The sequence below is a fragment of the Arachis ipaensis genome, chromosome B6 (genome assembly GCF_059453495.1).
Source record: "Arachis ipaensis isolate K30076 ecotype BB chromosome B6, ASM5945349v1, whole genome shotgun sequence".
Lineage (NCBI taxonomy): Eukaryota > Viridiplantae > Streptophyta > Magnoliopsida > Fabales > Fabaceae > Arachis > Arachis ipaensis.
This window is the reverse complement of record NC_142441.1, coordinates 147,207,604-147,351,782: the sequence shown is the minus strand read 5'-3', so window position 1 is coordinate 147,351,782 and position 144,179 is coordinate 147,207,604. Positions and strand designations below refer to the sequence as shown.

Genomic DNA, 144,179 nt, shown 5'->3' with positions numbered 1-144,179 from the left:
GCATCCTGTGAAGCAAAATTATTAGTACATGCAAGACATACCATTTTCTAATATTCTTATTAGTGAAGATAAACAAAATTCTGAGTGTTGAGGTCAATGATTCAACAATTGCAAAGAAAACCGAGAACCATATATAAGAGGAAAAATAGAGAGGAAGCCTCAGCATCAATGAAGCACCCCTTGGATCAGAACACAGGGAACCTAATTAGGCATCAAGACAATAATTTCATCCTTTTTGGGACTATAAACCCATTTTGACTTGCAAGAACACAAGATTATGATATGGACTGAGAATGAGGTCTTACGTAAATTTTCCTCAAGCCCAATTCTTTTTCAATTAACAATAGGGACTCCATGACATTTTCTAATAAACCTTTGACTATTGTGAATCATGTTTTCGATGACTTTTTGGTTGAAATCAGAAATTAGAAACTAGAACAGCATAACTTTTTTTCATAATGCAATAGCATCGGGCCATCGGCTGATCCAAGTAGCCGGCCTAAACTAATGGGCCAAGACTTTGTTATCATCACTGTTCTTGTATAATCCCTCGATAGTTATGGAGCATATGTGTTATTAAGAAAGAAGAAAGTCCCCCATTCAAATAAAAAAGAAGAAAAAAAAAATTTGTTCATGATTTGTGAATTAGATACTAAGGAAAATTTTAAGCTTACCTTGAGCATCTGAACCCCTTCTTCATATGTAAGCCGCAGAGTCTGACGAAGATACTGCATATTAACCGGGATATATCAGATCATGAATAAGATCATATAGCCTTTAAGCATTGCATTCATTTTGTATTCACATTTTTCAACTGGTAGTTCATGGCACAAGAACTACAACATAGTATAGTTAATAATATTTACTCATTTTTTTTTACGGAGAAAGAAATTTGTTAGATTAGTAGAAAGAATGTTCGATATATATAAAATACATTTTTTTTAATAGAAGATGCTTACCTTTAAAGGTTCAAATGGATACTGGTGTGCCACAGCTTCAAGATCCTTCTTACAATTCTGGTTCAAGCTATCAAATATTGAGACAAACAACCTATCAACTATATCCATAACCTGCTCAAAAACTCAATATCAGTAAAACAGGTTATGTACCACAATAATTTCAAAACCATACCAAGAAACATACGCCTAAAAGTGATATATACCTCAAAATAATGCTTCTTAATCTCCATTTCAACATCAAGACCAGTAAACTCACACAGATGTCGGTGTGTGAAGGAATCTTCAGCCCTAAAAACAGGACCAATCTCAAAAACACGGCCAAAATCAGCACATATTGCCATTTGCTTGTGAAGCTGTGGTGATTGGGCAAGGCAAGCGGGGTGCCCTTTATAGTCCAGTCTGAAAACAGCAGCTCCACCCTCACTTGAACCAGCAATCAATTTTGGAGTGTGGATTTGACGAAAGCCTTCAGATAATAAGAATTGTCTAAATGCCTACACAACAATAGAATGAAAAATAATGTGACCATTCAACTTGGCATCAAGGGAAAAATATATTCTATAAATGTCTTAGTATGCATTTATTGCAGTAACGTTAGAATTTAAAGCAACCATGATGTCAACAACATGCAAATCAAGAATGAACGCAAATAAGTAAACTCTTCAGAAGAAAATTCAGATGAAATGCTTTACATTTTCAACTTGAGACTGAATGGAGAAAATTCCTTGATTAGCTGGGGTTCTTAGGTCAAGTACTCTAAAGTTCAAACGTGTATCCTGATTAACACGAACAAGTTGTTCACCAGCCTGCATTCATTAACAGAACTAGTTAACCAATGGATGAAAAGAAATAACGTAAAAGATAAGATCCTGCAAACAAATCACCCTAACAAAGAAGGAGTCAAACAGGTTGACAAAGACCCAACACCTCCAATCAATGTACCTGAAGTGCCTTCTCAATTTCAGCTTCACTTCGAGCAGCATCCTCGAGATTAATTGGTAGAGTTGGAAGGGCCCTGCTAACACAATACAACTTCCTCACTTGAACCTCCACCTATCAGAACAAACCACATAAGCTATAGATCCCCAACAAAATGTTCAATTACTTGAAAAAAATTGAACTACAAGTTATACAAGTTAAGGAGAATAAGAGGAAGCCTTAGATGCCATTCTACCCGTTTACTTGTACAACCTTCATCTTGGTGTGCGCTACAATTAGCATCATTGTAATCAAGCAATTTTACCATCTCTATCATAAAAAACAATGCCTCCCATTTTCTATTCTATGTTATAAACCTTACAAATATTTCTAAACCCAAAACCACTATGCAACCAAATTCAACACAGTAGTTGTTAAGATTTCAAAGTCTAACTTCCGGAAAGAGAAAAGCTATTGTTAAACCCTACTAAATAGATTGCTACTGTTTCCCTTCATTTATATCCAAAATCAAATCTCAGAAGCTAACTAACCTGCTGTGTGGCACCTTTGATTGGTTCAGAAGGGACCGAAACAAGACCTTCAACATCGATAACAGACTCGCGGCTCAGCGCCGCAGCGTACTTCACCATCTGCACGCTAACCAAATCTTGCTGCGCTTGCACCAAACACTGCACGGTGAAGCCGCTCTCTCTCACAACCAAGAACGCCATCTTCTTCCCAACGGGACGGATGGCCTGAGCCCTACCTCGGATCATGACGTGCTTCCCTTCTAGAGACTTCTCCAGATTCTCCACACGTGTCCATCGGCTGGGGTCCACGGGGGTCTTCGACTGCAGCTCCTCCATTGGGATGTCGCCGTAGTTTCCGGCGAGGGGGTCGTCCTCGTCGACAGCGAGCTTCGATGTGGCGGAGGCAATGGCAGTCTCCTGGCGGCGGCGGAGCTTTTCCTGCTTCATGGCTTCCTTCTTGGCCGCCTTCTTGCTGATGGATTGGTCCGATGACGGTGGCTCGGAAGATGGTGCTGAGGGTTCTTGGGGTTCAGAAGACGACATCGTTTTGTAGTGATGATGTGAATGCGAGTGAGAGTGTGGCTTCAGAGCGATTTAACAGAGTTGTGTGTTTATATGGAGAAGGAAATCTGCCGAAAACAGGGAAAGTGAAACTGTGAAAACACCCCGCTTGGTGTTGATGATTCTAGTAGGGTTTGCTGATGACCAGGCCTGATCCGAAGATCCGATCCGGATCCGCCCGCTTTGGGATTAACTTGATTTGGTATTGTTGTGATCTGGTTAGATCTGAAATTTCAATAAATGACCACAGGGTGGATCTCCATTATTTTAGGATGACAATGATATAATACATGAGCAATGTTAGGGGCCAGTAACTTTTATGATTAGTAGCCATCAAATAGTCATCAATGATGATTTAATGATGTGAGATTTTATCCAATGGCTCACATTTCTCTGCTGGTTGCATGCTGGCCAACATTCAATAAAATTGCTGGCCCCCTAGACTTTTCTATAATACATTATATGTTTGTCTCAATCACTCTTTACAACTATTTTAACAAGTGAGATTAATGGGTATGAGCAAAATTTAGTATTACAACATTGAGTCCCTTTTTCACTATGAGAAATTCCTGTTGATCCTATCCATGCCATTTTTTTATGAGTAGGATCCTCTGCAGAGGCAAAGACAAACTCAGAGTATACTTTATGACACTGGATTGAGGAAGAAGAAAATAACACTAGCTAAGCTTTTAGAGAGAGAATGAAAATTTATAACATTTTGTAAGATAGAAAAATTGGATATATTACAATGTTCATTGAGATCTGATTACAACTGAGGTGAGCTCCTCCTTTTATAGAGGTCTCTAGATAGCAACAATATCTTACAGAATCTAAACAAACCTATCATACAATGTCACCTGGAGGATAAGGATAAGCCTTATCTCTTTCTAGCTTTTCTTAGACATGTGACAGATGTCACTTTATTTTAGTGCACTCAATAATTATACATAGTGGAGGCATTGTCTTAATAACGGGACGGATTGAAATAGTCTTCTGGAAGGGTTCCATCACCATCTGAGAAGGATGATGTCTCATCAGAGGCCAAATTGATAGCTCTAAGGGGAAGAATGAAGCAAAGATACCGTTATTTCAAAAGAAGAAAATCCCATACTAAGTCAAACAGATGTTTCATTTGTGGAAAATAAGATCACGTTGCTAAATCATATCCTCATAAGATAAAGAAGGAGATAAAAATGCTTCAGTCTTTAATGGATGCAGCTTCCATCGAATATGAAGAAGATCTTGAATCAGTACTTGAAGAGCAAGAAAGCAAAAATGATGATACCCAATATGTTTTCTAAGACTCTGATTCAGGATGAAGCAATTCAGAAGAAGACCTCCCACCAAATAGGTCAATATTTTCCATATCCTCCATTGCGTCTATCACCACAAGAATTCTTAAAGGATCAAACATCCCAAAAGAAGAATTTAGATACCTTGGATCCTCGGGAATAAAACAGATTGATGGTACTCATTGTCCTCACTTCGATTTAAAAGTCAAGACATCCGTCATGACAAACTAATAAAGACTGTTGCACTAATGAATACTGGATCTTATGCCACTGTCCTAAAATCACATGTCTTACCAAAAAAAATGTGGGCACCTTTTTTCAAGAGGTTCGCAGCAGCTAACAGTGAAGTCTTCACCATCAATCTCATTTTTAAAAAACCTATTGAATTGGAGATATTTGCAGGCCAGACCACTTGGTTCAGGGTACTGGAAAGTTATCTTCCAGACAAAGATGTTCTGTTCGGATTTGATATTTTTTTCCGAACCCATGGACTACATATCAAACCCCTGGCCTAAGTTACAAAGGGCAGTTTTTGCCTTTTATAGAAATACAAAGCATCCTTGAAATCCAAGAAGCCCCAGAAGAATATAAGGAGGTCCAGCAACAACTCCTTAGTGCCTGTTGTGACAGTCATGATCAATTCAACCATTATGTACCTTTGTGAAAGAATCCAGAATTTTATGTTCGTCTCCCTTTTAAAAAGAATGAGGACATCAACCCAACAAAGGCCACACACTCAGGAATGAATCCTGAAAATCTCAGGTTGGCAAGAGCTGAATGTGTAGCCCTTCTTGTGCAAGGACTCATTGAACCAACCAACTCTAACAGGGCATGTCAAGTCTTTTACGTTGAAAAAAGGGCCGAGCAAAATAGAGAAAAAAAGAGGCTTGTTATTGATTATAAGCCACTTAATGTCTTTTTGCAAGATGATAAGTTTCCTTTACCAAGGATCTCAGTTATTACACAGACGTTAAGTAGAGCAAAAATATTCAACAAGTTTGATCTAAAGACTAGCTTTTGGCAAATTGGGCTCCATCCTGAATATAGATACAAAACAGCATTTTGCATCCCTGAAATCCAATATCAATGGATAGTAATGCCATTTAGACTCAAAGTAGCCCCATCCCTTTTCAAAAAGGCCATGACCAAAATCTTTGGCCCATACTACACTCCACACTTATTTACATAGATGATATCTTACTGTTCTCAAAGGACAGTGAAGCCCATAAGGCACTCCTGGCCCAATTCACTCAAATTGTCAAAAAACAGGGAATCATGCTATCATAAAAAAGAGCTCTCTTGCTAAAACAAAAATTGAATTCCTTGGGATGGTCTTTGAAGATGGATTCTTTCAACCAGGAGATCATATTGCCAAAGAATTAATTCACTTCCCTGATGAAAACATGACGGTCAAACAAGTCCAACAATTCTTGGGAATTGTAAACTACATCAAAGACTTTATCCCAGATGTGACCAGACACAGCAGCCAGCTGTCAAAACTCCTAAAAAAGAAGCCTCCCACCATGGGGACTTTAGCAAACCACAGTTGTCAAAATCCTGAAGAAGATAGCACAATACCCTCCTCCTTTAAAGATTCCCAACACGGGAAAAAGGATACTACAGACAGATGCTAGTGATGAATTCTGGGGAGCTGTGCTACTTGAAGAAATTGATAGGACAAGACACTACTGTACGCATGCTAATGGACAATTCAAAAAATCTGAAAAACATTACCATGTCACTTACAAAGAGATTCTCGCTGTTAAACGAGGGATAGAAAAATTCAATTTTTACCTCAGTTCTTATCATTTCACTGTGGAGATGGATAACACCTCTTTCCCATCTATGCTGAAAATCAAGAAAAAAATTCTACCTGACTCTCAATTGTTGCAGTGGAAAGACTGATTTTCTCGCTATAAATTTGAAGTGAGATACATAAAGGGACACCAAAACACACTTGCTGATTTTCTCTCCAAACCTACTAAAAAACCAATCCAAAAACCAATCCATTACATCTGCACTATGAGTACCCACAATCCATACACCATTCCATTCCCTGATTTTCCGCTCCACAGAAGCCCATACAGAGAAAAAGATTGGTCCTTTTCCCCTCAAAGCAAGACCCCAGACAGAATTTCAAATAGATTGTCTAGCGAGACAAAACTTATTCTACTGGCTACACCAACTCCTTATCATAACCCAAATCCATCCAAACCCAAGGTACTTCAACATGGATACCCCTTTCTGCACTATACCAATAATCCAAAGACCTATACCAGAGGAAATGATGTGGTATATTTGGGCTTTGTCTTCTATATATACATGTGCCATCATAGTGTCAATCTTTCATGTATATCATATCCTGTGTAATCGCACTCAAGCACAATCCCATCTAGTCAGGTTATTCTCAATGTATGCCCCACTCGATGCAAGGAGAGGAATGTTATATAACATGCTCGACCGGCACCAACTGTGGGATAAACCTTCTCAGGCAAAACAGAAATTCTGTTATTTTGTCACCTTACAGAGGAATTATTTTACTAGAGGAGACCCACACACCATGAATAGGGTTGATATTGTTGGATACTCTACCATATGGCCCACGGATGAAAAGACAGTTCTAAATGCCTTGGCCAAATACCTTTGTCAACTTTGGCAACTTGGACTATATGGATAAAGAGATGCAGTTGAAGGACTCCCATTTCAAACAGATGTTCCGCCAATAACTCTTCAAGAGTTCCAGTCCAAATTCATAACTTCAGGAATAATTAATCAATTTGGACAATACTCTTTTTATACTCCAAGAGACCAGCCTAGCACATCTAGACATATCCCAAACAGAAATTCTGAGGAAGATCTGAATTTTGAGGATCTAAATGGAAGAGGATATGCCTTACCACCAAACTCAACCAGAATTGATGCAGGGATACCCAATGACGCTGAAGCCCCATACTCAGACCCATATGACCTGTATCTGCAAGATGCCCAAGATCCTAATGAAGGAAACATTGAAGACATGTTTACCTATCTACAAGACCTGGATATGGATCTTAGAGCTGTCAATTTGGCCTCTGATGAGACATCATGCTTCTCAGATGGTGATGGGACCCTTCTAGAAGACTATTTCAAGCCGTCCCTTTATTAAGACAATGTCCCAACTATGTATAATTATTGAGTGTACTAAAATAAAGTGACCTCTGTCACATGTCTAAGAAAAGCCAAAAAGAGATAAGGCTTATCCTTATCCTCCAGCTGGCATTGTATGATAGGTTTGTTTAGATTCTGTAAGATATTGCTGCTATCTAGAGAACTCTATAAAAGGAGGAGCTCACCTCAGTTGTAATCAGATCTCAATGAACATTGTAATATATCTACTTTTTCTATCTTACAAAATATTTTAAATTTTTCTTCTCTCTCTGAAAGCTTAACTAGTATTATTTCCTTCTTCCTCAATCCAGTGCCATAAAATATGCTCTGAGTTTGCCTCTGCCTCTACAGAAGATCCTACTCATCAAAAAATGGCATGGACAATTCACAGGAATTTCTCATAGTGGAAAAGGGACTCAATGTTGTAATACTAAGTTTTGCTTGGACCCGTTAATCTCACTCGTTAAAATGGTTGTAAAGAGTGACTGGGATAAGCATACAATATATTATATTATTGTCATCTTGAAGTACTGGAGATCCACCCCTGTGGTCGTAAAAAAAAATAAAAATATGCATTATGTTTATTATGTAATTGACTTAATTATTATTGTAAAACTTTAAATTATTATTATTAGACTCTAAGTTATTATTACGTAAATATTATAATGTTATGAAATAATTCTTTTTAAAAATTTAGAAGTTCAAAAAATGAAAGATTCAAACTTTAGTCATATTGCTTGTGATGCACTATAAAAAAATATATGTCTTCTAAATTAATTTTGATATTATGTTATATAAAGGGTTAAGTACTTTTTTCGTCCTTAAGGTATGGGATGAAAATCAAATTTGTCCCCGACATTTTTTTTGTCATGAAAATTATGCTCAACGTTACTAAACGTTATAAAATCGTCATTTTCTATCTCAATTTTAATTTTTTTGACCAAATTACCCTTAACAATAATAAAAATGATATTAAAAAACAAAATTAAACCCACCCCTTCTAGATATCTCTTTACTTTCTTCCCTCTCCATCCCCTTTCACCTACCACTTTCTCATCGGACTCCCCCTCTCCCCCTTCCCAAAACTCTTCTTTTCTCCCTTTTCGCCACCTTACCACCTCCGTCCTCTGCCTCCTTCTTCAACTTCGCTATCTCTCTCCATCGCCAATTTCAACCCTTCCTCCATTAGCGTCAGTCTCGCCTTCCTCATCTCCCCGACGACAACTCTCTCGGTGATCCCGACTCCTCCTTAGACCTCCACGAGAACCATGTTGGTATCAACTTCAATGACGTCGTTTCAGCTGAAGCCACCGATTTGAGTCTCCTACTCCAGTGTCAAGTCCAAAAATCTTATTTTGAAGTTGAATCTCGAGTTGGGTCTCCTACTCCGCCGTCTTTGTCGTCCTCAACAGACCAACTCAGCCACCCTCTTCACCACCTCGAATTTTCTATTCCTATTTTCTTTCCTTGCTCTCTATTCTTGTTCGATGTTCTTATTTTGTTCTTCCAATTTTTCATTTTTATTTTTGAAGAATATATACATCAGTGTTTTTATTATTTTGTATTCTGAGATCTTTAAATTAGAATAAAATTTTGAGCTTGTGGCTGCACACGCCTCCCTTCTCTACTTCTCTGTTTTCCATTGATGGTCTATATTATCCCTAATAATACGTGTATGTCTGAATTACAATTTAAATGATAAGTTTTTAAACACTGTACTGTGTTATAGCATTGCTGGTAATTTAATAGAGATGAAATAAAAAAATATAACTTTTGAGTTGTTGTCATTGAATTGAATTGTCTGTTTCGGTATTAACTCTTGTAAACGGTCGCTAAAATAAGTGGTTGAAGAGTAGCTTTCCATCCCGACAATGACTTTTTCTTTGGGATTTTACTCTTTTCCTCTGACTACTAAGATGTTTCAGTTGGTCAGGTGAACAACTCAAAAGATAAAGAAGTATCGTTAATTCCTTCATGCTCCTATATAAGGGGATTTCGAACTAAGCTAACGAAGCTTGGCCCGTAGGTCCTGGCACAATGTTAGAATTCTAGCTCTTCCAGAGTGGAGGTTTCACCCTTGAGAGCTACCCGTAGCAGTCGGCCGGTTGCCTGTATCAACGTAAGATCCTCCCTACCCGCTCTTCAACTCGGGATGAAACCAGCAACATCAATATCTTAGTCAGTGATAAACTCGAGTGGGCCAGAAAAGTGAATAGGTATCAGGCCAGGTTACTTTTTTGAGAGTCCTAAGCCGTTGCTGCCAAGATTTTTTCCTCTATTTTCACTTTAAAATTGAGTTGTTGTTGCTATTGTTGGTGTTGTTTGGATGAAGGAGTGGTGTTGTGATGGGTTTAGATTGATGGATGGATGAAGAATGGTGTGGTGGTAGTCGTGATGACTGATGATGCAGGGGGTGTTAGGGGTGGAAATGGGGAGGATTTTTTAATTTTTGTTAAAGGGTAAAATTGTCCGAAAAATATTATTTATAGACAAAAGGATGATTTTATAACGTTTTGTAACGTTGAGGATGATTTTAATAAAGAAAAAAGGTCGGGGACGATTTTTATTTTGACCACAGACCTTAGGGATGAAAAAAATACTTAACCCTTATATTAATTATAAGTTTATTGATCTGTTTTTAATCAAATTTATTGAATTGAAAAATAGATCAAAAAATTATGAAATTAGAATTTATAGACAAATTCAAGTTCAAATATGGATATCAATTTTTCGGCAACAAATAAATTTTTTTTCTTCTTTATAATTAGTTGTCATCGTAATTTTTTGGCATAAAATTTATTACGATCCAGATTTCATCCGATATAAACCTGATTTTAGTGTGATCTGAACATAGTATAATTAAATTGGATCTATGGTTGGGTAAGAGTCTAAAAAATAGACTCAATTGTTATTTAGGGTATGATTCGGGTCAATATAAATCCGACTTCATCCTTTTCCATGTGCACCCTTAGATTTTAGTAAGAAATTGAGGGCAGAGTTAGAGAAATTACTCCTTGATTTATTTTTAGAAAAAAAAAATTTTATTTGTATTATTCTTTTATAAAATTATGAAATTAGAAAAATAATTTAATTTTATTTGTGAGTAGGAGTGAAAACTAAATTTTCATTTTTGACAAGTCTGCCCTATATGGTAAATAGATGGCCTAAATCTAGGCTTGTTACTTCTGCTCAAGTCTGACTTGTTTAAAGTTTGACAAGCTCACGAGTTTATTTAAAAAGCATATTTTATGAAGTATAACTCAAAACAATAAATTCAAAATTTTTAAATTGACATTAAATGCATTCTAAATTTATAATCAGTCCTGTTAAACATTCAAGTCTTTTTGGCAACCAATTCCAATCAAGTTTGCCCAAACCTAACAAAAACTACTTTCATTACACGCAGCATGTACACATGTGCAATTCACTAATGCAAACATATTCTTCTTTATCTTTGCATCATTCTTCTTCTTCGAGTTCTTCCTTCTTCTTATTCGTGTTCTTCCTTCTTCTTAGTCGTGTTCCTTCTTCTTATTCGCGTATTTTTTCTCCATCGTCGTTCTTTTATTGTTATTATTGTTGCTGTGTTTTTTCTTTTCCTCCTTTTCTTCCTAGTAATTTTTTAACATTTTTTTATTTTATTCCTCTTAAGAGAGTCAAACAAAAAGAATTATGAGAAATTGAAATAAGAAGAAGCAGCAGCAGAATATGACGAGGAGGAAAAGGAAGAGTTTCGAATTATATATAACTTATCAGAATAAAAATACACTGAAATTTCTTAACAAATACACATAAATTTCTTATTTTTTATACCAACATTTTGCTACAAAAGTACAAAAATGTCTTTTTTTGAATGTTACATTTTTTTTCTTTTTTTTAGTTGAATGAATGTATATTCATTATCTTCCTAATAATTTTGCAGCATTATGAGTTTCTTTTACTTTATTATTTGATTTTTTTTATTTTTGTTAAGACTTAAGAGAATAAAACAAGAAGAAACTTAAGAAGGTGAGATAAGAAGAAAAAGATGAATACAAAAAAAAGATGATGATGAAAAAGAAGAAGTAGAAGATGATGAGGAGGAAGAAAAAGAGTTTTGAATTATGCAAAACTTATCAGAATAAAAATACACCAAAATTTATTAACAAATACATATAATTTTTTTTTGTTTTTACACTGAAATTTTGTTACAAAAGCACAAAATATTTTCTTTAATGATGTATTTTTTTCTTTTTTTTTTATTTCCTTCTTTCTTTTAATTGAAGAAATGCAGGTTCATTGTTTTTATTCTTATTAAGAGAGTAAAATAAGAAAAAACTTGAGAAGGAAAAACAAAAAGGAAAAGATGAATAAGAAAAAAAAAAGAAGATGAAGAAGAAGAAGAAGCAGTTGCAATAGCTAGAGTAATTTATCATGGCCTATCGCAAGTAGTTATAGAATGATTTACACTTTAGTACTGTGACATCTCATTAACAATTAATGTGCAGGAATAATCGGCTAAATTGTGTATTTTTTGGTTGGGTTGTAGATAATATTCTCCCTCAACTTGAAGAAGAAAGGGTTAGACCCCTCATCGTTGTGCTGATGAGTTTTAAATTATGCAAAACTTATTAGAATAAAAATACACTGAAATTTTTTAACAAATACACATAATTTTCTTAGTTTTTATACTAAAATTACTTGATGAGTGCGACACACAAACTCAGTTAAAAAATAAGCATACAAACAAGACTGAATCATGAATAAAAACCCATCTAAATTAATTTTGAATAAGGTAACATCATTAATATGACAAAAATTCAATGATAGCGATAATAAGAACGGCGATAACGATAAAAAAGATGAATGACAATATAATGATAACGATAATGATGATGATGATGGAGAACGAGGAGGAGGAAAATGAATGAAAAGAAGAAATCAAATGAAAAAAAAAAAGATGAGGAGGAGAATATAGTAATGGTGATGGTGACGATGATAACGAAAGAGAAAAAAAGGAAGGAGAAGAAAAAACAGCTAAGAAGAAAGATGCGCGTGATTTGAAAAGCGGTTATAACAACTTGGTTATATTTGGTTAAGTATTTTACTTGAATGTAGAATTTTATTCATTTATATATTAATCATTAGTCACATATCATAATCATATTTACAATCTATAAAATTTTTATTTGAACAAAAAAATTACAATCTTAACTAATTTTGACTATTATTTTTTTTTTAGTTTAATTTTACGTTTAATATAGGTGAATAGTTAAAAGTTTAAATTAAGAATAATTTATTATTACCAAAAAGTATTTTGACAAGTCGGCTCAATCAATACACAAAAAAAAATTTAAAATCTATAACCTGATCTTTTAATTAATAGATTTTATAAAAAATTTAAAGCTGTCATGTTTAATAAAATGGATCAAACTAAATCAAGCCTAAAATAAACAGAATTATAAACTTTTGTCGGGTAGCGTAAGTCATTTCTATCTCTACTTAAGAGTTATTATAAAAAAAAATTGTAATTTTATGATTGTATAAACAAATTTAATAAAATTAAAATTTATAAAAATTGCTTAACTTTTGTGAAGGGGCTGTTTTGTAATGAAAGAGAAAAAATAATATACATTAAAATTTTAATGAAAATGTGATACAATTTTTTTCGGGTGGCATTTGACCGCCCGTGCTATTTAGGACATGGGCCATGGCATTATAAGAAGCAAGTTTGAATTGATATGACAATGATTTTCATATTAATATATTATACACTATTACACTTAGAATTTCACAAATTTAAATATTTTTGTCAATTAAATTTAATTAAATTAATTTAAACTTACAAAAAGTTATTTATATAAAATATGTGCGAATTATATATACTTTTTGAATTTTTTTTTTGCATATTTTTTTCTTTAAGGTTATTCTTTTACGAATAAATGACCATTTGTATCCATAAAAAATAAAAACACTGATATATGTACTCACACTAGATCAAAACTAAATTTGTACCCATGCAAGATGCCTTCCGTGTGACAAAAGTATCCTACGTGGCACTCCAACCCTCCAAAGACAGAGTACTTTTGTCACACAGAGAACATCTTGCGTGGTTACAAGTTTAGTTTCGATTTAATATGGATACATATGTCGGCGTTTTCATCTTTTATGGGTACAAATGGTCATTTATTCTTCTTTTATTATTGTTATTGTGTTTTTATTAAAAATAATTGTCCGTTGTTAGATTATTAATGACTAAATTAACACACTAGAATTAATTTGAGTTAGTCTAACAGTTAATTTATTAATCCACTTAAATAAGTGTTAGTGGTTCGAATCAGTTTTGTGTATGCAGTCAGTCAATAATAAATTATTAAATAAAATTTCGATTTACGACGAATTAATTTTTGACTTCTCACGGTTAGGAGGCACTGAGGTAGAGGAGGAAAAAAGATTTTTTTTTTTTTTGGTCAGGTGGATTAAACAATCCCCAATTCTAGGTACCTCAAATGAATTAGACAACTCACAATCCTAGATACAATACACACCCACACACTCTTCACATATTTACCAATTTTTTCTTCTCGGTTTTAGTTGGTAGGAGTTGAGTCCGAGACCTTTGAGACAGAGGGGGAGCAGAATGCTGTGTGAACTAAGGCTCATTGGCGAGGAAAAAAGAATTTGACACACCAGTTATCTGTTGGATTATTTTGAGTTTTGGACTATCAGTCCTAGGGATTAGGGGTGAGCACGGGTCGGTTTGGTTCGGTTTATAGTAAAATTAGAAGCGAACCGATCAAAATGTAATTGGTTAGGTTTGGTTCAGATTTGTATTTTTTTGTATATGTACCCGAATCAAACCAAACCGATTAAGAACGGATTAGTTCGGTTCGGATAATTGGATACCCGATGACTTTGAAATTCATAAAAAAAACCAAATTTTTATCTTTAAAATTCAACAAGTACAATAAACATGTAACATCAATAGAAATAATCCAAACATGTTAAACACCAAATACATTAAAAATTAAACTCATTAAAATCTAAATATATTAATAATGAATAATCATTGTCTAATGAAAAAACCATATATATTTTTTTATTTTTTTATTTAATTAATATATAATCGGGTTCGTTGGTTGATTCGGGTTCCGCACCTCTAAAATCGATACCCGAACCAATCACTAAAAAAAACCATAAGTTTGGTTCGGATTTAAACCGATTATCTATTAGTTTCAGAACTAATTTAATTGGTTCGGTTCGATTTCGAACGGATAATCAAGTACCCGCTACTCGTGCTCACCTCTACCAGGAAATTTGTAACGCACACCTCGCACTTTGTTTTTTAGTTTGTTTCCTTTTTTGGTCCTGTACAGTTATGTTTGAAACAGTTAAATGATAGAGAAGAAATTATTGTGCCTTGTCTGAATGAGCGGTTTTGGTCTTATCTAAATGGGCTTCAAACTAAGTTTCTAGGCCATAAAATGGACTCTTTTGTAAGATCTTTTTTTGCATGTTTTAGGGACTACCTTATCCCGTGTAGTGTGTTCTTAGTCTGTTTCTTTGGGCATTAGCCCTGTATAATACCAAAAAATATTTTGGAAATTAAATGCATTTTGCTTACAGTTTTTAGACCTTGAAAACAATGGCCACTCACCATGGGTGAATATTGCTGGCAAAATACTATGTAATAAATCAATGGCATGAAACCAATTGATAGATCAGCCCAAAATAAAAAACTAATAGATAAAAAGGGCCTATATAATTTTTAAGATTTTATAAATAAAAATTACCCAGAAAAAGGATTTTATAAACGAATTGATGATAACTGATAAAAATAATAAAATCTTAACTTTAGTTTTTTTTTATTTAGTGCATTAAAAAATAAATGTATATGAATAATAAATGTGTTTAAAATACATTGATTTGATTTAATAAATGAGCACATTCTCTCATAGAAATTACTACTTTACATATCACTATATATGCTTCAAATGCTTATAATTATTAGATTAATTAAATAACGATTGGAATTTTTTAAAAAATTATCACAAAAAACACTACTTGATGTTATAGAGATTAAATTTACAAAGTTGGAAGATGAAAATTTGTTCTCTATTAATAAAAAATGACATTAAAAACTTTAATTAAACACCTTAAAAAAAAAATACTTTTGGTTGAGATTTGAAATTCAAAAGTCTTTCTAAAAAAAAGGACATACCAAATTTGGAGGTCAATCAATCTGACATTTAAGGAATAAAAACGTCAACTCATGAAGCTAGAATTATAAATTATAATATGTAAAATTTGATTAAAAACTTCGATTTATAAACTCATAAATCAAGGTGGTAACTTATGACTGATAGAAGTTATGGTTAGAATTTAGACTTTATAAGAAAGGTAAGTAAAATAAAAAATTTCAGCGAGAATGATGAAACAATTGGGTTGAGATCTAAAACTCAAAAAAAGTCTTTCTCAAAAGAAAAACATTACGAATGACATTATTAATTAATTGAGTTCTGCTAGGGAGCCAATGACTTATTTGTACAATGTGTACAATGGCTATATGAATTACAAACATACTCATCCCAAAAGCATAAACTGATTTTGGGGTTTACCAAAGATCGAACTCTTGACCTTTTGGATCTAGAACTCTTATACCATGTCATGATACCACTCATCCCAAAAGCTTACACTAATGAAAAAAGGTAACACTAATAGTTATATCTCTAATACTCCCTAAACCTCCATTATACGTATTGTACAAATATTCCATTAGCTCCCCATACTTTCTCTAATTATATATGTATCTAGGAAAATGTGATTAACGTACGCATCATGGATGCGTACGTACCATATCCAACTTTAACAATTTTTTATTTTTTCACGACATTTTTATTTTTGCATGATTTTTTTCGATCTTTCTAAATCATTCTTACCTCTAAAACCTTAAACAAACATATCAAGATATCGAATAAAAAAAATGAAATTAATTTAAAGATTCTAAAGACCTAACAAATATGTTTCAATCAATTAAGTACAATTTAAAAAAAAGTTCATAAAAATATGTATTTTTAAAAAATAAGTACAAGTTAATTAAGTTGATAATTTCATTCTTTCAATCTAAAAATTATCATAAATTATAGATTTGTCATGATTAAATATATGATACCACAACAAATTAAAACATCAAACAACTCATGAAAAAAGAACAATTTATTCTTCTAGATTAATTGAACTTAAAATGTATCTCATAGTCTCAAAATGATATAAAAAGAAAAGTTTATAATATCACAATCTCAAAATATATATACTAAATACATGTATTCATGTATGATTTTTATTTTAATTCTTTTCTTAGTTTATGTTAAGTTGAGTGTAAGAATTTCTATAAATATACCTCTCATTATTAAAAATAATAAATTTAAGACATTAAAAATTCGAAATAAAAAGATGATGATAATATCGTATTTTTAGTTATTTTTATAATTTTATTTAAATAATTTTTAAATTTAAAAGAGAAAAAATACTTTTTTAATGTGTAAGTACTATCCAAATAATATTCAGCACAATTAACCATAAACTTTTGAGATATGAAACATTGTGAATAAAACAAAAGGAAGCACCGTCAAATTTGTATTGTAATGTTGGTTATACACGTATCTACGGTATCTTATGAAAGATTTTTTTCCATTTTCAAATTTTGAAGTCGGTAATTGGTATGCTTGTCGTATTTCTCTTCATTCATTTAATGCGCTTTCAAGTTTAATATTGGACAAATATGTGGGACAATTTTGTTGTCAGTGTGATATTGAGAAACTCGGACCGTGTGAGTTCTTTGGATTTAATTTTTGAATAACAAATCGTACGGTCCGATTTGCATTGGAGGAGAAAAATTTGGGGTAATTGAAATCGTACCCTACGATTTCTTTAGTAGCTAAAGGAATCAAAGAACTCGGACCCTACGATTTTAGATAATTATAAGTTTGAGGCACAATGAACTCGGATCCTCCGTTTTGTGGAAGGGCTAAGAGGAACTCGGATGGTCCGAGTTCTTAAACATTTTTTTTTTTTTGGGTTCAGTTTAACCTAGTCGAAGGGTTCGAGTTCGTTAAGCATGCTGATATAAAAGAGTGAAGTGTACTGGTGGGAGCTTAGTTCCGTCTTCTTCCTTGTTGAACGGTTGCTTCCTCTCTTCTTCTATCTTGGTGAGTTTCAGTTTTGATTTTGAAAGTCTAGTTGCTAAGGATAAGTTTATGCTTACTTTTTGTTGAGTGAAAAAAATGAGTGACAGAGTATTGCTAAAAATATACTATTTTGGTCAGATTTTGTTACAAACGAGTGAAGGAGTAAAATTTATTTGTGAAAACCCATTAGATCTTATTATTCCTTTTATTATCTCATTTGAAGAACTCAAAGGTGTAATCTGCGAAAAGATTAATTCTGAGCGGGCAAGAAAGATATCCTGTATCCTATACAGATATCCCGTACCGGTGTTTGGTGGATTCATCCAGTATCAAACCAAATATGTGACGGACGAAGCGAGCATGCAGGAGATGTTTTCAATGTATATTGAAAACCAGTCTCAGATCTCGTTCATCGAGTTGTATGTTGAGTTTGAACAATATGAGGCTGACCGGAATATTCTACGGGAAGATTATAATAGTGACAGTGAAGAAGAGTTCGAAAGCAACTACGAATTTGTTGGTCCAGATGGAGATGAAGATCAAGGTGACGGAACCATGGCCCCAGATGTGACAGAAGTGGCAAATGCACTCGCAAACGAAGTGCCGTTTGAGGAGCCATCATTCATGCGAGTGTTGGACTTGGAAGCCATGCATGTTCCGGAATATCCGGAATATATGACTGCAGGTAAAGTAATCGTGGTACAAAGATTTTTTTGGTTAGACATTGATTGAGTTATGAATAATTTACTTTTTATTTACCATTAATTAGTTGAATGTAGTTGTTGTCAGGATAGAACCGGGTTATTACAATATTTACCACTAATAGAAAATTGACTTTTTTAACTATTATATACTACTAGTATTTATTAAAAAATAATATTTAAATTCTCTATAATATGGTTATGACAAAATGCGTGAGTTTGTGGACATTATTATTTGCACAGGTTCGACCCGTTGTACGGTTCAAACTCCGTGAACTGAACCGGATCGGTCCAGTTTGTTTGGTTTGCCGGTTGAACCGGTCGGTCCGCTCTATTTTTTATATTTGCTGCTTATGTTCTTATTTTGTTTAGAGTGACATAATAACATGTTGCAAAGTCTGGAGTTATAGCATACTGGATGCAGTGAAATTTGATTTACCTTTAGAATCGGTTTTGAAATACCTGTGTATTAATGAAATTTTTTCCAATGGTGGCTGTCGCAGCAGAAGTTCCTATTGTCGCAGATGGTGAATTTGCCATTGGTATGGAGTTCAGTTCCAGAGAAGCTGTTATTAAGGCGGTAAAAGAGTATACGATACGACAAGCGTAGACTACCGGGTGTATGAGTCTGAGCCGTTGACATTTTATGCCAAGTGTACACAGTATGGGTCAGGGTGTGATTGGGTTATCAAGGTTAGCTTGATCAGCAGGAAGTACTGTTGGGTTATAAGGAGGTATAATGGTAGCCACACCTGTACCAGAGCCACCATTTCACAGGATCATTCGAAACTGGATTCTATCACAATTGCAGAAGCAATAAAGCCACTGGTTGAGGCTGACCCCTCCTTGAAGGTAAAATCGGTTATAGCAGAAGTGCAATCGAAGTTCAACTACACCGTGAGCTACCGGAAAGCATGGTTGGCTAAGCAAAGGGCAGTAGAAAAAATATTTGGAGGTTGGGAAGCCTCTTATGAGGCGTTGCCTATATGGTTTGAGGCCATGTGTCACAAGGAGCCATCTGCTGTTGTCCATTTTGAGACTATGCCTGCATATCAAGGCGATGACTTGGTGGCTGATATTCGGGTACTGCATCGTGTATTTTGGAGTTATTACCCTTGTATTAGGGCATTCAGACATTGTAAGCCAATTGTCCAGGTGGATGGGACTCACTTGTACGGAAAGTATAAGGGTTGTCTGCTTGTGGCAGTTTCACAGGATGACAACAACAATATCGTCCCAATTGCGTTTGCTATTGTGGAGGGAGAGACTTCTGATGCATGGCATTTTTTTCTTAGTAACCTGCGTCAATATGTTGTAACTCGGGATCGTGTCGGTCTAATATCCGACAGGCACGAGTCCATCAATGCAGCTGTGGAACGCAGTAACGGAGCTTGGTCACCGCCTAGAGCTTTTCATATGTTTTGCATCAGACATATAGAGTCAAATTTTCTGAGAAAGTTCAAGGCCCCGTACCTCCAAAAATTGATCGTCAACATTGGTAAGCATTTAGTAAATTTAATCAAATTATTAATAGATTCTTCCTTAAATAATTCTATTGAAAACGATTAGTTTTCTTTCTATTTGTCGACATCTACCAGGATATTCGAGGACGGTGCGGGAGTACGAAGTGCGTTACCAGCGGTTACGGGAACGTGGCGAGGCGTACACAAACTGGTTAAACCGAATTCCTCGCGAACAGTACGCATTGGCCTTTGATGATGGGTACCGATGGGGTCACATGACGACGAATCTAGTGGAGTGCATCAATTCAGTTTTGAAGGGTGCACGCAATCTTCCCATTACTGCTCTTGTGAAGGCAACATTCTACAGACTAAACGAGTTGTTCACCCGGAAAAGAGCAGAGGCGGAAGCCCGGATCAATGCTGGCCATGTGTTTTCTGATATCGTGACATCGAAGTTGCATGCAAACCAACTTGCATCAGGAAACATCCAAGTTAGTTGCTTTGACCGCCAGAATGAGGTCTTTGAGGTTCGTGAGATGCCAAGCAGGCTGGAGTTTGCAGTCGATCTACGTGGCCTTCGATGTGACTGTGGTGAGTTTCAGGTGGACCGGATCCCCTGCAGACATGTGTTCGCATGTTGTGCCAACCAACGACTGGATTGGCAACTATACGTGAATGATGTGTATAAGATGGACCAAGTTCGGCGGGTGTACCGAGCTAGGTTTATGCCACTAGGTAATCCTATCACATGGCCTGCTTATAACGGACCTCGGTTCATACCAAATCCGTACCTAAGACGGGTCACGAAAGGTCGCCCCAGGATGACCCGCTTTTTGAATGAGATGGACACGCGGATGTTACATCGTCCCAGGCGATGTACGCTATGTGGGGCTGAGGGACATAGTCGTAGCAGATGCCGTCAGTCAGCTGGTTCAAATACCAACAGAGATGCCCCCTAGGTTCATAGTTTTAAGATGATCTTGTATAATGTAACCTGATTGAGCAATCTGAGTTAACATGACCTGCTATATGTAACCTTATAAATTATGACAATCTAGTATTATCACATATCTGTTGCATTATATAATATGATGGTTAATACATCAATATCTGTATGAACATATTAGTATTTTATGAAACATTATTACATACTCCAGATGGTTAATACATCAAAAAGTTCATTACAACTATGTGATAATAAACATACAATATAATCTTACCATAGTCCAAGTCATTAATACATAATGTCCAACACATACAAATTACTCAATGAAAAATCCAACACATACAAATTACTCAATACAAAGTCCAACACATACAAATTACCCTAAACATAACTCCACAATTACTTTTTCATTGCCCACTTTACATCCTTCACAAAGTTCTTGCATTTCTTGGCCGCTTTCTTGAAGACAGAAGGAGTGAAGCGATTAGCACTCCGACGTGGCGGATCAATCCTCAGATTGTAACCTTTGACGTTGTCCTCCGGAGTGTCCGCCTGACCTGTATACAATTTTGAATAAACAAGTATATGCAGCACATTACATATTCATTACCAACATAGATACCACAAATCAAGAAGGATAACCAAGTCAAAGATGCCATGTATGAGAACCAAAAAAATAACTTATCGTATATGTAAAGCAAAATAGTTAACATAATACCATCGTTACGAGATTCTTCATCCTCATCGAACTCCTCAATTTCATCATCCTCACCATCGCCCTCGACATCCGGGTCGTCTACTAGATAAGCATCGGTTTCTTGCTCGAGTGTGTTAGTGTCTTCCTCAATGAGTCTCATGTTAAGACGGTTAGGATTTTGACTATTGAGAACACCTCGTCCACCCTCACTCCTACTTGAGTCATCAACAGATACGAACCCCCCGGAAGCAACGGAAGAGGTATGGCCTGGATACCTCGCATCCAACGAATACCTGCCTGGCATGAACTCAGGTTGATGGCCATATTGTGATTGTGCGGCATCTGCAGCCATGAACCCAAGCAACTGGCTAAAAGAACCTCATTCGCCTGTTTCAAACTGTGACATACCCCGATATTGTTGGTGCATTGGAAATGATGGGGTGAACTGTGTATGAGGTACAAACTGGTTTGAGGACTGAGGTTGTTCTTGTGGAAGCGGATTTGGAGGTGATATATGTGGCTCATGTTCTTCATTGTCCTCATCCATATCCTGACTACCTTCATCGGTATCCTGATTACCCTCATCCATATCCTCATTACCCGCATCCTCTTCACCTACAAGATTTGACAAGGCTAAGCGGTTCCCAAATTTTGATCGGTACCAGTTCATGTAAGTATCCAATGGATGCTGTGAAGGGATGGGAAGCTCAGAAAGAACGTAGTGATACCTGTTTGTCCAATGCATAACCCAAATTGAATGACTTGGTGCCGTGGCCCAGTTCAGATTCTTAGGACCAGTAAGAACCTCCCCATGCGCCTTATCCAGATTCTGCTCCTGATTAGGTACTCCCTGAACGAAACCGAACTGTCGCCTTACCCTATCGGTGACATGCCACTCGATACACTCAAAGGACACCAATGGAACTGTAGCGCTCCATACAACCGATTGCATGTAGATTTCCGGAGGAATTATGTTCGGATCCACACGATCCATATCTTAAGCAACCCAGACAAACTGGAAAAATTCAAGAAACTCATGATTACAACCCACAATTCAAATAACAATAACAATGTATCATATTTTTGTTGAAGACCCTAAACCCAAAATTAATACTTCTTTAATTAAAACGCACCTGGCCTTCCTGAAGTTCATCAAAGACTTTCCTAAAGTGAGCTAGCTTCAGATATCTATATCGTCGGTCACCACGCTCCCAGTTACGCCACCTAATATGATGTTTTCAATTAGCTCAACTGATTTTTAAATATCAATAAACGGGTACATTGTAACATAATATTACCTATTTGCTAGTGAAAAGCTGCGGGGTTCTCTAGGAAGCGGTGATAGATATGGCAGTCGGATCCAAGCCCAACCGAGCAGAAGTGTCAGTGGACCATCTATTTCCTTACAGTTATAGCGAGATGCCCTGCATAACGCCCTGTAAAGGTGTGCTAGGCATGCCGAACCCCAGCTATACTGTCCAATATTGACAAAATCACGAAGCAAGGGTAGAAACTTCCAGTGCACGCCTGCCCCAGACTTATCCCCAAACAAGATCATCCCAATCAGCAACATAATGTGGCACCTCACATACCTTTGTATACTGATTTCATCGTTCAATTCTAAATTCTCTTTTAGATTCCGCAGCCAGGTGAGTTTTATGCAGCTAGATCTACAGTGCTCCTTACGCGGTGCAACGCCAAATTGAAGCAAACACTCCACCTCCATGGCTTCAAAACTACTCATTGTCATCCCTGTAACTGGAAGACCATCTGTGGGAAGACCAAGAATTAGAGCCACATCTTCAAGAGTCACGGAACATTTACCAATGGGAAGGTGAAACGTATGTGTGTCAGGGTGCCAACGTTCGATTAGAGCATTTACCAATGCTTTCTGACACTGCACTATCCCAATCTGAGATACATGATAGAAACCGGTAATTCTTAAATGCTCCTCCACCCTATCGTTGTACCGATCCGGAAGAATTGGGTGGTTACATATCAACATTCTTGATTTCTACAAAAAAAATTAACAAATTACTAGTCAGATAAAAAAATTTACTACCTTACTATCATCAATCATTTTACTGAATCCTTATATAACTAATTATTCTAACTTCTAAAATTATTTAATTAATCCTTAAAATTATTTATAACTGCAAATAAAAATCATTACTAATACATATATTCCTAATCAAAATTCTCAACCATATTACAACATCTACAATAATATCTAATATTAATGACTCATTTGTTAAACATTTTTTTCTCAACAATAAAAAAATTTTTCTAATCAGTATATGCCATCATTCATATTCTAACAACGGTACCAATAAGTAACTTGCTAATACTAATTACTACAATTAAAAAAATTTAAATATTCTCATAACAAAAAAGCTAACATGCCTACAATAATCCTACTAATCATTCAACAATAACACTATCTCACAATAACAATAACATTAACATCAACTTCATCAATAACAGTTATATTTAATTTTTTAAAATAACATTTAAAAATGAACCTACGTTCCTCACACATAATTATCCTAAAATTTAATTAAAAATTTAAACAAAAATTACATTCTCTACTAAAATCACTCTGTTTACTTCACTTCTCTTTTTCTATTACAGGCGGAAAAACTAACTAACAACAATAATAATAAAAAATTTCTTATAATAATATTTATAATTAAAAATCTGTAAAAAATTTTTTGAAAAATCTAACAAATATTGAAAAATTAGTAATAATCATTCTATTTATTTTCTTTAATTTCATTTTTCACAACAGCCATAATAATTAAATTTTCAATATTAATTTTCTCATAATAATATTTATAATTAAAAATCTGTAAAACATTTTTTTAAAAATCTAACAAATACTGAAAATTTAGTAGTAATCATTCTATTTATTTTCTTTGATTGCATTTTTCACAACAGCCATAATAATTAAATTTATAATATTAATAAATATAAACATACTAAATTTATAAAATTTAAAAAAATTTTAAAAAAACTTACATAATCGATATCATTGAGATAATGAATAATGTGAAGCTCAAATCGATCAACATCTTTAACTTTATATTTTTTTGGCATGATTAGAGCTCCTCCACCATGCAAAGCAGCCAAAGAGAAAGGATGAAGAAGGTGATTGAAGTTGAGAGTGAAATGTGAGAGAGTAAATGGTAATCGGATGGTGAGAGAGGGTGTTGAGGGGTCTTTGTTGGGTTTCAGGGGCACCGTTCAGGGTTAAGTATGAGCGCGACGCGTGTCAACTTGGTGAGGAACTCGGACCGTGCAATGGGTGGAGAGGTAATCGGACGGTCCGTGTGCTGCATCGATCTCGGAGGGTCCGAGTTGCAAGCTTCAGTGAACGAAATCCACACCTCTCGGACCGTGCGTGTTCTGCTTGGCACTCGGAGGGTCCGAGACTAACACCACAATTTTGTGAAGCACTTCCCACTCCCATACTAAAGTACTACACCATCCATGCACCAATATGTAAATTAAAAAGCGTCAATAGGAAGGATAATTTTGTTCAGTTAAATACAAAAATCTAAATTCCTTCCATGGGATGGGAAGGAGCAATAAGTTGACATCAATACTCTTATATTTCAAATTAATTGATCTCTATGATCTTGAAATTTTGTTTGTTGTAATTTGCAGCCAATATATTATTAATGCCTTAATGGTATTGCCACAAGTACAAGCATTTTGGTAAATAAATTTAATTAAGTTTGTCCAGTTACTGAATGGTCTAACAAATATACCACTCAAATAAAACGGGTGTGAATCCCTCCTCTTCTTGCATTTTTAATTTTTTATAGTGTTTCATTTTTTTTAGAGGGAGAAACAAAAGAAGGAAGGAAAAAAAAACATAAAATTTATGTATTATTATTTATAAATAGAGATGTCAATGGGGTGGGGCGGGATAGGAGCGAGGGATGCCTTTTTGCTCTCCGTCCTCACTCCTAGAATTAATTTCTGTTTTCGCTCTATTCTCCGCCATGAGGGAATAATTGTCTCCATCCCCATTTTTTGCGTTTTCCGTACTTTTTGCGGGCCCTATTCTCCATCTCTTTATGTTTAACATTCATATGAAAATTATAATAAAAAATATCAAAAAAATCAAAAAACAAACTACAAAATATTATTACAAACACACAAACATATCTTATCTAATATTATAAGCCCAGAAATATAACATAACAAATCATAGTTCATAAAATAAAATCTTGAACAATAGGGTTAGAGTTTTTCAACGAGTGAAATTACTAAAAAAATTCCTATATTAAAAATAAAGTAAGGACTATTAAGTAAGTTAAAAAATTTGGAAAATTATGGGAATGGGGCGGAGATCCCCGCTCGGGTCCTGCGCCTGTCTCGAAAAAATTTTGCTTCCTATTCTCATCCCCACGGAAAAATTTTTTTATCATTGGGCTCCATTCGGGGCGGTCCCGGCGGGGTTCCCACCTTCTAGATATTTTTGACACTCTTATTTATAAAGTTATATATATATTTTTTTGGTGACTAGTTATATTATCTTTTAAAAGTTTTTATATTTATTGTTAAGATAAAAAAAAAATTGAAACAAAAAGTTGCAGAATTCTAATGAAAACACAAAAGTTTACGAAGTTGAAGATAGATATTTTCCAATGAATATATAAAATTTGTTTATACCAAATTTCATTGGAATTGAACATCAATAATCATGTAATTGAATAATCCTTTGTTTATGTAATATATATCTTGAAGGAATATATATATGATGCTGATTTTTAAATATGTACAAAATATACCAAACGATTTTAGATTGACATGAAAGATTTTAGCGATAATGTATAATATATAAAATTTTAATACAATGGTTATTTTTTTAGGGGAAAAATAAGTTAGACGAATAAAAAGTTACTAAACAACGTATAACATTTATTGGAGTTACTCTTATGTCAATTAATCGCAACCCATATATATATAAATTCATTAATCATTATAGATATATAAATGAGCTGTAACAAGCATATAAGCATTGTTTATATATTTAGGTCCGTTCGGATAGGTTTATAAGTGATTTTTTTTTTAATTTATAAAAAAGTATAATATTAATGTGGTATAATTTTTAAAGCAAAATTATAATTTTTTAAAAAGTTATTTTGGTGCTTAAGAAAAAATTAAAAAAAAAATAACTTCTCTCGTAATAAATTTTTTTTATCACTTTTCTCTTAAAATAAGTAATTTTAGAACTAAAAAACTAAATACAAAATAACTTATTTATAAATTACTTTTAATATAAATATTTATTGTTTAAATTATTTTTTCAAAAATAATTTAATTAAGTTATTTACCCAACCAAAAGCTTACCATTATTGTAGAAATCGTCTTTTTAGTCCCTTCAAGCTAAGTTAGATTCCTTACAAATTCTTTAACCAATAATGAATTATAAATATTTGTCTTTAGGACATTTTTAAGGTACAGATGCAATTTTAAAGATTTGTCTATGTGGCAAAATCTTAACCACACACTCTAAAGCCACACTTTTTACTTAAAACCGTAACTCTTCAAAAAGAAAAGCGTCACCTAATGGAAAAAAGTAAATTAGAAGATTTAAGAGAAGAAATAATTAAGTTGTCAAAATTAATAGATCAAAAATTAATGATTTTAACTAATGTCAACTGTAATGACACCGAATTCTTAAAATCAATACAAAATGATTTTTCTCAAAATCTTTATTTTACTATAAGTTTTATTGAAGGACTTCAAAAACCTGAAAAAACTTATTTTTCACATGGAATTTCTAAAAAATGTTACCATGGAAATGATTCACCACATCTTTATCATACCTTTAACCCACAATTAAATTCGATAGTAGACATGCTTGAAGAAATATTAGTATCTATAAAATTTCAAAGAAATAAGGAAAAAGAGAATCCCAAAGAAGAAAAATTTCACAATATAATCAACATAACAGATTTAAAAGTAAAACCACCACTAAAATTATGAATATTGAAGAAAAATTAGAAGAAGTTACAATGCTTTTTAAACAATTAAAGATGGCTCAAGAAAATAATATTATGGAACATGGTTTTCAAATAGAAGAAGAATTAGTAAACCCTGAAAATATAGAAAATGAAGAACACATCCTAGATTATTCAAGTGATGAAGAACCAGCAATTCCAATACAAGTAAAAAATGAAGCTGGAACATCTAAGGATAATCAATCTCAATTTAAATGGGAAACAGGTTTTGATAATTATGCTTTTAAAAAAGGGTTTATAAATAAAGATTCAAAATATACAAAAATACCATCAAAATACGTTCCTAAAATCCAGGAAATGGAAGGAGATAGAATGCTCGATCTAGACTGTAAAAAGAATGAAAAAGAAATTTTCGAAAACTGGTTGAATTCCTTCTTATTAGAAGCCTTTACTAATCCAAAACTTAGTGAATTGTCTGGAAGAGACATTTGGAACTACATAGGGTTTCATACTAAAGGAACTATAAGAGATTATATGACATCAATAGAAAACCAAGTAATAGAAGAATTAGAAACAAAAACATCAGCTTATGATAAAATACTATACATAATGATGATTCTATATAAAGAATTTTTTGGAAAAAATATTATAGATCATAGACAAGAAGTCTATAATAAAGAATATCAAGAAGCAAAAAACCATTTAGCTAATATTCAGATATATGATTTATGTAATGTGGAATCTTATATATGTGAATATAGAATACATTATTACAAATTAAAAGAAGAAGATAAAAATCATTATCTTAGTATGTATATAACAAAACTTCCATATCCTGCTAACGAATTTATAATGGGAAGATTTATAAGAGAAATAAATAGAGGGACAATTGAGAATAATTTTGGTGGAGCAACTTCTGTAATAAGAGAGGAAATAAAAGAACGTTGTATGCAAGAAGCAACTCAAAAAAGATTTGCAAATATAATTAAAATTTGCTGTCAGGATAATGAAGAGATACCTCAAAAATATGGTCTTAATAAAAATTTTCAAAGAAAAAGAAAATATCATTTTAGAAAAAGAAAATACTATCCAAACTGGAGAAAAAAGAGATATTTTAGAAAGGAAAATAATAATAAAAACAAAAGACAAAGAAATAACTATTGCCCGAATAAAAAAGAAAATTGTAAATGTTGGTATTGCCAAGAAGAAGGACACTATGCAAATGAATGCCCGAAAAAGAAGGATAAAAAGGATCTTACTAAACAAATAGAAATTGCTAAGTCTTGTTTCATGGAACCATTAGAAGAATCTGATGATAACTTAGACTATATTTTTGAGTATGTCTCGGAAACAGACTCAGAGACTGAGTAATAATGCTACATTTATTTCTATAAAAATAACAGAAAAGTTTATAAATGCTTTTATAGATTCTGGAGCAACACAATGCTTTGCTAGTTCAAATATAAAACTTGATTGGAAAAAATTAAAGAAACCATTAAGAGTTAGAATAGCTGACAAATCAATACATAAAATTGACCAAAAAGCAGAAATGGTTGAAATTTTTATTCAAAATTATAGGTTCATTGTTCCATCTATATATATGTTAGATTCCGGAATGGATTTTATCATAGGAAATAACTTTTTAAAGCTATATCATCCATTTATTCAAGAATTAACATATATAGTTTTAAAAGCTCCACACGATTCTTCAATAAATCAAAAATCAAAACGTATAAAAATACCAACTACTACTATAGATAAGATCTTAAAATTTAAAATATTCTCTATATTAGAAACATGTTATTTAAATCTATACTTTCAGATAAATATCCCAAAAAATAATCTTGAAATAAAGATAGAAGAACTTTTGGATGAAATCTGTGCTGAAAATCCTTTAGATATTAAAAATACAAATAACGAATTAGTAAGTATTAAATTAAAAGATCCTACAAAAGAGATAAATGTTTCAAATAAAATTCCTTATTCCGCAAGAGATAAAGAAGAGTTTTCATTAGAATGTAGAGATCTTTTGGAAAAAGGAATTATAAGATTAAGTAAAAGTCCTCATGCGGCTCCAGCCTTTTATGTCGAAAACAATAATGAAATTAAAAGGGGAAAACGAAGAATGGTTATTAACTATAAGAAGATGAATGAAGCAACTATTGGTGATGCTCATAAACTTCCAAGAAAAGATTCTATTTTAGAAAAAATCAAAGGAGCAACTTGGTTTTCATCCCTTGATGCAAAATCAGGATATTGGCAACTTCGTTTAAACGAAGAAACGAAGAAATTAACTGCTTTTACTTGCCCAACAAAGGAATCAACAAGTGTGTTGCTCTACGAATGGAATGTATTACCATTCGGATTAAAACAAGCCCCAGGTATTTATCAAAGATTTATGGAAGAAAATCTAAAAGAGTTAAATGAATTTGTTTTAGTATACATTGACGATATACTAATTTTTACAAAACAGGATAAGGAAGATCATCTTCAAAAATTATTAATAGTTTTAGAAAGATGTAAAGAAAAAGGATTAGTTCTTAGCAAAAAGAAAGCAAGAATAGCAAAATAAGAAATAGAGTTTCTTGGATTAATTCTATCCACTCAAGGAAAGCTAAAACTTCAACCAAATGTCCTAGAAAAAGTAAATTTATTTCCTAATAAGATAGAAGATAGAAAACAATTACAAAGATTTTTAGGGTGTATAAATTATATTTCTGATCAAGGATTTTTAAAGAATATAACAGAATACACTAAAAGCTTATTTCCAAAAATAAGTACTAAAAAAGAATGGAAATGGGATGAAAAAGATAGTATGCAAATTCAAAGAATTAAAGAATTGTGTGAAAAACTTTCAGAACTTTATATTCCAGAAGAAAATGACTATTTAATAGTAGAAACAGATGCTTCAGACATAACCTGGTCAGGATGTCTAAAAGCTAAGAAAGCTATAAAAAGTTTGGAACAGGAAAAAGAATCACTAGATTCTAAATATTCCCCAAAGGAATTACTTTGCAGGTATATTTCAGGGACTTTTACTCCAACAGAACAGAGATATACCACTCATGAAAAGGAAACTCTAGCAGCAATTAAATCTCTTAAGAAATGGAAAATTGATTTACTACCCAGAGAATTTACATTAAGGACAGATTCAAGTTACCTAACAGGTTTCATACGATATAATTTAAAAGTTGATTATAATCATGGACGATTGGTAAGATGGCAATTATTTTTGTTACAATATCCAATAAAAATTGAATATATTAAGGGTGACAAAAATGTTATTGCAGATACATTAACAAGAGAATGGAGTTCGTCTACAACGCATTAGATCAAGAAATTCAGAAATACGAACAAGAACTTGAAAAATGCAAGCATTGTCAGCAAATAAGGACACAGATCCAATCCCTCAAGAAGGCCATCGAAGCAATGAAATCAACACAACAACCAAAACCATCAGAGCTCAGCCAGCTAAGCGTGGTGGACAAATCAGGTGAAAAAATTCCAGAAAATAAAACAATTGCTGAAATTATCAAAAAATCCACCCAAGATAAAAAATATTATGTAATTTATAATGGCCCCATGAAAGGAGTATATGATGCCTGGGAAAAAGCAGCACCATTTACACATCAATCAAGGATAATTCATAAAGGAGGGTTTTTAACACTGGAAGAAGCAAAGGAATCTTTCAGGGAATATGAAGCTCTTCATCCAGAGCAAACCCTAAAAAGAGCAGATAAAGCTCCAATTTAAACCCAGAGAACAGGGATAATAAGAAACATTCCTACAAGGGCTGAAATCAAAGAAAAGAAAAGGGTCTGTAGATCAAATCTCAGAGAAACCCTTAATATAGTCCTGAACTGGACTGAAGAAAAAAGAGCAATTTTGGGATATTATCCTATTGCCAAAGAACAGCTAACAAAGCTGGTTATATTTCCAGACGCATCCCCATCGGACACCTATCAGTTTTTCCAGTATGGATTAATTGATACAATTTTAATTTTTAATGATCTAAAAATTATTAGTGAGTTTTCTGCAGGATTCGTTGATGCAGTGAAGAGATTTAAAAATATGATTGACAACGTAAATCCAAGGGATATATCCCTAAAATTTACGAACAGTCAGCCTATTTTTAATGAAGAAGAAGAATGCTTGGTTCCAGCACACCAAGTAATATTCATGTCCGTCTTCCCAGGAAATTTTCAACCAATTGATCAAGTTCAAGATTTAACAATCTACAGTCATGAAGGAAGGCTAGCCAGCACACTAGCAAGGGTCTTCGAAAGAACTCAAAAGATAACAAGGGAATCTCACACAAGAATTAATTATAAAAGTAGAAATACTTTGCTTGTGTCTAGTAAAAAGAATGAAATTGAAGAAAGAGAGATGAGACTCTTAGTGGAATTTGAATCAGCATTCTACAACTTATCTGGACTCTTAGAAAAGCTCCCTGAAGGGATAAAGAGGAATCTCTGCTACTTGATAAAAGACAGAGAAGACCACAAGTGCCAGCTATGCGTCTCAGAGTTATCTGAAGAAAGCAATAATAAAACGGAATCAACCCACATGATAAAGGAAGAAGACAACGCATCTGAAGGTCACATAATGAAAGAGGAAGACAGCACATCTGAAGCATCTCTCAACATTATTGCATAGTGACGTAAGCGCTTAGGTCATAGAGCACCAACAATGTAGCTGGTGCAAGATAATAAAAAATGACGTAAGCAATGACGTCATAAGAAGGGTAAGGATGGGAATTGTCCATTAGACCCAACCATTATAAATAGGTTGCTTAGGCAATTGTAGAATCATCAGACAATAGGAAGCAGGAGGCTAAGAGTACTCATATGCTAGGAGAGCAAGGAGGAAGCTGCCGAGGCGATTCTATAGTCTGAGGAAGAATCCCCTTAGGGAAAAAATAGTTCTAAACTCCCCTCTAGAGTTAGTATTTACAATCTCCCCTCTGGAGATAAAAACATCTTATGTAAAATATATTAAATAAAGGAAGTTTTTCTCCAGAAAGGTACATCTTCATCCTAGTCTTTCATTTATGAATTATTTAGAAAGTTTAGAATTAACAGAAGAATCTGATTATTATAGATTAACTGCTTTATTAGATAATGAAAAATAGGCTGTTCTAAAAACAGAATTAAATCTCAAATCAAATGAAAATTTTAATAAACAGAACCTTTTAAAAGAAGTTTTTAATAGAAAAAATATAATATAATATGGAAAAATTCAACTTGAAGCCCCTATAAAGATAAAATCCGCCAATGGAGAACTTGAAATAGCTTTAATAAACGATGAAGAATTAAGTAAACAGATTGGAAAAATTAAGGATCAACAAAAAAGATCTAAAATTGGATGGATTCATATTAGTACTATACAAGTCTTAATCAAATCAACATATATGAAAGGAATTAATTCACCAATAAGCTTAGCAATCTGTGACAAAAGAATTACTGATGACCCAATAGATCAAATCATAGTTGTCAGAACCGAACCGGTGATCGAACCGGTCAGGTTACTGGGTCACTGGATTACTGGTTCAACCGGTGGGTCACTGGTTGAACCGGTTAACCCGGTCCCACATAAGTAAAACGTATAAAATAACTAAAAACTTAAAAATTAACAGTTAAAAAACATATCTCCAATAACATTTTAATAAACATTAAGTCTCAAATCCTAAAAATAAACATAATGTGAATGTGGTAACATGGCCGAGGATTCATGAAGAAGAAGATGGGTCCAACACTTCAAGCCTGCCGCTGTGGTCCCATAGAACATGCTGACATGAGCATTCATAGCCACAGAAACTATTTCATCAGCAACTCAGCAAACAATGAGCTGAATCTTAATAGATATGGCTCCCTACAAGTTGTTCCTTCTGGACATACTATCAAGTCACCTGTTTTCCACACACCAAATCACAATCTTGTTTTCTATCCCTTGTGAGTAACAATCCTAATTGGAGCTATGAACTCTGACACCTTACTCAAGCTATATGTGATTGCAATCAAAGGCTTAGCCAAACAAGTGCTTAAAAAAACAGGATCAAGGAGTGTCCTATGTGTGCAAACATATATAACACTAATCTCCAAGAATAATCCACAACAACAATCCACTAACTACTAAGAATAATATACAACAGCAACCAACATATATAACACTATAACAGATAACAATAACAATCTAACAACAATGGATAATCAAACAGAAAAACATGTGGAAGTATTCATGTTCTCATCTGCCAACATACAGAATCAATCTACAATAATCAATTAATTCTGACTATCAGTACTAAATCAAACAGAAAAACATGTGAAAGTAATGCCAACATACAAAAATCAAACAGAAAAACATGTGGAAGTATTGAAAACATACAAAAATCAAACAGAAATCAAAGTATCAAACATATGTGAACAACCAATTTGGGTAAATTCTAACAGAAATCAAACAGAAACCAGCATACATAATCAATCTACAATAATCAATTAATTCTAAGTTTCTAACTATCAGTATTCAGTAGTAGTTCGGTAATAAATTATTGAAAATTAACTTCAAAAAATGAAAAAAAATTAAAACTACATACCTGGACGGCTGGACGGCTGGACCCTGGAGGGATGGAGGGACGAGCAGAGCAGAGAAGAGGGAGACAGGAGGTGGCGACTCACGACTGACAACCTGGAGGCAGTAGGCGACGAGGAGGCAACTGCTTCTTCGCGGTGGTGAGTGGCGCACGAACTCTGGCTGAAGCTGCTGGCTGCTGGCTGCTGGGTCTCCGCGCCGGCGACGAACTGAAGCAGAGTAGCAGACTCTCTATCTCTCAGCTGTCAGCTCTCATGGCCAAAGTAACCGTTTGGGAAGGGAAAGGGGGAAACAGGGGATAGATGCAGTGAATGAGGGTATGAGACGGATGGAGGCTAGGGTTAGTTTCAGCAGCAGCTCTTTTTATTTTTATTAGGAAACGACGTCGTTTCCAGCGAAAAGGAAAAAAAAAAAAAAAGGTTCGAACCGGCCCGGGTTAAATGAAACCCGCCGGTTCTCCGATTCTTACCAAACCCGGCCGGTTCAATCCGGGTCATTCCGGTTTGATTCCTTGTCTGGTTATATGTCTCGCCCGAACCGGTTATAGCACCGGTTCACCGGTTTTCCGGTCCGACCGGCCGGGTCGGTCCGGTTCTGACAACATTGGATCAAATAATTGGAATTGTTCATGGAAACTTGGCAAACGTAAATGTTAAATTCAATGCCCATCTTGGGTATGCTATACCTTTATCAACTGAAAATCTTGGAAGATCTATAAGTTTGGCTTATAAATTTCACAGAAAGAATCTAATGGACCAAGATGATGAACCATTTTCAATTACATATGCAATAAATTATGCTTTAACAAATAGCCATCATAGTATAATATTTAAAAACAGAGAAAGAATTTATGTTGATGAATTATTTCAGAAAATTGTAAAAACAGAAATACCAAAATATAAAGCTATTGAAAACCCAGGTCTATTATTAAAAGAACCATCAGGAAAATTATTCTCATCGAATTTTCTAATAAGAGAATCTAAAATTAATAGCCCTTTAAGTTTATCTAAGATTAAAGAAGAAAATTCTGAAATAAAAGAATTAACAAAAAAGGTTGAAAAATTAAATGAAACCCTAAATACTAAATTATGACAATAAATAAAGAAGAAATATATGTAACTTATCAAGACAAGAAACAAGAGCTCTTTGAAAGAGAAAATCGTTTGAATTATTTACAGTTTTCTGAAATAAATCAAAGAGCATTTGAAGCTCTAAAAATAATCTATGACAAGTTAAGAAAAGAAGTTGAAGAGCTAGAAAAATTAATAGAATCTCTAGAAAATAGTGATGAATCGATGATAGAATTTGTAGAAATTTTAAAATAAATAATGAAGCATAAAAAGATTGAAAAACCAGAAAATAAAATAAAAAGAAAAAGGGCGGAAAAATTAAAAAGTAAAATAAAAAAGTATAAAAGGGAATTAAATAACCTTCAGATCGAAATTGATGACCTTATAATAAAAAGGATAGAAATAAGAATAAATATAAATAAGTTGGAATTAAATTTAAAAAATTTATAAATGCCTGGAAAACCATATTATGACTTAAAAGAATTAAAACTGTTGAAAGAAAAAATGGAGAATGAAGTCGAAAAATTAAGAAGGTGTTTAGAAACAACAGAAAGTGTAGAAATAAAAGAAGTTTTTGAGGATTTAAGAAATTATATTAAAGAAAAAGACAAACAGATAAAAGATATTATATACAATAATCCATGCAAAAAAAAATATTATAAACTAAAACAAGATTAAAAACTATAAAAATGAAATCACAATATACATCAAGGACTAGTAAAAATGATAAAATTTGGTATCAGAGCCAAATTAACGATTAAAGATAACACTTTCTTTTTAAGCAACACTTTGAGTGATACGCTTTTTTCAGCCATAAAAGACAAAAACCTTTACAACTACATCTGTACACTAGTAGTTCCCTTGTCTTTATTGTGTTATCATATATAAAAAAAGGTTTTGTTATCCTATGGCCAAGGATATAAATTAAACATATCGTAAACGAAAATATTTTATTATTATTTTTTTTTAGCAAAAATAATTTTTTATATTTTTAATACATAAAAATATAATAAATAACATTAAAACATTACTTAATCTATGCCTTAAGAATATAAGATAGCAAACCCAAAAAAAAAATTAAAAAAGAAATCAATAAAGATATGGCTTGACAAGCACAATACACTATGCACTATGCAGGACAAGGTGCCAGTGATAAAGTCAATCAAGATTATTGAAAATATGAAAATGAAATTAATTGATATTGTTATATTAACACTTCAAGTCTTCGACCCTTCAATGCCCTCAACAGTCAACACCTAGGTTTAAACCATCGTAGAGACAAACATAAACTGTAATAAAATAAGGACCACAATAGATAAAGTAGGGTAGAATTTAAATTTAATTCTAATTCTATTTATGAGTTAAATTTTTTATTAAAATTTAATTTTATTTTATTTTTGGATTGAAAATATATCAACTCTAATTTTATCTGTTTTTAATTCGTAAATACTCGAGTTTTTGGTTCAACCTTGGCTTATTATAACATATTTTTATATAATATTACATCGAGTTAGGTATCAAGCATGTCGATCTATATATTACTAAGAATCGTTCATTTATATAAAAAAATCACTAAAATAAGATTATCAATTAGAAATTTAACACTTTTGTTTATATAAAATTAAATCTATTTAGTGATATATAAATATCAAATTATAATTTTAAAATCTTGTCAGATTATTAAATGAGGAGTATAAAGTGTTAGAAGGTCAACAATTTTATAATTTGTAGCTATTAATTAACCATTATTAATATTTTTAATAGTATAATAAAATTATATTTAATGATGTCAAATTACTCATTTTTTTTATGATTAAATATGGGTCAGATTTTAATAAACTTATTGACCCCTAGACTTTCTTTTATTTTAAATATTACATTTTTTTATAACTTACTTATTGCGGCAGATATCCACGAGTAGAAATGTTCATGGGTCGGGTGAAACCGGATTTGATGTGACTCAGACTCGACCCAAAATTTATACCGGAATTATTTGTTAGACCCGAACCTGACCCTAAACCTGATGAATCTTACACACTTTCGAGCCACGATTATACTGGGTAAAAACCAGACCGTTAACATTACCTTCTTATAAACTAGCATGTGAAAATATCCAAATTTCCAAGACTCCAACCATTATTTGACATGATAAAATTCACTTAGAAAAATATAACAAGAACCAACCCTTACCTAAAATTAAAGCATAACCACAATCAATACTAATATTGTCTAATAACACCAAATATTTAAATCAATACAAATAATACAATATTATGTATTAGTCTAAAGTCTTATGCATTTTAAAATAATCTTATAATGACTAATAACATAAAATATTAAGATTTACAATATTTAAATTCTACATAAGAATAGTCATCATCCATCACTAATAACACAAAATATTAGTTGTGTATGATGACCGGACTATCGAGTCAAATTCGGACGGCCCGAGCTATGGCCTGTACCCGACCCGAAATAATGACCGGATCTATTTTAATATCCTTATCCGACCCTAGACCCGGTAAAATTATACCAAATTAATCTCTAAAAAATTTGAGGCCGGGCCAATTCATGAACACCCCTATTCACGATTTAAGGGCGGATAAGATTAAAATTAACAAGTTATAAATCCAAAAAAAAGATAGAATAAGATTAAGTTTGAATAAAAAAATAATTCGAAGATAAAATTAGAGTTAAAGACTAGATTTAAACTTTATCTTATCCATTGTCACTCCTAATAACAAATTAAAATGTTACTCGTGAGTTCTGATTCAATATGATTTCAAAAAGAAAGTAGGCACTCACCAGATTTAAATAAAAAAATTCTCAGAAAATTAAAAAAATGAAATTAAACTAACAAACTAATTGAAGTAACAGAAAGAATTTATTCATACGCATTATAGAATTTTCTCTTCAACAACAAAATAACCCTATGAATCATAGGGTTTTTATATATTCAAGAACTAATCATAATACAATTTATATCTAACCACATTTCAGGTGAGAACAACACCAGTAAACGAGCACACACTTACCTAATGTGTCCGTCAGAACATTACGCATGCCTAATGTAAATATAGATGTAGATAATTTCTCTATATATATTCAAAATAAATTAAAGGGTAATAATAAGAAACCATGAAGACTATATAATAAATAAAATAATTGTATAAAACATTTATTAAAAAATATAACAATACAAGGTTGTGCATACATGCATATTAATCCAATATCCTCTCTCTATATATAGAGAGAGATAGAGACTAGTTGTGAAATGGAACAGCCAGAGAAAAAGCTTGTGAGGACCAATATATATATATAAGTCCCATTCCATGCTAGGCTACATATATTTGTAACAATATATTTTTATTTTCGCATGTATAGAAAAAAAAAATTTGTCGCTTAAGATCTGCATAGTAATCAGGGCAACTTCTTGTGCACCATCAAAAGTCAGAGTTTTGACTTTTAAGTTTGGTAACGCCAATATAAAAGTTGAAGCATTATTAGCAATGAAGGGCAATTGTCAATTGCAATTCAATAAAATAAAATAAATCAATATATATAATTAGACAATACGATTATAAATAGTACTATCAGTATGAGAAAATAAAAAAGTAATGTACAATAAATAAATAAATACATAAAAAGAAAGCATATATTATTTTTTAATAATGTTGAAAATGAGATTTATGACTAGAATAAGTAATAAAATTGAATAATTAACAATTATGACTAGTATACTAAATCACCAGGATCAATACAACGCAAGCAAGAATGTTTAGATTCATCATACACTTGATAATAATAATAATAATGATATAGTGTAGAAAAAAATTTATGTAGTATACATACTAAAATTATTTATCAAAATCAGCTTTTATATATAAATATATATATTTAATTTATTTTTAATGTATAATTTATATTTTAAAATGTATTTTATATTAATGAACAAAAAGGAAGTACTGATACATAATTATATTGAGTAATGTTGAATAATATGATATTAATATATTATTACCCTACCATAACTATTAATTAACTTGCTTCACTCAGTGATGTTTGTCTTTGAGCTCCATTGAGAGAGAGAGGGAGATATATATGAGAGAGAAAATGGTTGAAACGAGCAAATAAGAACCAGAAACAACAAATTTTTGGACAGAATCTGACAGAAAGAGTAGTGAGCACACAAAAAAAATTGCATAAATTTATACAATATATTTTCTGTGTGCTCACTCTCTTCTGTCAATTTCTATGTGCCAAATTAATAATTTCCCAAATTTAGAAACTTCCCAGGATGAAAAAATTGGGGGAAGAGGAAAGAAAAGAAAACTCATAATTTTACAGATCTGATGAAAAGAGAGTCAAAGAGTTATATATATACATTAATGGAAAGGAAAACAAAACCTATATGTATGCATCATATGCTCAAAAATAAAATCAATAATTATTTGGTAAAAAAAATTAGGGTTTGAGACAAAGAACCTGCATCCGTACAAGTAAAAGGGATAAAATTAAGAGTGAAAAAAAGAAATAAAGAAACATAACAAGAAGTGCATCATCATATGAGTTGAGAAAGAGTAGACTTTAGAGACAAAGAGATGAGGAAAAATATATATAGGAAAAATATTTACATATATGTATAAAACTAATGCCATAATCTAGAAGCAAGAAATTAAACTAGTTTTGACACAAACAATATCAATCTCTCTCTCTTCATTTTTAGGTTGTTGATGCAAACTGGATGACACGTATGTCCAATCCAGATCTTAAATATGAGGAACAACATCGAATTGATATTGCTGTGTGTTTGTTCAGAAGAAGTGAACAAAGAAAGTTTGGAGCTTGAAATCTCTCTCTCCCTCTCTCTCTCTCTCTCACAGACACAGCAATAAGCGGATGGAGTAGCCTTTATTGTGAGGTGTGTGAAAGGTCCAAAGAGACTTAAATTATTAACAATAATGATGTTGTGAACGTTATCTTTTCCATTTTTTTTATTTGGCTAAAGGAATGCCTAATAGCACTCGTTAAAAGAGTTTGAAAAAAATGTTATTCTCAAATTGACAGCCACACTTAGTCTCGTTTGTTTTTTAAAATAGAATAAGATAAAACATTGAAAATAAGATAAAAAGTACAAAAACATAAATTTTTATGTTCTTATATTCTATTTGGTGATAAATTATAATAAATTATGAAAATTTAATTTATTTTTTTTATTACAAAAATTTGAGACGAAAATTATAATAATAAAAAATATAATTATAAAAAATTAACAAAAATAATAAAAGAAAAAATGAAAAATAAGTTGTGTCATTTGTTAGTGTCTCCGTATCTATCTTTTCTATTAGGATGGACACAAAATACACTAATTTAGTATCGCTGGACACATTATCTCTGTCTATATCTCTTCTGTCAAATACGATTTTGTATATCTATGTTCCTATCTTAGTGTCCTGTCTCTGTAAACAAACGCAGTCTTAATCTTAATGATATTTTTATTTTTTTAAATTATTTTTAAAATTCTTATTTGTCATATCAAAACTTTTTAATACTTTTTGTCATGTATATTTATATATATAAGGATTGTATATAGTTTTAGAAAAAGATAAAAAGTATAATTAAGAGTGAGTGGTATTATTAATTTAAAAATAATATTTTCATCTTTTATAAATTATTTTGTTTAATAACAAATTTTTTTAAAAGCAAAACAAAATTAAAAATGTTTTTTTATAAAAACATAAAAATTCAAATTATGTATAAAAAAAAAACACACGAACACAAAAGGAGAAGAAAATTAAAGGTTATCAAATATCAATATATGTAATTCTATAAATTAAAAAAATATATATTTTTATGTGGGATTTGGATGCCCACGAAATCTTTCAACTGGACTGGTTATTAAAAATTAATCTACTATAAATGTGAGTTCTATGTAAAAGTTTGTCGTTCATTAATAAATTGCTACATACATAATAATAGAAAATTTTTAAATTTTTAGATGTATTTAATATTTTGAAAATATAAAAGTTTATTTTTACAATAATTTTTAATAAATGATTTTCTTTCATAGTATTCTTGAAATGTGTTTTTAGAGCAGATGTATGTTAATCAAATCCTTTCATATATTATTACACATTTTATTTACCCTTGAAGGAAAAAAAAAATACATATATCATATTTACTAGAATAAACGAATTAAGTAAATAGTTAATCGATCATATCTCATTTGCAAAGAAATATGAAAATTAATGTGTATATGTTTTGGGTACTTTTAGCGCATTTGTTAGGAGTTTGGTTGAATAATGATTCGTTCATCTATTAGTATCGTTTTTAAAAATATCACAAAACAGTATCATTAAAAATATTTGTTTATATATTTTCAATGTATTTAATACACAAATAAATTCTCAATTTTTTATTATTGTCCTTTGAACAAGTATCTTAAAATGCTTTCTTAGCTAAATTAAAAAAAAAAAAAAAGAGTTTTATAAGGTTAATTTTTCGAATGCATAAAATTTGTGTTGAAAAATTTAAAATTTTGAATTTTTAAGCCATTATTTTAAAAATTTATTTTGATATATTATCAATATAATAAAATTGTATACGTATATCTAATGATGTAATGTCACATTAATAAAAATAATTATCTTTCATATATTGACTATGTGAATTGTTGTAAAAAGAACATATAATTGGACGCAATAGCAAACTTGAAAAAAAATTTTGAAAGCCAAAAATTTTAACAAAAAATAAACATAACAGCATTATATAAAAACAAAATTTATAAATATCACAATTTTTTAATATTTTGTCATTACCATGACAATAAATGAATTCTTTTAAAGATAAATATTATAAAATATCTTAAAATTGTATTTTTCATATTAAGTTATTTAAATTTTTTAATAATTGAATCAGAACAAATTTTTTGTAATATAAATAATTAAATTATCCATAAAAATCAATAAAACATAAAATAACATTAAAAAGATAAATAAATTATTGTAATGATTATGATGATGAACCTTTTTAATTAGCCAAATAGTACATATTGAATTTGAAAAATAAGTATTGAGTGAATGGTGGGTGAAGAATTGAACAACCCATCGTGTTGAATTTGAAAAATTATCGAGTGCGTAAATGAAAAGTTGAACAAAAATACCTTAAATTGTTATTTAACACTTTTGTCAAATGAGCTTATCATGTTAATTATAATATTTTTACTATATATTTTACAAAATATTTGGGAAGAGGGAGATATGGCCCCATTATTTTTAAAAGACTCGATTACTGTATAAAATATTTTATATTATTAGTATATTATAATTAAATTTTTATTTTATATGAGAATGTATAAAATTACTTGCAAAATATTTGTAGATAAATACTCTTGACAAGTACTCTTAGAAAAATCTTTTTTATAATTACAAGGGCTAAAATTATAAATATATTCTTTTTTAAAAATATTATGATTATTTCATGAAATTTATATGTATCATTCTGTCGTTTACTAAAACCATTTATTAAGACGAGTCTGATGACCACCCAAACGCCCTATCTCTTTTGTTTTGGGAAGACAAAAGAAGAAAGAAGACGAAACATTTTCCAATGACAAACGACAAAACAAAGAGTAAACGACAAAGTAATAAAGGCAGCATTAGTAGCTGTGATTACAAGATGGTGGTTATGTCACAGCCGTTGATGTCGTTGTACCTTATTCCCTGCCGTTAGATTGTTCAGTGTTGGGGGTCCCATTCATGTTAGTTATTTAATAAAGTGTGGTGTAATCTTCTAGGGAATTAGGGTGATAGGACATAAAGGCTGCGACATTTGGGGAGGCAACCATTGGTTGGAATACTGAGATTTAGATTTTTACCGACACAAAGGATATTGCTATTTGCTACCATTCAACTACTTGCCCTCTTTGGATCGATTTATTATTTTTTTTTTTTTTTTGGTGACTTCTTTGGATCGATTTGATTAGATGTTTTTTATTTTTTCTTAATAAACTTTAAATTAGTCTTTAAAAATTCATACAAGACATCTCGTCTTCAACAAAATATCTGACCTAAATATTAGGATAATTCAGTTGCATAAAATAAATAGAATTTAAAATTATGTAAATATTTTAAATTAAAACTGGTTACATACATATATATAAATCAAATTAGGATAACTCAATTTTAAGTTTTTAACTATTTACATACTGATTTGATTTACCACAAATACAATATATACTTAGTAAATTAAATCAAGCAAATTCGATTTACATATAAATAACTAAAATCGAATTACCCTGATTGAATTATATACATGTGTTTATGATAGAACATATAACAAGTTTTAATTTAAGATATTTGCATAATTTTAAACTATATTCATCATATTGACGTGAATTATCCCAAATATTATATAATTGAATTTTTAGAAATTCATTTGTCTATTATACATATTAAAAATTTGATTAAAAAAGACGAAGAAACCATTTTATCTAACAAAAATAATTATCAAAGACTTGCAGAGAATAAAAGTTGGTTAAGAATCAAAGTATTCTATTTAAAAATTAAAATTCTTTGAAAACCAATTTAAGTATATTGGACAATTGGACTGGTACACTTCCCTTTTTAAGGTCCTCCAGTGGCACTTCAGGGATCAGTGGGCCTAACTTCCAAAAACTTGCATAAGATCGAGAACTATAGTAGTCAAGCAATTATTACCTACTTTTGTCAACACATTTGATCCAGTCCACAATTACTTATCGTAGGGACTAATAATGGCATGTAACATACACAATGCTACGTTAACTCAATGTTACCAAACACATTGTTTGAAAAGTAAAATTGACCTATTTATTATTAAATCTAAGTAATCATGTATTCATGCACTTATGTAGGAAAATTTTGCGAACTTAATAATCACGAGCGCCAAAACATTCACTTAATTTACGGCTAACCAAATGTTTTTCTACTGTACTCCAAACAAAATCCATCTAGAAATCTGGCGATGAAAGAAAACAATAAATACTAGCCCCTACCACCACTAAACTAGGCTAACCACATAATAAAATGCTACCAATAATCAAGGCATGACCACAATATTTAACAGAGATGAAGAACGGCCTAGATCGCACTAGAAGGTCCAGAACATATAATATCCCAAATGCAGAGACCATAAGACGAGCGAGCAGCAAGGAATGAACAATTACAAAGTAGGCATCAACCTTTAGTTTCTTCCACGTTTCTTTCCACTCTTCACCTCAGTTCCAGACTTTGATGAACTAGTTGCCTTCACCTTCACTTCTTCCATCTCTTTGGTTGAACCCTCCGAGTCCTCGCTCTCTGAATCTTTTACCTGCAATAAACTAGCTTTCATCTTGCCTGTGCCATTGGACTTCCCACCTTTGGTGGATTTTGATTTGGAAGCAGCACTCTTGGATGTTTCTTGCTTTGATTTTCCTGTCTTCGGAGTTTCTTGCTTAGACTTGGCAGAGGGTTTCGATACACTAACATCATCATCTTTTGGCTTGCTTATCTTCGAACCGTCAGAGTTCTTTGACTTGCCAGATGCTTTCGGTGCAGCATCAATAGATTTACTGCCACCTGTTTTGGGAGTATTGTCCTTGGTTTTGCGATCAACTTTGCTACTGTCTTTGGACTTCTGGCTCGACTTCCCAGATGATCCCTTTGATTTGCTGGATGTGGCTCCTCCACTATAAGGAGATTGAAGTGAAGATAATAAGACAACAATCAAGGGATGAAACATACACCAATTAGTAACATTTACAAACCTTTTAGAAAAAGCGGCCTTTTTCCCATCACTTGTTTTTCCTTTCTTCTTTGCTGGCTCGGGCAGGCTGAATATCATGACAAAAATAAATAAGGTCAAACATAAAAGCTGACAAACAAATCCACAGCACATCACCAACCATATACAGCAGTGACAACAAGATATCCATCAAACATGCACAACACAGCTGTATAACAATTAGACCAAGCACACATGGATATGCTTCCCGGAGGTTTGAAGCACAGAAACAAATCAATATTGATTTTTTTTTTGTGTTTGGGGGGGGAGGGGGGGGGGCATAACAATAAGTATATTCTACAATAAACGACACGACTTATAAGCAGCACTTACATGTCATTATCATCAGAAACATCAGGACTTCTATGCTCGCTCCCTTCCTCCTGTTAACATTATGGCCGTCATTAGTATTTATGCAATGCAGGAGAGTTTAAAATTATGAGACGAGACCCACCCCATCTGGAGCAGCACTATCAAGGATTTCCCATCTTTCCTTTTTAAGATTTAATATCTCCATATCACCATCATCATACAAAACCTAAATGGAAAAATCAAGATTGTCAGGAAAGACAAGAATCTAAGATAGACTGGGTTGTAAGATGTACCACTCAAATAGGAAACCATTCAACAAACAGAAGCCAAAATGTTTTGGTGAGTGACAGAACAGGAAGGAGATGGAAGGGTAAAGAGATGGTGGCATAGCTGCAAAATCACCTTGTGCTTCTTTTTGGAACGATCAAAGGAATCAACTACACCTTCATAATACCTGTAAAGAACATGCCAACAAGAATAGATTTTTATACTGTAATTGCACCAAAATGATAAGGGAATTTATGCACAAACACAGGCACATAATAGACTGAAAAACCAACCCAAATAAATTTATTTATAAAAAAGTTCAACATAGCGCCTGTTTCAACTAAATTCTTTATTCTCTACCAAAGTCCAATGGGCATGCTCAGCGATTATAAAAGCAGTTAAAACAAGAAAGAAATAAGCCTTTAAGAGAAATCTAAAGTTAACATTCTGTTGATGAATTGAATACCAAGAGTTCACGGAAACATCATCTCCTCCAGAAACATTCACTGTTTATAAATCTATTTCTTGATAGACTGCCAATATGAGATAAAGCAATATAATAACTGTTGATCAAGGCAGCAGCAATCAAGATGACATGTGTGGGGGCCTTGAAACCATATTATAAAGGAAACAAACAGCTTATGCAGACATGCTTGCATATAGCAAATTTCAGCTAAATTCACTAGTATATTACATTCAGTGTCCCAATTCAAATCTAATTTCCAGTTTTAGCATGTTGCAAATGAATAACACCAAGTACTCACATGTCATCATCTGGCCAAAACACTTTTACCCGTGTACCAACAAGACCTTCACCATCTTTGATATTTGATTCCTGGGACATAAGCCAAAAGATTAGGCAACCAAAATGAGAGTTGTAAGTGTACTCTACTTAACGAGCACAAGAAGAAGGAGGGTTTTGTGTGTGTTTGGGGGGGGGGGGTGTCAGAATTAGACTTTTTTGAATTGGTGTATACATTAAATATGTAGGCTGCACATAAATTACCATACTGATACTAAATACTATAAAGGTCGAATAAACCTAGAAGAAAGACAAAAGGCACAGAAAGGAAACAAATGGATTGAGCCGTGCTTACTAATCTTTCACCATAACAGCAAGCTAATGAGAAAGAAACAAACAGGATTTGACCGTACTGCATATATCTGACAGTGCATAGCTACTGCTAGATACACTAATAAACTCCAATAGAGCATCCACCCTAATAAATACATCACGAAGTCATAATTTCAAAAAGAAAAAAAACTAGATTCTTACATTTTCTTTTGCTGGAGTGCGCTTCCTCTTTGCACTTGTCTTGGGAGTCTCCTCTGGATGGTCATCTTTAGTTGATTTTGAAGCGGGCTTGGGTGACAACACCAATTCCTAAAGTAGAATCATTACTAAACAAACTGATATAATCTGAACAAATAACAGCATAGTTCCAAAAGCAGGGCAAGAAATGACAAAATACCTTCTCTTCATCTTTAGTGGCAGATTTTGCTATGCCCTTATCTGAGCTCACTTTGCCCGGTGCACGCTTTTTCTTGACCTCCGACTGCCTTGAGGAGGATCCAACACTACCCTTCTTGCTTTCTTCCACCTTCTTTGCTGACTGCTTTTTAGCATCTGCATCACTTATCCCGCTTCCCTTTTTATCTGAATCAGCTACAGTAGTCTTTTTCCCATCAGAACTACGATCAATTATCTTTTTTCCTGATCGCCTGGAGGGTTTTGCTTCTGAATCACTGGTTCCTTCATCCACCTTTTTCAAACCATCATCTGTGGCCACTTCTTTTATAGTGACTTCTTTTGCAGAGCTATCTTTCTTTTTGGACCGTACATGTTTCTTTGAATCGTTTTCATCCTTGTTTTCACTTGGCGAAGGAGAAGCGATATCAGGTTCACCTTCAGTTGTTTTGGGTGATGGAACCTTGGTGTCAGTCTCCTTGTCATTCTCTGATGGTTCTGCAGCCTCAACACACCCATCTTGTTGAGGAGAACTGGGAACTTCCTTTCTGTCACTTTTAGAGTCGGTCTGTTTTTCAGCTTCCTTCTCGACAGCAAGATGTGAACCCTCAGAAGGCTCAGCCGATCTTACTGATGGGTTGATTTTTCTTCCTCTCCTCTTAGTAGCTTGTACCAACTTTTTTTCACTTTTGTCGGGTTTACCAGCGTCCAAATCATTGGGCTCCTCCTTACCTGGCATATCAATACCTTTTGTCTGATTAGAACAATTGGTATCATCTTCCGTCTTTCCAGATTTTGAATCTACCAAAGCATCTTCTTCTCCAGCCTGTGCAATGCCATTGCTCATGACAGACTTAGGGGATCTGCCAGTGATAGAACTATCTTGCTGGGGTGGTTCAGCTTCTTTAGCATCCTCCCCGGCCACCTGGCGAAGCATAATTGAAATGTTCTAGTTTCCAGTTGCCCAGGATAAAAGAGAAAAAAGAAAAATTAACTCAAGAGAGAGAAGAACACACCTGTGCTGACTCCTCAACTGGCTCTTTCGTTGATTTGCTCTCACCTTCCTGGAAGATAAGACACTTATTAGCTACCATGTCATGAAAATTATCCAACTGAATCAGAATATCATTAAGATAAAAACAGAGAGATATACCACATGCTCACTCGTAGCACATGCATCATTTTGCTCCATGCTTCCAGGTGTATCTTGGCATATTGAAGCAAGAACATTACTGTAATTATCCAAAGAAATGCCCAATGTATTCACTGCTTGCACCAAAGAAGGTTTAAGCTTGCTTGCACTACATTCAAGGACTCTCTCCCCCAACTTTCGAGCGATTGGCAAAACTTCCTGAATCACAATGATATTGATCATGAAAATTTATATAATTTGAGAACAAAACGTGCTATAATTAAATATAAAAGAATTGTAACCAACCTCATTGTCTTTCTTTACACTGCCTAAGATTGGGGAAAGTAATTCCAGGGGAATATCTTCACTTTCCTCTATAACAAGGGTCATGATAGTTTCCATAGATGAAAAAACATTCTCTGGATGTTCCTCCCTGTAAGTTTCAAATCAAGCTTGTCAACTCCATTCACACTACAAACACCAACTCTAATCATTAAATAAATTTTTATCACTTTTACAATATCACCATTACATCAATTTATTAATCTAGTCAAGTCCATCTAGTGGGAAAGAAAACCTTTTGATTGATGTAATGATAATGCTCATTCTACATAGCCTAATAGCAATTGTAAACAATCAGTAAAAGATGTAACATGCCTTGCTAAGAACTAATGATTGGGATGCTGGACATTGTCTTGGATCTCTTTTGTTACAAAAAAGAAATTCTATTATGGAGAATAGACAGATATGTAAAAATGACGTTCATTTAATTAATGTTCTCATATACTAATACTACCGACATTCATATTATATGCTTTTTCTATGCTAATAATATTATTATTAAAGTGGAATAAATGTCAAAACCTAGCAACACAAAAAAAAAATCAAGTGGCACTGGCAAGTCACCGGAAACTAACATAATTATCATTTAAAAAGACAAATCAATAGCAATTAATTCTCAAAAACTTGCCAGCTGAATGAAAAAGCTTAGGTAGAATATATTCTAAAAGATTACATCATAAAGTAACTAATAAAATCATCAAAAATTATGTTTCAAAGAACTTTATATACAGCAGCTCTTACCTAACAGACTTCAGGAAATGCTTAAACATCTCTACAATCAGGGTATCACATTCCAGATCCAACATTACCACACACGACCTGACTTTTGCAACTGTTTCGAGAATTGAAGTCCTCTTTGTATATGATCGGCTTGCCATATCATGCAGACTTTCAAATGAAGATACAATTAATTGAAAAACCTCCTGAAAGAGAAAATTATATTGGTAAAAAATTGAGACATAATTCATGATAAAAGAAGCACCAACCAATTTGTGGTATAAAATAATCATGCACACCTTCATCTGGTCATCGTCATAAGGAGCATCAGGTGCAGTTATTCTTGTTATCTCACTGATGCAAGAGGCAACTGCGACTTTAACATCAACATCCGAATGCTTGAAAAGTTTATCTGCAATTAATGCTTTCAACGCCGGAGAGAGTGCATTTTGTGTAGATTGGCTAGGTGACTGTTCAACCCTTGATAGGCAATTCTCAATTTGCTGCAGTGCCAGTGGGACACATGTATTAAGCAATCAACCTTATTATCAAGTTTCATCAAAAACGGAATTCTTGATTTGACTTTACTTCAAATCATGTTCATCTTAAACACTTCTCAGAGAATATTGAACACTCCTTTTGTTTTGCAAAATGTGCAATATTTCTCAAAACCCCCAACCCCTAATTTTCTCCAAGAACAGCAACATCAAATGACCAACTTAAGTGTAGGTAAAGAATGAACAAGAAACAGACATCTAAAACCACACACATACTACTCAATATAGGAAGACAGCTTTTGCTCAGGTCAAAGTCTGGGCTTTCCCAAACAGGAAACCATCATTCTGTGGACATTAAGAAGAATCAAAATTGACAGCCAAGTTTGGCCAGTGGAACATTACCAATTTATGTAATTTCTCCAACACAATATTAAGCATATCAACAAACACTAGTATAATGAGGCTTTTTCATAAATAAGAACACCCTACTGTAACATAAGAGCCACTAATGATAAAAATTTTGCACATAATTTCTTTCTCTTTTATATTAAAACCATAAAACCTGCTTTTTCATAGCCAAGTACAGTGTTCTGGCAGCCACAACACTGTTGCAGCACCCACCGTATCAGCATTGCAGTAGTCACAGCAAAACCAAAATTTAAAACTGTGGCCAAGACTTTAACTTGTAAATATAAGATATATGGATTCAAAATTAAAATTTGATATCATGATCATATGTTTAACCTAAGTGACTGGATGAGTAAATTTTCCTTGTTACCAACCATTAACAGCAAACATTTAATGTTTTGTAGTAAAAATTATTATGCTATCATATGATTTTATACGATGATATTTTCTCCCAAAATGAAATCTAATACAGAATAATTTTATCTACAGCAAATGCTACTTATCAAAGAGAAATCCAAACACACCCAGCAGTATCTTCCACTATCCCGAACAATAACTCTCTGTAATCAATAAAAACTACACAAGACAGCATACAATTCCATGTTTGCCACTTGCATCAATCTTTTATATCAGCTCAGTCAGTAGATGCGGGCAACTAAAACGTTTTGTTTTTCCTTAAGCAGACAACAGTAGATATTAATGTAACTCACACTCTATCCCAGCACATTGTATACTCAGTAGTCAGTACGGCTAGAGAAGTGGCAAAAGAGCATCACACGTGTAAATACTAAAATAATATTACGAGACAATGTGTTCGGAATCTCAAATACAAAAGGCTTCATTTCATTCACACAAATAATTCATTCAAGTGACAATAAATTAGCAATCTAATTCACTTCCAAATCATCCCCCTGCATCAAAATTTGAGGACTTGCAAACAATTGAAATTTTTTTTACAAAATTTAAGAATACGGAGCAATATCAGATTTCTACAAATTCAAAAGAAGAACAGAAGAAACACAGAATCAGCAAACGTAACACATCTGCAACTCAAAAACTGATTCACGAATCTTTTGAAAATGAGGTTCAGCAAACAACACAGCACGATACCGTACAGGTATGGAATCACAAGCAAAAGGAAACCATTGTTAACGGTTTAGGGTTAACAACGATTGATGAAAATAACTGAAGGGGAAAAAAAAAGAAAAGAAAAAGAAAGCGCTTACATCGAGAAGAGGTAGAAGTTCGTCGACGGATGAAGGAGGATCTAGAAGCTTGTTCCCAGCTTCACGAAGCTGCTCTTCGAGCTGCCTCTCAGCAGAAGCCATTGTTAACGGTCCTTCAAGGGGGGTTCTCTTCTTCGCAGATCTCACAAACGTTGTCTCACTCACTCCATCGAAACCCTAGAAACCACTCTTTCTCTCTCAATTCCAAATCGGAACCCTAAATGCGGAAATGAACACACACAGAGAAAGGTTAGGGTTTTTCGCTCAATGTTTTATTTTTCCTCTCTTTTACTTTTCTTTCTTCCGTTCCGATACAGAGAAACGGAGAGAGGGGGGAGAGAGAGAGTAAAGTGTGTTTCTTTTTTTTTTTTTTTCTGGTTGTGTGAGAAAATTAAAGACAGGGAAATGATTTATATGCGAGTTAAAGAAAATGAGAATTGGAAAAAAGGAAACTAATTTTTTGTTTTATTGAAAGTTTTTGTGGATTTTAATTTGGGCGGTTCAAAGGAGAATTGAGGCTCGGATCTCGCGGGGTCTGTGAATTTAAGTTAAAGTTGGGTTTTGAAATCCGCGTTTTGGATTTTCATTTGTGGTTTTGAGGTCCACGTAGCTATTGCGTCACCCAGGATTTTTTAACTTTTTTACCATAATTTGGTTTGGTATTTAATGCAAGATTTGACATATATATTTTACTATATATATCCCTTATATTTTAGAATATTTTTAAAATTTTATTTAATATTAGTCAATAAATTATTACATACACAATATAAAATTTAAATTTTTAACACTAATTTAAGTAAATTAATTATTAATTTACTATATTAATTTAATTTAATTTTATATTATAAAACATTATTAAAAAAATTAGGTAACCAATATTTTTTATTTTGTGTTACATTTGTATTGATGTTAACAAATTTAATTATTTTTATATTAAAAATATTAACTAATTATTTTATCAATTTATAAGTCTAAAACAAATATTAACAACATTGAATTAAATATATATAAGTTCAATTTCCATACTTAGTAAAAATTAATTTTATATAAATAATTAATTATGTATTATCATATTTGTAATGTAATTGTTTCAATTAACTAAATAATTATATAAACACATAAATTTAGTTAAAATAATTGTACATTTAAATTAATCTCAATATACATATAAAAATGTATTAATATTTTGATATTCTTTTAGTACAATATATATTTAATTTTTTCCACTGTATTATCCAACCCGATAAGTCAAGGATTAATTTATCGTAGATATGAATTGTTATTTAGAAGTTTGTCGCTGACTAATTAATTGTTGTATATGCGATACAGGATTCAAACTCTCAATATATATTTAAACGAATTAGTAAACTAACTATTAGATCAATTCAAATTATTTACAATATAGATTGAATTAGTTGAATATGTATAATATTATAAAAAGAATTCTACAGAAATAATTAATTTTACCTTCTCTCCTCAATAAAAGTATTTAATTAGTTGGCTGAATTAAAGTTTATATTCATTTGACTGAATAACAACATTAAATTTTTCTTCACGTATAGTATTTTTTCAAATTATTGTTTCAATTATTCTCCATATATAAGTCATTTTTTGATACAATTTTTTACAAGTAGTTTATATTTATGCGTGCACGTTTATTTTCGTGCTGTTATTGCACGTTCTTCTTCTTCTTCTTCTTTGTTATTTTTCTCTTTCGTTATCGTCCTCACTAACACCACCTCCTCTTCCTTCTACTCCTCCTTCTTTTTTCATTGAAATTTCTTCTCCTCCTTCCTTTTCCTCTTTATCCTCCATCATCAGTTATCTCGTTATTGAATATAATGAAAAATTCAAGTTCAGATTGTCAATTGAACCAGAACGAAATTGATTATTGTTATGAATCCAATCAAGTAGTTGAGGTGTGGTTCGATTCTACTTAATTTTTTCGTTAGTAGTTTATGATTCTGTAGGTGAATAATGTTTTATATTTATCATATTTGTAATGTAATTGTTTAAATTAACTAAATAATTATATAAACACATAAATTTTAGTTAAAATTATTGTACATCAAAATTAATCTCAATATACATAAAAAAATGTATTAATATTTCGATATTCTTTAGTACAATATATATTGAATTTTTTTTTTCACTGTATTCTCCAACCCGATAAGTCAAGGATTAATTTATCGTATATATGAATTGTTATTTGGAAGTTTGTCGCTGACTAATTAATTGTTGTATATGCGATACAGGATTCAAACTCTCAATATTTATTTATGCGAACTAGTAAACTAACAATTAGACCAATTCAAATTATTTACAATATAGATTGAATTAGTTGAATATGTAAACTATTACCAGAAGAATTCTATAGAAATAATTAATTTCACCTTCTCTCCTCAATAAATGTATTTAATTAGTTGCCTGAATTAAAGCTTATATTCATTTGACTCAATAACAACATTAAATTTTTCTTCATGTATAGTATTTTTTCAAATTATTGTTTCAATATTCTTCCTATATAAGTAATTTTTTGATACAATTTTATACAAGTCGTTTATATTTACGCGTGCACGTTTATTTTCGTGCTGTTATTGCACGTTCTTCTTCTTCTACTTCTTATTCTTCTTCTTGCTGTACGTTCTTCTTCTTCTTCCTCTTCTTCTTCTTCTTCTTCTTTGTTATTTTTCTCTTTCGTTATCATCCTCACTAACACCACATCCTCCTCCTTCTACTCCTCCTTCTTTTTTCATTTTAATTTCTTCTCCTTCTTCCTTTTCCTCCTTATCCACCATCATCAGTTATCTCGTTATTGAATATAATGAATAATTCAAGTTCAGATTGTCAATTGAACCAGAACGAAATTGATTATTGTTATGAATCCAATTAAGCGGCTGGGGTGTGATTCAATTCTACTTAATTTTTTTGTTAGTAGTTTATGATTCTGTAGGTGAATAATATTTCATATTTATCATATTTGTAATGTATTTGTTTAAATTAACTAAGTAATTATATAAACACATAAATTTTAGTTAAAATAATTGTACATCAAAATTAATCTCAATATACATATAAAAATGTATTAATATTTTGATATTCTTTTAGTACAATATATATTGATTTTTTTTTCACTGTATTCTACAACCCGATAAGTCAAGGATTAATTTATCGTAGATATAAATTGTTATTTAGAAGTTTGTCGGTGACTAATTAATTGTTGTATATGCGATACATGATTCAAACTCTCAATATTTATTTAAGCGAACTAGTAAACTAACTATTAGACCAATTAGATTGAATTAGTTGAATATGTATACTATTACTAGAAGAATTCTATAGAAATAATTAATTTTACCTTCTCTCCTCAATAAAAGTATTTAATTAGTTGCCTGAATTAAAGCTTATATTCATTTGACTAAATAATAACATTAAATTTTTCTTCATGTATAGTATTTTTTCAAATTATTGTTTCAATTATCCCTGTATAAGTCATTTTCTAATACAATTTTATACAAGTCATTTATATTTACGCGTGCATGTTTATTTTCGTGCTGTTATTGTACGTTCTTCTTCTTCTACTTTTTATTCTTCTTGCTGCACGTTCTTCTTCTTCTTCCTCTTCTTCTTTTTCTTCTTCTTCTTTGTTATTTTTCTCTTTCGTTATCGTCCTCACTAACACCACCTCCTCCTCCTTTTTTCATTGTAATTTATTCTCCTCATTCCTTTTCCTCCTTATCCTCCATCACCAGTTATCTCGTTATTGAATATAATGAATATTTCAAGTTCAGATTGTCAATTGAACCAGAACGAAATTGATTATTATTTTGAATCCAATCAAGTGGCTGAGGTGTGGTTCAATTCTACTTAATTTTTTCGTTAGTAGTTTATGATTCTGTAGGTGAATAATGTTTCATATTTATCATATTTGTAATGTAATTGTTTAAATTAACTTAATAACTATATAAACACATAAATTTTAGTTAAAATTATTGTACATCAAAATTAATCTCAATATACATATAAAAAAGTATTAATATTTTAATATTCTTTTAGTACAATATATATTGAATTTTTTTTTCACTGTATTCTCCAACCCGATAAGTCAAGGATTAATTTATCGTAGATATGAATTGTTATTTAGAAGTTTGTCGGTGACTAATTAATTGTTATATATGCGATACATGATTCAAACTCTCAATATTTATTTAAGCGAACTAGTAAACTAACTATTAGACCAATTCAAATTATTTACAATATAGATTGAATTTGTTGAATATGTATACTATTACCAGAAGAATTCTACAGAAATAATTAATGTTACCTTCTCTCCTCAATAAAAAGTATTTAATTAGTTGCCTGAATTAAAGTTTATATTCATTTGAGTGAATAACAACATTAAATTTTTCTTCACTTCCTCTTCTTCTTCTTTTTCTTCTTTGTTATTTTTCTCTTTCGTTATCGGTCTCACTAACACCACCTCCTCCTCCTTCTACTCCTCCATCCTTTTTCATTGTAATTTTTTCTCTTCCTTCCTTTTCCTCCTTATCCTCTATCATCAGTTATCTCGTTATTGAATATAATGAATAATTCAAGTTTAGATTGTCAATTGAACCAGAACAAAAGTGATTATTGTTTTGAATCCAATCAAGCGGCTGAGGTGTGGTTTGATTCTACTTAATTATTTCGTTAGTAGTTTATGATTCTATAGGTGAATAATATTTCATATTTATCATATTTGTAATGTAATTGTTTAAATTAACTAAATAATTATATAAACACATAAATTTTAGTTAAAATTATTGTACATCAAAATTAATATCAATATACATATAAAAATGTATTAATATTTTGATATTCTTTTAGTACAATATATATTGATTTTTTTTTCACAGTATTCTCCAACCCGGTAAGTCAATGATTAATTTATCGTAGATATGAATTGTTATTTGGAAGTTTGTAGCTGACTAATTAATTGTTGTATATGCGATACAGGATTAAAACCCTCAATATTTATTTAAGCGAACTTGTAAACTAACTATTAGACCAATTCAAATTATTTACAAATATAGATTGAATTAGTTGAATATGTATACTATTACCAGAAGAATTCTACGAAAATAATTAATTGTACCTTCTCTCCTCAATAAAAGTATTTAATTAGTTGCCTGAATTAAAGTTTATATTCATTTGACTGAATAACAACATTAAATTTTTCTTCACGTATAGTTTTTTTTCAAATTATTGTTTCAATTATTCTCCATATATAAGTCATTTTTTGATACAATTTTATACAAGTCGTTTATATTTACGCGTGCACGTTTATTTTTGTGCTGTTATTGTACGTTCTTCTTCTTCTACTTCTTCTTCTTCTTGCTGCACATTCTTCTTCTTCTTCCTCTTCTGCTTCTTCTTCTTTGTTATTTTTCTCTTTCGTTATCATCCTCACTAACACCACATCCTCCTCCTTCTACTCCTCCTTCTTTTTTCATTTTAATTTTTTCTCCTCCTTATCTTCCATCATCAGTTATCTCGTTATTGAATATAATGAATAATTCAAGTTCAGATTGTTAATTGAACCAGAACGAAATTGATTATTGTTTTGAATCCAATTAAGCGGCTGGGGTGTGGTTTGATTCTACTTAATTTTTTCGTTAGTAGTTTATGATTCTGTAGGTGAATAATATTTCATATTTATCATATTTGTAATGTATTTGTTTAAATTAACTAAGTAATTATATAAACACATAAATTTTAGTTAAAATAATTGTACATCAAAATTAATCTCAATATACATATAAAAATGTATTAATATTTTGTTATTCTTTTAGTACAATATATATTGATTTTTTTTCACTGTATTCTCCAACCCGATAAGTCAAGGATTAATTTATCGTAGATATAGATTGTTATTTAGAAGTTTGTCGGTGACTAATTAATTGTTGTATATGCGATACATGATTCAAACTCTCAATATTTATTTAAGCGAACTAGTAAACTAACTATTAGACCAATTCAGATTATTTACAATATAGATTGAAATAGTTGAATATGTATACTATTACTAGAAGAATTCTATAGAAATAATTAATTTTACCTTCTCTCCTCAATAAAAGTATTTAATTAGTTGCCTGAATTAAAACTTATATTCATTTGACTAAATAACAACATTAAATTTTTCTTCATGTATAGTATTTTTTCAAATTATTGTTTCAATTATTCTCCATATATAAGTCATTTTTTGATACAATTTTATACAAGTCGTTTATATTTACGCGTGCACGTTTATTTTCGTGCTGTTATTGTACGTTCTTCTTCTTCTACTTTTTCTTCTTCTTCTTCCTCTTCTTCTTTTTCTTCTTCTTCTTTGTTATTTTTCTCTTTCGTTATCGTTCTCACTAACAATACCTCCTCCTCCTTTTTTCATTGTAAATTATTCTCCTCATTCCTTTTCCTCCTTATCCTCCATCATCAGTTATCTCGTTATTGAATATAATGAATAATTCAAGTTCAGATTGTCAATTGAACTAGAACGAAATTGATTATTGTTTTGAATCCAATCAAGTGGCTGAGGTGTGGTTCGATTCTACTTAATTTTTTCGTTAGTAGTTTATGATTCTGTAGGTGAATAATGTTTCATATTTATCATATTTGTAATGTAATTGTTTAAATTAACTAAATAATTATATAAACACATAAATTTTAGTTAAAATTATTGTACATCAAAATTAATCTCAATATACATATAAAAAAGTATTAATATTTTGATATTCTTTTAGTACAATATATATTGAATTTTTTTTTCACTGTATTCTCCAATCCGATAAGTCAATGATTAATTTATCGTAGATATGAATTGTTATTTAGAAGTTTGTAGCTGACTAATTAATTGTTGTATATGCGATACAGGATTCAAACTCTCAATATTTATTTAAGCGAACTAGTAAACTAACTATTAGACCAATTCAAATTATTTACAAATATATATTGAATTAGTTGAATATGTATACTATTACCAGAAGAATTCTACGGAAATAATTAATTTTACCTTCTCTCCTCAATAAAAGTATTTAATTAGTTGCCTGAATTAAAGTTTATATTCATTTGACTGAATAACAACATTAAATTTTTCTTCACGTATAGTATTTTTTCAAATTATTGTTTCAATTATTCTCCATATATAAGTCATTTTTTGATACAATTTTATACAAGTCGTTTATATTTACGCGTGCACGTTTATTTTCGTGTTGTTATTGCACGTTCTTCTTGCTGCACGTTCTTCTTCTTCTTGCTGCACGTTCTTCTTCTTCTTCCTCTTCTTTTTCTTCTTCTTCTTTGTTATTTTTCTCTTTCGTTATTGTCATCACTAACACCACATCCTCCTCCTTCTACTCCTCCTTCTTTATTCATTTTAGTTTTTTCTCCTCCTTCCTTTTCCTCCTTATCCTCCATCATCAGTTATCTCGTTATTGAATATAATGAATAATTCAAGTCCAGATTGTCAATTGAACCAGAACGAAATTGGTTATTGTTTTAAATCCAATCAAGCGGTTGGGGTGTGGTTCGATTCTACTTAATTTTTTCGTTAGTAGTTTATGATTCTGTAGGTGAATAATATTTCATATTTATCATATTTGTAATGTAATTGTTTAAATTAACTAAGTAATTATATAAACACATAAATTTTAGTTAAAATAATTGTACATCAAAATTAATCTCAATATACATATAAAAATGTATTAATATTTTGATATTCTTTTAGTACAATATATATTGATTTTTTTTTCACTGTATTCTCCAACCCGATAAGTCAAGGATTAATTTATCATAGATATGAATTGTTATTTAGAAGTTTGTCGGTGACTAATTAATTGTTATATATGCGATACATGATTCAAACTCTCAATATTTATTTAAGCAAACTAGTAAACTAACTATTAGACCAATCCAAATTATTTACAATATAGATTGAATTAGTTGAATATGTATACTATTACCAGAAGAATTCTACAGAAATAATTAATTTTACCTTTCTCCTCAATAAAAGTATTTAATTAGTTGCATGAATTAAAGTTTATATTCATTTGACTGAATAACATCATTAAATTTTTCTTCACTTATTATTCTTCTTCTTCTTCTTTGTTATTTTTCTCTTTCGTTATCGGTCTCACTAACACCACCTCCTCCTCCTTCTACTCCTCCATCTTTTTTCATTGTAATTTCTTCTCTTCCTTCCTTTTCCTCCTTATCCTCCATCATCAGTTATCTCGTTATTGAATATAATGAATAATTCAAGTTCAGATTGTCAATTGAACCAGAATGAAATTGATTATTGTTTTGAATCCAATCAAGTGGCTGAGGTGTGGTTTGATTCTACTTAATTATTTCGTTAGTAGTTTATGATTCTGTAGGTGAATAATATTTCATATTTATCATATTTGTAATCTAATTGTTTAAATTAACTAAATAATTATATAGACACATAAATTTTAGTTAAAATTATTGTACATCAAAATTTATCTCAATATACATATAAAAATGTATTAATATTTTGATATTCTTTTAGTACAATATATATTGATTTTTTTTTACTGTATTATCCAACCCGATAAGTCAATGATTAATTTATCGTAGATATAAATTGTTATTTAGGAGTTTGTCGGTGACTAATTAATTGTTGTATATGCGATACATGATTCAAACTCTCAATATTTATTTAAGCGAACTAGTAAATTAACTATTAGACCAATTCAAATTATTTACAATATAGATTGAATTAGTTGAATATGTATACTATTACCAGAAGAATTCTACGGAAATAATTAATTTTACCTTCCCTCCTCAATAAAAGTATTTAATTAGTTGTCTGAATTAAAGTTTATATTCATTTGACTGAATAACAACATTAAATTTTTCTTCACGTATAGTTTTTTTTCAAATTATTGTTTCAATTATTCTTCATATATAAGTCATTTTTTTATTCAATTTTATACAAGTCGTTTATATTTACGCGTGCACGTTTATTTTGTGCTGTTATTGCACGTTCTTCTTCTTCTACTTCTTCTTCTTCTTGCTGCACGTTCTTCTTCTTCTTCCTCTTCTTCTTCTTCTTCTTCTTCTTCTTCTTTGTTATTTTTCATTTCGTTATCATCCTCACTAACACCACATCCTCCTCCTTCTACTCCTCCTTTTTTTTTCATTTTAATTTCTTCTCCTCCTTCCTTTTCCTCCTTATCCTCCATCATCAGTTATCTCGTTATTGAATATAATGAATAATTCAAGTTCAGATTGTCAATTGAACCAGAACGAAATTGATTATTGTTTTGAATCCAATTAAGCGGCTGGGGTGTGGTTCGATTCTACTTAATGTTTTCGTTAGTAGTTTATGATTCTGTAGGTGAATAATATTTCATATTGTACGAGAAGTCTCTGGTACGGGTTGAAGGGTGGATCGGGAACCTGCGGATCAAAGCGGAAGCCGGGTCGCTTGACTGGAGCAATGGGGGGGAGGTACCTGCAAAGATACTCCGACGCTCAAGTCAGAATGGATCTGAGAGGTGTAAGATGTGTGGAATGAATGAATACCTGAAGGGACCTGGGTCCTCTTATTTATAGGTGATGGTGAATATCTTATCTTATCTTATCTGGCTAAGATAAGGGAGACGTTTGAATTCGAAAGTCGGTTTAGGATTTCCAGAGGGCCAGTTTTGAGCCTTCTAGGAGAGAGAGGCAGGTCGGACCCGAGGTGCCAGGTTCGAGCTCAACCTCGGGTCCGGGATCCGCGGGCTGGATCCATAACAGTTGCCCCCGCAGCGGGAGAGCGAGCGAGGTCAGTCTGTCGCTGGGAGATGCTGTTTTTTCTACGGGTTTAGGCCTTTAGTGGCCGTTTGGTTATTCTAAGGTGAGGTCGGCGCCTCGGTTTCGTCTCGTGGAAGATTCGTCTGACCGTTTTGGTCTGACGTGACCCTTCCGTGTCTGCTGCACCTGTTGCGTTCTTCGAGGCGTGATTTATTAATTGCTTTTTCCAAGGGGGCATTTATTGTGAGGGGGCTTTTCCCTTTTTTGCCCTTACTTTGTTTTGCTTTCCGGGGGTGTTTGCGTTATTTTACTTTTTCAAATCTGTTTTGGTTTTCTTCCTTCAGTTCCCTCGTTTTGCTTCATTTCTCTATTTGCTCTCTTCTTCCAAAAGAGCATTTTCTTCTTTCCTTTCGCACTCTGTGGTTTTGGTTTGATCTTCTGCCGTATCATCTTCTCCTTGGGTTTATTTCCTTCGCATTATCAGGTTGGTGTTCTTCTGCTTCTTTCTGTTTCCTTTTATCTTCCTTCGTGTTTTGTTTTGTCTCTGCCTAGTGTAGATTAGAATTTTGTTTTCTGGTGTATGATGGCATTGTGTTATGGTAGATAGGTCTGTTGGGGTAGTGGGTTTTGTAAGGGGGCGAGCGCCGTCGTATAATTGGTGGCGTTTAGTAGTGTTTGTTTGGTTTGATCCACCGTTTTCTGCCGCGGGGTTTGGCTGACGGTGGTGCTCGTCGCTATTTTAGGTATGGCTCGTCGAAGGACTGAGGGTGTGAGGGCTCCGGTGGCCCCGGCGGGGGTTGTCCCCGATCTTTTTTCTTGGGTCACAAGTGACGTGTGGGGGACGCCGTCGCGAATGACGGAGGCGGACCTTCAGCGGCTCTGTGATCAAGGAGCTGTTTGTGGGGGTGGCGACGCCGAACGCCATTATGAGCTTTCCCTCCCTGGGGTTGACGAGAGGGTCTGCTATACTAACCTTGACTCCCCGACTGTGCCGGATTGGATGTGGGTGTACGAGGCGATGTTTACCCGGCTCGGCGTTCGGCTCCCCTTTTCTCCATTTGTTCAACAGTTATTGAGTCGGTGCTCCATGGCGCCGTCCCAGTTACATCCGAATAGCCGGGCGGCGATACGGTCTTTCGAGCTTGTTTGCGAGTTTTTGGAGCTTCCTGCCTCGGTAAACGTCTTCCTTTTTCTCTTCTTGTGTACCCTTCCAACTAAGGAGGGGAAGCACAAGAAGGGATATGTGTCTTTTAGGGCTCAGCCTCATCGTCGAGTCTTCGGGTTGTACGAAGATTCTTTTCATGGTTTTAAGAGTGGGTATTTTAAGGTTCGTCCCGCAAGGGGGCATCATCCTTTTTGGCTGACATTGGAGAGTGAGCGTCGGTTCCCCACCTATTGGAACTTTAAGGCGGGGCCGTCGGTGTTTACTCGGGTTTCGAAAGAGTTCCTTTCCTCGGAGGAGCGGGATGTCGCTCTTGTTCTGTGGCAGTTGTTTGGAGAGCGTCCTCTTAATCCTCGGGATGTGATGGGTGATCCGGTTGCTTGTCGGTCGTATGTTGGTGTGTGTCTGTTCTTTCCTTTGGTTTTTATGTTTGTTTTCCCGTTTTTGTAACTTGGGATTTTTGTTTTCTTTCAGTTGAGATGGCTGGTGGTTTGACTTCCTTGGCACGGTTGAAGGCGGCGATGGCCCAGGAGGAGGGGTCGTCATCTCCAGCTACTCCTGTTTCTAACCCTGCCGTGGATTCTCAGCCGGTTTCTCAGGAGGTGGTTTCCTCGGGTGCGCGGGCCGATGCTCAAGTTTCTCCTGGTCCTGCGAATTCTCCTGAAGTCATCGTGGTGACGGCTACTGAGGCTTCTCGGAAGAGAAAAAGGCCTGAGGACCCGAGCAGTGAGACTTTTGAGGAGGAGGGTTTGGTGCCTAGTGTGATGGATCGTCGTTTCGATGCCCCGGGTTTTATTGATCAACATTTGATGCCTGGTACGGAGCCGTTTTTTTATGGTTGCGATGTTTCGTTCCAGGCCAAGTCGGTGTACCGTGCCCTCCTTCGATCTGCTGTCGTTGTTCGGAAGGCTGAGCCCGTGATGGCTCAGGTTGGTTTGCTGGATAAGAAACTCCGTCACTCTCAGGCTGAAATGGTTAAGCTGAAGGAGAAGCTTGAGGCTGCCGAGATTGCGAGGGAAAAGGCAGCGAAGTCTTCTGAGGAGGCCGGGGCAGAGATTCTTCGGCTTTCCGAGGTTGAGACTTCGCTTCTTTCCCAATTGGCAGAGGAGTGGCAGCGAGCTTCAGATGCAGGTTCTCAAGCTGCCGTGCTTCTCGCTGAGTCGGAGGCTCTGAAGGCCGAGATTGCTGCTTTGAAGAGGGAGAAGACGGAATTGTTGGATGATGCAAAGGATGCGATTGCGGCTACCGAGGAGACAATGAAGGCTCAGGCTTTAGTGCTGGCTCCGGGAGTGGATGTGTCCGTGATGGGAGCCTTCAAGATTGTTCGTGACGGCCAGATTGTCGACCTTGAGTAGCTTTTTTATCTTTGTAATTTTTATGTTGAACTGTTTGTTTTTGAATATTTTGGATGGCCAAGGGCCGTGACATTGGGTTCTGTTTAATGGTATTTTCGGCCGTTCAGGCCTTTGTATGTTCCGTATTATGGTTTTTTCGGCCGTTCGGGCCTTTTTATGTGTTTTATTTTGAGCTATTCCGTTTGTTTTCTTGGACTGTCGTTTGGTCGGATTTTTGTGGATATCCGTGTGCTGGGCCTGGGGGGTGATCAGTCCCCCAGTCGTGGCCGTGTCTTTTGTTCCGTATTTGGGACGGTTAGAAAGGTGAAAATAGCTTTTAACGAAATATTTATTTAAGGTCGGGCCTCATTAAAACCCTCCGTCTTCGGGGGGAAAGAGTACCCGGGATAGATACTTAAGCGAAAATTTAAAATTCAGGTTTTGTAAAATACAAATAAGAAGGGGTGACCTAGTTAGGTCGGCCTAAGTGTAGTATCGCCGTAAGTTGGTGGTGTTCCAGGTCCTTGGGACTTCGTCGCCGTTAAGTCGCTTGAGTTTATATGCTCCCTTTCCGATTACCGCCTTGATTATGTATGGTCCTTCCTAGTTGGGGGTGAGTTTCCCTTCTCCTGGGGTCGGAGGACCGATGTCGTTTCGTTGTAGGACGAGATCGTCGGTTGTGAATTCTCGTCGGATGACGCCATGGTTGTATCTTAAGCTGATTCTCTGTTTTAGGGCTAGCTCTTTGATATGAGCTATGGTTCTTTCCTCGTCAATGAGGTCTCTTTCTGCTTCTTCGTCGTTACCGCCGACCGTTTTTCTGGGGCTTGGGTCTCCGATTTCTACCGGGATGACCGCTTCCACACCGTATGTTAATCGGAAGGGTATTTCTCCTGTGGTCATTTGCGGTGTGGTTCGGTATGACCATAGGACCGATCCGAGTTCGTCGGCCCATAGTCCTTTGGCTTCGTCGAGCCGTTTCTTGAGTCCCTTGACAATTATCTTGTTTGCGGATTCCACCTGTCCGTTTGTTTGGGGGTGTTCTACCGAGCTGAAACGGTGAGATACGCGTAGTCCTTCTAAGAATTCTCTGAACTTTTTGTCAGCAAATTGGGTTCCGTTGTCCGAGATAACGATCTCGGGGATCCCAAATCGGGTGATGATCTGTCGCCAGAGGAATTTACGGCATTGGGCTGCCGTTATGGAGGCTAAGGGTTCGGCTTCGATCCACTTGGTGTAGTAATCTATGGCGACGATGAGATACCGGAGTTGACCGGGTGCCGTAGGGAAGGGTCCGACGAGGTCGATCCCCCAGGTGCCGAATGGCCGTTCTACCGATATGATGCTGAGCTGATGTGGCGCGGCTTGGTGGATATTGGCGTGCCTTTGGCATTTGTCGCAGCTTTTAACTATTTGTATGGAATCCCGGATAACCGTGGGCCAGAAGTAGCCTGCTCTGATGATTTTTTGGGCTAATGTTTTGCCTCCGACGTGGTGGCCGCAGCAACCTTCGTGGATTTCACGGAGTATGTACTCCGTGTTCTCGGTTTCGACGCATTTGAGCAGGGGTTGCGAGAATCCGCGTTTGTATAATTGTCCTGTGACAACGGTATAGTTGGCGGCTTCCCGTTTTATTCGTTTTCCCGCTTTGGGATCCGGCGGCAGTGTTCCGTCAAGGAGGTACTATAGGATAGGGTAGGTCCAAGATCCTTGGTTCGAGAGTATCAGATGAGCGTTGGTTGTCGTTGACACGGAGGGTGACTTTTGACGACTTCCTGGATTAGCGATTTGTTATCGTGTCCTGGTTTGGTACTGGCTAGTTTGGAAAGTAGGTCTGCCCTGGCGTTTCGTTCTCTAGGGACATGTTGTATGGTAACTCGCTCGAATCCTTCTTTTAGTTTGTTTACCTTGGCGAGGTATTGTTGGAGTAGGGGGTCTCGTGTCTGGTAGTCTCCGTTGATTTGGGAGCTGACTACCTGTGAGTCGGTATTTACCTCTAGGACCTTTGCTCCGACCTCCCGAGCTAGGGATAGGCCTGCCAGGAGGGCCTCATATTCTGCCTGGTTGTTTGAGACTGGGAATTCGTATCGTAATGATTGTTCGATTACGACTCCGTTCTAACTTTCGAGAATGACTCCGGCACCTCCAGAGGTGACGTTCGATGAGCCGTCAACATGTAGTTTCCACGATTCGGGGGTGGAGTTTCCTGGGGTCATCTCGGCGATAAAGTCGGCCATGGCCTGTGCTTTGATCGCGTACCGGGGTTCGAACTTGATTTGGAATTGAGATAGTTCGATGGACCATGCTAACATTCTTCCCGCAAGGTCGGGTTTTTGTAGTACTTGTTTGACCGCCTGGTCGGTTCAGACCGTCAAGGGGTGGGCCTGGAAGTATTGTCGCAGGCGCCGGGAGGCCGTGAGGAGTGTAAAAGCTAATTTTTCTAGTCGTGAGTAGCGAGTTTCCGCTTCTTACAAGACTTTGCTTATGAAGTAGATAGGTTCTTGTTCTTTTTTCATGTTTTCACGGATGAGTGCTGCTGCGAGTTCCTCTTCCGTAATGGAAAGGTACGGGTAGAGTGTTTCCCCTGTTTGGGGTTTGGCGAGGATTGGTGGTTCCGCTAGGACTTTCTTGAAATGCTGGAATGCTTCTTCACATTCCGTCTCCCATTTAAAAGGGGCCCCTTTTTTCATTAGTTTGAAGAAAGGGATCGCTTTTTGAGCCGATGCCCCGAGAAAGCGTGATAACGCCGTCAATCGGCCGGTGAGCTTTTGGATGTCCTTGAGGTTTTTTGGGCTCGTCATTTCGAGGACGGCGCGACATTTCTCCGGGTTTGCTTCAACTCCGCGTTGCGTGATCATAAAGCCGAGGAACTTCCCTGCCTCCATCCCGAAAGCACATTTTGCCGGGTTGAGTCGCATTTGGTGCTTTCGTAGGGTGTTCATTATGACCTTGAGGTCGTCGGTGAGTTGTTCGTCGGATTCGGTCTTAGCGAGCATGTCGTCTATGTAGACTTCTAGTTTGCTTCCGGATAGGTTTTGAAATATCTTGTTGACGAGTCTTTGATAGGTGGCTCCAGCGTTTTTCAGGCCGAAGGGCATCACTGTGTAGCAGTATGTCCCTTCTGAGGTGATGAACGTTGTCTTTTCTTCGTCTGGTCGGTGCATCGGAATCTGGTTGTAGCCAGAATATGCGTCCATGAAGCTGAGGTATCGATGGCCGGATGCAGCATCTACTAATCCGTCAATGTTTGGTAGGGAAAAGGCGTCCTTCGGACAGGCTTTGTTGAGGTCGGTGTAGTCGACACACATTCGCCATTTCCCGTTAGATTTTTTCACTAGCACGATGTTTGCTAGCCAGGTCGTGTAAGGGAGTTCCCTGATGAAGTTGGCTTCGAGTAGGGCTTTGACTTGCTTCTTGACCTCGGTGGCTCGGTCTGGTGACATTTTTCGCCTCCTTTGTGCCAATGGTTTAGCTTTGGGGTCCACGGCTAGCCGGTGGGACATTAGGTCGGGGTTTATTCCCGGCATGTCGGCTGGTGTAAATGCGAACAAATCTCTGTTTTGCTTCAAGAGTTGGGAGAGTTCTTCCTTGAGATCATATGGGAGGTTCCTATTAATGAAGGTGTATTCTTCTTTGCTTGGCCCTATTTGTAGCTTTTCCATGTCTCCTTCTGGCTCTGGCCTGGGTTGGCCGTCTTGCCGAGCGTCCAGATCGGCTAGGAATACCCCGGCCGCATCTCGAGATTTCTTTCTTAGGGCTAGGCTGGTGTTGTCGCATTCGGCTGCGACTTCTCGGTCTCCGTGGATGGTACTGACGGAGCCGTCGTCGGTTCTAAACTTCATGAGGAGGTATTTGGTAAAGATGACTGCGGAGAAGTCGTTGATTGTTTTTCTTCCGAGAATCACGTTATAGGCTGTGGAGTCTTTTAGAACTACGAATTCGAATAAGATTGTCTTCTTTTGGTTGCTTGTTCCTATGGTGATGGGGAGGGTGATTGAGCCATCTGGTTTGAAAAAGTTGTCTCTGAGTCCCGTGACACCGTTGCGGTGTGTTTGGAGGTTGTCGTTGTGGAGCCCGAGCTTATCGAAGGCTCCTCGGAAGAGGATGTTCGAGTCTGCCCCGGTGTCTACTAGTATCCTTCGTACTAGTCCTATTCCGATTCTTGCCGAGATGACGAAGGGGGCATCTTCGGCCGAGGTGCCGTGCTGGCAATCCTCTGGTAAGAAGGTTATTGTGTTGTCGGCCGCAATGGTTGGAGTTTGGTTTCTGACCGCCATTATTTTGAGATCTTTTTTCATTGTTAGTTTCGACTTGCTCGATATGTCCTTGCCCGTGATGACGTTTACGATGATGGTCAGGTCGTCTTTTGGGCTTTCCCTGGGGGGTTGCTTTTGGGTTCTCGGGTTACGCCCGTCTTTTTCTGGCGACCTGTCTTTTTCCATATGTCTTGGTTCTCTGATGATTTTGGCAAATTCTGGGAGTTTGCCGTCTCGTATGGCTTGTTCGAGGGCATCTTTAAGGTCAAAACAATCTTGTGTTTTGTGACCGTAACCTCGGTGGTAGTCGCAGTAGAGGGTTTTGTTGCCTCCCGTCCTTTCTTTGAGTTGTCGGGCTTTCGGAATGATGCCTCGATCTTCTATTTGGTGGTATATTTCAGTAATTGGTGCTGTCAGGGGCGTGTAATTAGAGAATTTGCCAATTCTTGGTGGTCGGTTTGTATTTGTCGGTCTAGGGTGGTCCCTTTGATTCTCTCTGGGTGGTGGATTTTGGCGAGAAGCCGAGTTGGGTGTTGCCGTGCTGCCGTTTGTTGGCGGCGACAACCTGGCTGACTTCTTCGTCATTGATGTAATCTTTGGCGACATTCTGGATCTCGTGCATGGTCCATACTGGTTTGGTGGTGAGGTGTTTGTGAAAATCTTCGTTCATGAGTCCGTCGACCGTCAGGCATTCATCGTTGAAGCGGTCGAGGTATTTCCTTGTGGATTCTTCTTGTTTTTGCGTGATCCCTAGCAAGCTGATGGGGTGTTTGGCTTTGGTGATTCTAGTTGTGAACTGGGCCATGAACTTTCGTGTTATATCGTGGAAACTGGCTATGGATCCGTTTGGGAGGGCGTTGAACCATTTGATTGCCGGCCCTGCAAGGGTTACCGGGAAGGCTCTGCATCGGACCGCGTCGGCCACTCCTTCTAGGTTCATCCTGGCCTCGAAGGCCGTTAGATGTTCCTGGGGGTCCTTGGTCCCATCGTACTTCATGTCGGTAGGTTTGTCGAAACCTTTGGGGAGTTTTGCTCTTAAGATTCTTTTTGTGAAGGGTGTAGCTCCCATTATTGTGTGGTCGTTTCTTGTGCGCTTGGTATTTCGGTATCTCCGATCTTCGTCTGAGTCGTGTTGACGACTTAGATCTCGGGAAGCGTTGCGGTTGTGTTTCTTGTTATATCGGCATTCCGGCGATTTCTCGTGATCGTGGTCGTGTGAGGCGCTGCGACCGTCTCTCCTATCGTGTCGTCGGGTTGGTGACCTGCCGTGGCGGGATCTTGATCTGGAAGTTGCCTGGCTTCCGCGTTCGTTGTTGTGTTTTTCTCTATTAATGAGTTTGCCTTCGAGCTCCTGGACCCGGAGGCAGAGATCCTGGATGATCTGTGCCGCTTTGTCCCTTGCTTTCTCCAGATGTCGCTGGTCCGTGACGACGTGGTCGTTCGTGTGGTGGACAGTACTTGCTATCTTTGCTTGGTTTGTGACCTCCCGGTGTTCCGGGGTTGGGTTACGCGGTCGGGAGTCATCCTGGCTTGAGGGGGTTTCCTCTAGGACGTCCCCCATCCGGCTCTGCTGGCGCAAGTTTCCCACAGACGGCGCCAATGTACGAGAAGTCTCTGGTACGGGTTGAAGGGTGGATCGGGAACCTGCGAATCAAAGCGGAAGCTGGGTCGCTTGACTGGAGCAATGGGGGGAGGTACCTGCAAAGACACTCCGACGCTCAAGTCAGAATGGATCTGAGAGGTGTAAGATGTGTGGAATGAATGAATACCTGAAGGGACCTGGGTCCTCTTATTTATAGGTGATGGTGAATATTTTATCTTATCTTATCTGGCTAAGATAAGGGAGACGTTTGAATTCGAAAGTCGGTTTAGGATTTCCAGAGGGCCGGTTTTGAGCCTTCTAGGAGAAAGAGGCGGGTCGGACCCGAGGTGCCGGGTTCGGGCTCAACCTCGGGTCCGGGATCCGCGGGCTGGATCCGTAACACATATTTATCATATTTGTAATGTATTTGTTTAAATTAACTAAGTAATTATATAAACACATAAATTTTAGTTAAAATAATTGTACATCAAAATTAATCTCAATATACATATAAAAATGTATTAATATTTTGATATTCTTTTAGTACAATATATATTGATTTTTTTTTACTATATTATCCAACCCGATAAGTCAATGATTAATTTATCGTAGATATAAATTGTTATTTAGAAGTTTGTCGGTGACTAATTAATTGTTGTATATGCGATACATGATTCAAACTCTCAATATTTATTTAAGCGAACTAGTAAACTAACTATTAGACCAATTCAAATTATTTACAATATAGATTGAATTAGTTGAATATGTATACTATTACTAGAAAAATTCTATAGAAATAATTAATTTTACCTTCTCTCCTCAATAAAAGTATTTAATTAGTTGCCTGAATTAAAGCTTATAATCATTTGACTAAATAATAACATTAAATTTTTCTTCATGTATAGTATTTTTTCAAATTATTGTTTCAATTATTCTCCCTATATAAGTCATTTTTTGATACAATTTTATACAAGTCGTTTATATTTACGCGTGCACGTTTATTTTCGTGCTGTTATTGTACGTTCTTCTTTTTCTACATTTTTTTCTTCTTACTGCACGTTCTTCTTCTTCTTCCTCTTCTTCTTTTTCATCTTCTTCTTTGTTATTTTTCTCTTTCGTTATCGTTCTCACTAACACCACCTCCTCCTCCTTTTTTCATTGTAAATTCTTCTCCTCATTCCTTTTCCTCCTTATCCTCCATCATCAGTTATCTCGTTATTGAATATAATGAATAATTCAAGTTCAGATTGTCAATTGAACCAGAACGAAATTGATTATTGTTTTGAATCCAATCAAGTGGCTAAGGTGTGGTTCGATTCTACTTAATTTTTTCATTAGTAGTTTATGATTCTGTAGGTGAATAATGTTTCATATTTATCATATTTGTAATCTAATTATTTAAATTAACTAAATAATTATATAAACGCATAAATTTTAGTTAAAATTATTGTACATCAAAATTAATCCAATATACATATAAAAAAGTATTAATATTTTGATATTCTTTTAGTACAATATATATTGAATTTTTTTTTCACTGTATTCTCCAACCCGATAAGTCAAGGATTAATTTATCGTAGATATGAATTGTTATTTGGAAGTTTGTAGCTGACTAATTAATTGTTGTATATGCGATACAGGATTAAAACCCTCAATAATTATTTAAGCGAACTAGTAAACTAACTATTAGACCAATTCAAATTATTTACAAATATAGATTGAATTAGTTGAATATGTATACTATTACCAGAAGAATTATACGGAAATAATTAATTTTACCTTCTCTCCTCAATAAAAGCATTTAATTAGTTGCCTGAATTAAAGTTTATATTCATTTGACTGAATAACAACATTAAATTTTTCTTCACGTATAGTTTTTTTTCAAATTATTGTTTCAATTATTCCCCATATATAAGTCATTTTTTGATACAATTTTATACAAGTCGTTTATATTTACGCGTGCACGTTTATTTTCGTGCTGTTATTGCACGTTCTTCTTCTTCTACTTCTTCTTCTTCTTGCTGCACCACCTTCTTCTTCTTCTTCTTCTTCTTCTTCTTTGTTATTTTTCTCTTTCGTTATCATCGTCACTAACACCACATCCTCCTCCTTCTACTCCTCCTTCTTTTTTCATTTTAATTTCTTCTCCTCCTTCCTTTTCCTCCTTATCCTCCATCATCAGTTATCTCGTTATTGAATATAATGAATAATTCAAGTTCAGATTGTCAATTGAACCAGAACGAAATTGATTATTGTTTTGAATCCAATTAAGCGGCTGGGGTGTGGTTTGATTCTACTTAATTTTTTCGTTAGTAGTTTATGATTCTGTAGGTGAATAATATTTCATATTTATCATATTTGTAATGTATTTGTTTAAATTAACAAAGTAATTATATAAACACATAAATTTTAGTTAAAATAATTGTACATCAAAATTAATCTCAATATACATATAAAAATGTATTAATATTTTGATATTCTTTTAGTACAATATATATTAATTTTTTTTTCACTATGTTTTCCAACCCGATAAGTCAAGGATTAATTTATCGTAGATATAAATTGTTATTTAGAAGTTTGTCGGTGACTAATTAATTGTTGTATATGCGATACATGATTCAAACTCTCAATATTTATTTAAGCGAACTAGTAAACTAACTATTAGACCAATTCAAATTATTTACAATATAGATTGAATTAGTTGAATATGTATACTATTACTAGAAGAATTCTATTGAAATAATTAATTTTACCTTCTCTCCTCAATAAAAGTATTTAATAAGTTGCCTGAATTTAAGCTTATATTCATTTGACTGAATAACAACATTAAATTTTTCTTATTGTATAGTATTTTTTCAAATTATTGTTTCAATTATTCTCACTATATAAGTCATTTTTTGATACAATTTTATACAAGTCGTTTATATTTATGCGTGCACGTTTATTTTCGTGCTATTATTGCACGTTCTTCTTCTTCTACTTCTTCTTCTACTTGCTGCACGTTCTTATTCTTCTTCCTCTTTTTCTTTTTCTTCTTCTTCTTTGTTATTTTTCTCTTTCGTTATCGTCCTCACTAACACCACCTCTTCCTCCTTCTTTTTTCATTGTAATTTCTTCTCCTCATTCCTTTTCCTCCTTATCCTCCATCATCAGTTATCTTGTTATTGAATATAATGAATAATTCAAGTTCAGATTGTCAATTGAACCAGAACGAAATTGATTATTGTTTGAATCCAATCAAGTGGCTGAGGTGTGGTTCGATTCTACTTAATTTTTTCGTTAATAGTTTATGATTCTGTAGGTGAATAATGTTTCATATTTATCATATTTGTAATGTAATTGTTTAAATTAACTAAATAATTATATAAACACATAAATTTTAGTTAAAATTATTGTACATCAAAATTAATCTCAATATACATATAAAAGTGTATTAATATTTATATATTCTTTTAGTACAATATATATTGAATTTTTTTTTTTCACTGTATTCTCCAACCCGATAAGTCAAGAATTAATTTATCGTAGATATGAATTGTTATTTGGAAGTTTGTAGCTGACTAATTAATTGTTGTATATGCGATACAGGATTCAAACTCTCAATATTTATTTAAGCGAACTAGTAAACTAACTATTAGACCAATTCAAATTATTTACAAATATAGATTGAATTAGTTGAATATGTATACTATTACCAGAAGATTTCTACGGAAATAATTAATTTTACTTTCTCTCCTCAATAAAAGTATTTAATTAGTTGCCTGAATTAAAGTTTATATTCATTTGACTGAATAACAACATTAAATTTTTCTTCACCTATAGTATTTTTTCAAATTATTGTTTCAATTATTCTCCATATATAAGTCATTTTTTGATACAATTTTATACAAGTCGTTTATATTTATGCGTGCACGTTTATTTTCGTGCTGTTATTGCACGTTCTTCTTCTTCTTCTTTATTATTTTTCTCTTTCGTTATCGGTCTTACTAACACCACCTCCTCCTCCTTCTTCTCCTCCATCTTTTTTCATTGTAATTTCTTCTCCTCCATCCTTTTTCTCCTTATCCTCCATCATCAATTATCTCGTTATTGAATATAATGAATAATTCAAGTTTAGATTGTCAATTGAACCAGAACGAAATTGATTATTATTTTGAATCCAATTAAGCGGCTGGAGTGTGGTTTGATTCTACTTAATTTTTTCGTTAGTAGTTTATGATTCTGTAGGTGAATAATATTTCATATTTATCATATTTGTAATGTATTTGTTTAAATTAACTAAGTAATTATATAAACACATAAATTTTAGTTAAAATAATTGTACATCAAAATTAATCTCAATATACATATAAAAATGTATTAATATTTTGATATTCTTTTAGTACAATATATATTGATTTTTTTTTTCACTGTGTTTTCCAACCCAATAAGTTAAGGATTAATTTATCATAGATATAAATTGTTATTTAGAAGTTTGTTGGTGACTAATTAATTGTTGTATATGCGATACAGGATTCAAACTCTCAATATTTATTTAAGCGAACTAGTAAACTAACTACTAGACCAATTTAAATTATTTACAATATAGATTGAATTAGTTGATTATGTATACTTTTACCAGAAGAATTTCACAGAAATAATTAATTTTACCTTCTCTCCTCAATAAAAGTATTTAATTAGTTGCCTGAATTAAAGTTTATATTCATTTGACTGAATAACAACATTAAATTTTTCTTCATGTATAGTATTTTTTCAAATTATTGTTTCAATTATTCTTCATATATAAGTCATTTTTTGATACAATTTTATACAAGTCGTTTATATTTATGCGTGCACGTTTATTTTTGTCCTGTTATTGCACGTTCTTCTTCTTCTACTTCTTCTTCTTCTTCTTGTTGCACGTTCTTCTTCTTCTTCTTCTTCTTCTTCTTCTTCTTCTTCTTCTTCTTCTTCGTTATTTTTCTCTTTCGTTATCGTCCTCCCTAAGACCACCTCCTCCTCCTTCTACTCCTCTTTCTTTTTTCATTGTAATTTCTTCTCCTCCTTCCTTTTCCTCCTTATCCTCCATCATCAGTTATCTCGTTATTGAATATAATGAATAATTCAATTTCAAATTGTCAATTGAACCAGAATGAAATTGATTATTGTTTTGAATCCAATCAAGTGGCTGACGTGTGGTTCGATTCTACTTAATTTTTTCGTTAGTAATTTATGATTCTATAGGTGAATAATGTTTCATATTTATCATATTTGTAATGTAATTGTTTAAATTAACTAAATAATTATATAAACACATAAATTTTAGTTAAAATATTTGTATATCAAAATTAATCTCAATATACATATACAAATGTATTAATATTTTGATATTCTTTTAGTACAATATATATTGAATTTTTTTTCACTGTATTCTCCAACCCGATAAGTCAAGGATTAACTTATTGTAGATATGAATTGTTATTTAGAAGTTTGTCGCTGACTAATTAATTGTTGTATATGCGATACAGGATTCAAACTCTCAATATTTATTTAAACGAACTAGTAAACTAACTATTAGACCAATTCAAATTATTTACAATATAGATTGAATTAGTTGAATATGTATACTATTCCCAGAAGAATTCTACAGAAATAATTAATTTTACCTTCTCTCCTCAATAAAAGTGTTTAATTAGTTGCCTGAATTAAAGTTTATATTCATTTGACTGAATAACAACATTAAATTTTTCTTCACGTATAGTATTTTTCAATTATTCTCCACATATAAGTCATTTTTTGATACAATTTTATACAAGTCGTTTATATTTACCCGTGCACATTTATTTTCGTGCTGTTATTGCACGTTCTTTGTTATTTTTCTCTTTCGTTATCATCCTCACTAATACCACCTCCTCCTCCTTCTACTCCTCCTTCTTTTTTCATTGTAATTTCTTCTCCTCCTTCCTTTTCATCCTTATCCTCCATCATCAGTTATCTCGTTATTGAATATAATGAATAATTCAAGTTCAGATTATCAATTGAACTAGAACGAAATTGATTATTGTTTTGAATCTAATCAAGTGGCTGAGGTGTGGTTCGATTCTACTTATTTTTTTCGTTAGTAGTTTATGATTCTGTAGGTGAATAATTTTTCATCGTTGATGGTTTGAATTGAATGTAATGTAAAAGTCTTGCATTAAAGAAAATATTTTTCTGTATTTGCAGCAAATTTGGGTGTAACACGCAGATATTTGATTGTATTGTTTAAGAATTTTTTGTGTATGTGTGTTGATAAGTTCTGCATGATTCAAAATGCTTCTTCTCCCTCCTCCTCTTCTTCTGCTATTTCTTCTTCTTCTTTTTCATCATCATCGTCTTCATCTTTTTTTTTTATTCATCTTTTTTTTCTTGTTTTATCTTCTCAAGTTTCTTCTTATTTTACTCTTTTAACAATAATAAAAATAAAAAAATCAAATAAAGAAGAAGAAGTAGAAACACACAATACTGCAAAATTACTTCGAAGAGGATGAACATACATTCATTCAACTAAAAAAAAGAAAGAAATAAGAAAAAAAAGAAGAAAAAAATGCAGTATTAGAGGAAATATTTTTTTGTATTTGCAACAAATTTGGGTGTAACACGAAGATATTTGAGTGTATTATTTAAGAATTTTCGATATATGTATGCTGATAAGTTCTGCATGATTCAAAACTCTTCCTCTTCCTCCTCCTCATCTTCTGCTGCTTCTCCTTCTTTTTTTCATCGTCATCACCACCTTCTTCTTGTTTTTTTCTTATTCATTTTTTTTATTTTATCTTCTCAAATTTCTTCTTGTTTTATTCTTTTAACTAGAATAAAAACAAAAAAAATCAAACAAAGAAAAAGAAAAAACACATAATGTTGCAAAAATATTTAGAAGAAGATGAACTTACATTCATTCAACTAAAAGAAAAAAAATAAGAAAAAAAGAAGAAGAAAAAAAAGTAGCATTAGAGGAAATATTTTTCTGTATTTGCAACAAATTTGGGTGTAACACGAAGATATTTGGGTGTATTGTATAAGAATTTTTGGTGTATGTGTGCTAATAAGTTCTGCATAATTCAAAACTCTTTCTCTTCCTCCTCCTCATCTTCTGCTACTTTTTCTTCTTCATCTTCTATTTCATATTTTCATAATTCTTCTTGGGAGAAAAAAATCAAACAAAGAAAAAAATACATAATGTTACAAAACTAATAGAAAGATGAGGAGGAAAAAAATGTAGCAATAACAGTAATAAAAAAACGACGATGAAGATGAAACACACAAAGAAAAAGGAGGAGAAACGCAAAGAAGAAGAGGGAAGAGGAGGAGGAGGAGGAGGAAAAACGCAGGATACAAAGAGGAACAACGTGATTTCACGCGCGCGTTAAGTAAGTGACTTGTATGCCAAAAAGACTTATATGTGTAGCAGTACTCTTATTGTTTCTATATATTTATTGTATTTGAGTAACATTTACAAACATTTTTTATAATTAAATTTAACTAAATTCATACAAATTCAACAAAAAAATGTGTATGTCCATTATGTGGTATTTTGTTTTCGTATTTCTTTAGCACTAAAATTTTGTTACGAAATACAAAAAATTTTATTATAGAACACATAATTTTTGACACACAACACATAAACTTATGAATATAACATAGAATTTTTTACACATAACACAAAAATTTATTAATATAATACAAAAGCTTATTTGTGTTGTACATCAAAATTTATTATTTAGTATTTTTATTTAATATATACAAAAACAAGAAGTGAAAAAAAAAGACGACGATAATAATAAAGGAGGATGAAAAAGAAAAAGAAGGAGGAAAAGAAATTAACGAATCGATGATAACATTGACTATGGCGGCAGCAACAATGATGATAATGGAGATGATGGTGGTGGCAATAGCGACAACGACACTAAAAAAATAAAGAAGAAAAAACAGCGACAACGACGGTGTGGCAACCACGAAAAGCGTTATTATATTTTAGGGTTATGCTACGTGTACACTAAAATCAGCTACCAAAGTCAACCACTAATATAAAATACATGCTGGGATATAAATACACTGTGAAAATAAATTAAACCACACATGTATTTATACACAAATACATTAGTGGCTGATTTTAGTGTACAAATAGCATTTCTCTAAAATTATAAATATATGGTAAGTTCTACCTAACCCCCTCTAAATCAACATGTAAATTACCCTCTATGACGTGACACATGTTAATTGGATGTTTAGTTTTAGTATAAGTTAATTTAGAGTTTTTTAATTTTAATATGGGGATTCTGATGGAGTCTAACAGCGTTATGAAGGTTTAGGGTGTATTACGAAAATGTGACGGCGTGGTAAAACAAATCGGACGGAGCGATTTGGTGGGCAGAAATCGGATGGACCGATTTCAGGGTGGAGATGGGTCGCAAATCGGTGCCACCGATTTGAGGACAATGGCCAGGTGTCACGCATGCACGCAGGTCCTGGTTGGCCCGTGACACTCCTTCTCCCAATGCAAGTGATGTAAACCCCTCCCCCCAACATATCATTTTCACTCTTCTTCGTGAATCTCTCTCTCAACCCCACACTTTCCTCTCTGAACCCCACCTCTTTCCCTTCTTTCTTTACCATTGTTGAACCACAAGAAAGGTTCGAAAAATTTTGAAGAAAATACCAAAAAAAAGAAAAATTAAAGAAGTAAATCAACCGGAACTTCATATTGTCAACTATCTTGGGCATCCGGATTAGGTAAGTTTTTTATTTTTTTTAATATTCTAATTTATTGATAATAATAGTCATAATAGTAGGTTTTAGTTAGTAGTAATGTATATTATAATGACACTAAATAAAAATTAATCTAATCATGTATGTGTTGTTTGTTAAGTAGTTAGAAATAGAAACTAAAAAATAAATCCTGTATGTTGTATGTCTTAAATGGTTGGAATTTTTTAACCGTTGAGTTGGAATGAATGAGGAAGTAAAAGGAAATCTGTATATCATAGATTAGAATAGATATTAATATGTTGTTGTTGTTATTATCTTATTAGTATTAATAACTGAGTTTAATAAGTTATTATGATTAATAGTAATAACAATATAATAAATTATTTTATTTATGATGACAAATAATTGAATTTTAATTCAGTAAAATTTAGACAATAAATTAGTAATAAGTAAATTTAGATTAAGAAATTAATTAATAGTAAGCTGTGTTAGGAATAATAATAATAATGATAATGATAATAATAATAATAATAATAATAATAATAGAATTGTTTGAAATAATAATAATAATAATAATAACAATAATAATAATAATAGTAATAATAATAATAATAATAATAATAATAATAATAATAATAATAAAGTTAGTTAGAATAAATTAAATCCAGATTAGCTGGGGTATTTTTTTTTAATAATCTGATTTATTGATAATATTAGTGATAATAGTAGATTTTATTAGTAATATATATATTATAATGTAAGGAATGAATGAATGAGGAAGGAGAATGAGATGTATACATAACAGATTAGAGAAGATATTGATATGTTGTTGTTGTTATTATTTTATTAGTGTTAGTAATTGAGTTTAATGAGTAATTATGAATAATAATAATAACAATATAATAAATTATTTTATTTATGATGACTAATAATTGAAAGATTGTTGTATCATTTACTGTGTATGCTTCAATGCAATTATGATTGGAGTTAGTTATAATGGACATGTTAGGATAATTGTGTTTTTGATAATGTAGTTATATTATGACGGTACTTATAACGGAGATTTGATATTGTAGGGTTCACGGATGTTAATGTGCGAGCATTATAAGCCGCCGGATCGATACAATGAAATTGTTGAGTCACAGTTACGCGAGACTGGCTTTTATTATGTTTCTCAGATTGGAGTGGTCCAATGTCAGTCAGCAATCGTTAATGCACTAGTTGAGAGATGGCGGCCTGAGACTCACACGTTTCATTTTTCGGTTGGTGAGTGTGCCGTGACGTTGGAGGATGTGGTGATGATTCTCGGTCTGCCGACAAATGGACTTCCAGTTACAGGACCGACAATGAGTAGTTTTAAGGCATTGGAAGCCGAGTGCTTGCACCAATTTGGAGTTGCACCGAGGAAGACAGACTGTAGAGGGAGCTTTATAAAATTAACGTGGTTTAGGGGTTTGAAAGATCGTATAGTGTTGAATGATGATGTTCACATTCAGATGTATGTAAAGTGTCACATAATGTTGTTATTTGGGTTAATTATGTTTGGAGATAAGTCTGGTGCAGCAGTGCATTGGAAATTTTTACCTTTGCTCCATAATTTTGGTGGAATCATACAGTTTAGCTGGGGTTCGGCATGCCTAGCACACTTGTATAGGTCATTGTGTAGGGCAACTCGTGTCGATTGCAAGAAGATTGACGGGCCACTGACGTTGTTGCTTACTTGGGCTTGGATCCGGCTACCATTTCTAGCGCCGATTCCCGGCAATCCCCGATTGTTTCCAATTGCAAACAGGTAATTGTGATTATTGTATGCATTAAAAGAAGTTCTAGATAATGTAATTTGTTTTTCACAAGATAAGTCAATTAATTAATTGTTGGATGGCAGGTGGCGTAACTGGGAGCGTGAAAACTATGGCTACCGATACACTTCGCTTGAAAATTACAGGAGGTTGTTAGATGATCTACAAGAAGGACAGGTATGTTGTAAAATATTAATACCGTATGTAGCTTGTTAAGTGAGTTAATTTTTGGGTACTCATCTGAATTGTTCCATGTGTCCAGTTTGTTTGGCAGCCTTATGGCATTGGAGACATTGACCCAGACTTGATTCCTTTAGCCATCCGTCATAATTTGGTTCTTTGGAGTGCCAGAGTGCCACTTATATCCTTTGAATGCATCGAGTGGCATGCAACTGATAGAGTCATGAGGCAATTTGGTATGAGACAGGGTGTTCCTACTCTAGAGCAGGATTTAGGTGCATCACACGGCGAAGTTCTAACTGGGCCCAAGAATGAAGATTGGGCCAATACCCACTCTTCTTGGGTGATGCAGTGGACCAACCGGTATAGTCACATTCTCTCTGATGACTTGGTGCCTTTACATTATCAATTGGAAAGTTACATGGATTGGTACCGAGGGGCATATGGTGACCACTTGTGTAAGACCCATAAATTTCAAAAAAAATATTATTATGAGTTAATTTCAATTTATTTATTTATTAAAGACTTTATTTATAGAAATTATTTTATCAGAGATAATTAAATCAAATATTGATAATTAAATTAGAAATTTTACTTAATTTATAATTATTGAATAGTTTTTATATTAAACTATAAATTTTAATAATTTCAAAAGAATAAGAATCTTATAGGATATAGTTTAAATAATTGAGATTTTAGAATTTAATACATTAATTCTATAAACAAAGAAAATAAATTATATTATCTCTAATTTTAAATTAAAATACTTGATTGAAAGTTAATTAGCAAATTTATAATTAAATAATATTTTAAAATAATTTTGAGAGATTAAATTAAATTTTAATTAATACTCTATATCCCTAATTTTATTAAAATTACCTAAACTACCCAAACCCTAACCCCTCACTGCCACTCACACTCACCGCCTCATCCACTGCTACCCTTCCCATATACACACGCATCCACACCCATGGAAAAAAAAAAGAAAAGAAATGAGAGGGGAAAGAGGGAAACGAAAACAGGAAAGAAAGAAAAGGGGAAAGGGAGAAGAGAGGGAGAACAGTGAGGAGGGGAGAGCATCGCCGGCAGAGGAAGGCGGAGGAGGAGTCGCCGCTGTCCAGTTTGCCACTGCGCTCTGCCCTGTCTTGTGTCGCCACCGCGCCGTGCGTCACCGCCGATCTGCCTCGAAGCCATCATCGCGAATCAAAACTGAGGCGAGAGAGGCAACCGCGCGAGGAGGAGGCGTCACCGTCCCGTGGAGTCGTGCCGCCGCTGCTGTCCGTGCCATCGCCGTCGCCCTCACCGCGTCGCGCCGCCACAAAACCGTCACCGTCATCGAGCCCGAGACGGAGAAGAGAGCGCGCTCGATGAGTGAGAAAGGATGGAAGCCAGGTTTTGTCACTGTACAACTCCATTGTTACCTCTGCTGTGCCCTATTGAAGCTTCTGACCGCGCCTCTGCGTCGCCGGAGCTCCACGCCACCGCTGCCGCCGCCAAAAACCATCTCTGAAGCCTGTTTGCTTGGTAAACACTAAACCTTGCTTCAGCTTCTTTGTCTATTAAGTCGATTTTCACCGTTAGAGTGGTTGCTGAGGTTGTTTGTGTTAGGATATACGGTCACCGCGAGTTTCTCTGCCGCCGTTTCACTTGCCGCCGCAGGAAGTCCATCGCCGTCTTGTTGTTACCGCCGCCAGAACCATCGCCAGACTTTCTATAGTTTGGTTCAGTTATTATTCCTTCATTAGGGTAAGAGTTTATATTTTGGAACCTTTCAAAATCTGTATTCTATTATGTTTGATTAGAAATTCTGAGGTTTTGGTAACGTAGGGTTGAATCCCGATTACTGCATGTCATGATTAGGCTATTGTTGTTGCTTCGAATGGTATGGAGCTGAAGTTGCATCTACCGCCGTTGCGAGCCAAGAGAAAATGAAAGAGAAAATGAGTTTGTGATGCGTTCTAGAGTTTTCGAGTTTCAACTTCCGAGGTAGGGGTTTTCTTAAAATTCATTTTATCTTATAGAGTTGTTATAAATAGATATTAATGTGAGAAATATATGTTTGTGATTATGATTGTCTTATAAATGTGGTTGTTTGTTGGACTGAATGACTGATTGCTTGATTGCTTGAGTAGTTTGTGATTGCTGAAAAGAAATTAGTTTGAAAGTTTATTTAGTTGATTATTATGAGAAGTGGCTTACTTGGTTTTGAAGCTGTTTTTGAGAATGTAAACGAATCGATTTTGGAAGATGATTAAGATTTGGAAATGGTTGAGAAAAGGTTTGAGAAATGTTTGGATGGAACCCGAAAAGGGTGGCAGAATCCGAGTTTTAGAGGAGATGCTGCCGAAATTTTATAAAATTGGAAGTTTTGTTTGAAGTGATTGTTTAAAAAGATTTAGTTCTTAAATGTTATATGTTTAAGATTGATTTATTTAGAAAAGAAAGAACTATGTTTTGGTTTGAGATTGTTGATTAACAAAAGAAAAGGGATGATGAGAATTGATTTGAAATATGATTTTTGAATGAATTTGGAAATGGGATATGGATTGACGAATGATGAATGAATTATTTATGTGGCTTATGAATTTGAAATATCTGAGATACGAGGTTCCCTGGATTAAGTGCCGTGGCTTGCCACCACGTGTACCAGGTTGAAAACTCGATACTCTGTTGACCCTACGACGTAAGTGTGACCGGGCACTATATAAATTCCCGGGAATGTTACCCCCATTGAGCAATATTGATTATTTGAGAAAAAGCTATGCATAGACTCTTGGGGATGCACGTCGGGGGACAGTCTAAGGACAATTCAGACTTGTCGGGTTGGCTGGATAACCGACAGATGAGCCTCATCAGCCATAGGACAGGCATGCATCATATGCATTTTTATGCTTTGCTTGGGTTTGAACTTGTTTTGGTTTGCCTAATTGCTAAACTGTTCTTAACTGCTACTTGAACTATTTGCTCTAACTGCTACCTACTTGTGCTTTCCTTGTCTGTCTTGCCTGTGTTTGTCTTGGCGTGCTACATTTGAGAATGAACTTTGGTGTTGAATTAATGACTGTGTTGTCTGGTTGTGTGGTTGGTTTCTGATTGAGATTTTCTTATAAGAAAGGAAAGGTTTCAGACTTCTGAAAGGTTAAACATTATTTCTTTGAAAATGTTTTGAATGATTTCCTATTGGTTTTAAAAGATTCATAAGGCAATGATAATCACTGAGTTTGAAACCAGTTTTCTTATTAAATATCTTTTTATGACAACTTTGAAACTGCATGGTGAGACCGTGTGGTTAGGTTCTCACCCCCCTACAGTTTTACCTTTTCAGGAACCGGATGAAGAAGCGTTAAGAAGAGTTATATTGCGTTTGGTTTATATGCTGTTGTATTAACTAGATTATTTTCTTCCCTCGTCTTTGTTATTACAAGTTTATAAGAGGGATAGGAATTGTATGTTTTATATGTATATTATATTGAATTATTAGGTAAGGAGTCTTGTATATGAATCTATGCCTGTTTGTATTTTTCTTAAGATAAAATATTTATTTCTGTTTTTTTTTTAAAGAAATCAGCGATACAGAGTTGAGTCATAGGCTCCTATTTTAATATTTAGTATGTAAAGTAGTCGTAATACTCCTTGCTATCAGAGTGCGCAGCCGGAAGCGTGACTTCTGATAGTGAGGGTGTTACATTATGGTATCAGAGCGGTTCATCCTGATTAGAGCCTTGAGGATGGACTGACCATGCTTTATTGCATTCTCTGAGTGTCTGTCATGTTGTAGGTCTTGTCCAAGTAACAAGAATTAGAGTTTTATGCACATGACTGTCTATTGATTAATACTGTTAGCTTATCGTTGCATAACTGCTGATGTTAAGTCTGGCCAACTTAATGTTAAAAGTTATGTCTACGAAAAAGTTAATGGGTTATCATAGATAAAGTAAGATTGATAAGTGATACGATTCATGGGCTTTGACAGCGTTAGAAATTAATTTTGAAGTTAATTCCGTATCGACGTATAATCCTTTAATCGTGCCAAGTTATCTGACGTATCATTTATTTCTCTTTTCTTCATTTTAGAATCATTTGCTTGACTATATCTTGAAAAGTAATTTGAATTTTCTTACGCAGAATCTAGTTGATCGGTTCTTGGTTTTCTGTTTTGATTCTTACAATGTGGTCATCGATTTTGAATTCCTGTACATGAGCTAGGAAAACCTTTGAATTGACTCAAACCTGCACTGTTTATTTAATCCTCTCGAAAATTTTGTTTCAGTCCTTTCTAAAGAAGTTTTGATTTGATTTGATTTCTGTTTTAATGTATTCCTATAATTTTGCTTGAATCTTTTAAAATATCTCTCTTAAGAAGTACATGCACAGCCTTTAATTTTAAGCGGTTTTGAACTCTGAGAGTTATTGTCATAGTAAACTAATTATGCCTCTATTTTTTGTATTTTATTTGTATTTGCTTTGTTGTGATACTTTATGTCTTATAGCATTCTTTTTGAATTCTTACTTAGGATCTTTTAAAGGAATTCCACTTTTATTCTTCGTTATCCGATTATGCCCACAACTTTTTTTTTAAGAGTCTCAACAAGATTGCCCTTACTTTTGTACGTACTTTCTTATGTGGATTTTGAAAGCTTTTATGTGGTTTGAATACAACTTAAATTCTTCCAACCATATTACAGTTTTCTATGCAAATTCTTACTTGATTATATACTTGAGTATCTTCCAAGATTTTGCATTTTTCCTAGTTAAAATTAACAAGCTTTTCATACCTTATTTTGACTTAAACCTGTCTTAGCACAATACAACACTTATGTTTCTAAATTTCCTTTGAAAAACATTTGCCTCATATCTTCCTTTAAGAAGGTGAAATGATTTTCTTAGTTCTGTCTATTGTTAATGGATGTCCTAATTAAGTGTGTTCTATGTCATCCTCTTAACATCTTATAAATATTGTCTTGAATCATGTTATTTTCTCTTTTGTGAACTTTGCATGTCTTTTATTCGGCCTACATTTGTTTTGGCTGAATATATTCACTTTTCTTACGATTCCTATTGAAGTTCTTTGATTCAGATCTCCTAGAAAAGATGTAAATTGACCCTCGTTCTGGAATATTTCATAGTTTCTAACCTTGATTTCTTCTTCGTGATCTGTGTATCTCCTTGATGTAAACTGAACTTGTGTTGGTGAGGTGCATCATCCTTTATAGTCTATTTCTAGGATTCTTGTGTTAGATTGAAAAAGTTTTGAATTGACTCTTTCCTTATTTAATTTTGTTTCACAACTACCCTTCGAATTTTTGATGAGACCACTCTTAATTTAGCATATACTTTCCTACGTGGATTAAAGAATTTCTTTATATGATTTAAATCTATCTATCTGCAATACTCCATCTATTTTTTTTTATAAACATGTGAAAACAAATTTCTATTTTTGATTTTCTTCATTGACTACTAGAACTTGATTTACTCTCAATTTTATCACAATTTTTATACATATTCTTATGAGATTTTGCATCTAAGTATTTTTTTTAAGATTTTTGAGAAAATATTTTTGCTCATAGCTTGATTAAGTTCTATTTTATAAATTTTGCTTATCTAATTTTAATTTGAGTTGTTTTGATGTAATACCTTTTATATTTCTTTCGAAAAAGTGAATTCATTCCTTTTTGAGTTTATCCATTCCTTGTGGACGCTACCATTGATTTTTAGTAATCTTTTCAACTCAGCTTAGATTCGGTTCAAAAGAGTGCACCGTTCTTCCTTTTGATTGTTTCTTTCGAAGTCCTTAGATTCAAATTTCTTCCTAGGATTACAACTTGAATTCCTATCAACCTCGCATTTATTTTTATGTAGATTCTTATTTTATTATGATAAATGTCTTTCAAGGTTTTCAAGAAAATATTTTATCCTTAGCCTAACTAAATTTTCATTTCACAAATCTTGCATAATTTAGTTCGACTTGAAATTGTTTTAATATGATGCAATATTTATGTTTTTACCAATTCTCTTGAATCTTGTATATAATCGCCCTGCTCTCTTTTAGGATTTCTATTGAAGTTCTTCGAAATCAAAATTCTTTCCTACTTGTATTTCAATTCTTTCTTCTGACATACTTCACGACTTTTAACCATCCTAGTTTGTTGGGGACTACAACCATTTCTTCATATTTTTGTGAACTTTACGCTTCTCTAATTTGGTTTCAGTTTGTTTTGATCCAATTTACCACTATCCTTTTCTTGTTTTCTTTGGAGTTCCTAGATTTAATATTTCCTATTAAGATGCGAAATGACTCTTTCCGAAATATTTTCTCATGTCTATACATTGTTGCTTAGTTGTAATCCAACACCTCCTTCCGAATTCATGTGAATCTTATCCTTGTTGCTGTTCTTTCTTTTCTATCGTCTATTATCCTTCTGAGTATACTCGAGATTAGTTTTGGTGTCTTGTGCGACCGTTAGACTTAGTAAACGACACATTAGTCCTTTAGGACACGTTTGATGAACACAAAAGGAGAAATTTGTAAACATACGACGTAGCAAGGAGTTGTGGAACCTTGTTTCATGTAAAAGAGTTTTATTGATATTAAGTTTGTAACTACTAAAATCCGCAAAGTGTTTGATGAGGTTAAGAACCCTCGGATGAGTTGATCGATGAAGTACGATTGAAAATGGTGGAGATAAGTTATGTGAAATTTAAATAGTGGAATATCTGAGTTAGTGCGAGATCAATGTGCGAATGTTAAGCACATCGTTTTAACCCCAGCTTGTTTGATAACCTTTCACTGCCTTGCTTGCCATTACATGTTTGAACTATGTCATCATTTGCATCAAGTTTGTCTTGTAATTTCTATCTTGCAATCGCACTCCTACCAACATATCTTTATGCTATTAAGTAATCAAAGTATTTGAAACTATATCAGTATGAATGCTAAGGTTCTTTGCTCTTTACATAAAGTGTTAAAACCATCTAACGTTTTCTGTAATACATTAATTTTCGAGGACGAAAATTTTTATAAGGTGGGTAGGATGTAAGACCCATAAATTTCAAAAAAAATATTATTATGAGTTAATTTCAATTTATTTATTTATTAAAGACTTTATTTATAGAAATTATTTTATCAGAGATAATTAAATCAAATATTGATAATTAAATTAGAAATTTTACTTAATTTATAATTATTGAATAGTTTTTATATTAAACTATAAATTTTAATAATTTCAAAAGAATAAGAATCTTATAGGATATAGTTTAAATAATTGAGATTTTAGAATTTAATACATTAATTCTATAAACAAAGAAAATAAATTATATTATCTCTAATTTTAAATTAAAATACTTGATTGAAAGTTAATTAGCAAATTTATAATTAAATAATATTTTAAAATAATTTTGAGAGATTAAATTAAATTTTAATTAATACTCTATATCCCTAATTTTATTAAAATTACCTAAACTACCCAAACCCTAACCCCTCACTGCCACTCACACTCACCGCCTCATCCACTGCTACCCTTCCCATATACACACGCATCCACACCCATGGAAAAAAAAAAGAAAAGAAATGAGAGGGGAAAGAGGGAAACGAAAACAGGAAAGAAAGAAAAGGGGAAAGGGAGAAGAGAGGGAGAACAGTGAGGAGGGGAGAGCATCGCCGGCAGAGGAAGGCGGAGGAGGAGTCGCCGCTGTCCAGTTTGCCACTGCGCTCTGCCCTGTCTTGTGTCGCCACCGCGCCGTGCGTCACCGCCGATCTGCCTCGAAGCCATCATCGCGAATCAAAACTGAGGCGAGAGAGGCAACCGCGCGAGGAGGAGGCGTCACCGTCCCGTGGAGTCGTGCCGCCGCTGCTGTCCGTGCCATCGCCGTCGCCCTCACCGCGTCGCGCCGCCACAAAACCGTCACCGTCATCGAGCCCGAGACGGAGAAGAGAGCGCGCTCGATGAGTGAGAAAGGATGGAAGCCAGGTTTTGTCACTGTACAACTCCATTGTTACCTCTGCTGTGCCCTATTGAAGCTTCTGACCGCGCCTCTGCGTCGCCGGAGCTCCACGCCACCGCTGCCGCCGCCAAAAACCATCTCTGAAGCCTGTTTGCTTGGTAAACACTAAACCTTGCTTCAGCTTCTTTGTCTATTAAGTCGATTTTCACCGTTAGAGTGGTTGCTGAGGTTGTTTGTGTTAGGATATACGGTCACCGCGAGTTTCTCTGCCGCCGTTTCACTTGCCGCCGCAGGAAGTCCATCGCCGTCTTGTTGTTACCGCCGCCAGAACCATCGCCAGACTTTCTATAGTTTGGTTCAGTTATTATTCCTTCATTAGGGTAAGAGTTTATATTTTGGAACCTTTCAAAATCTGTATTCTATTATGTTTGATTAATAAAATAATAATAATAATAATAATAAAGTTAGTTAGAATAAATTAAATCCAGATTAGCTGGGGTATTTTTTTTTAATAATCTGATTTATTGATAATATTAGTGATAATAGTAGATTTTATTAGTAATATATATATTATAATGTAAGGAATGAATGAATGAGGAAGGAGAATGAGATGTATACATAACAGATTAGAGAAGATATTGATATGTTGTTGTTGTTATTATTTTATTAGTGTTAGTAATTGAGTTTAATGAGTAATTATGAATAATAATAATAACAATATAATAAATTATTTTATTTATGATGACTAATAATTGAAAGATTGTTGTATCATTTACTGTGTATGCTTCAATGCAATTATGATTGGAGTTAGTTATAATGGACATGTTAGGATAATTGTGTTTTTGATAATGTAGTTATATTATGACGGTACTTATAACGGAGATTTGATATTGTAGGGTTCACGGATGTTAATGTGCGAGCATTATAAGCCGCCGGATCGATACAATGAAATTGTTGAGTCACAGTTACGCGAGACTGGCTTTTATTATGTTTCTCAGATTGGAGTGGTCCAATGTCAGTCAGCAATCGTTAATGCACTAGTTGAGAGATGGCGGCCTGAGACTCACACGTTTCATTTTTCGGTTGGTGAGTGTGCCGTGACGTTGGAGGATGTGGTGATGATTCTCGGTCTGCCGACAAATGGACTTCCAGTTACAGGACCGACAATGAGTAGTTTTAAGGCATTGGAAGCCGAGTGCTTGCACCAATTTGGAGTTGCACCGAGGAAGACAGACTGTAGAGGGAGCTTTATAAAATTAACGTGGTTTAGGGGTTTGAAAGATCGTATAGTGTTGAATGATGATGTTCACATTCAGATGTATGTAAAGTGTCACATAATGTTGTTATTTGGGTTAATTATGTTTGGAGATAAGTCTGGTGCAGCAGTGCATTGGAAATTTTTACCTTTGCTCCATAATTTTGGTGGAATCATACAGTTTAGCTGGGGTTCGGCATGCCTAGCACACTTGTATAGGTCATTGTGTAGGGCAACTCGTGTCGATTGCAAGAAGATTGACGGGCCACTGACGTTGTTGCTTACTTGGGCTTGGATCTGGCTACCATTTCTAGCGCCGATTCCCGGCAATCCCCGATTGTTTCCAATTGCAAACAGGTAATTGTGATTATTGTATGCATTAAAAGAAGTTCTAGATAATGTAATTTGTTTTTCACAAGATAAGTCAATTAATTAATTGTTGGATGGCAGGTGGCGTAACTGGGAGCGTGAAAACTATGGCTACCGATACACTTCGCTTGAAAATTACAGGAGGTTGTTAGATGATCTACAAGAAGGACAGGTATGTTGTAAAATATTAATACCGTATGTAGCTTGTTAAGTGAGTTAATTTTTGGGTACTCATCTGAATTGTTCCATGTGTCCAGTTTGTTTGGCAGCCTTATGGCATTGGAGACATTGACCCAGACTTGATTCCTTTAGCCATCCGTCATAATTTGGTTCTTTGGAGTGCCAGAGTGCCACTTATATCCTTTGAATGCATCGAGTGGCATGCAACTGATAGAGTCATGAGGCAATTTGGTATGAGACAGGGTGTTCCTACTCTAGAGCAGGATTTAGGTGCATCACACGGCGAAGTTCTAACTGGGCCCAAGAATGAAGATTGGGCCAATACCCACTCTTCTTGGGTGATGCAGTGGACCAACCGGTATAGTCACATTCTCTCTGATGACTTGGTGCCTTTACATTATCAATTGGAAAGTTACATGGATTGGTACCGAGGGGCATATGGTGACCACTTGTGTAAGACCCATAAATTTCAAAAAAAATATTATTATGAGTTAATTTCAATTTATTTATTTATTAAAGACTTTATTTATAGAAATTATTTTATCAGAGATAATTAAATCAAATATTGATAATTAAATTAGAAATTTTACTTAATTTATAATTATTGAATAGTTTTTATATTAAACTATAAATTTTAATAATTTCAAAAGAATAAGAATCTTATAGGATATAGTTTAAATAATTGAGATTTTAGAATTTAATACATTAATTCTATAAACAAAGAAAATAAATTATATTATCTCTAATTTTAAATTAAAATACTTGATTGAAAGTTAATTAGCAAATTTATAATTAAATAATATTTTAAAATAATTTTGAGAGATTAAATTAAATTTTAATTAATACTCTATATCCCTAATTTTATTAAAATTACCTAAACTACCCAAACCCTAACCCCTCACTGCCACTCACACTCACCGCCTCATCCACTGCTACCCTTCCCATATACACACGCATCCACACCCATGGAAAAAAAAAAGAAAAGAAATGAGAGGGGAAAGAGGGAAACGAAAACAGGAAAGAAAGAAAAGGGGAAAGGGAGAAGAGAGGGAGAACAGTGAGGAGGGGAGAGCATCGCCGGCAGAGGAAGGCGGAGGAGGAGTCGCCGCTGTCCAGTTTGCCACTGCGCTCTGCCCTGTCTTGTGTCGCCACCGCGCCGTGCGTCACCGCCGATCTGCCTCGAAGCCATCATCGCGAATCAAAACTGAGGCGAGAGAGGCAACCGCGCGAGGAGGAGGCGTCACCGTCCCGTGGAGTCGTGCCGCCGCTGCTGTCCGTGCCATCGCCGTCGCCCTCACCGCGTCGCGCCGCCACAAAACCGTCACCGTCATCGAGCCCGAGACGGAGAAGAGAGCGCGCTCGATGAGTGAGAAAGGATGGAAGCCAGGTTTTGTCACTGTACAACTCCATTGTTACCTCTGCTGTGCCCTATTGAAGCTTCTGACCGCGCCTCTGCGTCGCCGGAGCTCCACGCCACCGCTGCCGCCGCCAAAAACCATCTCTGAAGCCTGTTTGCTTGGTAAACACTAAACCTTGCTTCAGCTTCTTTGTCTATTAAGTCGATTTTCACCGTTAGAGTGGTTGCTGAGGTTGTTTGTGTTAGGATATACGGTCACCGCGAGTTTCTCTGCCGCCGTTTCACTTGCCGCCGCAGGAAGTCCATCGCCGTCTTGTTGTTACCGCCGCCAGAACCATCGCCAGACTTTCTATAGTTTGGTTCAGTTATTATTCCTTCATTAGGGTAAGAGTTTATATTTTGGAACCTTTCAAAATCTGTATTCTATTATGTTTGATTAGAAATTCTGAGGTTTTGGTAACGTAGGGTTGAATCCCGATTACTGCATGTCATGATTAGGCTATTGTTGTTGCTTCGAATGGTATGGAGCTGAAGTTGCATCTACCGCCGTTGCGAGCCAAGAGAAAATGAAAGAGAAAATGAGTTTGTGATGCGTTCTAGAGTTTTCGAGTTTCAACTTCCGAGGTAGGGGTTTTCTTAAAATTCATTTTATCTTATAGAGTTGTTATAAATAGATATTAATGTGAGAAATATATGTTTGTGATTATGATTGTCTTATAAATGTGGTTGTTTGTTGGACTGAATGACTGATTGCTTGATTGCTTGAGTAGTTTGTGATTGCTGAAAAGAAATTAGTTTGAAAGTTTATTTAGTTGATTATTATGAGAAGTGGCTTACTTGGTTTTGAAGCTGTTTTTGAGAATGTAAACGAATCGATTTTGGAAGATGATTAAGATTTGGAAATGGTTGAGAAAAGGTTTGAGAAATGTTTGGATGGAACCCGAAAAGGGTGGCAGAATCCGAGTTTTAGAGGAGATGCTGCCGAAATTTTATAAAATTGGAAGTTTTGTTTGAAGTGATTGTTTAAAAAGATTTAGTTCTTAAATGTTATATGTTTAAGATTGATTTATTTAGAAAAGAAAGAACTATGTTTTGGTTTGAGATTGTTGATTAACAAAAGAAAAGGGATGATGAGAATTGATTTGAAATATGATTTTTGAATGAATTTGGAAATGGGATATGGATTGACGAATGATGAATGAATTATTTATGTGGCTTATGAATTTGAAATATCTGAGATACGAGGTTCCCTGGATTAAGTGCCGTGGCTTGCCACCACGTGTACCAGGTTGAAAACTCGATACTCTGTTGACCCTACGACGTAAGTGTGACCGGGCACTATATAAATTCCCGGGAATGTTACCCCCATTGAGCAATATTGATTATTTGAGAAAAAGCTATGCATAGACTCTTGGGGATGCACGTCGGGGGACAGTCTAAGGACAATTCAGACTTGTCGGGTTGGCTGGATAACCGACAGATGAGCCTCATCAGCCATAGGACAGGCATGCATCATATGCATTTTTATGCTTTGCTTGGGTTTGAACTTGTTTTGGTTTGCCTAATTGCTAAACTGTTCTTAACTGCTACTTGAACTATTTGCTCTAACTGCTACCTACTTGTGCTTTCCTTGTCTGTCTTGCCTGTGTTTGTCTTGGCGTGCTACATTTGAGAATGAACTTTGGTGTTGAATTAATGACTGTGTTGTCTGGTTGTGTGGTTGGTTTCTGATTGAGATTTTCTTATAAGAAAGGAAAGGTTTCAGACTTCTGAAAGGTTAAACATTATTTCTTTGAAAATGTTTTGAATGATTTCCTATTGGTTTTAAAAGATTCATAAGGCAATGATAATCACTGAGTTTGAAACCAGTTTTCTTATTAAATATCTTTTTATGACAACTTTGAAACTGCATGGTGAGACCGTGTGGTTAGGTTCTCACCCCCCTACAGTTTTACCTTTTCAGGAACCGGATGAAGAAGCATTAAGAAGAGTTATATTGCGTTTGGTTTATATGCTGTTGTATTAACTAGATTATTTTCTTCCCTCGTCTTTGTTATTACAAGTTTATAAGAGGGATAGGAATTGTATGTTTTATATGTATATTATATTGAATTATTAGGTAAGGAGTCTTGTATATGAATCTATGCCTGTTTGTATTTTTCTTAAGATAAAATATTTATTTCTGTTTTTTTTTTAAAGAAATCAGCGATACAGAGTTGAGTCATAGGCTCCTATTTTAATATTTAGTATGTAAAGTAGTCGTAATACTCCTTGCTATCAGAGTGCGCAGCCGGAAGCGTGACTTCTGATAGTGAGGGTGTTACAACTTGCAATTGTCGAACCTTGTATTCCAAGAGAATCCAGAAGGTCCTCAGCCACCACCGGCACCGGAACCGGAACCGGAATCGGAACCGGAACCGGAACCGGAACCAGCACCTTCACCACCGCCGCCACAGCATGGGGTTGACTATAGGACATCATATGTTCCTAACATGCATCCGTCGGATTTTTTTTCATCCCCAGTCCCGGTACATTCACAATATTGGGGTGGTACACAGTATGAGTATGGAGAGCATACTTCATTCAGTCAGCTGCTTAGTTTGATGGCCTCGGGGCCTCACCATTCATATTCAGGTAGTCATGCTGACATTCCCACCGATCATCCAGCACATCCGGGTATGATTACTCCAGGTAGGCTGTCATTGGATTCGAGGCCTCGGGTTCGCACTTCCTCTGAGAATTCTGGTGCCAGAATGTCTGTTGACTCAAGCAGAAGTGCCGAAGGGGTGGGAGGAATTATACAGAGTGGAAATCCTAGACGTATTCCGATGAGTCTGATTCATGAGAGTAATATGGCAGTTGATGATGAGACTGATAACTATCTACTTGACGATCCAGAGGATGAGGATGAGGATGAGGACGAGGATGCGGATGAGGACGATGCTGTTGATGAGGACCCAGCGCCTAGTGCAGGTAAAATATTTTATTGTTAATGCTTTAGTATGTAATTATGAATGTCTATTAGTAGCTTCATGGTATATCTTTACACGCATTACATATTCAAGTGCCATTTGATTACTAGCATCCAATTGATAGGAATTTCATTATGAATGTCTATTGTATTATTTTGATAGGTACGGCCACAAGTGAAAAAGGTAAAGGTTACAACCTTAGAGCTGATCCTCCATGTCGGAGTGCGAATCAGTATACACCATCCGCCTTTAACAAGATTGCCAAGAAATGCAAAAAGTTATACAAAGATATGAAGTGGACACCGAGGAAGTAAAGTTGTATGGATTAACTTTGTTTTTAATTAGGTAGTTATCAGTAATTAAAAAAAAAACTTGTAACTATTTAATTATTGAGTATGTTCCTATGAGGTTGTGGTTACTTATTAACTATTGAGTATGTTACTATTAAGGGTGTTGTTACTATTAGGGTGTTGTTACTTATTAACTATTGAGTATGTTACTATTAAGGTGTTGTTATTAATTATTGACGATGTTACTATAAGGGTGCTGTTACTTATTAATTATTCAGTATGTCACATTGGTTGTTATTAATATTTGATTAATAAGTCTATGTAACTTACGTTGTTATTACTATTTTTCCATGAAGTATGTTAATGACGTTGGAAATGACTACAAGCACGAAAATTAGCAAAAGTTTATCCACATGTCATTGTCATACATAAATTCAAATGAAATGTAACAAAAGTTGTTACTAATCGTCGGCTGGTCCAGCACTAGGTCCACCAATTTGACGACATCTACTTCGACTATGACCCTCGCCACCGCATTGCTTGCATCGCCTAGGGCGACGCAACATACGAGTGTCCATCTCATTCAAGAAGCGGGTCGTCTTCGGACGACCTTTGGCCACACGTCTGAGGAACGGGTTTCCAACGAATCGAGGCCCCTGGTAAGCAGGCCATGTTGCAGGATTCCTGAGTGGCCTAAACCTAGCCCTGTATACTCTTCGAACTTGGTCCATCTTGTATACATCATGAACGTACACTTGCCAATCCAACCGCTGGTTTGCACAACATGCAAACACATGTCGACACGGAATTCGGTCAACCTGGAATTCACCACAGTCGCAACGACGGTGGCGTAGGTCAACTGCATACTCAGCCCCACTTGGCATCTCGCGTACCTCGAATACCTCATTCTCTCTATCAAAACAGCTAACCTGTATGTTACTCGATGCTCGTTGATTTGCATGCAGCTTGGAGGTCACCACTTCAGAGAACACAAGTCCATTATTAATTCGGGCTTCAGCCTCGGCTCTTTTCCTTGTGAACAACTCGTTCAGTCTGTAAAATGTAGCCTTAACAAGGGCTGTCACCGGGAGATTGCGTGCACCCTTTAAGACAGAGTTGATGCACTCCACAAGATTGGTCGTCATATGACCCCACCGGTAACCACCATCAAATGCCAAAGCATACTGCTCACGTGGGATCCGATCAAGCCAGTTGGTGTAAGCCTCACCCCGTTCCTTTAATCGTTCATAGCGCATCTGGTACTCCTTGATCGTCCTCGAGTATCCTATGAAAAACATTTAGTCAACGATGGAAATCATTATACTTTCTCGTACTTACAATCACATCAAACTTCATTGTTTTCACACTTACCAATGTTGACGATGAGCTTCTGCAAGTAAGGTGCCTTGAACTTCTTCAAGAAGTTTGACTCAATATGCCGGATACAAAACATATGGAATGCTCTAGGAGGAGACCAATCACCATTACTTCTTTCAATAGCTGACCTAATAGAATCGTGTCGATCAGAGATAAGTCCCACTCCATCACGTGTCACCACATGTTGACGCAAGTTACTCAGGAAAAAGTACCATGCATCCGAAGTCTCTCCCTCCACTATGGCAAATGCAATAGGTACTATGTTGTTATTACCATCCTGTGAGACTGCAACCAATAAACAACCCTTGTATTTTCCATACAAATGAGTCCCGTCCACCTGCACCATTGGCTTGCAGTGTCTGAAGGCCCTTATACAAGGATAATAGCTCCAAAAGACTCTATGCAATACACGTATATCAGGAACCAAATCATCCCCCTGGTAAGCAGGCATTGTTTCAAAGTGAACCACTGCGGATGGCTCCTTTTGACACATGGCCTCAAACCATATGGGCAAAGCTTCATACGATGCTTCCCAACCACCGAAAATTGATTCCACCGCCTGCTGCTTTGCTAACCAAGCCTTGCGATAACTGATGGTGTAGTTAAACTTTGACTGGACTTCAGCAATGATTGATTTCACCTTTATAGACGGGTCAACTTCTACCAACGGCTTAATTGCTTCTGCAACTGTCTTCGAATCCAGCTTCGAATGGTCTTGAGAAATAGTTGACCTGGTACACGTGTGACTTCCATTGTACCTCCTTATCTCCCAACAGTACTTCTTATGCATTTTGGTTACCCTGATCAACCAGTCACAACCATTACCATATTCTGTACATTTGGCATAGAATGTCGTGGGTTCCGACTCATATACCCGATAGTCTACACTTCTTCGGATGGTATAATCTTTCATTGCCTTGATTACTGCCTCCCTTGAACTGAATTCCATCCCCACTGTGAACTCACCATCCGCCACAACAGGAAGGGCTGCATACAGCAAAAGAAAGAAATCCTTTATTATGTCCTCAGTAATAAATTACTTACTACAACTCAAATACTAAACACACTAGAACTATATAAGCCTATAATAGTCTTTTTTTTTCGCTGATCTATCTACGCAAAGAAGCACTAAATACAATTCATAATAAAGAACTACCTATTAATAAAAAAAATCAAATGCTATGGTCACAAATGACTATCCACATATGTTACGCATCTGACTTATTTATCAGCTACATCAGAGTTTCACATGTCTATCTAGCTTTACGCACCTGAATTCATATATTGCGGAAACTCCGGTGCGTGCATAGCCTCCAAATCCAACGACCGCATGAAAGAAGGCTCCTGAAACGGATGCGGGTTTGCTACTGCATTTGCAACTTCTGCCACATCTGCGTTCATATCGCCGCCAGTTTCATCTTCGTCTTCACCTGGACCAACGATCTCGTAGTTACTTTCAAATTCATCCTCGCTTTCACTATTATAATCTTCCAACTCAATGTTACGGTCTGCTTCGGATTGCTCAAACTCAATATACAACTCGATGCACGACATTCGGTGGCGATTATCCATATACAATGAAAACATTTCATGCATACTCGCTTCATCTGTGACGTACTTGGTCTGAAATTGAACGAACCCACCAAACACAGATAACGGATACCGGTACAAAATACACGATACTCTCCTAAATCTTTGAGAATCTATCTTCTCACAAATCACCCCTTTCAATTCCTCAAATGATAATGTGAACGGAATAACAACATCTAATGGATTCTCACACACAAATTGAACCCCCTCATATGTTTCCAATAAAATCTGCCCGTAATAATAAATTTTCAACACAACTCTATCATCCATAATAGTATACGTACCTGACTAAACTCACTATTCCAGAAATTTATTCTACTTCAACAGGGAGGGAAAAAGAAAGAAAAAGCAGAGGAGGAGACGAAGAACAGCTGGGACGGCTACGAAGAATTGAATGCGACTTCTGTGAAATTTTTCATCTTAGGAATGCACTTACAGGCAAATCATAGGGACCGACCGTGTTCGTATCGAAATTTGTGCGCATCAGAAATCGGTGGGTCCGACCGGTCCCCTCACGGATTAAAAAAAAATTTCCTCTCCCTTGAAATCGGTGGGACCGATTTCCATCCTCTTTGTTAACCCACAAATCGGTTGCACCGATTTCTAGCTCAACAACCTCACACAATTCGGACCCACCGATTTGTGTTCCTTCCTCAAATTGCTTGAAATCGGTGGGTCCGATTTCTTTCCCACAAGATTCCAAACTCAACGCCGTCATAACAGTGTAATTCACCTGTAATGATCATAATCCAGCTAAACTCACGCCAATAAATCATATCAAAAAAAATGAGCCAGTTAATTTAACCCATATAAGAGTCAACATCTTAACTAAAGTAGGACTATTTTATAATTAAATATTTTTTTAAGATGAATGATTAGATAATTTTTGTAAATATTAAAAAGTAAATTTATATGTTTTTACATTTTATAAAAAAAAAAAGAAATCCTAAATTTATATGTTTGCATCTTTAAGACGAGGGGCAGTCCAACCAGCATTTTCTGTGAAAAATGAGAAAATAAACTGAGAAATTCAATTGAAATTGTACTTATGTTTCTTATGAATGATCGAAATTGGGGGCAATTACAATCAATTCCAACTTCGATATATGTGACAAAAATTAGTGAACATCTGCCTCGCTTTCTTTTCTTCCTTTCCTCTCTTTTCTTATACCAGATAATGAACAGTGGATGGATGAAAGCACTGTATCAAATATGTGCACAGCAGCAGCGATGTTTTGGAGGTCGGTGACGGCACGACAGACGGAGAGAACGTGACACCCAATGAGACAGTTATGTTCGGGTGGTGCGACGACGGCGACGAAACGGGAGAGGAGTTATAGAGAAATTAAAGTTCAATCTCTGGAAGCATGATTTGGGAAAGAAGCAAAGATTCAGTTTTTAGTATTTTAGTAAATTATACAATTATCCATTTTGGGTTATAATTTAATTTCAAAATAATTTAACCATAGTTAACATAACAACTAATTAAAGAGCGACATGTCATAGAGGGTAATTTACATGTTATTATAGGAAGAGTAGAGTAGAATTTACCTAAATATATATATGTGATCATTTCATATTCTTATATGTATCGTTGCAGCAGTGGTTAATTATTGGCTACTTTTTCCGTGTATATATATATATATATATATATATATATATATATATATATATATATATATATATATATATATATATATATATAACACATAATTAAAATTTGGATAAACTAAGCTTTTAGAATTGATATTAAATATGTCCTAAAATTATAAAAATATCTTTTAAATTTTATAATTTCATGAAAATAGAAATATATATGAAATGTGACTACTTTCAAAGTTTGTTTTAGGAATTTTTTTTTGAGAGATGATTTCATGAGAATGTTATCTTTATATAAAGTACTAGGACTTATTGTATTGTATTTGTATTAATGTCATCTTTCTCTTAATAGACTTTATGTTTTATTGCGTTCATAAATTGACCAAGTGAATTGTTCTTTTATTTTTTTGTTGATTTGTTTACAACTAAATAAAAAGAGTCTTGCGTATGGATATTAAAATGCATACATACAAATTTTAAAAGTCATACATATGAATAAAGAAGGCATAGATGTAAATAAATAAGACAATAACATAAACATAAGTACTATCCTAACCTATTTAATCATGCTACTCTCTATCGCCACTATTATGGCCATGAACATCAAAACCACCAAACAAGTGAAACCCTGTACCAACACATCGTTGCCACTCAATACGCTTGTTATCAGGTACATTTGGCACTTGCATCCTGGTAGGTGCTTGAAATGCCCCTCTATGATGAGCTTCGGCTGAGATATCCATTGGCCTAGGATTATCAAATACGGCATCTGAGGATAGAACCCTATGAACCACCCGATGCCACCAGTCAAAGTACCCAGCAGATGGACTTAGATTAGCAACTCTTTCGATCCTAAAGACGGAATCAACCTTGTTATTCCAATGCAGATGCCACGTCTGATAATAAGTGGAGAACCATTGATCTCCATCCCTACCATCCTTCGCAAGCAGTTAGTCTGTGTTAAGAGCCGGCTTCGAAAGATGTTGTATGTCGCCGAGCTGCAGTACCACTCTATCAAGGCAAAATATATTAGGCTCGTGATCGCTCACCATAACCTATAGTGCTCCTCGGCCTGGATCTCTGGATGAACAATAGCTACCACCTCAGCAGCACAATCAAGTTCCCACAAAAACTATAAAGGATAAGCTAGGACTTAGAAAACACCATAAAAAGAGGCATAATGTCAACTGTGTATGCTACAAATGCCACATCTAAACCATTTATGTGTCGATCACGCAATCTGTCCAAAACAAGGCGCATCTAAACTACTCTTTCCTCCTTACCATCGGAGGTTGGTACATATGTCGCCCACCTATAATTTTCGTTGTTAGCAGAGCATAAAAAAAAGGATAATACATTAAAATAAATATGTATAACACACAAAACATTAAATGATACCTGGATGCCAACGGAAAACCAAATGTGTCAAAACCACTCGGCTTCAGCATGGGGAACTGCCAGAAAATCCAGGACTGTAGTAGCTAAAGTGGTCCGACCAAGTTAACGACATTTCTTTGGCCACCCGACACATGCATCCATACAACCAGGCCAGTGCAACTAAGCCCCAGCTATAATTGCCCAACTTGTCAAGTCTCGCAACAAACAGTAACCACCGAAGGTGAACCCGGTTGCCATTCTTGTCACCGAAAAGCTGCATGGATGGTAACATCATAATGTAAGCACAAGCGTATATACGCACTGTCTCTTCACTCGCATTGGCTGAGAGCACCCAAAATCTCTCATAAAACCATGTGAAGTTGATCGTCATTTACTTGACCCTATTCGGTGGCGATAGCTCGCCGAATAACTCCTAAAACCACTTCCATACTGGTCTCTCGGTGGGAATGAACTGCTCAAAGTCAATGAGGCACTCACTAGCAACCTCTCCCTCAACAGACAACCTCAACTGATAAGCCACATCTTGCAGCATGGTGCACTCCCCTGAATTATTTATAAATTAAATATTTCACATATAAAAGATGAATACATAAATTAATAAAAAAATAAATTGATACCAATCAAATTTTAATAGAAAAAATACTAACACTTTAATTATTTATAAATTAAATAATTCATAGATAAAGGAGTAATACATAAATTATCAAAAAATTCGTATTAATCAAAATTTAATAGATAAATCCCTAACATTTAAATTATTTTTAAATTAAATACTTTATAGATAAAAATCTAACATATCAATTAATTAAAAAGTTAATTTGATACTAATTAAATTTTAACAGATAAATCATTAACACCTAAATTATTTATAAATTAAATAATTTAAAGATGAAAGATTAACACATAAATTAACAAAAAGAAAATAAACTGGTACTCATCAAAATTTAACAGATAAATTACTAACATCTTTAAATTATTTATAAAAATATCCCAACTACACATCAAAGTGACATAAAATATGAACGGAACAACAAACAACTAACATATAAAGAGAACAACTAACCTCTTTATTGATGCTTCCAGCTACGTGAATACTGCCGTTCAATCGGTACAAACGATTTTGTTCTCCCATGACCCTACCTTGCCCGAATATCGCTGTCAAGTGATTCTCTTCTAAATTCTCTCAAATCCAAAAATTGAAATATTCAAGCTAAGAATGCAATCTATCATTGGCTATCACAGTTTTATGCAAATTTCATCTCCTTTATAAACTGCGGTAGGGGTCTTACAGTTTATGTACAAATGTTTCTCTTCATAAACTGCAGTAGAAGTCTCGCGATTTATATAAATTTTAAATAGGACAGGTATATAGTGAGTTTCAGATTATTTGCTTAAATATGAATGCCAATTATTTTATTTAAATAAATTATCTTTATTATTATTATTTAATTTATATTTAACAAATCCATTTTTAAGAATATAATTAATTTAATGTATACATACGGTGCAAAAAAAGGATTACATCGACGTTCAATTTTTTATATTGCCACACCTTAAAAACTACTCAAACCATTCATCACAAGTTGAATAAATACAAGTATTTTTATTAAATAGCATGGCAGTTACATTCTTAATTCTTAAGTAATCACTATTTTTATAAATTTTAATAAATTCCATTCACGTAAACTTTCATATAAAATTAGATAGCCAATTAAGTTTTTTTGTAATCAACACTTTCGTGTGTGTCTGTTTGTGTGCATTTTCCTTATATTGTTACTATATATAAAATATGAAATCTTCATCTTCGTTGTTGATTTTTCTTATTAATAATGTGATGATTAATTTTAGAAAAACCAATAAAAGAAATGTATTTAGCTGTACAATATCATTTTAACTTATACTGATATGTTTGTATTGTCTTATAATCTTATTATCTAATCGGAAAAGTGAGTGCATCTAAAGAGTGTAGAGAAGCAAATTTAAGCCATACTCTATGCACGGGTGATGGTGAACAAGATTAAAATTTAGTTTAATTTCACTATAGGTTTCTTTAATTTTATAACTTTTTCAAATTAGAAATTTAGTTATTCAAAGAAAAAACTTTCCACGAGCAAGGCTTTAGATCATTTAACTTTTCTTTATTATTTTTTTATTTTTTGATAAAAGATAACTCTTGTCTTCTTAACTTTTAAGCATTAGAAAGGGACTGTCTATTATTATTTATTTGAGTAAAAGACAAATAGATTCTTGATCTTTTTAAATGCAGACATTTCTATTCCACATGATTGAAAAATACATTTAAATTCGTCACTTTATAAAACGCGTGACAATTATACTCTTCCGTCGAATTGGGACTCAAAACGACAACAGAGAATATTGACTTGGAGGAGTGGAGACTGAGCTGTCCGTTTTAGTTGATGATGTGGATGGGGAACAAATTGTTAATGGACAAATTGATCCTTATGCTTCTAAATTGTCCTTTTATATACTCCGTAGAGGACCATACGGCGATGCTGCCACCGCTTCCGATGAACCGCCCTCGTCATATCACTGGCAACAGCAACTTGAAAATGACACCACCGCCTGCTACTTTGGGGATTCATTCTCAACCATAAGAGATCATTTTCTTCACCAGCTCCACATCCCTCCTACTTCTTCCTCCTCTTACTTCGAAGAACCACCGCTGCCGCCGCCGCCTACCTTGCCTACTCTATGTTATAACAGTTATGGTGGTGTACCCCTTTAACATGACATGAGATCTTCCTCCTCTTCTTTTTCTTTCCCTTCTTCTTCAATTAGCTGCAAGCCTGCAACAACGAACATATTCTCGAACATGATTTATAAGGACCAATTTGTCTATTAACAATTTGTTCTCCATCCACATCATCAATTAAAACGGACAAGTCAGTCTCCACCCCCTCTAAGTCAGCATTTTTTGTTGTTGTTTTGAGTCCCAATTCAACGGAAGGGTATAATTGTTACGTGCATAGTTATCAGAACCGAACCGGTAATCAACCCGGTCATATGACTGGGTCACCGGGTTACTGGTTCAACCAGTGGGTCACTAATTCACCCGGTTAACCCGGTCATAACTAAAAAAAATATAAAATTATATTAATAAAATTGAAATAATGTCTTAAAACTTAAAATGCGAGTCTTACAAACATTAATAATCAAATATCAAGTCTTAAACATAACTAATAATCTAAAAGAAGAGTTAATAAACTCGTTTTTAGTACAAAATATGTTCTCAATTTAAATCAACTAGAGCAAGTTAAAGATAACACAATCATTAAATCAAGTCCAAGGGGTGAGCTCAAAGTCGGCATCAACATCTTCATAGGGCAAATTAGGAGCTTGATCAACATTTCCCTCATTTTGATTTGTATCCATATCTTCTATAGCATTGTTACTTGGTCCATCATTATCTTGGTCATCTTCCAAATTTAATTGATCTACATTTGTGTATTTTTGACAAATCAATATCAAGAATAATTTGTAATAGCAACTGACAATTAAAATATTCAAGCAATCGAAGAATTTACCAAGATCATCCAAAGTTGGTTGAATGGACATATTTGCCAAATCATTTCGTAGAGCATCAACCTCTTCAGGAGTTAAAAACAGCGGTGAATCTTCCAATATCCAATCCGAATTGTGTTGGGAATAATACACCATTCCCCCTTGAGAAAATACCTTTCACAGAGAAATAAAATAGACACAATCACAACACAAGAATTTAACGTGGAAACTCCAATTACTGGAGAAAAAACCACGGTCGTTGCCAAATGACAACCAGAGAATATCACTATGTGAAAATTGTTACAACACATAGACTTCTTTCTCTCTAACACCGGAACCCCAGTACACCCACACTCTCAAAGCAAATATTTAACTACACCTCACAACACTCTCTAATCAAAGAGTATAGAGGAAAAGAAAAAGTCAGATACAAGCTTTAAGTGTTTCCGACTGGTGCAAAAAATATGGAGAACTTAGCCTCATATTTATAGCCTAGGCCACCCACTCCATTTGCTATCCTAAGCAATGTGGGACTAATTCAACCAAATCATAACAATCTCCACCTTGATTGAAATAGTCACACATCTTCAGCTTCCATAGTCAACACCGACAATTCTTTGCTGCCATTGTCTATACCAACAATCATAGTTCAGAGAACTATCATACTCCACCATGAAAGTATACTCACTTGGAATTAGACTACTCCAAGCATTTCGCCTTGGTACAGATCGAAACCTTGCTAAAAATTCATGGTGCAACTTCTAAATTGGCTTTTCCTGGAAGTTCTTCAGCCATCGACATAACTCCGCCACACACCTTGCATCTCAACGCCAACCAATGCCCGTGTGCAATTGTGGACCCGATTGCCACAACTTATCCTTATCCATGGCAGTGCGGCAATACCATGAGGATACTTCTTATCTTCTAGAGAACATCATCTTCAACGCCTTGTGCAAACCTGATTGTATCAACACATCCTTGACTTGTATTTGCCACAAGCCAAAATTGATTCTTCCATCAAATTTCTCTATTTCAAGCTTCACAGCACTTGAATATCCTGACATTGTTGCAACCGTATACTGGAATAGTATAACTCAACTGTAGACCGTGCACTAGGAAGGGTCCCCAAGAAAGAGAGGTGGGTCACAATGGATACACTTAAATACCAAGTCTTTCCTTAGCCAGAACCTTTCCAAACTGCACTCTCACAGTGTCACACTGCCTTCCAGCAACAACAACAGCAACCAAAGATCAACCTCAAGCCACAGGACAAAATTCTTTTCTGATGTGGAAGGTCAGACTAGGCTGCAACCACAGAACATACTAAGAATAAATCCCACCGAACCGAAGCTCTGATACCACATGTTGGGAATAATACACCATTCCCCCTTGAGAAAATACCTTTCACAGAGAAATAAAATAGACACAATTACAACTCAAGAATTTAACGTGGAAACTCCAATTACTGGAGAAAAAAACCACGGCCGTTGCCAAATGACAACCAGAGAATATCACTATGTGAAAATTGTTACAACACATAGACTTCTTTCTCTCTAACACCGGCACCTGATGCGTGAGCATCTTTCCTATCTTTTCCTAGTGAATTTGCATCTAACTTGTTGAGTTTAATTAAGAATTAATTATATTTTAGCCACTATGGATGCTATTTTGAGCTTTGTGCAATTTTATTCATTTTAGGTAGCATTCGGATGGATTTGATGAAGTTTCTGCAGAGAAAGAGAAGAAACCAAGGAGATGACCAGCGAATACCGACGCGGACGCATGGCTCACGCGACCGCGCGGAATGGAGGAAATCTCAATGACGCGATCGCATGCCTGATGCGAATGCGTGGGCTGGAATCTGCACAAATGACGCGAACGCGTGACCGACGCGTCCGCGTGACTCGCGAAAAAGGACCATCGATGCGTGCGCGTGACCGACGCGTCCGCGTGACATGCGCCACGTGCAGAAAACGCAGAAAGACGCTGGGGGCGATTTCTGGGCTATTTTGACCCAGTTCTTAGCCCAGAAATCACAGATTAGAAGCTGTAGAAGGGACAAATCAAGTGGTCCCCCACCCATCAGCTGAAGACTTGTTAATTAATTCAAATTTAAATTCAAATCTTATTTTAGGAAAAGATATTATTTTAATTTTAATTTTAGAAATTTGATTTTTTAAATTATTAGGATTAGTTATAAAAGGGATCCCAATAGGGTGGTTCCAGAACATTCCACAACATTATTCCATACAAATTTACATTCCATATTCCATGAGCAACTAATCCTCCATTGTTAAGGTTAGGAGCTCTGTCTATTGTATGGATTGATAGTATTATTTTTCTATTTTAATTCATGTTTTGATTTATATTTCAATAATTGTTTTCATTCTTTATTTTATGAATTTAGGTGGAACGGAAGTATGACCCATGTTCTATTTGAGTTCTTGTATAACTTGGAAAAGCTCTTTACTTGAACAATAGCTTGAAAACATATTATCATAAATTTCTAATTGTTTGTATTTAACGGGATACGTGACATATAATCCCTTTATTTTTGGATAATCAGGATTCTTGTGGCATATAAACTAGAATTTGATCATCACCCTCTAATTGGAATTAATTTACCAAGGAATTGGCAGTTGATGAATTTTAGAGGAGACTAGGAAGGTCTAAGGAATTAGGGTCTAGTCACAAATAGTTTGCCATGAATTAAATCTTACATGATTAAAAATTAGTTAATAAGAAAAGTCAATCCAGAAAATAGATAACTCTGAAGCCTTAACTGCTTTCTCAATATTTTATTCCTCACCTATTCACCTACCTGTCTTTAAACTCTTTTTTTATTGTTTAATGCTTTTGAACTCTCAATTACTCTTTTCTGTTTGTCTAACTAAGCCTATCAAATAATATTGTTGCTTAATCCATCAATTCTCGTAGGATCGACCCTTACTCACGTAAGGTATTACTTGGTACGACCCGATGCACTTGCCGGTAAGTTAGTGGGTTACAAATACCGCACCAGCACCCCAGTACACCCACACTCTCAAAGCAAATATTTAACTACACCTCACAACACTCTCTAATCAAAGAGTATAGAGGAAAAGAAAAAGTCAGATACAAGCTTTAAGTGTTTCCGACTGGTGCAAAAAATATGGAGAACTTAGCCTCATATTTATAGCCTAGGCCACCCACTCCATTTGCTATCCTAAGCAATGTGGGACTAATTCAACCAAATCCTAACAAATTGGTCATCAAATGTATCAAGACAAATTGGATCATAGCTTTGCTTTCTCATTAGATTCCTATGTTATCAAGTTATGTAATTACTAAACTAAAGATTAAATTTTAATGAACAATACTTTTTAAAATTAGATAAATAATTATAGAAGATACCTTTGTTGTAGCCTCCAGTTATAATGAACGAAAACAAGATCATTAAGCTTTTGATGTTCTAACCGATTCCTCTTCTTTGTGTGGATGTGTTCAAAAATACTCCAATTTCGCTCACAACCAGAAGAACTACAAGTTTGACTTAAAACACGAATGGCTAACTTTTGTAAATTTGGTGCTCTAGTTCCATAAGATTCCCACCATTGGTCTTAAAATCAAAAGAGGCAATGCATTACAATTAGCTTTTCTAAATAAATTAACGAATAAAGAAAGATAAAACTAAATAAAATATTTACCTGGCATCACTGTGCTTCGTTCACGCAGTGCAGATTGTCTTCCAAAATCATCTTCAGCATTAGAATATATTCTCTTCTCACTTGTCAACTTAGTATTCAATTCTGAATCATCATATGAATATTTCTCAATTACATCTAGTAGGCCATAAGTGGTTTGCTTATGTTTTTCAAATTCAGCAGCATTGAATCGAAAAGCAGGGTTTAACCAATAGCTAGCAGCATGAAGATTTTTTTTAAGTTGTGAATCCCAACGAGTATCCAAAATCTTCAAGTAAGGCTCCACAATCTTCTTTCTTCGTCGAAACCTCTTCACTATCTCTTCTCTAGCCATATTAAAAGCTTGATACAAAAAACCCATTGCAACTTTATCTTCACTATCCACAATACGAAGCACACGAACAAGTGGCTCAGTAAGCTTGACAACATCTGTACATTGATTCTAAAACTTAGAGTCTAAAACTTGATCCACAAATGTTTTAGCTTTAGCTTCTTTGGAGTAGGCTGAGATTGTCCATTCTTTAGAAGTTACCATAGCTCTTAATGCATCTTTTTGAGCCAGAATACTCTGCAAAGCTATGAAATTGGTAGCAAAGCGAGTTGGAGCTGGACGAAGTATTTCTCGTCCACCGGTAAACTTCCTCATAAGATACAATGGATGACAATGATTATATATGTATTTAGTAATCTTTGAAGCATGTGAAACTGTCTCACTGACTTCATTCAACTTTCCAATATCTTGCAACATCAAATTAATACAATGCGCAGCACAAGGAGACCAATACAACTTAGGGAATTCAGCTTCCAACAACCTTTCAGCAGCAACATAATTTGCAGCATTATCCGTCACTATATGAATAACATTTTCAGGACCGACAAAGTTGACAACATCCTTAAAAAGCTTAAACAATAATTCAGCAGTCTTGGAGGCATGAGAAGCATCAACAGACTTTAGGAAGATAGTTCCTTTAGGACAATAAACCAAGAAGTTAATTAAAGTGCGCCTACAACGATCAGTCCATCCATCAGCCATGATAGTACATCCAGTTCGCTTCCAAATTTCACGATACTGTTCAATCATCTTTTTCACATCCTCCACCAACTTACTCAACAAATACCCACGAACTCTACCAAAGTTTGGACCTTTATATCCTGCACCCATGTTTGCAATAGCATCAATCATTGGTTGGTAATATGCTGAATTAACTGCATTAAATGGCACAAAAGCATCAACCATCCACTTTGCAATGGCAATGTCACATTTTTCTACAATTTCTTTACTTTGCAATACACTTTTTATCGTTGGTTGGGCTCCAGGTGTTGTTGAAGATGGGAAAAAAGTCTCTATTCCAGTAGTCTTTTTCCCTTTCCTAGCTGCGGGTGGTGGCAACCTTGTCCTTGAATGTTGGAGTTGTTGCTGTCGTGCTTCAACCTCTTCCATTCTATCAAATTCTCTTTCAACATCATCACATTCTCCATAACTTTCTGCATAATTTTCTTGAGTTTTCCTTTTCTTATTCATAAATTCTTCAATACTTTGCCCAAATTGATGAGCAACAGCAGGTGGAACCTTTTTGCACTTCTCAACATCTCCTCCTTTTCCAGCCAAGTGATACTTAAATCGATTAATCCCACCTCCCCTAACAGGTTTGTCACAATATATGCACATCATAGTAATTTTCCCTGTTTTTTCCACAATTTGTTTACAATGACCCCAAGCTGGATCAGTCTTTCCTCTATTGTTATAAACTCTTTTAGTGGTAAGATCAGGGATAGGAGTTGCTGATGATGCTTGTTCTTGAGATGGTGGCATTTCTGATGGTGTTTGAGATGAAGCCATTTTTAAAATTCTAGCAAAGAAACCAAAAATATTTTCAACAACAAAGGATTTGCTTAAATCAGTTTTTAAGCAACACAACAACCACCACCATTTCACCAAAGTTCCCTGATTCAACTAACAGCAACTCTAAAGTTTAAAGTCTAAACAAACCAGCAGTAAACAACAACACCAAAGTTTCCTGATTCAACTAACAGCAACTCTAAACAACCAGCAACTAAAAAACTATATACCAAATTACCAACACAACAACCAGCAACAGCAGCAACCAGCAACAAACAGGGAAAATACAATTCAAGAACAATTCAACAGAGACTAAAATTACCAACCAGCAACCAGCAACAATATAATTCAATTCAACAGAGACCAAATTACCCACCAGCATCCAGCAACAATACAATTCAAGAACTACTCTAAAAAATCAAATTTATCAACAGATTCCATAACAATAGGTCAATAGCAGAGGCACTGACCTGAGGGAGTAGAGGAATTGAGGCAGAGACTGAGGGAACAGAGACTGTGAATGACGGAGAGGTGAGGCCGCAGAAGCGTTCTGAGCTAGTTGATGAACAGCGCTGATGAGGACCACTCGAGACTGAGAGTGACGACGAGAGGTGAGGCCGCGACTTGATGAACAGCGCTGACGAGGACCACGCGAGACTGAGAGTGACGACGACGAGGTTGGCTGGGGGGGTGTATCGGCGGTGACTGGTGAGGCCGATTGATGAACTCAGACTCTCAAAGTCTCAGAGAACTCTTCTCAGACGCCATTAGGGAGATCAGGAGATGTGAGGTGAGGCAATGGGGGAAGGGGGGATAGCCATTAGGGTTTCATTTCAGTTTGGGGAAGGGGGAATCATTATTCATTAGAACGACGCCGTTTTGTTTAGGAATAAAAAAAAAATTGCACCACCCGGACCGGGTCACATCACCCGGCCAGGTCACCGGTTTTCATCAAAACCCACCGGGTTGAACCGGATTCCACCGGGTCTATTGCAAGGCCAGTTCAACGTATGGCTCGGCCCGATCAGGTGACCGGATTTCCGGTCGAACCGGCCGGGTCAAACCGGATTTGATAACTATGGTTACGCGTTTTATAAGATGAGAGATTTTTAAATGTATTTTTTAATTATGAGGAATAAAAATGCCTACATTTAAAAAGGTCAAAGACCTATTTATTTTTTACTCTTATTATTTAGTGGAATCTATTATTCTAGTAGCTAAGGTGGTTATATATTTTTTACGCTTATTACTTAAATAGTATTCTTACTATTAACATTATATTTTTTTATACTATTTGTAACATTCGTTAATTTTATTTTTTAATATAAAAATATCATTTAATTTTAACAATATCTTTTAAATATTACTAGAATTATATAATTATCGTGACTATTATAATAATAGTCACCATACTATACCCTTTATTATTTACGGTATGCAATGCTGACAACGATTTTGAAACACACTTCTTTCCATGTATGGCTGTTTAAATTCGTTTTGTTCACGGAGTATAATTTTTAGCACAGATCGTTTATAGTTAGTTTAATAAATTATTTTTTATTTTATTTTTTAAAAATATTTTAATTATTTTTAACTCAAAAATTATAAATAAACAATATTTCATTAATTGATGGGTTAGACTAGAGAAGATATTTGCTGAATTTTTTGAATACAAAAAAAAGTCCACCCATTTAACTCGCGAGCTAGTCTGTTTAGCTTGTTATTTAAACGAGTTTAATTTTAAAGATAAAATCTGTTTGTTTAAACGGACTAACAAGTTGACCCGATAGACTTAATCCATTTTAGCGATCCGACTTCTATATGATAATAGAAACAAGAATTAGAAGACATTTGATTATGGTCAAGACAAAAAAAAGTATCATATATTGATATTAAAGTATAAAAAAACTAATTATATAAAATATTCTAGATAATATTTTACATTAACAATATATATTATTTTTAAATTTATTTAAAAAAAAAGCTAAAAATAAAATCAAATGTGCCAACACTTGATTATGTTTATATGTGTCCAAACTGATAAAAAACAATACTTTTTATTTTTTATTAAAATATAGTTATATATAAAAAATTGGATAAAGTATATTTTTTGTCCATGAAATTTGTCAAAAGTTTTAAAAATATCAATAAATTTTAATTTGTTTAATTTTATTCTTAACATTTTTGATTTGCATCAATTTTATTCCTATCTTCAAATTCTTCGGGTCAAAATATAAACATTTTTTTCCAATTTTACCCTTTAAAAAACTATTCACAATCATCATCATTTCTAAAATATATTCTTCTCTCTCTTGAAAACATCCCTTCTCAAACCTTCCATATCCTTCACGGTTGCATGGTGACACTTGGTCCTTCTCCCTAACCATGTAATTGCCGCCGGAGGACAATGAGTATCCTTTGGATAAAATACTGGCTCCGATGAGCTTTCTGTTACAGAGGAAAGGATCGAAATCTGGAACGGACTCGCATTGTCCATGCCACCTTGTGAGAACCGGTGGCATGCCGAAATCGTGGAAGCTCTTTATCTCCGGCCATACCCTGGTGTCGAGGATCCCGAACTGACAGAATTCCCAACTCCAACCCAACTCGACAGATGCTGCAAGACGACTCCTCTCCTTCCCTTCTCCATGGCCATCGTTGCTGTGATATGAAGATTACTCCTCACGCTCCCTCGCTTCCGGCGTCTTCCCTATCGCCTTAGTCGTTGGTCTTCGCTGTCGCCAATCGGTGGTGGGACAAGGTTTGTCGGCGACGACACGACGCCGCTGTTGAGATTAGGGGTGGCAAAGCGGGCTGGCCTGCCCCACCTCGCCTAGGCCCGCCCTATAAACAGTGCGGGCCGGCCCGCCCCGCCAACTAAGATGGGTTCAAAATGCTAGCCCGTCCCTCTTTATGACGGATTGGCGGGTCGGCGGGCTAGCCTGTTTGACTCTTTTTTATTTTTATTTTTTAAATAAAATTTATTAAAATTAACCAAAAAATAATAATTAAAAAATCTAATACAAATAAAAATTAGTCAAATTATAATATAATTTTTTTCACTATCTTTTTTTTTATTTTTAACTTCAATAAAATTGTTCAAAATAATATTTGTTAATAGAACCATCTTTATTTTAAAAAATAAGTCACATAATTTGAGCATATATACGAAATTGTAAAATAAAATAAATAAAATTAATAACTAAAAGAAGAATAAAAATAAAAAATAAAAAAAAGTGTTTGAAAATTTTATAATTGTTAATTTTATAATAGTAATAGTTTTTTTATTTAATTAAAAAAAGAAAAAAATCTCCGACCCGGCGGACCGACCCGCTCCGCCAAAGCCCGTCAATTTGGCGGTACGGGTTTGGTGGATTTTTTTTATTTAGCGGGTTTCAAATCCTAACCCGACCCGACTTTTTCAGTGGGTTTGGCGGGTCGGCCCGACGGGTTCGATCCGTTTTACCACCCCTAGTTGAGATTCTCTCCTAGATGCTACTTCAAATACATATGACTTCCTTGGATGCAAGACTTCGACCGCCGTTGATGACTGAAAGGATAATATGAGTAAGAAAATAAAAATATTTTAAATTTTACTTCAATAACTATAATTAATTTTAAGATAAGAAATTATTTTGTACATCATATATATTATAGGATAATATGGTTATTTATTATTTTTTAATGATAAATATTGTTAAATAAAATGGTGTAAGAAATTAGAAGGAAATGTATTTACCAGTTCAAGAAATATTAATTTATTTTTTAATAGAATAAATTATATATTGAATAACAAAAATTGTTATTGGTTTCTCTTCACACTTATTAATACTCAACGATGGTGTTTCGGTACATTATGTTACCAAAAATATTAATCGATCTAATAACTTTTGTAATGACATAAGTTTATAAATTTAAAAATTTAAAAATTTAAAAATTTAAAAATCATTTCATAAAATGTGAAGTTTTAACAAGTAACAATGTTGATCATATTGTTTTGACTTCAAAAATGAATACGATACTAATAAATAAAATTGTTCCAGTTAAATTTCAACAAAGATAAAAGTCTATAAGTACTGCTATTAATGAGAAATTAATCTATTTTAAAGATAAATACAATTTTTTTTACGAATTTCCTAATTCGAGAAGTCGAGAACTAATCCACCACAATTGATGCTCTATTTATTAAGGATATGCCGTTAACTAATAGATTGTTATACACACAAGGCGAGATTTGAGTCTAAATATTTGCTTAAGCGAACAAATGAGATGACCATTCAACCAATCTAAATTGAATAAAATAAATATTAATTATTTTTAATATTTTTAAATTATAAAATATTTATAATAATAATTATTATATGTATTTTTTATTTAATTTTTTAATAAATTTTTTTTATATAGTTTTATATATTATCCCGTGCAGGGCACGGGAACATACACTAGTACATATAAAAATGTATTAATATTTTGATATTCTTTTAGTACAATATATATTGAATTTTTTTTCACTGTATTCTCCAACTCGATAAGTCAAGGATTAATTTATCGTAGATATTAATTGTTATTTAGAAATTTGTCACTGACTAATTAATTGTTGTATGTGCGATACATGATTCAAACTCTCAATATTTATTTAAGCGAACTAGTAAACTAACTATTAGACCAATTCAAATTATTTACAATATAGATTGAATTAGTTGAATACGTATACTATTACCAGAAGAATTCTACAGAAATAATTAATTTTACCTTCTCTCCTCAATAAAAGTATTTAATTAGTTGCCTGAATTAAAGTTTATATTCATTTGACTAAACAACAACATTAAATTTTTCTTCACGTATAGTATTTTTTCAAATTATTGTTTCAATTATTCTCTATATATAAGTCATTTTTTGATACAATTTTATACAAGTCATTTATATTTACGCGTGCACGTTTATTTTCGTGCTGTTATTGCACGTTCTTCTTCTACTTCTTCTTCTTCTTCTTCTTTGTTATTTTTCTCTTTCGTTATCATTCTCACTAACACCACCTCCTCCTCTTTCTACTCCTATTACTTTTTTCATTGTAATTTCTTCTCCTCCTTCCTTTTCCTCCTTATCCTCCATCATCAGTTATCTCGTTATTGAATATAATGAATAATTCAAGTTCAGATTATCAATTGAACCAGAACGAAATTGATTATTGTTTTGAATCCAATCAAGTGGTTGAGGTGTGGTTCGATTCTACTTAATTTTTTCGTTAGTAGTTTATGATTCTGTAGGTGAATAATTTTTCATATTTATCATATTTGTAATGTAATTGTTTAAATTAACTAAATAATTATATAAACACATAAATTTTAGTTAAAATAATTTTACATCAAAATTAATCTCAATATACATAACAAAATGTATTAATATTTTAATATTCTTTTAGTACAACATATATTGAATTTTTTTTTTCACTAAGGATTAATTTATCGTAGATATGAATTGTTATTTAGAAGTTTGTCACTGACTAATTAATTGTTGTATATATGCGATACAGGATTCAAACTCTCAATATTTATTTAAGCGAACTAGTAAACTAACTATTAGACCAATTCAAATTATTTACAAATATAGATTGAATTTGTTGAATATGTATACTATTACCAGAAGAATTCTACAGAAATAATTAATTTTACCTTCTCTCCTCAATAAAAGTATTTAATTAGTTGCCTGAATTAAAGTTTATATTCATTTAACTGAATAACAACATTAAATTTTTCTTCACATATAGTATTTTTTCAAATTATTGTTTCAATTATTCTCCATATATAAGTCATTTTTTGATACAATTTTATACAAGTCGTTTATATTTACGCGTGCAAGTTTTTTTTCATGCTGTTATTGCACGTTCTTCTCTCTTTTGTTATCGTCCTCACTAACACCACCTCCTCCTCCTTCTACTCCTCCTTCTTTTTTTATTTTAATTTCTTCTCCTCCTTCCTTTTCCTCCTTATCCTCCATCATCAGTTATCTCGTTATTGAATATAATGAATAATTCAAGTTCAGATTGTTAATTGAACCAGAACGAAATTGATTATTGTTTTGAATCCAATCAAGTGGCTGAGGTGTGGCTCGATTCTACTTAATTTTTTCATTAGTAGTTTATGATTCTGTAGGTGAATAATGTTTCATATTTTATCATATTTGTAATATAATATGGAACGGACTCGCATTGTCCATGCTACCTTGTGAGAACCTGTGGCATGCCGAAATGGTCGAAGCTCTTTATCTCTGGCCATACTCTGGTGTCGAGGATCCCGAACCGACAGAATTCCCAACTCCAACCCAACCCGACAGATGCTGCAAGACGACTCCTCTCCTTCCCTTCTCCATGGCTATCGTTGCTGTGATACAAAGATTACTCCTCACGCTCCCTCGCTTCCGGCGTCTTCCTATCACCTTAGTCGTTGGCCTTCGTTGTCGCCAATCGATGGTGGGACAAGGTTTGTCGGTGACGACACAATGCAGCTGTTGAGATTCTCTCCCAGATGCTACTTCAAATACATCTGCCGTCCTTGGATACAAGACTTCGACCGCCGTTGATGACTGAAAGCTTGGTAACCATCGCCATCGTTGCTACAATTCTGTCCTTGTACTGCACCAACAAATTTTTACAATGAAATAACATTTTTATTAAGAAAAAAAATATAAGTAAACAACTCCTATCCAGCTAATTTTTTACTAGATCCCGGTTGATTACCTAGCAGAAATTGTTTTACTAAAAACGTTATTCAACAGTGATTCAAGGTGCTACATTTTGAATCAATTACTGAAGAAGCGTTGAATAACATAAAGAAATCACTAATTAATACTATATGGATTTTCTGTGGTTATTATGAAATTGAAAGTACGTCTGCATGCAAGTCTAATTTGAAGCAAGTTGGATGATGATGAACATAGTCAATAAATTCAAAAGATGCATAGATTGCTGTGTAGTCATGCATTGGCATGCATGCTTTAATAAAAATAAAGTAGTGAGAATACGTGTTGTTATTTGTGATTGCAATGCAATGCATGAGAACCCAAAATAAACCAAATATGATCTGGGTAACGCTATACAATAGCCAAAGTCTCATTTCACACACATGCTCACTAAGTATAGAGCTAGTAGCTTTCGATCTCTTTGATGATAAAACCAAATTTCTGGTATATTGCAGCATATATGCAGCTTTCTTATTTTTATCAATCGGGTAGAGATGGTGCCGATGCCTCTACATATTTGGAAAAATGACCAAGTCAGATCTGGAAGAAGTGAGGTGTGGGCCATCATTTTGATCAATGTGTTTATATATATCACACGGTTTAAACAAGGCCTTTGTGCTTATTATTGTTACAGTACTAGTATCCCCCATATCACAATCACACTCTGGACTACCTTAATTATTCGGCTAATTTCTTTTTGAAACGGAGAAAGAGAATGTGTTATTCATTGGTATGAATAGGTTGAGGGTTTTTTTAATATGGAGATCATAGTTGTCAGAACCGAACCGGTGATCGAACCGATCAGATTACTGGGTCACTAGATTATTGGTTCAACCGGTGAGTCACTGGTTGAACCGTTTAACCCGGTCCTATATAAATAAAAAATAACTAAAAATTTAAAATACATATTTTCACTAATATTTTAAGAATATTAAATTATTTTAAAATAATATGAAACAGAAATAATAAGTATTTTGTTATTTTTATTCTATTATAAATATTTTTATTTTGTTTTTGTATTAAAATAACTATTATTTTTAAATTTCAATAATTTATTAATTAGTTTATATCTATTATATTATTATATATTACAAGTATTTATTAAAAAAATAATATTAATATATATTATATAATTATGAAAAAAAAGAATAAGTGAGTTTATAATTATTGTTAAATAAAAATATAATTAAAAAGATCAAGTTTATAACTAAAATTAAAAAAAATAAAATAAAAGTAGATTAGTTGATAACAGATACTTATATATATATTATAATTTGCGTATAAATGTATAAGAAGCATAGTAGCCTAGCGGTTGTGAGTGTCTCATAGTTCACTGAGGTTAGGGGTTCGAACCCTCCCTCCACCAACATTTTGAATAAATTTGTATTTTCAATCGGTTCGGTCGGACCGGTCTTGACCGAGTTTTGACCGGTTTTCAACGGTTTATAGCGGGTCTGACTGGTTCGTATCGATTCTCTTTCTTATACGGTCTAATTATCGGACCGGACCGGTATAGGGTCCGGTTTACCGGTTTTTCGGTTGAACCGGCCGGTCCGGTCCGGTTTTTACAACAGTGATGGAGATAAGAAATCTGAGTTGGAGTTCATAATAAAATTTGATCGGTACACAAATATGACCCACAGACTTGTGATTTTAAAAAAAAAAAAATTATAAACACAAATCTAACCTTTAGATTTGTGGGTTTAAAAAATAAGAAACCCATAAACACAAACCCGACCCTCATATTTGCGAATCTGACCCTCAAATTTTTTTTCATTCTCTTCCATAATTTTGTGATACACAACTCATCTCATGATACAATAAAACACACGTTCTTCTCTAATATTAAAAATAAAAAGTGTAATTATTCACCAAGAAGTATCTTGACCCCCTTTTCTTTTTTTATGGGAAAAAAATTAAAATAAATATAACATCGATAATCTTACTAATAAAATCACTAATATAAAAAAATGTCTTGGATTTTAATCTCAATTCACATTAGGAGTGGCAATGATTAAAGGCGTTCTATGTCTCATATCCCGATATATTATACATGCATAGTTTTTTAAGTCTAGATTTACGACTTATTAGTTATTACCACCTCATATTTTAAAAAGATTGGAATTCAGCAATTATTCAATTGAAACAAATATCTAGCAACAAATTAAATTATTCTTGTGCCTTGTTATTATAATAAATATGAATTTTCCTTATGTCATTATGATTCTGAATAAACGTTCAGTATACATAATTCTGAATAATCTCCCCTTCAATCTCGTCCGCTTTATAAATATTTTTCAAGATTTTTCTTGACTCCTTTTCATTCCCCTGGTTGTACAACCACCTCGGTAATTCACGTAGGATCAATATTAAAATGAACTGAACCACTGCCGGAAGTCCGGCCAACCAAGCATCCAACGCCACGTTCTAGGAGTCTGCACAAGTCACTACAACAATATAGATTATTTTTTAGGGTTATAATGTGTAAAAGAAAATTAAAATTTGTCAAAAAAATAAATTTTGACACTATTTTAACTATGAAAATATGTTAATAAAAATTTTGTCAAAAATAGTATTTTTAACATATAAGTGATTGTGAAAAAAATTTAAATCTTATTTTGATAAATATTGGCTATCAAAAATAATTTGTTAGAAAATTTTGAGAACATATTTTCTGTGATACTTATTAATTGTCAAAAATACTATTTATTTTGACACTTATTGACTATAAAATATTTTCAACAAAAAATTTTAACAAATAATGAAATGAGATCTTGAAACTAAAGAATAAATTGAGATTTTGAAGATAAAGAATGAGTAGTATAATCCTAAATTGAGAGCAGTGTGATATCAAAATTAACAGAGCCCAAAGAAGAAGAAAAATAGTGGAGTAAATTGAAAACAAATGAGTATCAAAATTAAGGAGTAATTTTCTACGGTCAAATTATTCATCAAGAAAATATAGAAAATTTGACATTTGTGATATTTGTCAAAAATATATATTAATTTTGACATCTAATTATGGTGTTAAAAAATAAAGTGTTAAAATAACTCTATTTTCTTATAGTGAGTTAACCAAGATAGATAAGATGTGGACACATATTATTTCAATGAGAAAGTATAAGGAGCCAATGGTCTAAGTGTACAATGTGTATAATGAGAAAGTATTAGAGATATAATCATTAGTGTTACATTTTTCTGTCAAGTTAAGCTTTTGGGATGAGTGATTTCATGACATGGTATCAGAACTCTAGATATGGAAGGTCAAGAGTTTGATCCTTGGTGAACCCCAAAATCAGCTTAAACTTTTGGGATGAGTGGTTTCATGACATGAGATGTCTATTATCCTCAGTATCTGGATGGTTATTCTAGATAGTATGGGTGATGTCCATTTTATTCATATTGGGCTAGATTTAGCCTATTGTACACATTGTACACTTAGACCATTGGCTTCCTAGTAATACTCTATTTCAAATAGTTTAGTCAAATACGTTAAATTATCTAACCGTTCTTAGTTATTATCTAAGCAGATATACCTTGGTGAACGCAAGATTGATAACGTAGGAGAGGAATTGGCCAAAGGTGTTAAGGAGACCATTGATATAAACGAAAGCTCCTCTAATGGCAGTTGGGAAGGCTTCTCAGATGTAGAGAGAGAAAGTCATGGAAGTTATGCCAACTCCAAAACCAACCAAAATTATTCCAACAATGAGGACCCAAGGAGCAGGGGCAATGGCCATGACTATTATGCCAAGAAAAAAAAATAATATCAGCTCCCAAGATAGAGATCTTACGGCCGAGCCTGTCGTTCATCCATCCACCAACTGCACCACCAATGATGGCTCCCGCTACAACCATACTTACAATGGCTTCCTACAATCATAATTTCTTATCAAATTCTACAAAGTCCTCGTGAATGTAAAGCAAGCTCTTGAGATAACACTGGTGTCGTAGCCGAAGAGGAAACCTCCAATTCTAGCATATAGAGTAAGGTGCATGATGTAGGGCAAACTAGTTGCTCTTTTCCAGAATTCCGTGAACTCTTGCTTACTTGCTACCTCCGGCCCTCCTTCCATTCTTATTGATGAACACCTTATTAATTTAATGTCAACCCTATTGATGATTTCTAGCTTATCTCTTCCACTTGCACTCCACGCTGAAAATATTATTATTCCATCAATCATAAATCAATTGTTATTATTTATTTATGCATGCAATTAATCTCATACATTTCATAACATCATGCAGACTTTCAATTATAAAGTGAAATATGATCTCAACGGTAATTAATCAATAATATATGCTATTTCTTATCCAGATCTTAACACTTTACGAGAAAGGTCATTATTATTGTTTCTAATTAACCATGTAAAATTGCAATCACGAACTCAGAAATACTTCGGAATATATCCTATGATATCATTATTATTTATTTATATATAAAGAAAAAGTACGATCCAAAAAAGAATTGAGATAAATTAAATAGACGAAGCATGTTATATACTTGTACTAAAAAAAAGCAGAGAGAAAATGAGCTCTGTTATGAAAACCACAACACTCTGATGTTAAACTTTCGTTGTATCTCTCTAATTCTTGTATTTTGTTATTTTGTTAGAGAACTTAGCTTTAGTTATAGATAAGATACACAAAAAACAGATCAATTTTTACGGAAAAAATAAGAAATTGGATAGGATTAAAAAAACTAATATACGGTTAAGACAGAGTTGAATATAATAAGGCAATCTTTGCTTATTATTTACTATAGACATATTTTGGTGCCTTGTTGTTTGTTAAAGATATGAATATATTAGCTGCCACTTTGCTTATTATTTACTATAGACATATTTTGGTGCCTTGTTGTTTGTTAAAGATATGAATATATTAGCTGCCACTAACGGGAAAGATTTATATATAAAGGAGAGAAAAGACAGAGTTTAAAACATTGCCAGTAACTTTAAACTTTCAAGACAAAAAGGAGCGTAATACCACACAACTGATCTGAGAGACCTTCCGAAAGTTTAACATTAGAGTGCTGTGGTTTTCTTAGCAAAGTTGATTTTCTCTCTATTTTTTCTGTAGTACAAGTACGTAACATATTTTATCTGTTTAATTTATCTCAATTCTTTTTTAGATTGTACTTTTTCTTTATATATAAATAAATAATAATGATATGATAGGATATATTCCTAATTGTTTCTGTGTTGCTGATCACATCTTTACATGGTTAATTAGGAACACTAATAATAATCTTTTTGATAAGGTGTTAAGATCAGGATAAAAAAAATAGATATTATTGATTAATTATCATTGAAATCAAATTTTACTTTATAATTAGAAGTCTGCATAATGTTATGAAATGCATTAATTGTATGCATAAATAAACAAAGATTAATGGAATAATAATATTTTCAGCGTGGAGTGCAAGTGGTAGAGGTAAACTAGAAATCATCAATAGGTTGACATTAAATTAATAAGGTGATCAATAAGAATGGAAGGAGGGCCGGAGGCAGCGAGTAAGCAAGAGTTCACGGAATTCTGGAAAAGAGCAACCAGTTCGCCCTATATCATGCGCCTTGCTCTATCGGCTGGAATTGGAGGTCTCCTCTTCGGCTACGACACCGGTGTTATCTCAGGAGCCTTGCTTTACATTCGCGAGGACTTTGTAGAAGTTGATAAGAAATTATGGTTGCAGGAAGTCATTGTAAGTATGGCTGTAGCGGGAGCCATCATTGGTGCTGCACTTGGTGGATGGATGAACGACAGGCTCGGCCGTAAGACCTCTATCTTGGGGGCTGATATTGTTTTCTTTCTTGGTGCAATAGTCATGGCTATTGCCCCTGCTCCTTGGGTCCTCATTGTTGGAAGAATTTTGGTTGGTTTTGGAGTTGGCATAGCTTCCATGACTTCTCCGCTCTATATCTCAGAAGCATCCCCAGCTGCCATTAGAGGAGCTCTCGTTTGTATCAATGGTCTCCTTATCACCTTTGGCCAATTCCTCTCCTACCTTATCAACCTCGCATTCACCAAGGTATATATATCTACTCGGATAATAATTAAAAAAATTAGATAATTTAACATATTTGACTAAACTGTTTACCATAATATGCAGACTCCTGGAACGTGGCGTTGGATGCTTGGAGTGGCTGGACTTCCGGCGGTGGTTCAATTCGTTTTGATGCTGACCCTGCCTGAGTCACCGAGGTGGTTGTACAACCAGGGGAAAGAAAACGAGTCAAGAAAAATCCTGGAAAAGATTTACAAAGCAGACGAGATTGAAGGGGAGATAAAAGTGATGAGAGAAGCGGTAGAACAAGAGAAGCAAGTGGAAGGGTTGATCGGTCAAACTCTTGGAGAGAAAATGAAGGCTGCTTTCAGCAACGTTGCTGTTCGAAGAGGATTGTATGCAGGCGTGACTGCTCAAGTCGCTCAACAATTCGTTGGCATCAACACCGTTATGTATTACAGTCCAACCATTGTTCAGTTTGCCGGCATTGCATCAAAATCTACCGCACTTGCACTCTCCCTTGTCACTTCTGGTCTCAACGCCATTGGATCTATCCTTAGCATGCTTTGCATCGATAAATATGGAAGGAGAAAGCTCATGCTCCTATCCCTTATTGCAATCATCATTTGCCTCCTCACTCTGACTGGAGTTTTTTATCAGGCAGCTACCACCGCTCCGCCAATTGACAACGTTGACACCCTCAGTTTCGGTGCTAACGCTACATGCCAAGCTTATCTTGATGCCCCCAATGTCTCTTCCTGGAACTGCATGAAATGTTTGAAAGCTGAATGTGCCTTCTGTGCCAGCACTGGGGGCAATGTAAGTTCATCACTTCCATCTCTTTCAACTTATATATATATATATATATATATATATATATATATATATATATATATATATGTATTAGTCTAATCTAATCTAACGTAATCAATGAACATGATGCAGCATCTTCCAGGAGCGTGCCTGGCGGAAACAAAGGAAGTCAGAGTGGTGTGCGGTGAGCAAAAGCGCGTGTGGTTTTCTGATGGATGCCCAAGCAAAATTGGAGTTCTTGCAGTTATAGTGTTGGGACTATATATCCTTGCGTATTCTCCTGGAATGGGATCAGTGCCTTGGGTTTTGAACTCAGAGATTTACCCATTGAGATTTAGGGGAATTTGTGGAGGCATAGCAGCAGTTTCAAACTGGTGTGCTAATCTCATAGTGAGTTTAACATTCTTGTCACTCATCCATGCACTTGGGGCTGCAGGAACATTCCTCCTCTTTGCTGGGTTTTCCACAATTGGACTAGTTGCCATCTATCTATTGGTACCAGAAACCAAAGGGCTTCAATTTGAAGAAGTTGAGAAGTTGCTTCAGAAAGGGTTCAACCCTTGCGATTGCACCAATCCAAAGACAGATGAAGAGAAAGCAAGTACTGGTAAATAAACAATATGATATGATGAAGCTGTTAGTTATCTCTTTTCATATAGATTGAGAATTGGATTCTCTCTTCGAGGAATGAAAATTAAAGGAGGAGATAAATATAATTGCTGCTTCAATGCGTGCGTTCTCTTCTTCAAAATCCATGTTGACAGAGCGATACAGAATTTCTCCATGTATGTCAGATTTGTATCCAATACATTAAATAAGAAAATAGGCACGTTGTATGAATACTTTATGAAAAAGTATAAGGAGCCAGCAGTTTTATTAAAATCTGGCCAACAACAAAAAAGTGAGTAATTCCACACCGTTAGATATAATTTTACACCATTAAAAATATTAATGACAGCTAATTTGTAACTACAAATCATAAAATTTCTTGGTCTCCTAACACTCTTTTACTTTTATTTTTGTTTTTTTTACACATTTGGCTTTTTCATAATTATAAAAAAAAATCACAAAATATTATCTTTATATAATTATTTTTTTTTACAATAAGTCCGTGACAAATTATACTACCACCATAACAATATAAAGTATTAAAATAATTAAATATTTTTGTATTTCACACAAAAATATATAAAGAATTTAACCTCTTATTTATTTTATTTATTTTTACTATTAGATTAAAACGTGATCATATAAAAAGAGAATACAATTTCTTAAAAATAAAATCTCAATATATACATTAGAAAGTTGAAATAATTTATTTTTAATAAAAAGTTTCAAATTAAGCACATAATTAATATATATTTTAGAGAATTAGGTTAAAATTTTCATAAATTATTTTTTTCTCCTAAGTCTTCATTCCACAGCAAGTCTAATATCACATTGCAATTTACAACTTCAACAAGAACTCACCTAAACTAACATAAACTAAGTTGTTATTTCCGCGCATGCGTGCATGACCTTTAGGCTTTAATTTTACACAAGCTCAACAAATTATTGAATTTTTAAGCAATATATACGTTATTTAGTAAAGGGCAATGCTACGTAGCCAAAATATTATAGATAATAAATAAAGATATATGATTAATAACATTTGCGTTTATAAGAGAGTGTAAATCACTCTCCTAATTTAATTGACATAATTAATTTTTTTTATAATTAATTATCTTTCCTCATTTAATTATACTAAAAGTTAATGTTAAATTTAATGTGAATCAAATTCCAAAAATTTCTCTCTCATTATTACTATATGCATTTATAATTCTATAACTTTTTTTCTTCCAAATAAAAATCTCAAATTCTTATATTTTTAATTTTTTAAAAATTTCAAATCACCTCAACACATTTTAAAAAAAAATATAAATATTATACGTATAAAATATGAATATTAAATTAGAAAATTTAACAAATTTTGTTATACAACTCATATTTTACATATAGATTATTATAAAATAAAAAATAAAAAATAAAATATAAACAAAAATTAAGAAACAATATTTTAAAAATAATTATTAACTCGTCATATTAAAATCAATAAATAAGAATACGTATAAATAGTAAATAAAAAATATTAAAATTATGACTCTTTGGTGTACATATAAGATAATTTGAAATATATAACAAGACACATAGTTTAAAATTTAGTAATATTAATTATAAAAATTTATTAATTATGAATATTATATATATGAAATTATGGATGTTATGAGTATGAAATTATAGATGTTATTAATATAAAATTTTGGATGTTATTAATATGAAATTTTGGATGTTATGTGTACCTTATCTAACTATAAATGTTATGTGTATGAACTTATGGATGTTATGAGTAAATTTGCTAATTGAATAAATTAATTTAAGTATTTGATATTCCTTTTTCAAATCTAATTATAGTAAAATTTGAAAATATATGTAAATCAAAATAAATGATTTCACTTTGAAAAATATGAAACAAATTTTTAAATTATCAATGATTTAAAAAATTATACGTTAATTTAAATGTATACTATCTTAAAAAAAATTAAAACATGAATCATAATTATTAGTGTATATATGAAATAATTTGAAATATATAATAAAATATAGTTTAAAATTGCATAATATTAATTGTAAAAATATATTAATTATAAAAATTATGTGTATAAATATATATATATATATATAAAATGTACTTTTGTTACATAATAAATAAAAAATGTACTTTTGTTATTATTATAATATAAATTAAAAACCATAAATATAAATTATGTATATTGAAGGGGACAAAAATTGATAAGAATATAAATTGATAAGAATATAAATTATGTATATTGAAGGTCCTTCTATATTCATTTAATAAGAATATAAATTGATAAGGTATGTATTTATAATATACTATTAAATATATATAATTAATGTTTTTATATATAATAAATGTTGCAATAAAAACGGTAGTGCATGGAAGAATTTTAATTAAATTTAGTTCATCTAATTAAATAAAGTTAAAAATAGAAGATTTTGGCTGATTTTGGTTCCCTAAGTTTGGTTACCAAACTTTTCTCTTTAGTAAATTAGTGGTACTAAGTGTATGTCAGTTACCTAAAATATTTTTCTTTCTCAAAAACTTTAACATCTCACTATGTTGTTCATCAGTTTAATTAACTGATATTAACTTAACATTATATTAAACTAAACATCATTATTTGCAGCCACTATAAATAAATAAATAAAAGCCTACGTCATTATTCTTTCGGGTTTTAAATAGGGAAAAAATGTTTCATTTAAACTTATATTATGCTTGAAAGCCGTACTACTTTTTGCTCCTAGATTGAAAAATCAACAGTATCGAATCATTTTACTTAGAGTAGAATGATAATTAGGTTTTTCATGATTTTGATTTTAGACTAATTAGTCTTTAAAAAAAAATACCAATTAACTAGATCTTCATAATAGTAAATAATAGACATGCATATCTTTCTGTTAATAGATAGTACGAAACGAAAGAAATTGCTCATGTATTTTATTATCTACAGCGGTGTGTATTTTGTTGTTGCCACATGAATATAGAAAGAATATAATTTTAGACGGGAAAGGATTAAATAACGTGATATATTGTTGCTTATGGATTCTTCATTTGGTTTTTGATGTAGAAGCAGCTAAGAGAGAACACCGCAAACAGAACAGCAGCGCGAACAAGTGGCATCAGGAGCGGAGCTAGATTAAATATTAGAGGAGGATTAAAAATATTTATACAATAAAATAAAATTAAAATAAAATTTGATGGGAGGCTAAACTAAAATTTACATATAATTTACATATAAAATTAAAATTAGGGGGGGATTACCCCCTTTCTTTATAGATAATTCCGCCCGAGTGGCATGGTGAGTCCTATAAAAAAACAAAATATCAAGTGCGTTGAATGAGTGTAGGTTCCACTCCCACATGCCATCCATGCTCCCTCCACAGGCCATTACATTTTCTTAGACACATGCATATGACACTATTTAGACTTTTTCGGTTTCTTTATTGAACTGCAAAATATTTAGTCCAATTTCTTGTTAATTGTTATTTAAGCATTAGACATAGGGGATAAGGGTGGCAGTAAGTAGAATAGGATAGAGTTTGGAGCTAACTCTAATTTTATTCGCAGTTTGAGAATATGTTAACTCTAATCTTACAATTAATTTTTATACACGAGGACTTTTCCAAACTAAAAGTAATAACTATTAGTATCCTCTACCTCTCTGCACCTCTGTCTCCAACCAGAACCTAGATTGAAGACTCTCTTCTTTGACATTCAGCAGCGTTCTTCTTCTTTTACCTCAAGGTTTCACCATGTCACCACGCAACTAGGAGTTCCATGTTGCCTTCGATCTCTGCACGTTGCTCTTCCACAACACTGTTGGCCCCTGCACACACCTCTTGCTTGGCATGCATAGGTGGCTGCTGCTGCATTGAACCATTGAGAACCATCCGCCCAACTGCCTAATGACTCTGAATACGCTGTCACTGTGCCAAGGATTTGAATAGTTTGAAAAGAGAGAAGAACATATTTTGGAAATGACGATGATGGTGAATAGTTCTAAAAGGATAAAATTGAAAAAAAATGTTGTTGACTATATTTTGATCAGAAGAATTTGAAGATAGGGATAAAATTAATGCAAATCGAAAACATTAAGAATAAAATTAAAACAAATTAAAATTTGGAAAAGTATAGGTAGATAATGAGAATACTAAACAATGTGATGAACAATGGATATGTCAGATGTTCAATTCAATAGGTATGCAGATGATTATGTTCATTATTTTTAATTGGATGGTTATTTCTTTTGATTCGATTTATTCATGCACAGTTAACAATGGCTGGATGTTCAATTCACTAGGTGTGTAGATGGTTATCCTAATAATGTTAAGGTTTATGAGGTAATTTGAGGTGGAATATTTTTTTACTTTATTGGATCAATTTTAGAGTACATTATTTACATTGTTTATAAAAATTATTGTCTACCTAACAAAATCGTTAAAATTTAGATTTTTTAAAAATTTTAACAAATTTTAAAGACAAAAAAATATACTATTAAATGAATGCTAATTTTTGATGAGGGAATAAAGAATAATAAGCGTCCAAATGAATTATTGGACTAATCTGTTTAGTCCATTATTTTTTTTAATTAATTGGACTCATTTTATTTAACCCATAATTTAAATAAATTTGATTTTAATAACAAAATATATCTATTTAAACAAATAAACAGATTAATGCAATAAATTTAACCTATTTTGAGAGGCCCTAGTCCCTTTCGAACTAAAATTCACCCAAAAGGCCGAAACATAGGTGTTACTTACTGCGTGATCATTCCTTACTTCAAAAAAAAAAAAGGCATCCTAATTTCTCGGAATCTAGGATGAATAAACATGATGCGGCTGAATTGACAATTCAAGTTATAGTAGGAATAAAATTTCAATATGATCCCACTAAACATTACGCACTTGCCGCCGGCAAAGATATTAACTATGCCTCGAGCCAAATTATTAGGCTCCAAGTAATTTGGTCCAAAGTATAGACAAAAATATTTCATAAATATAAAATAACTAGAATTAATTAATTTTTTTAAAGAATTATTTCTTTTAATAAAACAATAAATTTTCTATAAATATAAAATCTAAACATACCACATATCATTGATTAAGTACATTAATACATGGCATACCATCAGTCAATACTACGTCTACGTGGCATAACACAAGCCACTTCAATGTATCACTACTGACTAATGTTATTGGCTGATCAATAACCAGAATAACTTATAAAATATAACTAGTATAGTAATATTTTATCCATAATAATATTACAAGAATATAATTTTTTAAAAAATTACAAGAATTTATTTACAGTCTGATTTTTTTAGCCGACGGAGACTTTTGTTCTTTATGACCATTTTGTAAATCTATAACAATATATATAAAACAATATATAATGGAAAAACCTGTTTTGGTGTCCAAAACTTTTTTCCATTTTTATCCTTCCTAATAACCTACCCGCTACCTCATCTTCATTCATGTTCTCCTTATTTTATAAATCCATGTAACTTCTATAATAATGATCTATTTCTTCCCTTATTCTCTCTCACTTCACATTGCTGTTACTAGAAAAACTTCCTTCGTTTCTCATCCATCTTTTCATGCATCTTTCTCACTTCATCTAATATATAATTTATTTTTCGTCATTAAATAAAAGTGTAAAACTATGTTTATATGTTTGTTTTGATTAATTACAGTTGACAAGATATCAATGGAAGTGGTGAACAAAGAACAGAGGCAGCAACACCTCACCATACACTTATACATCCCATTAATAAATTTATGTAGTTAGTATATCATTTAATATGAATTATCTTTTACAATATATTTTCACCATAAAAACAAATTTATTCAATACTCATAATAACATTGTCTACGTAACAGATCCAATGATCCAAATATAGGTAACAATCCTGTATATTTATTTAATTAATAATAATTATTTCTTAGGTTTTGATTCGATAAACCTTCCATAATTGTCCTAAATGATATTGTTATAGATATTATTATATCTTAATGCACTTTAAATTAAATATTTATAACAATATATAAAGGGAATAGGATAATTTGGTGTCTAATTTTCACTTTTCTATCTTAATCTTATTGATAAATAGTGTTTAATATAATTGTCGTCTGAAATTTTGGTCAAAAATATAATTATGTTACTTTTTTATTCTACACATAACTTCTACTTATGTTGTCTTTTTCTCTCTTCTATGGAGTACATGTAGTACTCTCTATCTATCTTTATTTCACTCAATAAAAAAAAAATAATGATAAATATGTGTATGGAAATAATAAAAAATAATAAAAATGAAAATAATTTTTTTTAAAAAAATAATGAAATAAAATATGATTTAATATATTGAATATAAAATTAAAAAAATTAGCAATTAAAATTATGCCAGAAAAAGAGTTCTTTAAATTTAAATTTTTATATCTGCTTCAAATTAAATAAGATTAAAAAAATAAATAAATTTATAAATTTTTATAAATTTTTATCTTAATTATTACATATAATAACAACATAATAATTTTAGTATCATACTTAAATTAATTTAAATTTTATTATTCTATACATAAAATAAATAACTTATAAAATTGTTATTTTTATTTTTATTTATTAATAATTTATTATTTATTAAAATTTTAATTTTTTGTGTCAGATTTATAATTTAAAAAACATAAAAATTAATTTTCTAAAAATATTAGAAAAAAATAAAAATATAAAATTATAGTTTTGTTTTGAAATTAAGTAAAATTTTAAGAAAATCTTAATAATTTTATTAGTTAGATACATAGAAGTTGACATATTAGATCTAAAGAAATATTAAGAATTATTATAAATAAGTGTTAAGAATAGGGAAGATATTCAACAATAATATAATATTTTTATATTCAATTGTATATGTTAATAGTAGCTAAAATAGTAGTGTCCATATAATATTACTCTTTTAAGAAGATATAAAATATTTGATATTATTTTTTTTATAATTGTTGGCAAATTTTATAATTTGATTAACAAAAAATCTGAATACTTGATATCTTAAATTTTGTCTGAAAGCAATAAAATATGACTTAACAAGTAAGTCTGAAAAATAATAAGAATCTATATAATAGGTATACATCTAGATATGTAAATCCAAGAAGAAAAAAAAATTTCTTTTAGCAAATTTTTAATAACTCAAAAGTTAATATAATGGTAGTTATGGATCAAAGTGATAAACAAAAATGAGAGTTGGAATAATGGTACGGTCATAATTAATTACGATTGGGATGAATAGAAGAAGAAGAAAAAAAAAAGAATAAAACAAGGCAGCATAATAATAATAATAATAATGAGACAAAGGATAGTGTATAATATGATGAGATAATATAATCAAAATAAAAATTAATAATCTTAAAAAATAATAAAATTAAAGATAATTAAAGAAGTTCAAGATAAGATTGAAGAAATATATTTTTTATCTATTAAAATTATGGATGGAGATAAAAAATGTTTTGGATATAAATTTTTAAATTTGCTTTTAATTAAGTAGGATTGAAAAAATAAATAAATTTAATAATATTTATAAATAACTAATCTTTAAATAATATCAATAAATTTTTGTATTAATTTTATTACACATAATAGCAAATTAATATATTTTTAATTTTATTTTTTAATTTAAATTTGTTTATTTCAATATTTTACATGTTAAATAATTTAAGATATTTTATTTTTTATAAATTATTTTTAATTATTATTAAATTTATAATTTCCATATAAAAATATAAAATTAATTTCTTAAACTCAATATAATGGCAATACATAAGTTTGGTGTCCAAGATTTCTTTCCAGTATTACCGTTTAAGGTCAGTTATTCATCTCTGAAAAAACTCCCATTACTCCACTTGGCCACCTTGACGTAACTTTCACCTGTTATCTTTTACCTCTTATCCATTTTTCTCTTCTGATTTCATCTTTTATTAATATTATTGAATACATTAATAGATTTTAAAAATATATTAATCTCATGCCAATATTAGATTTGCTTTTAAACATTCAAATACTCATAACAATAATAAGAGTAATACCCCAAATAGGTCCCCAAGAAATTTACCATCCGACAGTTTTGTCCCCCACAAAATTTAACAAAGATTTCGACCCTGGGGTTCTCAGATATCCCCCAGATACGTCCCCACAACCGTTTGATCCGGTTAAAGTGGTGACGTGTCAGGTTAACTGTGACATGTCACCTTTAGGACATTTTGGTCCCCATCCACGCTGGACAAAACGACGTCGTATTGGAACCAGGGACAAAACGACGTCGTTTCGGGGAGGACAAATTCGTCCCCACTTAGACAGAGAATGCAAATGGCGCCGTTTTCATGTTGGGAACCTATTTGTCTTATAATAGTATCTTAGGGAACCTATTTAACCTATAACTCGTGATGTTAAAAGAAGCTATATTTACTTCAACGCAAACCTTAAAAACACATTGACATTGGTCTGTTCATTTATCAAAATGGTAACATAAACCTGAGAACCCAAACATGTTAACCACACAAATATTTGGCTTCAATAACAACACAAACCAAATCAAGTCAAAAGAAGGTTTATTTTCTTCAACATAAACTAAACGAACCATTATAAACAACATAACGTCTTCTTCCTCCAACATAACAAAAGGTGGTAACATAACTAAAACAACTTTCACACTAATTCTTAGAAGCATCATTTCTTGAAAGACTGGTTCAACCCTCGTGTTGGAATGAATTTGTGTGAACCAGTCTTTCAAGAAATGATGCTTCTAAGAATTAGTGTGAAAGTTGTTGTCTTTGTTATGTTACCACCTTTTGTTATGTTGGAGGAAGAAGACGTTATGTTGTTTAGAATGGTTTCGTTTAGTTTATGTTGAAGAAAATAAACATTCTTTTGACTTGATTTGGTTTGTGTTGCTATTGAAGCCAAATATTTGTGTGGTTAACATGTTTGGGTTCTCAGGTTTATGTTACCATTTTGATAAATGAACAAACCAATATCAATGTGTTTTTAAGGTTTGCGTTGAAGTAAATATAGTTTCTTTTAACATCACGAGTTATAGGTCAAATAGGTCCCCTAAGATACTATTATAAGACAAATAGGTCCCCAACATGAAAACGGCGCCGTTTGCATTCTCTGTCTAAGTGGAGACGAATTTATCCTCCCTGAAACAACGTCGTTTTGTCCCTGGTTCCAATACGACGTCGTTTTGTCCAGCGTGGATGGGGACCAAAATATCCTAAAGGTGACATGTCACAGTTAACCTGACACGTCACCACTTTAACCGGATCAAACGGGTGTGGGGACGTATCTGGGGGATATCTGAGAACCTCAGGGTCGAAATCTTAGTTAAATTTTGTGGGGACAAAACTGTCCGATGGTAAATTTCTTGGGGACCTATTTGGGGTATTACTCTAATAATAATAAAATTGGTCCAAATCCAAGTAATAGATACAACAGTGATAATATTAGTGGGTATAAATTATCATTTTTTAAAAGCTTTAATTCATGCTTAGTAAACTTTCAATTATTTCTAATATACTATGTTACATATATCTATAATACAGTGTATATGATTGTTAATTGTTCACTTAAAAAATTTACACTATTAATTTAATATTTAAATTTTTTTATTATGGTACTATTTTAATGTACTCTAAATTTTTATTATGTATTTATAATTTTAATAAAAGTCATTCTTAAAAGAAATATTAATCTTATTTTTTATTTTTTTTTGTCCAGCCAATATTAAATCATTTATATTAAAAGATTTACGCAATTCAAAAAAATTATTTATATATTAAAATTTATTTTTAAATATTTAAGTATTAGAATTGGTCCAAATAATATACTGAATGATGATAACATTGGTTAGTTGTGTATATATATTCCATTAGTTTGTTAATTTTATCTTTTGAATTATTTTTTATTATGGTATTATTTTAATGTATTCTAATTTTTTATTGTGTATTTATAATTTTAAAAAGAATCATTCTTAGAAGAAATATTAATTTTATCTCTTAATTGTCACAAAAAAAAATTTATCTCTTAATTTTTTTAGCTCTAACAATATTAAATAATTTATATTAAAATATTTAGATAATTCTAAAATTATTATTTATACAAAGAAAATATGAGAGTTTGAAGTTCCATTCTTTTTTCTATTTAGTGAGTTCTACTTAGCAGTTATGGTATAAAATATTTATTTAAAAATATTGGTAATTTTTTATTTAATTTATACGGTAAATAATAACGTTTTATGTAATTTTATTTTGTTTAATATCTAATAAATTTAGATTCGAATTTTCTTTTATTCTTTTCCAATTGAAATAGTCCTATTGCATGATTAATAACTTTGATTTCTATTATAATAACTATTTTTTTCTACTATTTTCTATTTACTATTTTCTTATTCTAATAATAATTGTTCCATATAGAGAAGTGCATCCTGAATTAGAAATAGAAGTAAAAAAAATTGAAAAAAAAAGTGAAACAAATTAAAAGGTAAATTAATAGAATAAAAGAATTGAAGAAGAAGTTACATATGATTTTTGTATAACCGTTGTTGAAATAGAGATGAAAATGAGATAGAGAACACTAAAATTTTGAAGTGAGTTATACTCTGTAAACTATGTGCAAATGTGCAATCACTCTCCTTACAATAGTAGTTGTGGTATTAAATATTTATTTATTTATTTTTAAAAATCTAATTTTTTTTAATTCTAAAGGTATTGGTATTTTTTTATTTAATTTATAGTGTTAATAATATTTTATTTTATTTAATACCTAATAAATTTAGATTCGATTTTTTTGCACAAGGTTGAATTAAAATAGTGCTATTGTACCATTGACAATTTTAATTTCTGTTATAATAACTATTTTTTTCTACTATAAAGTTACAGGTTAAATATTTTTTAATTTAATTTATACTGTAAATAATAATATTTTATTTCATTAGTTACCCAATAAATTAAAAGAGATATAAGAGTTTGATATCCAATTATTTTTTTCATTTTACTTCTATCACTATAATCCAAAACAACCGATACAGTTGTTATTATTTCTACCATCATAAGAGCAGTCCAAAATAACACATATGTAGTTATCATTATTATAACACATATGTAGTTATCATTATTTCTACTATCATAAGAGCAGTTTGTTCGTACTATCTCATATATATTATTTCGTACTCTTTTATTATATTATTATCGTTATTTATTTTTTATTTTTATTATCACTCTTTTCTGATTTTTTTTCTATTTATATTGATATGGACGTTTATTATAAAAATAAAATTTTCAAAACCAATAAAAGGTAAAAGTATATCTTAGTTGGGATGTATTATTATTTAATGCTAAAATAATATATAAAATACTATTAAGATATATTGTGATACATATATACAATAAATGATAGGAAGAAGGATTCTAACCGGTATAGAGTATATGAAAGGATAATCAATTCATTGTATCAACGAGACCAATAAACAATAAATTAAGTATTACTATATTAACGACCGTGACAATTGTATTGATGATACATATTTTTATTTTAATATTAATAATTAAACGTGATATTAAATCAGGTTCGTCTACTCAAAATTTATTCTATTGGTTGGAGAGATACCATTAAAGCAAACAAAACTCATCAGGAAGATAATAAAAAGAGAAATATTGGATCAAAAGAATAAAAAATAATGAAATAAATTTTTATTATATAATAATAATACTATCTATTTTGACGTATATACTAATTATGTTAAAAATTTAACTTTTTTTTTTCAGCCATAAATTTAGAAGTGCACAACTAGCTCATTTTGGTAACAAACAATAATATAAATTCCTAATAAATAAGATGTAATGTCATATATAAACTAAGACTAATATCATTTTTTTTGTTTTTTAAAAAATTCAGTGCAAAACAAGATATCTCAATTCTACGGATTTTAATTGAATTAATTGAATTCGTCCCTATAATAAGGAATCAATTTAATTAAATAATCTTAAATCGTTTATATAATTATTTTTATGGTAAAAAAATGTGACAAATTTTCAAGACTCAAGAAATTATTAATAAGGAGATGTATGATGAATTACGAAATTTTTTATTCAAATACACAATTTTTATATTCTCCTATTTTATTTATTGATCATTCTTATAGTTTGATATTTAAAAACAAAAAAGACAAGCATTCTCATTTCTTTTGTTTTTTCACTATTTATAGGAAAAAGAAGCCTCTTTAGATCCAAATTCATATTTTGGCCTACCACTTTAAAAAATGAAGACAAATATAAATATCCATAATATTTAAGTAAAATTATCTTTTACAAATAACTAACATGTATTTTGATTTATATATACTCTTTTTGAATCAGGATAATATTATTATCATTATTTTTTTAACTATATTTTTTTTTGATAATATATATATCTCTTTATTTGGTGCTTTTATAATTTAACATTTTAAAAGTTTTTTATAGTAATTTTAAAGTAAAAAAATATGATATAAATAAGGTCACGTTAATATTAAAATAATGACAAAAATATTTATCTAATAAATTTAAAAAATAAATAATATATTAACAAAAAAAATTTTAAAAAATAATAAAAAAGCGACTGAACATCGTGCCTATTAAGCCGCTAGTATAATTTAATGCTATAAATTTTTTGCATCATAATCTATAATATTGTAAAATTTCAATGTTTAAAATAATGCAAATATTTAAATAACTACTAGTTTTTACTCAGTATACAACTACCGACCTTCTTTGATATGCATGATAAAGAGAAATTACCATAAAATTTTCAAAAAATTAACGGAACAATTCCTCTTTATTTATGTTTAATCTGAAGGATGTGTTCAATTTTTAGACTCTCGCCTTTCGGTGTCCATAAAATGTTGAACAATACATTCAGTTCATATAGTCGTACATAAATGTCTATTTTGAATATAGAAATTGTTGCAATTGTTCAAGACCAAAAAAAAGAAAGTTATCAATTTTAGATTCCTATACTTCTAAAACATTTTCGTCGAGCTTTAGAAATATTCCCGACTATTTTTTTTTTATTTACAATACTTCAAGAAAAGCTTCTATAAGACATTAAATATACCTAAAAAATTATAAGTATTTCCATGATAGGACAGCCATGAGCTTCGACACTTGAAAGGAAAAAAAAATTGCTTAAAGAAGGCTCATTTAAGTTCGAATTAAAAGATATAAAATCACATGACATAAACAGCAAGACTTAAATAATGTTACGCCATTTCTTTTTCCTTTCACGAACACAACCCTAATCTCCACTTGTGTTGACAATAAGAATTGGAAAGAACAAAAGATTTGCTGTAAACCTTTAAATAAATTTTACTCAAAGCAGCATATGCAGGATACAAAATTTATGCTACCAAAAGTAAGCAGGTTAATGCTCACTTTGATCTCCATAGGTACACGCGTCAGTCATTTTAGTTCTCATTGATTTTAACGAGTCAAGTAAAATGATTCACGCGTGTACATGGAAGAACCAAAGTAAGCATTAACCTGCAAAAAAATCATTGTGTAAACTAATTTGTGCATGCTTTCCGTGCTCGGCTAAATTTCTAAATTTATCTATAACTTGTGTGTGTAAGCCTTAACTCCATGTGTATGTTAAATTTCAATTTTGACCTTATCAAATCGATTAGTTCCGATTTCATCGCTGGAATACTTTTCTTGGCATGATGGAAATGTAGCACAGCAGGAAGAAATGTCGATTCCGGCCACCTCCATAGCATTGCAGACCCATTCAGGAACATCACCTTTGGGAAACTGCAGTAGAAAGGTGTGAGAAGATTTAATAACAGTCAACAAATATTTTTGATAGTTTGAAAAAGATGATGTTGGTAAATATCTTTCAATTCAAAGATAAATATTTAAATTTCAAACATACAAACATTAACATGAATGCAGATGAAAATAATGAAATGAAGTATTAAATACCATTGTTTGTAAAAAGTCACATACAAACCTACAAAAAAATAAAAAGTAAAAGGGTTAGTGGCATATAGGGAGGCTTTGAACTTCTCAAGGGGAAAAAGTTATAATTAATAATAGAAGAGAGATCCAATGATAGGAACACGTAATTAAATATAAGCATACTTTGGGAACCTTCCCTCAACTATTGATGTGTGTAAATTCCTGCTAAGCTGCAAATTTAAAAATACAAGGACTTTAGTTGAACATGTATATACATATACTGATCATTAATTTATAAGCAAAATTTTATATAATGTAGAGTTTTCTACCCGCATCATGTAATATAAATTATGATATGATAGAAGCTGAGACCCCATGGCGTCTTTAGTGACAAGGCAATGGATGTAGGCCCTGGTGTAGTTCTTGCAAACCTATGAGGAAAAAATAAAAAAATAAAAAAATATGCCAATTTCGTCAAATAATTCATCAAATAAAGAAGTACCCTCTCAGAAGCATACCATACAAGGGCAGGTAGGATCAATTGGTCGAGTATCATCAGCCATGGCTCTGTGTTTTAGTTTTAGTACTCCCTACAAACATACCGCAAAGAATTTTTAAAATCATGCGGATGCATCAACAAGTGGACTATGATGGCAGGAAAAAATTATAAGGTTATGTTCAGCTAGATGGAAAAGAGGGGCTACATTTTGTGGTGCTAAATTTTAAAGGAAGAAAGAAAAATTTTTCAGAGTAAAATTCACTAATCCTACGGATAAATTTTACTTTATATTTGACTAGGGTAAATGTTTGCCCCCGTTTAGTGAATTGCATATTTGAGCTCTTGAGAATTTTTATTTTCTCTGTATACCAAACAACTTGTAATTTTAAGGAGATAATATTTTCCTCCTTTAATTTTTATTCCATAAAGTTTTGTTCCCAAAAATTTTAATTGTAACATAGCCTAAATTGTCCATAAAATGGAAAAAGATCACCTCAGGAATAAGGGCAGTCCCAAAACGTGCTGTACGGGTGGGGTAGACACAATCATACATGTCTGCACCCAAAGCACTACAAACAACAATATCAAGTGGATAACCAACTCCCTGGAACAAGTACAAGCAAATGGTATGAAATTGATTTAATTTGAAATGTATATCAAAGTAATGGCTGCTATGATGAAAGTTATTCTGACCATAACGTATCGTGGTTTATCCTCTGGCAAAGCAGCAGTGCACTGAGCAACAACTCGCCAAAACGAATCTTTGTCTTCGCCTCCTGCAAGACCACCAATAGCATAGCTGTGACAAAAGAAAATTATATTAAGCTCCTTAGCAGCATTACGAAACTATTGATTCCACATGTCCTCCTTTATTTCACAAGGTTACTTCTAATTGTAGTATGTCAATGAAAGAAGACCTTTATCTATTCATGCATATTTTTGGAATGCTATACTATTTTTCTTCACTCTTTTGATAAGTACTAGATACCAGATCAACAATCCTAGTTTTTCTTTTCTTTTGTTATACACATTAAATTGTCTCGAGTTAGTTTAACTCACAATTTATAGTTTAACTTTAAGATATTACACACTAATGATTCATGAATAATATGACCAAGCCCATTTTGTGTGGTGCCTAAACAAAAGAGACTGGAGCTGACATTCAAACCAGCTAGTATTGTATACTGTCTAGTATAGTTCTAAAAGACAGCACAAAATAAATAGATAACATTAGAAATGGCAATATGCTTGAAACCACAAAATAGACTATATGACTAAATAAACTTACGCTTACCCAGGCAAGTTGCGGTCTACCAAACCTTTGACACAGATGTCCCTGAGTACAGCATATTGCAAATTATAAATTTATAGTTAGTTACTTGTTTCACAACATCCACATTGATAATAGGAAGAACATCATGGTTTGTGCTAAAATTTACCTCAACTCAGGATCTAAACCACCTTGTACAATACCAAACAAGTTCTGATCGTGAGGTCTCTTGTGGGCTGTTAACAGAAGGAATGTCCATTACATTTAGCATTGGAAACAACCAAAGACTTAAATGATACACTTCAATAACATAATTACCTGTTATGCATCTGTCTATCCATCTAAGCGTTCGATACATAGCTTCCTCAATTCTTGGACCAGTAATGGTGGTCTTTACGACATCATCCAAAGCCATAATAATATCTGCTCCAATTCTATTCTGTACAATTTATGACGAACATAAGAAAGAAAAATCAATTTTCTTAAAATATATTGTTACAGTTTGCTAGCCGTAAGCTCCAACCAAAAACTCCAGAAGCAGGTACAAGAAACCAGAAATTATTGAAGGCATCAAGAAAACGTGCATAAGAACAACGAATCAATTTCCAGTGCTATACTTTGTAGTCAGTACTACAATCTGTTATGCATTGTCACTTGCAATTTTCTATGAGGCTTAAATTATAAACATTAATCGAATATCTAATAAAAGATCATCTTTCTCAATTTGGAAATACTATATTGGGAATAACTATAACTTAAAACAAGAATTCAATGAACAACTTCTATCTGAAAGCAAATCATAATATGTGGAGTCCTAAAAGTTTTCAAATTTTAAATAAACTATCAAGTATTGATTGAAAGAAACATATGGAGGAAAAACAATTAATCTACATACTTGTATCTGAATTGATTCTTCGGGTGTAAGAAGCATTGGCTTGCCATCCACCGGTGACTGAAGCAAGAAAATAATTCTATAGTTACAAATAACAGAATTTCATTGTAGATTACAATTGTAACCTTTTCTTATTATAATTTTTTGTCTTGTCTTAAAATGGAAAAAAGGTTCGATACAAACTTGCCTGTGAAACTTGAAAATAATATATACCTGAAATGTCACACCTTCTTCTGTGATATCAGCAAGATGCAACAATGAGACCTAAAACATTAGTGAGGTAGATTGGTAAGATTTTTAACAAAAAATATAAATGATTTTTTTCAACATTATCCCTGAATATAGTTATCAATTAGCAAAAAGATAATACAGATTCACTTCACACAACAAGTTTAGCTCCAATGTCATTTTTTTTGGTCCTGCCTAAGTGCCTATCCACACAGCCTTAAGCTTCTTTCTGTTATAACCTTGATTACTTTCAATACTTCTCTTAGTATGATCAACATCATTCTTCACTTTGAAGTGACATTATACTATAACTTTTGATTCTGATACAGATAAACTTGTACAAAGGTTGAAGACAGAGACAATAATAAGAAAAAACACAAGCCACAAACAATGCTGTGGCATGAAAAATTATCAGACAAAATTAGTATGCAACAGTATTACTTGATGGAACCCGATGATAATAATATAATTACTAGAATGCTCGAAATTACAACAGTAAAAGGAAAAAGTATATATTAAGTCAAACAACAACCATTTGAAAGCCACCAGAGTCTGTAAGCATAGCCCGTGGCCAGTTCATAAAATTGTGAAGACCACCAGCTTCTTCGAGAAGCTCGGAAGTAGGTCGAAGGGCCAAGTGATATGTGTTTCCCAGAATTATTTGGCAACCAATTCTCTCAAGTTCGTTATTTGCCAAGCCTTTGATTGTCCCTGTTCATTTAAACCCTCCAATTAGGAATGCAAAATTGTGACATCTATAGTGCAAGATAACCATTTAGAAATCTGTCAAAAGCCTAGGAAAGAGAAAATCAACTCAATCAATGCAAATATCAACATCGAATGTTCTATGGACATGAGTAACCGATGTCCATACTTTCCCCCAAAAACAACAAACTCAATACGAATGCAATATTGTATTATAAAAAAATGAAACAATTTGGCAACAACTTTGAAGGTGAACTTTGTTATCTTATAGCATGAAATGGCTTGAGCATGAGAATGAAAAACACTAGGAAAAAACAGAAAACTTCATTTGCTGCATATCAGAAAGGATAAATTGGAAACTCTAACCTTGAGTACCCACTGGCATAAATAGTGGTGTTTGACACACAAAGTGAGGGAGGGTCAATTGAGCTGCACGAGCACGGTTGAACCGGCCAAGAATCTGAGAAAGCAAACATAACAATAAAACTTCAGGAAAAAAATAACCAAAGAATGGTTTAACAAGTGCACACAGTGCTTCTTAGCCATCATCTAGAGTTATCACTTATTCTCTTGTATGCATACCCATATCATTCTTTCAGCCCCAGTCATCCAAAGGTAAAACAACAACAATAGCAATAAATGAATGTCGTTGATTTTCACATAAATAAGACAACAAAACTTCAGCAATGTAAAGGCGTAAAAGAACTAAAATAGAACTAGAGTGAGACCCGCGCAATGTACGGAGAGGTAGATTATTTATACTATATAGTATATTTTAGTCAATGTTATATTAAAAATATTTTAGAGAACATATTATAAATAGATTTTGAATTTATTTATTTTTAAACAAGGCATAGGTTATTTATATTAGAATTATACAAAACTGCATTTTCATTTTTCGATTTGCATTAATGGCTACACTTTGTCTTTTCTTGTAGTTTTTTTGTTTGTAAATAATTAAAAAAATAAATGAATGAGAATGAAAAACATATAAAAATGTTATATTAAATTTAAGGAATTTTTTACAATTAATATGAGAGATTAAGAAATGAAGAGTAGTAAAAATCTTAATATGTATAAGTTGTAGAATTTGAATATTTGTAACTGAAATTTTTTATAATAATTATTATTATTATGACACTTTTAATGTATGTTTATTGCATTTAATTAGTACTTGATGTTTCAATTGAATAATAATATATAAGAGTTTTTTGTTTTAATTTTTTTTAAAAATTTTACTAAATAGTGATTGGTTGATTTTCATCTTTTGCCAAGTCATTAGAATTGCTGATGTGACATCATTAACAAAAAAAGATGGCTTAAACTCATTGTGGAGAGAGTTGGTATCAACTTTTATATAGATATAAATATAAATATAAATAGATAAATAGATAGATTGATAGATAAATAGATAGATGGGGAGTTGAACCTCGAAATGAAGCGCCATGGGCTTTGTTTGAGGAGCGGGGTAGGGCACACAACTAATGGTATGTCCTAGCATGGAAGAAGAAGGGCCGTAAGCAATGGCATTATGAACAACACAAACAAAGAATTATTACATGAATAGAAAGTGTTTTAGATAGAAACAAATAGAGAGAACTTACAGAGAGAGAGAGAGGGGAGGAACAAGAACATGCGACGAATGAAGTGCCCTAGGCTATTGAAAGCGTTAAAGCTGTGGTGTGCGTACCTTCATGGCTGTGAAAGCAGGTTGGCCGGAACTTGTGATGTAGTAGAGTATTGCTAATGTTTGGTCTCAATCTCAAAGGAAACGCAATGACAATGCTATTTCTCATTACAAGATGAAAACGGACCAAACTATACCTTGCATTAAACAAGCTACGACAACTTTAGACTAAGCCTGGCCTGTAACATGTTAAAAAATCTATCACTACACTAATAATAGAAACTAAAAAGGATTCAAGAGATAACTATCCCAATTGGTGTCCAACTTGCATACTAAATTATCACAAAAACAAGGGGATATATGAAACAAAAGAAGAACCAAATTTGAAAATAAAACAGGATAAGTAAGTAACACATGCAGTAGATGAAAATAAAACGATTAAACGCTTAACCATTGTGAACAAAAATTGCAGAAATCAATACACATGGAGCAACAAAAAATAGATGCGACTCAAAAGGCTAACAAGAGCATGAATGAAACTGATACCTAAAACAGAGAACTCAATAACAATCAGTATTTAAAAAATAAAATTAGCTTACTATAGATAACACGTTCAATTAACTGGGACTAAATAATCAAACATGGACAGTTATGGAAAATTAAAGAAGTCAATGCAGATTCAAGAAAGAAAATGAAAGAAGAGAAAAATTGTAAGGGGCAGAAGAGAAACCTGTGACGTGAGGGAGAGGAGAACGGGGTGAGGGTGCTTTGAAGTGTGAAGAGGGGAGAATGAAAATTTTGAGGGGGGGGGGGGCGGCTAACAAAGCTTCATAGAGTTGAGTTGAATTGACAATTCAGCACCATTAAAGTGGGTTTAGGGTTATAAGGTTGAATTTTAAAATTTAATTATTTCATTAAAGTGGGTTTAGATTAATTGAGCACCATTAAAGTGGGTTTAGGACCGCACCATTTCTGTCTAAACTCTAAAGTAAGATAAAATAAATGCAATGGTTGGATAACGTGTTCAACGCTCGGGGGTTTGGCTTTGGGCACGTGTTAAAGACTTAAAGTACAAAGAACCCACAGCGGTAAGCCTGTAAATGTTTTTCACGTATTTTTTAATTCGGTACACCAGAAATTAATGTCACAAATTAAAATTTTATTTAAAAGTTTGTTGTTGGGACATAAAATATTATTCTTGATGTTTAAATCATCCTATTTAAGTCTCTAATGTTTCAAAATTGACTCAATGTTATCCTATCGTTAGGATCTGTTAACAGAATTGACGGCAGAACAAAATTGAGATGATTTTAAAACGTTAGGGACTTAAATAGGACGGAACTGTTGGAAAAAAAAAGATACATAAAAATAAATTTAATCTTTTAATACTTAAATGTGATTAAAAAAT

The 144,179-nt window shown here is 33.1% G+C and overlaps 10 protein-coding genes and 1 pseudogene across 12 annotated transcripts in view; 5 read left to right on the top strand and 6 right to left on the bottom strand.

Moving 5' to 3' along the window:
- Positions 1–3,177, bottom strand: part of LOC107605419 (Class II aminoacyl-tRNA and biotin synthetases superfamily protein) — a 4,902-nt gene extending 1,725 nt beyond the window's left edge. The window contains exons 1-7 of the mRNA XM_016307297.3: positions 2,429–3,177; positions 1,902–2,012; positions 1,652–1,765; positions 1,163–1,453; positions 960–1,070; positions 675–728; positions 1–5 (exon numbers count right to left, since the gene is read on the bottom strand). The exon at positions 1–5 is cut by the window's left edge and continues 75 nt beyond it. Of these exons, the coding sequence (XP_016162783.1) occupies positions 1–5; positions 675–728; positions 960–1,070; positions 1,163–1,453; positions 1,652–1,765; positions 1,902–2,012; positions 2,429–2,950 (1,208 nt within the window). The 5' untranslated portion in view covers positions 2,951–3,177. The remainder of the gene's footprint in view (positions 6–674; positions 729–959; positions 1,071–1,162; positions 1,454–1,651; positions 1,766–1,901; positions 2,013–2,428) is intronic.
- A 14,492-nt stretch (positions 3,178–17,669) lies between these two features.
- LOC148563087 (uncharacterized) lies at positions 17,670–18,884 on the top strand. The gene is made up of 2 exons (XM_088491160.1): positions 17,670–18,258; positions 18,781–18,884. The coding sequence occupies exons 1-2, from the start codon at positions 17,670–17,672 to the stop codon at positions 18,882–18,884; spliced, it is 693 nt and encodes a 230-aa protein (XP_088347286.1).
- Positions 18,885–19,045: 161 nt separating this feature from the next.
- Positions 19,046–20,696, top strand: LOC148563086 (uncharacterized). The gene is made up of 2 exons (XM_088491159.1): positions 19,046–19,772; positions 19,873–20,696. Exons 1-2 carry the CDS (start codon positions 19,274–19,276, stop codon positions 20,694–20,696), a joined length of 1,323 nt encoding a protein of 440 aa, XP_088347285.1. The 5' UTR covers positions 19,046–19,273.
- Positions 20,697–43,903: 23,207 nt separating this feature from the next.
- On the bottom strand, positions 43,904–51,485 carry LOC107605418 (transcriptional regulator). The gene is made up of 14 exons (XM_016307296.3): positions 51,187–51,485; positions 49,355–49,558; positions 49,080–49,261; positions 48,303–48,429; positions 48,018–48,215; positions 47,881–47,928; positions 46,869–47,789; positions 46,673–46,780; positions 46,161–46,231; positions 45,532–45,583; positions 45,272–45,355; positions 45,151–45,200; positions 44,801–44,866; positions 43,904–44,722 (listed from the first exon to the last, which is right to left on the bottom strand). The coding sequence occupies exons 1-14, from the start codon at positions 51,286–51,288 to the stop codon at positions 44,236–44,238; spliced, it is 2,700 nt and encodes an 899-aa protein (XP_016162782.1). The 5' UTR covers positions 51,289–51,485; the 3' UTR covers positions 43,904–44,235.
- Positions 51,486–68,542: 17,057 nt separating this feature from the next.
- Positions 68,543–80,705, top strand: LOC148563085 (serine/threonine-protein phosphatase 7 long form homolog). The gene is made up of 7 exons (XM_088491158.1): positions 68,543–68,626; positions 68,802–69,044; positions 69,151–69,213; positions 79,125–79,840; positions 79,934–80,024; positions 80,110–80,390; positions 80,699–80,705. The coding sequence occupies exons 1-7, from the start codon at positions 68,543–68,545 to the stop codon at positions 80,703–80,705; spliced, it is 1,485 nt and encodes a 494-aa protein (XP_088347284.1).
- Positions 80,706–90,759: 10,054 nt separating this feature from the next.
- On the top strand, positions 90,760–94,415 carry LOC110263858 (uncharacterized). Its single transcript, XM_088491156.1, has 4 exons — positions 90,760–91,291; positions 91,376–91,444; positions 93,446–94,102; positions 94,264–94,415. The coding sequence occupies exons 1-4, from the start codon at positions 90,760–90,762 to the stop codon at positions 94,413–94,415; spliced, it is 1,410 nt and encodes a 469-aa protein (XP_088347282.1).
- Positions 94,416–94,852: 437 nt separating this feature from the next.
- Positions 94,853–97,628, bottom strand: LOC107647675 (uncharacterized). Its single transcript, XM_088491155.1, has 3 exons — positions 97,040–97,628; positions 95,763–96,755; positions 94,853–95,676 (listed from the first exon to the last, which is right to left on the bottom strand). Exons 1-3 carry the CDS (start codon positions 97,626–97,628, stop codon positions 94,853–94,855), a joined length of 2,406 nt encoding a protein of 801 aa, XP_088347281.1.
- A 6,024-nt stretch (positions 97,629–103,652) lies between these two features.
- Positions 103,653–107,570, bottom strand: LOC107647674 (uncharacterized). Its single transcript, XM_021105710.2, has 5 exons — positions 107,564–107,570; positions 107,271–107,475; positions 107,124–107,179; positions 103,901–104,011; positions 103,653–103,810 (listed from the first exon to the last, which is right to left on the bottom strand). Exons 1-5 carry the CDS (start codon positions 107,568–107,570, stop codon positions 103,653–103,655), a joined length of 537 nt encoding a protein of 178 aa, XP_020961369.2.
- Positions 107,571–108,002: 432 nt separating this feature from the next.
- On the bottom strand, positions 108,003–109,400 carry LOC107647673 (uncharacterized). Its single transcript, XM_016351729.1, has one exon. It carries the CDS (start codon positions 109,398–109,400, stop codon positions 108,003–108,005), a length of 1,398 nt encoding a protein of 465 aa, XP_016207215.1.
- Positions 109,401–121,626: 12,226 nt separating this feature from the next.
- On the top strand, positions 121,627–123,570 carry LOC107647672 (inositol transporter 4 pseudogene; annotated as a pseudogene).
- Positions 123,571–136,782: 13,212 nt separating this feature from the next.
- The window catches only part of LOC107605417 (uncharacterized), a 9,381-nt gene continuing 1,984 nt past the window's right edge, over positions 136,783–144,179 (bottom strand). Inside the window, exons 2-17 of one of the 3 annotated variants that reach the window (XM_088489285.1) lie at positions 142,749–143,010; positions 142,574–142,638; positions 141,511–141,604; positions 140,972–141,150; positions 140,425–140,475; positions 140,215–140,271; positions 139,638–139,758; positions 139,489–139,555; positions 139,344–139,385; positions 138,743–138,848; positions 138,543–138,653; positions 138,069–138,140; positions 137,880–137,981; positions 137,734–137,780; positions 137,575–137,602; positions 136,783–137,403 (exon numbers count right to left, since the gene is read on the bottom strand). In XM_088489285.1, coding sequence (XP_088345411.1) covers positions 137,245–137,403; positions 137,575–137,602; positions 137,734–137,780; positions 137,880–137,981; positions 138,069–138,140; positions 138,543–138,653; positions 138,743–138,848; positions 139,344–139,385; positions 139,489–139,555; positions 139,638–139,758; positions 140,215–140,271; positions 140,425–140,475; positions 140,972–141,150; positions 141,511–141,604; positions 142,574–142,591 — 1,254 coding nt within the window. In that variant the 5' untranslated portion in view covers positions 142,592–142,638; positions 142,749–143,010 and the 3' untranslated portion in view covers positions 136,783–137,244. The remainder of the gene's footprint in view (positions 137,404–137,574; positions 137,603–137,733; positions 137,781–137,879; positions 137,982–138,068; positions 138,141–138,542; positions 138,654–138,742; positions 138,849–139,343; positions 139,386–139,488; positions 139,556–139,637; positions 139,759–140,214; positions 140,272–140,424; positions 140,476–140,971; positions 141,151–141,510; positions 141,605–142,573; positions 142,639–142,748; positions 143,011–144,179) is intronic. The other 2 variants (XM_088489283.1, XM_088489284.1) reach the window with 2 other exon arrangements.

Coding starts and splice junctions, on each gene's coding strand:
- LOC107647674 (XM_021105710.2), bottom strand. Junction 104,012..107,123: donor TCTTGATACATTTGATGACC/AATTTGTTAGGA, acceptor ATTCCCAACACA/ATTCGGATTGGATATTGGAA. Junction 103,811..103,900: donor ACCAACTTTGGATGATCTTG/GTAAATTCTTCG, acceptor ACACAAATGTAG/ATCAATTAAATTTGGAAGAT.
- LOC107647673 (XM_016351729.1), bottom strand. CDS start 109,400: ATGGCTTCATCTCAAACACCATCAGAAATGCCACCATCTCAAGAACAA.
- LOC148563087 (XM_088491160.1), top strand. CDS start 17,670: ATGAGTGACAGAGTATTGCTAAAAATATACTATTTTGGTCAGATTTTG. Junction 18,259..18,780: donor TCCGGAATATATGACTGCAG/GTAAAGTAATCG, acceptor CTGTCGCAGCAG/AAGTTCCTATTGTCGCAGAT.
- LOC148563086 (XM_088491159.1), top strand. CDS start 19,274: ATGTGTCACAAGGAGCCATCTGCTGTTGTCCATTTTGAGACTATGCCT. Junction 19,773..19,872: donor AAAATTGATCGTCAACATTG/GTAAGCATTTAG, acceptor GACATCTACCAG/GATATTCGAGGACGGTGCGG.
- LOC107647675 (XM_088491155.1), bottom strand. CDS start 97,628: ATGGATGATAGAGTTGTGTTGAAAATTTATTATTACGGGCAGATTTTA. Junction 96,756..97,039: donor TCCGCAATATATGAATTCAG/GTGCGTAAAGCT, acceptor TGCTGTATGCAG/CCCTTCCTGTTGTGGCGGAT. Junction 95,677..95,762: donor GAAGCTCATCGTCAACATTG/GTAAGTGTGAAA, acceptor TGTTTTTCATAG/GATACTCGAGGACGATCAAG.
- LOC148563085 (XM_088491158.1), top strand. CDS start 68,543: ATGAACTTTCGTGTTATATCGTGGAAACTGGCTATGGATCCGTTTGGG. Junction 68,627..68,801: donor TGATTGCCGGCCCTGCAAGG/GTTACCGGGAAG, acceptor TGAAGGGTGTAG/CTCCCATTATTGTGTGGTCG. Junction 69,045..69,150: donor GGAAGTTGCCTGGCTTCCGC/GTTCGTTGTTGT, acceptor TGCTTTCTCCAG/ATGTCGCTGGTCCGTGACGA.
- LOC110263858 (XM_088491156.1), top strand. CDS start 90,760: ATGAGAGGGGAAAGAGGGAAACGAAAACAGGAAAGAAAGAAAAGGGGA. Junction 91,445..93,445: donor AGGAAGTCCATCGCCGTCTT/GTTGTTACCGCC, acceptor TCTGATAGTGAG/GGTGTTACAACTTGCAATTG. Junction 94,103..94,263: donor GGACCCAGCGCCTAGTGCAG/GTAAAATATTTT, acceptor TTATTTTGATAG/GTACGGCCACAAGTGAAAAA.
- LOC107605418 (XM_016307296.3), bottom strand. CDS start 51,288: ATGGCTTCTGCTGAGAGGCAGCTCGAAGAGCAGCTTCGTGAAGCTGGG. Junction 47,929..48,017: donor GTGCTACGAGTGAGCATGTG/GTATATCTCTCT, acceptor CTTATCTTCCAG/GAAGGTGAGAGCAAATCAAC. Junction 45,201..45,271: donor ATAGTGCTGCTCCAGATGGG/GTGGGTCTCGTC, acceptor TAATGTTAACAG/GAGGAAGGGAGCGAGCATAG.